The following is a 128266-nucleotide window of genomic DNA, read 5'->3' as shown; positions in this document are numbered from 1 at the left end:
ACATCATGTTTGGTAAAGTACAGGGTCAGCGAGGGAGAGGAAGACCCTCAACGAGATGGATTGACACAGTGGCTCCAACAATGGGCTCAAGCATAACAGCAATTGTGAGTATGGCATAGGACCGGGCAGTGTTTCGTTCTGTGGTGCATAGGGTCACTATGAGTCAGAACCGACTTGACGGCACCTAAAAACAACAACTATCCAACATGATGTTTTACTCCATGGACTGGTCCCTCCTGGTAACATTTCCAAAGCACCTGAAATGAATCTTTGCCATCCTTGCTTCTAAGGAGCATTCTGACTGTACTTCTTCCCAGACAGACTTGTTCTTCTGGCAGTCCAAAGTATATTCAATATTAATTACCAACATCATAACTAAAAGGCATCAATTCTTCTTCGGTCTTCCTCATTCATTGTTCAGCTTCCACATGCATATGAGGCGATTGAAAACATCACGGCTTGGGTCGGGCGCACCTCAGTAACCTCAAAGTAACATCTTTGCTTTTTAACACTTTAAAGAGGTCTCTTGCAGCAGATTTGCCCGATGCAATACATCGTTTGATTTCCTGACTGCTGCTTCCATGGGCATTGATTGTGGATCCAAGTAAAATGAAGTTTGTCATGGATTGAATTGCGTCCCCTAAAAATATGTGTCAACTTGGCTAGGTCATGATTCTCAGTATTGTGTGATTGTCCACCATTTTGTCATTTCCTATGTGTTGTAAATCCTATCACTATGATGTTAATAAAATGGATTAGCAGCAGTTATATTGATGAGATCTACAAGATTAGATAGTGTTTTAAGCCAATCTCTTTTGAGATATAAAAGAAAGAAGCAAGCAGAGAGACATGGGGACCTCCTACCACCAAGAAACCAGTGCCAGGAGCAGAGCATGTCCTTTGGACCTGAGGTTCCTGCGCTGAGATGCTCCCAGACCAAGAGAAGACTGATGAGAAGGACCTCCCCCAGAGCTGACAGAGAGAGAAAGCCTTCCCCTGGAGCCGGCGCCCTGAATTTGGATTCTGGCCTACTGGATTGTGAGAGAATAAACTTCTCGGTGTTAAAGCCATCCATTCATGGTATTTTTGTTATAGCAGCACTATATGACCAAGACAAAGTCCTTGACAACTTCAGTATTTTCTCCATTTATCATGATGTTGCTTATTGTTCCAGTTGTGAGGATTTTTGTTTTATGTTGACGTGTAATCTATACTCAAAGCTGTAGCCTTTGGTCTTCATCAATAAGTGCTTCAAGTCCTCTTCACTTTCAGCAAGCAAGGTTGTGTCATCTGCATATTGCAGGTTGTTAATGAGTCTTCCTCCAATCCTGATGCTGCATTCTCCTTTATACAGCCTGGCTTCTAGGATTATTTGCTCAGCATAAAGATTGACTAAGTACAGTGAAAGGATACAACCTGATGAACACTTTTTCTGATTTTAAACCACTTAGTATCCCCTTGTTCTGTTTGAACAACTGCCTCTTCGTCTATGCACAAGTTCCACATGAGCACAATGAAGTGTTCTGGAATTCCCTCCTTTGCAACGTTATCTATAATTTATTATGATCCACCCAGCCAAATGCTTTTGCATAGTCAATAAAACACAGATAAACATCTCTCTGGTATTCTCTGTTTTCGGCTAAGATCCATGTGACATCAGCAATGATATCCCTTGTTCCACGTCCTGTTCTGAATCTGGCTTGAATTTCTCACAGTTCCCTGTTGATGTACTTCTGCAACCATTTTTGAATTATATTCAGCAAAATTTTACTTGTGTATGATATTCATGATATTGTTTGATAATTTCTGCATATTGTTGCAGCATCTTTCTTTGGAATGGACACAAATACAGATCCCTTCCAGTCACTTGGGCAAGTAGGTATCTTCCAAATTTCTCGGCATAGATGAGTGAGTGCTTCCAGCTTGCATCCATTTGTTGAAACATCTCAATCGGTATTCTGTCAGTTCCTGGGACATTATTTTTTGCCAATGCCTTCAGTGCATCTTGGACTTCTTCAATACCATTAGTTCTTCTTTTTAAATTGTGCTTTAGTTGAAAGTTTACAGCTCAAGTTAATTTCTCATACAAAAATTTATACACATGTTGTTATGTGACACTAGTTGCAATCCCTGTAATGTGACAGCACACTCTCCCCTTTCCACCCCGGGTTTCCCATGTCCATCCAACCAGCTCCTCCCCCTTCCTGCCTTCTCATCCTGCCTCCAGACAGGAGCCACCATTTTGGTCTCGTGTATCTGCTTGAACTAAGAGGCACACTCTTCATGAGTATTATTTTATGTTTTATAGTCCAGTCTAGTCTTTGCCTGAAGAGAGGGCTTCAGGAATGGTTTTACTTCTGGGTTAACAGAGTGTCCGGGGGCCATGGCTTCGGGGGTTCCTCCGGTCTCAGTCAGACCATTAAGTCTGGTCTTTTTATGTGAATTTGAATTCTGCACCACACTTTTCTCCTGCTCCATCAGGGACTCTCTGCTGTGTTTCCTGTCAGGGCATCATTGTGGTAGCCGTGTACCATCTAGTTCTTCTTGTCTCAGGCTGATGGAGTCTCTGGTTTATGTGGCCCTTTAGTCTCTTGGACTAATATTTTCCTTGTGTCTTTGGTGTTCTTCATTCTCCTTTGCTCCAGGTGGGTTGGGAACAATTGATGCATCTCAAGTGGCTGCTCGCAAGTCTTTAAGACCCCAGACGCCACTCACCAAAGTGAGATGGAGAACATTTTCTTAATAAACTTTGTTATGCCAGTTGACCTAGAAGGCCCCTGAAACCATGGTCCCCATACCCCAGCCCCAGCTACTCTGTCCCTAGAAGTATTTGCTTGTGTTTGGGAAACTTCTTAGCTTTTGGTTTAGTCCAGTTGTGCCGACTTTCCTTGTGTGTTGTCCTTCCCTTCACCTAAGATGATTCTCGTCTACTGTCTATTTAGTGAATTTCCCTCCCCACCCTCGTAACCATCAAAGAATGTTTTCTTCTGTGTTTAAACCTTTTCTTGAATACCTTCGGTTCTTGATCATATGCTACCTTCTCATATGGTTGAACATAGACTAATTCTTTTCGGTACAATGACTCTTTGTATTCCTTCCTTCTTCTTTACATGCTTCTTGCACCACTGAATATTTTGCTCATAGAATCCTTCAATATTGCAACTCGAGGCTTGAATTTTTTCTTGAGAAATACCAAGCTTGTTCATCTCTTTTGGTTTTCTAACTCCAGGTCTTTGCGCATTTCATTATAATACTTTACTTTGTCTTCTCAAGCTGTCCTTGGCAATCTTCCATCCAGCTCTTTTATGTTATCATTTCCGCCTTTTGCTTTAGCTACTCTGTGTTCAAGAGCAAGTTTCGGAGTCTCCTGTGACATTCATTTTGGTCTTTTCTTTCTTTTGTTTTTATTGACCTTTTGCTTTCTTCATATGATGTCCTTGATGTTATCCCACAATTCCTCTGGTCTTCAGTCATTAGTGTTCAGTGTGCCAAATCTATTCTTGAGATGGTCTCTAATTCATGTGCAATATACTCATGATAAACGGAGAAAAGATTGAAGTTGCTAAGGATTTCATTTTACTTGAATCCACAATCAACACCCATGGAAGCAGCAGTCAAGAAATCAAACGACACATTACATGGAGCAAATCTACTGCAAAAGACCTTTTTAAAGTGTTAAAAAGCAAAGATGTCACCTTGAAGACTAAGGTGCGCCTGACCCAAGCTGTGGTGTTTTCAATTGCCTCACATTCATGCAAAAGCTGGACAATGAATAAGAAAGACAGAAAAAGAATTGACACCTTTGAACTATTGTATCTGTGAAGAATATTGAATATACCATGGACTGCCAAAACAATGAACAAATCTGTCTTGGAAGAAGTACCGCCAGAATGCTCCTTCAAAGCAAGTATGGCGAGACTTCATCTTACATACTTTGGACATGTTGTCATAAGGGACCAGTCCCTGGAGAAGGACATCATGTTTGTAAAGTAGAGGGTCAGCAAAAAAGAGGAATACCCTTAACAAGATGGATTGACACATTGGCTGCAACAACGTGCTCGAGCATAACAATGATTGTGAGAATGGCGCAGGACTGGGCAATGTTTTGTTCTGTTGTACACAGGGTCGCTATGAGTAGGAACCTACTCAACGGCACCTGACAACAACAACATACTGAAGTCATACTTTGGCTCTCATGGACGTTCAGCTTCAACTTGAACATAAGAGCAATTGATGGTCTATTCCGCAGTCGGCCTCTGTCTATTTCTTACTGATGATATTGAGCTTTTTCATCATCTATTTCCACAGATGCAGTCGATTGGATTTCTGTATATTCCTCCTAGAGAGGCCCACATGTGTAGTCCCCATTTATGTTTAAAAAAGCTATTTGTAGTAAGTTGTTGGTCTTGCAAAATTCTATCATGTGATTTCTGAGGACATTTCTATTGCCAAGGCCATATTTTCCAAGTACTGATCCTTTTTCTTCGTTTCCAATTTTTGTATTTCAGTTGCCAGAAATTATCAATGCATCTTGATTGCATGTTTAATCAGTTTCAGACTGCAGAACTTGGTAAAAATCTTTAATTTCTTCATCTTTGGCATTAGTGGCTGGTGTGTAAATTTGAATAATAGTATTAAGTGGTCTTCCTTGTAGGCATATGGATATTATCCTAGCACTGACACCATTGTACTTTAGGATAGATCTTGAAATTTTCTTTTTGATGATGAATGCCACAGCATTCCTCTTAAATTTATTATTCCCAGCCTAGTAGACCATGTGATTGTCACATTAAAAATGGCCAATACCAGTCTATTTCAGCTCACTAACGCCTAGGATATTGATCTTTATGCATTCCATTCCATTTTTGACGACTTCCAATTTTCCTAGATTCATACTTCATACATTCCACATTCCGATTATTAATGGATGTTTCCAGCTCTTTTTTCTCATTTTGAGTCATGCCACATCAACAAATGAAGATTCAAAAAGCTTTACTTCATCTACATCAACGTTGACTCTACTTTGAGGAGGCAGTTCTTCCCCAGTTGTATTTTGAGTGCCTTCCAACTTGAGGGGCTCATCTTCCAGTAGTAATAGTAGACAGTGTTCCGCTGCTATTTATAAGGTCTTCACGGTTTTTTTAAGAAGTAGGTTGTCAGTTCCTTCTTCCTAGTCTGTCTTAGTCTGGAACTTCATTAAAACCTGTCCACCATGGGTAACACTGATACTATTTGAAATATGGGGGCATAGCTTCCAGCATTACAGCAACACAGAAGCCACCACAGTACGAAACTGACAGACTAGTGGTGGAGAGATAATGAGGGACACTACATAATGATAAAACAATGATTTCAACTAGAAGACATAATAATCCAAAATATGTATATACCTAACAGCAGAGCTTCAACATATATGAAGAAAAAACTGGTAGAACTTAAAGAAAAAAAAAATCAGAAGGATATAGAAATCGGTAGGCATGTAGAAGACCTGAACAACAGAAGCAACCAACTTGACCTAACTGACATTCATTGAACACTCCACCCAATAACAGCAGAAGACACATTATTGTCAAGGGCCCATTAAAAATTCAGCAGTATATATATTATATCCTAGGTTAGAATACTAACCTTATAAACAGGTAATTAATTTTTAAAATATTGTGGTGTATTCTTATAATGGAATACCACATAGTGACAAGCAACGAACAAATTACTGCTATACGCAACAATATAGGTAAAATATCACGGAATTATGTTGAGTAGATTAAGTCAGACACAACAGAGTTCAAACAATATGATTCCAATCATATGACGACCAAGAACAGGCAAATTATCTCCAGGGATAACAGAACACTTGTTTCTCCAAGGACAATATTAAATGGGGAAAGGGCAATATCTATTGGTGATCTCAGAGGTGGTTTAATGAGTGTATATACACATGTAAATATTCATTGCATTGTACATTTGAAATTAGTTCAAGTTCTGTATTTAATTATATGCGTGATATGCCTGGTAAAAAAGTAAAAGCTGTTTATAATTGTGATTTTTAAAAGTACGTGACTGTTTACCTACTGTTCCTCGCAAGGACTCGAATCTGCCTGACTCTTTCCCCCAAAAACTCTTCTCCTAGGTCCTCAGCGCTTTGAGAGATCAGATTGGGTTTGCATAGTCCTTGCCTTGCTCCTGGGTAAAGGTATGCAAGAGAAGACAAACCATGAAACAGAAGCCAACTCTTCAGACTTCAAGGATTCTAAAGATGGGCAAATATTTACGTGAAGCAAGAAAATTATTTCTCTAAAGAATATGGCCTAATGGCCAAACATGCAAATATCAACTCTCTCTACCCAGGTGTATTACAAATGTTTGACTACTGAAATCTATGTTTAAACTCATGTATGCATTTAAGAAAACCTAGATTTTTTTTTCTCTAAGGATCCCTGGTGGCTAAAAGGTTAAGCGCTTGGCTGCTAAACGGAAAGGTTGGCGGTTCCAACCCACCCAGAGACTCCGTGGGAGAAAGACCTGACGATCTGCTCCTGTAAAGATCACAGCCTAGGAAACCTTATGGGGCAGTTCTACTTTGTCAGAGTCGATATGAGTCGAAAATCTATAGAGGAAAAAAATGACAGCGGTGGTTCGATCCCAAATCACAGGGGAAGCTACAGACACTGCCCCGCCCCCAAGCCCGCCTCCACCCCCCGCCATGGTCACACGCTGGAGCTCTGTGGGTCCACGCACAAACCCCTCCTCTTCCGCACGGAGAGCCCGAGAAACTGGAAGTGGAAGTGCGCGGCCACCGACTGACTGCCATCTTTGGTCGTACTCCTGCACCGGGTGAGGTGCATTTTGTGTCTGTAGGCGTCCTACCTGATCGAGTAGCGGGTGCAGCCCGCGGCACCAGCCGCGGTAGGAGGGCCCAGCTGGGGTCTAAGGGCGCTACTCTCGCTCCCCTGCGCAGTCCTGGCTTCTTCGCCCTCTGGTCTGCCGCGCGACTGCCGGTAGCCGCCCTGTGCCCGTGCCGCCGCTTTCCTACAGCCGCCTCCTCCGAGAGCCCGGCCCACCCCGCCGTCGCCTGTCTGGTCCGCGGCTGGTTTCTGCACCGCCAGGGTCTAGACGGCTCGGTAGATGGGCTGGACCTGTGTCTCTCGGTGCATTAACAGGTAAAATCGTGGGAGTCCTCGCTAAGCAAAAGTATTGTTCCCAGACCAGCAGCATCAGCTTCACCTGGGAGTTTTGTGAGAAATGCAGGGTCACGGGCCTCATGGATGCCCAGGAGAGTTGGCCTGAGACTAAATTCTTTGCTCCCACCCCCTCCAGTCCGCTGCTCACCTTGTTTCCCTTTGTTTTCTGTGCTTCATCAAGGCAGGACTTTTGTTGAGTATTTTGGTTATAGAAAAAGAAAGAGTATGGTGATACATATTCTCGCTCCTTTAATGTTTATAGGTTATGTTTTTAGGTCTTTAAGATATACGGAGAATTAAGAAACATTAGTAGAAGTAGTACGTGCATTTAGTAACGTGTATCTCAATTTCAGGATTATTCGAGGAAATAAATTACTCGAGGAAATATATTCTAGGATGAGGCATGTATTTCCTCGCATAATTTCTTTGGCGATAAGGCAGACATTTTCGGTATGATAGCGTGAGAAACAATATGACCAACCCTAGCTGATCTGATGCAAAATGTGATGTGGCCGAACAAGCTTACCATAGACATTGAGGGATTTATGGAGATTACACACCCAGTTCTTTCTCTAAGATCTTAAAGGCTTGGCTGAGACAGGATCAGTGCCAGATTGGATGCTGGTGATTCAAACGCAATTTCTGCTACAAAGAGCCACACTTCTTAATAGACTGGAGGCTTCTTAGAGCAAAACTCGGGCATAATCCCAATGGCAGCACAGGGAGTATTCAGAATGAGGACAAAATGGGAGGCATATGTATTAAAATTCATCAAAATAGTTGAACATATCCTAGAGGGTCAGCCACAGTAACTGTTGCAAAAAGTACCTCATCCTTTGTAATAATAATTTTACAAAATATTCTTGCTGAAACATGAAATGTGCAACTTTTAGGAAGTCATCATCTATAGTAAATGTTAAACTTGAAGAAGTAAAACTAACATTGATGAGTAAATTGTGTGACATCTGTAATATGAGGAGAAAATATATTTCTTTTTATTCCAAATGTAATATTGTAGAATGAAGGTAGTATGTATATGTATCAAATCTATTGAATGTAAGAACAAGAAGAAGATATCATTTTATAAGAACAAGATAGGAAAGGTGTATAGACACTAAAGAGTCAAGCAGCAGCTGCATATATCATTTCAAAAATTTAAAGTGTCTAAATTTAACTGTCCTATTCAGAAATCATTGCTAACGCCAATGTCATTAGCATAATCTTTTTTTTTTTTTTTTTTTACTATTTAGAAATATAATTTACTGGAAATTTTGCTATAGAAATAGTCCTTTTATCTTTTTTATCCTTCATATTAATAACTAGTGATGTACAGCCATTTACTTTTAAAAATCCAGTGCAAGTGTGTGCTCTGGAAGGCTGGAGCCTGCTCTGCCTTAAATGCAGATATCCTTAGGGTGGAGCACTGCCTTTAGTCTGGGAGGAAGCCCTGCCCAGGGTAAGAGTTGAAGGCCAAGAACTCTCTCATTCCCTCCTTACTCAACACTGTTTCCTCCATCTTCTTCCATTTCAGGTCCCAAGTGTGGCACAGGGAGAACTAGTCCAGTCTAGGCAGCTGGGGACCTAGGGCAACCATCTTGCACATCCGTGCTATCACAAGTAAGGATTTCCGCTGCTCTGATTGGCTGTGTGGGCCAAACATTATTCATCAGCCTCCAGACTGCCCAGTGGCTCTGCTTCCACTCCTATCCCTTTTACTTTAGTGGACATTCACTTAGACTTCCAGAAGCTGGAAGAAGGAAATGGTGAGTACTGCAGAGAACTGGGGTATTCGTATCATAAGGGGATGAGACTAGATATCAATTGTTGGGGGACTAGCTGTGTGTTTTGGGTCCTGTGGCTCCTCAGTGAGGTCAAAAGGTGGCACAGGAGGCTGAGGGACTGAGTCCTAAGAAGCCTCCTAAGTTCCTGCTCCACTGTCGTTGGTTCTTTCTGCTGCACATATGTGGATTCTCAAACCTCTTATGATTAGGGTCACCTTTCATAGGTGACTTTCAGAGCTGGCAACGTGGGGTGTGAACATCCCTACCTTGGGCCTTGCTGCTTTGTGTTGAGTGTCAGAATCTCCTGACCAGAGTCTGAAGATGGAGTAGCTCTTGCTGAGGAGGCTGGGCCCCAGGCCCTCCAGAGCCATCCTTGTCCCATCACTACAGTGTTCTTGGCTTCCCCCAGGCACTGCAGTCTTTTCTGTGTAGTTCTATGAGTACAGTGCCACGTCTCACACTGTGTGATGCAGTAAAGAAGGGGAGAGAGAGTTAGTTGGGGAAGGCTCTGTTTGTCGGGTCCTGGGTGGGGCTTAGTGCTCTCATGCTCTCACCAAAAGCATGAGGCTAGGGCAGTGAGTCTAGCTGGTTTTTGTGGGGTCTCCAGACCAATCCTTTTTCTAGTGGGGAATGCATTTGCCCTGAGCCTCAGATGTGTGAGAAGCATGATTCTTCAGTGTAGGTCCTTGTCCTCCCATCTACCTGTGCTTACAGCTGGTGTTAAATCCCTGTAATTTTTTACTGTTCTCCACAGTCTTGAATTAGAATCTAAAAGTACAATGTTCTCTTGCTAGAGAAGCTCAACCTGTGAAATGGGTGTATTTAAGTTCTTGGGTTTACAGTTTTCACTGGAGGAAATTATCTAGATCAGTTGGATTTCTACTGGTAATTTTTCACTTTAATGGATTTAAAACTTCTCAAACACGTAGGAATGCCTATTATAACCAATGTAAAAGTTACTCTGAACCTTACTTAAACCTTGAGAGGGATCTAAAACGCTCCTGTTACATTTAACAAATCATGCCAGAAGCCTTAGTGTGTTAAATATTTTAGCCATTTTGGAAGCATTCTCATGACTGAGATAAAATGGAAGTATAGACTCTCTGGTCACTGTGTTTAGAAAGATAGCTCTAATTTACATTTTTATGGTGTGTACAGATGTATTAGACCATTTAATAACAGGCCATAAATGACTAAATTTTAAAATTTTTTGTTTTGAAGTTGCAAGTGGGAATTCCTAGTAAAGACATTAAATATCACATTTGATTTATATTGTGATTAAAGGTACAATTTATCTACTTAAAGTAAGTTTTTCCAATAGATAATACCTCCAAAGTTCAAAACTCAATATGAACTTAAAAAGTATACTTTATGAAGACTTGTTCTCACTCTAGTCCTCATCCAGCCCATTCCTCTTCCACTAGCTACCTTTATTTTTTTTTATTTGCATATAGGTGAAAGTTTACAGCTCGAGTTAGTTTCTAATACAAAAATTTAGACACAGGTTGTTACGTGACACTAGTTGCAGTCCCTATAATGTGACAGCACCCTCTCCCTTTCCACCCTGGGTTTCCCTTGTCCGTCCAACCAGCTCTTTTCCTTTCCTGTCTTCTCATCCTGCCTCTGGACAGGAGCCACCATTTTGGTATCGTGTATCTGCTTGAACTAAGAGGCACACTCTTCACGAGTATTATTTTATTTTTTATAGTCCAGTCTCATCTTTGTCTGAAGAATGGGCTTCAGGAATGGTTTTAGTTCTGGGTTAACAGAGCGTCCGGGGGTCATGGCTTCAAGGGATCCTCCAGTCTCAGTTGGACCATTAAGCCTGATCTTTTTACGTGAATTTGAATTCTGCTCCACATTTTTCTCCTGCTCCATCAGGGTCTCTCTGTTGTGTTCCCTGTCAGGGCGGTCATTGGTGGTAGCCAGGCACCATCTAGTTCTTCTGGTCTCAGGCTGATGGAGTCTCTGATTTATGTGGCCCTTTTTTCTCTTGGGCTAATATTTTCGTTGTGTCTTTGGTGTTCTTCATTCTCCTTTGCTCCAGGTGGGTTGGGACCAATTGATGCATCTTAGATGGCTACTTGCAAGCTTCTAAGACCCCAGACAACACTCACCAAAGTGAGATGGAGAACATTTTCTTAATAAACTTTATTATGCCAGTTGACCTAGATGTCCCCTGAAACCATGGCTCCAGACCCCAGCCCCTGCTACTCTGTCCCTCCAAGTGTTTGATTGTTCAGGAAACTTCTTAGCTTTGGTTTAGTCTCATTGTGCTGACTTCCCCTGTAGTATGTGCTGTCCTTCCCTTCACCTAAGATAATTCTTGTCTGCTGTCTAGCTAGTGAATACCCCTTCTCCTCCCTCGCCACTCTTGTAACCATCAAAGAATGTTTTCTTCTGTGTTTAAACGTTTTCTTGAGTTCTTTTAATAGTGGTCTTCTACAATATTTGTCCTTTTGCAACTAAGTTCACTCAGCATAATACCTTCCAGATTCCTCCATGTTATAAGATGTTTCATGGATTCATCGTTGTGTAGTATTTCATTGTGTTAATATACCATAATTTGTTTATCCATTTGTCTGTTGATGGGCACCTAGGTTGTTTCCATCTTTTTGCTGTTGTGAACAGTGCTGCAGTGAACATGGGTGTGCATATATTTATTCGTGTGATGGCTCCTTTTTCTCTAGGATATATTCCTAGGAGTGGGATTGCTGGATCATATGGTACTTCTATTTCTAGCTTTTTAAAGAAGCACCAAATCGATTTCCAAAGTGGTTGTACCATTTCACATTCCCACCAACAGTGTATAAGTGTTCCAGTCTCTCCACAACCTTTCCAACATGTATTATTTTGTGTTTTTTTGGATTAATGCTGGCCTTGTTGAGGGGAGATAGTATCTCATTGTAGTTTTGATTTGCATTTATCTAATGGCTAGTGATCATGAGCATTTCCTCGTGTCTGTTAGCCACCTGAATGTCTTCTTTGGTGAAGTGTCTGTTCATATCCTTTGCTCATTTTTTAACTGGGTTATTTGTCTTTTTGTTGTTGAGGTTTTGCAATATATTGTAGATTTTAGAGCTTAGATGCTTTTCAGATTTGTCGTAGCCAAAAACTTTTTCCCAGTCTGTATGTTGTCTTTTTACTCTTTTGATGAAGTCTTTTGATGAGCATAAGTTTGATTTTTAGGAGCTCCCAGTTATCCAGTTTCTCTTCTAGTGTTTGTGCATTGTTACTAATGGTTCATATTCTTTTTATGCCATGCATTAGGGCTCCCAGCCTTGTCCCTATTTTTTTACCTCCATAATCCTTATCATTTTGGATTTTATATTTAGGTCTTTCATCCATTTTGAGTTCATTTTTGTGCATGGTGTGAGGTATGGGTCTTGTTTCAGTTTTTTGTAGATGGATATCCAGTCATGCCAGCACCATTTGTTAAAGAGACTGTCTTTTTGCCAATTAATGGACTTTGGGCCTTTGTCAAATATCAGCTGCTCATAGGTGGATGAATTTACGTCTGGATTCTCAATTCTGTTCCATTGGTCTATGTATCTATTTTTGTACCAGTACCAGGCTGTTTTGACTACTATGGTAGTATAATAGGTTCTAAAATCGGATAGTGTGATGCCTCCCACTTTTGTTTCTTTAGTAATGCTTTACTTTTCCGGGGCCTCTTCCCTTTCCATATGAAGTTAGTGATTTGCTTCTCCATTTTGTTAAAAAATATCATTGGAATTTGGATCGGGATTGCATAGTATCTGTAGATCATTTTGGGTAAAATTGACACTTTCACAGTGTTGAGTCTTCCTATCCATGAGCAAGGTATGTTTTCCTACTTTTGTAAGTCTCTTGGTTTCTTGACAGTACTGTCTTGTAGTTTTCTTTGTATAGGTCTTTTACGTTTCTGTTTAGATTTATTCATAAGTATTTTATCTTGGGGGCTATTGTAAATGGTATTGATATGGTGATGTCCTCTTTGAAGTTATCTTTGTTGGTGTGGAGGAATTCAACTGATTTTTGTATGTTTATCTTGTATCCTGATATTTTGCTGAAATCTATTAGTTCAAGTAGTTTTCTTGTAGATTCTTTGGGGTTTTCTATGTATAAAATCATATCATCTGCAAATAGGGATACTTTTACTTCTTCCTTATCAATTTGGATGCCCTTTATTTCTTTTTCTTGCCTTATTGCTCTGGCTAGGACTTCCAGCACAGTGTTGAATAACAGTGATGATAAAGGGCATCCTTCTCTGGCTCCCATTCTCAAGAGGAATGCTTTCGGACTCTCTCCATTTAGGATGATGTTGGCTGTTGACGTATAAATGCTCTTTATTCTGTCGAGGAATTTCCCTTCTATTCCTATTTTGCTAAGGATTTTTATCATGAATGGGGTGTTGGACTTTGTCAAATGCCTTTTCTGCATCAATTGATAAGATCATTTGGTTCTTTTGTTTTATTTATATGATGAATTGTATTGATTGTTTTTCTAATGTTGAGCCATCCTTGCATATCTGGTATGAATCCTCCTTGGTCATGGTGAATTATTTTTTGATATGTTGTTGAATTTTATTGGCTAGAATTTTATTGAGGATTTTTGAGTCTGTGATCATGAGGAATATTGGTCTGTAATTTTCTTTTTTTTGTAGTGTCTTTACCTGGTTTTGATATCAAGGCTAACTTGGCTTCATAGATGAGTTCAGTATTGCATCCTTTTCTATGCTCTGAAATACCTTTAGTGTAGTACTGGTGTTAACTCTTCTCTGAAAGTTTGATAGAATTCCCCAGTGAAGCTATCAGGGCCAGGGCTTTTTTTTGTTGGGAGTTTTTTTTTTAAATTATCTCTTCAATCTTTTCTTTTGTTACAGGTGTATTTGGCTTTTCTATCTCAGTTTGTGTTGGTTTAGGTGGTATTGTGTTTTTAGAAATTTGTCGATTTTCTCTAGGTTTTCAAATTTGTTGGAGTACAATTTTTCATAGTATTTTGTTATGATTCTTTTAATTTCAGTTGGATCTGTTGTGATATCGCCCATCTCACTTCTTATTTGGGTTATTTGCTTCCTCCTGTTTTTCTTTTCTCAGTTTGGCCAGTGGTTTATCAATTTTGTTGATCTTTTCAAAGAACCAGCTTTTGGTTTTGTTAACTCTCAACTGTTTTTATATTCTCTATTTTATTTATTTCTGCTCTAATTTTTATTATTTTCTTTCTTCTGGTGCCCGAAGGCTTGTTTTTCTGCTCTCTTTGTATTTGTTCGAGTTGTAGGGTTAATGTTTTGATTTTGGCCCTTCTTTTTGGATGTGTGCGTTTATTGCTGTAAATTGACTTCTGAGCACTGCTTTTGCTGTGTCCCAAAGGTTCTGGTAGGACGTGTTTTCATTCTGATTTGATTCTGTGAATTTCTTTATTCTGTCCTTGATTCCTTCTATAACCCAGCAGTTTTTGAGCAAAGTGTTGTTCAGTTTCCGTGTGTTGGATTTTTTTTTCCTTGTTTATTTTGTTACTGATTTCTGTTTTTATGGCTTTCTGGTCAGAAAAGATGCTTTGCAATATTTTGATGTTTTGGGTTCTGTTAAGGCTTGCTTAGTGGCCTAATATGGGGTCTATACTGGAGAATGTTCCATGTGCATCAAAAAGAAAGTATACTTGTCTGCTGTTGGATGGAGTGTTCTGTATATGTGAGATCAAGTGGTTGATTGTGGCATTTAGATCTTCCATGTCTTTATTGAGCTGCTTTCTGGATGTTCTGTCCTTCACTGAAAGTGTGTGTTGAAGTCTCCTACTACCCTTGTGGAGCTATCTGTTTTTCTTTTCAACGCTGTTTGAGTTTGTTTTATGTATTTTGGAGCCCTGTTGTCGGTGTGTCATTTTCATGTTTTTTTGTGTGTATGTGTTGTTGACAGTTTCTTTGTTCCACTTAATTTTCTGTGCTGAGTCGGTTTTCTTTGTTTTTTTTTTTTTTTTCTTTTTCATTATTGTTGATTTTGTATTTGCTGAATTTTTGTATATTTTTCTTTTTTATTTTGATATGTAGGTTTGTTAGTTGCCTTTTTGGTTATCTTGGAATTTACTTCTGTTTTTCTAAGTTTAAAGGAATCTTTTATTTCTTAATATCACCTTAATTTCATCTTCATATGAAAGTTCTATGACTACATTATCTAATTCATTTTTTTCTTTTAATGTCATCTTTTACATATTGATGTCTTTGTATCCCTATTTTCAGTGTTTTAGCTTAGATTTATTTTTGAGACTTCCTATCGGGGTTGATATCTGGTTGGTCTGTCCTGTGTTCTAGTCTTGGGTTGTTAGCTGATGTTATTGATTTTCTAACCGGAAAACTTTCTTTTTAGTATTTATTGTAATTTTGATTTGGTTTTTACAACTTCCCTAAACTTCTGTTTATCTGGAAATGCCCGAATTCTGCCATCATATTTGAGAGAGTTTTATTGGCTATATAATTCTCGGCTGGCATTTTTTTTTCATGAAAGCTTTATATATGTCATCTCCTTGCCTTATTGCCTGCATGGCTTTTGTTGTGTAGTCGGAGCTTAGTCTTACTCTCCTTTATAGATGATTTCTTGTGTGTTCCTACCTGCTTTTAAAATTCTCTCTATCCTTGATTTTGGCAAGTTTGATGATAATATGTCTTGGTGACTTTATTTTGGGATCTACCCTGTGTGGGGTTCAGTGAACCTGTTGGATAGATATCTTCTCATCTTTCACGATATCAGGGAAGTTTTCTACCAACAAATCTTCAACAATTCTCTCTGAATTTTCTGTTATTCACCAACCCCCCACCCCCTGTTCTGGTACTCCAGTCACTCGTTGGTTATTCCTCTTGATAGAGTCCCACATAATTCTTAGGGTTTCTTCATTTTTTTAAATTTCTGTATGTGATTTTTCATCATGTAAGTTGTTGTCAAGTGATTTATCTTCAATGACACTAAGTCTGACTTCCATTGTCTCAGTTCTGGTGGTATGACTTTCTATTGCATTGTCTAATTCTGAAATTTTCTTGTAAATCTTTTGGATTTCTGTTGGCTGCTTCTCTATGAATTTTGGCAGCCTGTTAAATTTGTCATTATGCTCTTGTGTAACCTTCTTAAGTTCCTCTGTTGCTTTGTGTGTTCCTTGGCTTGTTCTGCATTTTGAATGATCTCCTTCCTGATCACTTGAAGAGCTCAGTATATTAATCTTTTGAATTCTACCTCTGGTAATTCCAAGAACTTCTTTTCTTCCGGGAGGTTTCTTGGTTCTTTGTTTTGGGGGCTTGCTGAAGCCATCATGGTCTGCCTCTTTATGTGATTTGATATTGATTGCTGTCTCTGAGCCATCAATAAATCATATTTATTCAGTTCATTTACTATGTCCTAGCTACTTGTTTTGATACATCTACTATGTCGTAGCTACTTGTTTTGATATGCCCAAATAGGCTGGTCACGTGAGCTCCTTTGATTACTGGCATCTTTGAAGCTCTCACGTCCTGTCACCAGGTGGTTAAAGCTGTTACTAGGTGTGTGAGCCCAGGAGTCCATTTACTTTTCTTGTGTGGATTCAGCTCAGGTGTCCAGGTCATCGGTCGCCAAATGTGTGGTGCAGGCTCTCACCTAGAGTCCTATAGGGCAGGGGTGATTGGAGAAGGCACAGATATCTGGCTGTGGTAGAGCATCATGTGCTGAGCAAGGCAGGGGGCTTATGGCTGCCCCTGAGTGCCTGGGTGGAAGATGTGTCCCTGTTCCTTAGAATGCATAGGTGGGTGGGTTTTGCAGCCGGACTTTGTGCACACAGTGCTGTTGGCTGTAAGGACTGGGAGACACCACTTATTCACTGACCCCTGTCGTGGGTGGCTAGGTGGAGTGGTTGCAGCCACTAGTCCTCAGGCCCCTGATGTGAGTATGTGAGGACCCTGCCTAATGGGTAAAATGGTGTTAAATGTCACAAATCTGCCACTTTTGCTTAGCTGAGGTAGTTGAAAATAGGCTTCAGATGTATACCCTGTTGTACTGTGCTAATGAGGGCTTACACTGTTGAAATGGGCCCACGCAGGCCTAGGTAGGGGTGAAAGGTATCACAAAATCCATGGACTCCTTATACTTGTGCCTAGGCAAAGGGGCTGTGCTTGCCCTGAGTTCCCGGCTTAGGGGAGCTGGCAGATTATTATTCCTGTTTGTTAATTCGGTCCCTCTCCAAAGCTGGGAGAATGGCTTGGGGTGCACAACAGGTCGTACTTCCAGCGCAGGGGGCACAGCAATCGCTGATGCCAGACCAGGACCCAGAGCAGAGCCAGGAGGGGGCAGGTCAATGGGAGATGGGTACTTCCCAGAGGGAGGAAGGGTATCCTTTATTTGCACAGTAGGTTAGACAATTGTACTTAACTTCCATCAATTCAGCGCTGCTTCTACCTGGTTCCGCAGGCTTGAGCAGACTCTCTGCTGCTTGGTTTCTCCCAGCATGAAAAACTTATCCCGAGCACTACTATTTGACTCAGCCCGTGCACACCAGATGTTCCAGCCAGCATGGTGCTGGCCAAGTCAGGTCTGGCAAATCCTAGCTGCTTCTGAACTCTCTCCCTCCCCCTGCTGCTCTGACTCCTCAAATTTTTCTTTGATGTTTAGGGCTCCTAGATGGTCATATTTAATAGATTCATTTGTTTTTTGGGATCTGTGTTGTAAGAGGGACCACAGGAAGTGACTACTCCGCCATGACCCCATCTCTTGTCTATACTTTTGCCACCACTTTTTCTTAATTATTGTAGCTTTAATCTTGAAGTGGTATAGTGTCAGTCCTCCCACTTTGTTCTCCTTCAATATTGTGTTGGCTATTCTGAGGCTTTGCTGTTGTATAAATATTTTAAAAAGTTTGTTGATATCCACAAAACTGACCGGATTAGTCAGTATCTTAACAATATTGAGTTTTCCTATCCGTGAACGTGTAATATCTGTCCATTTATTTAGATGTTTGATTTCACCATGTTTTATATTTTTTTCTTATAGGTGTTTTACTTATTTTGTTAGATTTCTGGCATTTCATTTATTCTTGTTATCGCTGATATAAAATTGTGGTTTTCATTTTAAATTGCGGTTGTTTTTTATTGGTTTATAGGGAAACAATTGACTTTTTATGTATATTAATCTTTTGTCCTGCAGTGTTGATGGATTATTAATTTCAGGAGTTTTTGTTGATTCTTTGAGATTTTTTACATAGACAATCATATCATCTGCAAACAGGTTTATTTCCCCTTATCGATCTATATACCTTTTATTTTTCTTGTTTTAATGTGTTACCTTGTATTTCTAGTACAATGTTAAATGGGGTGATGAGTGGGAACATCTTTGCCTGTTCCTAATATTAGCCAAAAATAATCTGATTTCTCACTTATAATAACGTTAGCTGTAGGTTTTTTGTAGATGCTTCTTATCAAGTTGAGGACATTCCTAATTTGCTGAGAATTTTTATTACAAATGGGTATTGCATTTTGTCGAATGCTTTCTCTGCATCTATTGATAGGTTCGTATGATTTTTTTGTTTAGCCTGTTGATGCAATGGATTACATTAATTGATTTTGTAATGTCGAATCAGACTTAAATCCTTGAATAAATCCCATTTGGTCATGGTGTATAATTCTTGTACGTTGCTGGATTTGATTTTCTGATATCTGTTGAGTTTTGCATGCATGTTCGTGAGAGATATTGGTCTGTAGTTTTTCTTTCTTGTAATATCTTTGGTTTTGGTATTCGAGTAATGCTGGCTTCATAAAAATTGGTTTGGAAGTATTTCCTCTATTTCTATTTTCTGAAAGATAGCAGAGAATTGGCATACTTTTTTCATTAAATGTTTAATGTTTTAGAATTCAACATTGAACCCATCTGAGCAGAGTGCTGTTCTGTGATTTTTTTCTTAATGATTTAACAGATATTGGCCCATTCAGTTTATCTATTTCTGCTTGTGTATGTTTGGTAGATTGTGTTTTCAAAGAAATTAATCCATCTCAGGTAGGTTATTAAGTTTGTGAGCATAGAGTTGTTCATAACAGTCTTTTATTATCTTTTAGTGTCTATGTAATCAGCAGTACAGTGAAACTTGTAAGAGCCGGAACTCGACAGGACTACTTTGTATTTCTGGGTCTCACAAATTTTCTGCCTTTGACAGAGTTCAGCTTTACCATTTTTCTATCACTGTCTATTAATGGAAGATATTTCAGTTTTCCTTCTCTGACAGGTTTCTGTCCTCTGTATGTTCTGGCTTTCACAGGTTGTGCTGTAATGCTTCTCCTTTTTTTTCTGATATTGGTAATTTGTCTTCTCTCTTTTTTAGCATGACTAGAATTGTCAATTTTATTGATGTTTTGAAAGAATCAGTGTTTTGTTGTATTTCTCCGTTGATTTCCTATTTTCATTTTAATTGGTTCGTTCTCTAATTTTGTTATTTTTATCTTCTGCTTACTTTGGATTTAATTTCCCCTTTATTTTTCTAGTTTCCTAAGGTGGAAGCTTAAGTTTTGATATGAGATCTTTTCTAATAGGTGTATTCGGTGCCATGAATTTTCCTCTATGCACTATTTGCTCTGCATCGCACAATTTTTGATAGTTTCATTTTCTTTGAAATATCTTCTAATTTTTTTCTTGATTTTTTCATTGTTCCAAATATTGTTTAGAAATGTGTTGTAATTTTGTAACATTCCAGCTATTTTTTAGTTATTGATTTCTAGTTTAATTTCATTACAATCTGAGTGTATACTTTGTGTGATTTCTAATCTTTAGATTTGTTAAAGTGTTCTTTATGGCCCAGAATGTGGTCTGTCTTGGTGAATGTACCATGTGAACTTCAGAAGGATGTGTATTCTGCTGATTTTGGATTACATACTCTATAAGGGTCAATTAGATCCAGTGGATTGATGTGTTAGGTCAACCATATCCTTAATGATTTTTTTGCCTGCTGGCTCTGTCAATTACTGATAGAGGGATGTTGAAGTCTCCATCTCTAATAGTGGGTTTGTTTATTTTGCCTTGAAATTCTATTAGAGTTTGTCTCGTGTAATTAAAGATTGTTACGACTTTTTGGAGAGTTGACCATTTTATCATGTAATGCGTGCTTTATCGCTGATCATTTTCATTTTTCCGTAATTTGCTTTCTCTGAAATTAATGTAGCCACTCTATTTTTTGAGTTTTTTTTATTTTAATGAAGGGGCTTTCTTATACACCATATCGTTTTTGTCTTTTAATTGGTGTATTTAGACCAAATCCGTTGCCATCAAGTCAATTCTAAATCATAGCGATCCTATAGGACAGAGTAGAACTACCCCATAGGGTTTCCAAGGAGCAGCTGGTGGATTCAAACTACCATCATTTTGTTTTTTCCTTGTATTAACTCACTAAAGGTAAATAAGTCAAGTCACTTGCTGTTTATCATCTTACTGTGGTGTATTTTTCATGGAAATTATGACTTGACTTTATATTTTGTGTATTTAGTGTCCACACCCAAAGAATTTATGATCTGTTTTCATCCAGAGGTTTGTTTCATTCACTGCTTTATCTACTTTGCATACATGAAGAAGGCTGTTTGTCAGTATTTCCTAAGTCAGTTTTAATAAATGAGGGTAGCCACAGTTAAGAGTCTGAAAGGAAGAAGTCTTGTCTGAGACACAGGGCTTTGCCAGGAGAAGTAGCTCCTGGTTATGTAAATTGAATAGGATGTTTCCTTTGTCTCCTCTCCCTAGTATCTAGCAGGGTTTTAGATCATCCATGGTGTTATTGAAGAATAACAGCCAGAATAACAACAAAACTGCATGCACATGAACACAAATGTACTTGTCAGGAATTTAGACTGCAAAGACAAACTGACAGCAAAATAGGTTTCCATTCAACAAATTGTACACAAATAGTTCAGTGACACTGGTTGATTATATTCTTCACAGTGTGTCAACATTTTCATTGTTTTCATTCTGGTTTTTCATTTCCAGTAATCTCGTTTCCCACCCCCCTTACCTTCTCATCTTTGTCTTGAGGTAACTGTTGACCGTTAAGTCTCATATTGATGGTTTTCTAAAGAAGCGCAGTACTTACAGGTGATATTTTTTATTTTACGAGCCACTCTTACTTAGCTAAAAGGTGACCTTAGGGAATAGTTTCAGTTCAAGGCTTAACAAGTACATCAGGGCAGTTGTCTTGGGGAGTCCTCTAGTCTTAACTGGTCCAGAAGTCAGGATTTTGTAAGAATTAGATTTCTGTTCCACATTTTTCTCCCATTCTTTCAGGAGCCATCTCTTGTGACCCCGATCAGAACAATGAACATCTCACTAGACCTAGGAGGCCATGGTTTCTGTGGATAGTTAGTCTTGTAGTTTCTTCTCTGAGTCCTGATTTTCCTTCTTTCTTTTCCGCTCCATATGAGTAGAAACCAATAACTGTATCTTAGATGGCTGCTTATAAGCTTTTAAGACCCCAGACACTACTTAGCAATCTGGGATACAGAACACGTCTTAGTCATTTAGTGCTACTATAACAAATACCACAGGTGGATGGTTTTAACAAAGAGAAGTTTATTTTCTCACAGTCAAAGTAGCATCAAGTCCAAATTCAGGGCATCAGCTCCAGGGGAAGGCTTTTCTGTCTGTTGGCCTTCTTCTCTTCTGTGTTCCCCCAGACTAGGAGCTTCTCTGTGCAGGGACCCCGGTCCAAAGGACGTGCTTTGGTCCCGGCACTGCTTTCTTGATGATATGAGGTCCCTGTCTCACTGCTCACTTTTGTCTTTTATATTTCAAGAGATTGCCTCAGGACACAATCAAGTCTTGTAGATCAGGTCCTGCCTTACTAACACAACTGCCACCTATCCTCTCTCATTAACATCATAGAGGCAGGTTTACAACATACAGGAAAATCACACAGTACCAGGAATCATGGTCTAGACAAATTGATACACACATTTTTGGGGGGACATAATTCAAACCATAAACCATGACAGAACATAAACTTTACAGACTATATTATGCTAGTCAACCGAGTTATCCTACAAGACTATAGTCCTAAGCCTTCAAACCCAGAAAATCAGTCTCATGAAGTATTTGGTTATCACCTGTGCTTTTGCAAATATTGGAGTACATGGTACCTTTCTGAACCAGAGTATATGGGGTGTTTTAGGACTCAGTGGTCATTGAGGATGTGGCTGTGGACTTTACCCTGGAAGAATGGGCTTTGCTGGATCTTGCTCAGAGGAAACTCTACAGAGATGTGATGATGGAAACCTTCAGAAACCTGGCCTCAGTAGGTAAGGATGACATCACGTGTTTTTTATTTGTTTACTCCCTTAGTGAACCAATATATTGTACTCATCAACCTTGCTCCAGTATTTGGGGTGAGGAATAGAAATATATTGTTAAATAAGAGAGACATGGTTCCTTGCTTTGTGGAGTGTACATATCCTGGCTTCCCCATGGACATAAAAGTTCTATGTATTAAATTGAATTTTTATTTTTCTTATGATTAAAATCCTTGAGGCACTTTAAGTGTTGTAAGTGTGAGCAGTGAATTCATCGGACACTTTGGGGCGGAGAGATTTGTGGTTTGCACCTTGTAAAGAGTTTTTTGTGTTTATTACAAATTTAACATGATTATTTTACTGCAGATAAACTCACATCTCATTTCCAGAGCTTCTGAAGACTAAAGTATTGGCTCATTGTCAGGGAGATATTTATTGCTCTTCACTGTTTTCCTTCATGTTATGACTTTCTCCATAAGCACCATTTCACCTACACACATTTGTTCTCCCAGAGATGCAAGAGGAAGATCTGAGTAGAGTGGAGATAGGACTCATCCAGGGCCACTGTGTTTGAGAGCACCAGGAAAGCAAGAATCCTTTGAAGAACCATCCCAGTATGGAGGGAATGAAATTTGAATAAATCAGAAAAAGTATATTTTAGGTTGTGGAGACTCTATATCCCAGATACCTGAGCTTACTTTTCTAACTTCCATCAATCCTTACACACCTATATTCATGGAGAAAGACTTTCCCCATTTTCTCTTACATACACATTGTGCATTTCTATATTGCATGTGCATCGTGTCCAATGTCTTTCTTTGTTTTCTTACTTACACCCTATTTATGTCACTGTCCCTCTCGATCTTCATGGATCTATTTCCTAGTAAATTGCTTTTTGACCATTGCCATGCAGCCAAATGCCTCAAAATCTTTCATTTCTCACAGCTGTCTTTTTTCTCCTAATTTTCTTTCATCTTGTTTCATACTGTGAACCTCAGCTTGTGTCATTGGGTCAGTTTCTTGCAACCTTAATGATGGCAAAATATTATCTAGTGAGCATATAATAGTGCAATTTATGAAGAATGACATTTGGTTCTCCATTTTAGGAGAAATCTGCAAATTGTATGGTGTTGAAGATCACTATAAACACCAAGGGAGAAAAGTAAGGTGAGTGTTATTCGCATGAGCGACAGCAATGCTTCAGGAGAGAGTCTTAAGGTGTCAGGGTGTGTGTCTGTGTATTTATACTTCCACCTTGCTTCTTTTGCCTGCCCCCTCTTTCCAGGCTCCTGTCAGGGCATGAGCCACAGTTTCCAGCCTCCCAGAGGGCATGGGCAGGCAAGCAGGGGGCTAGCGTCTGCCCCCCACCCCGCCCAGGAGAGGGAGCCTGTAGCAGGAATACCCTGAGCCAAGGCTAATCACCCTCCTCCTCCAGCATGTGCCATCTGCTGCCTGCCAGCCTCTCTCCATGGGCCTCAGTCCCAAGCACCAGTGAGGGTTGGGGGGGAATGGCTGATTCAGCCCTTCCTTCCTGGCTTCTTCCCAGGTGCCTGTGCTCTTGCCTTACCCCCTGTCCTCCTAGCCCAGGCCATACCTGAGCTGTGGTGGTGGTGGTGCTCCCAGTCCCTGTGGGAAGGCTGAGATGCTGAACACTCAGACACATGAGCTAGGGAGGACTGTGACCTGGGGTGTGGCAGCCATAACCTGGGAAGAAGGTGGCCCTCAGGACCTGTGTCGGAGTTAAAGGATGTGTCTGTCCTGGCCCAGCTCTTTCCCTGGGAGCTACGCTTAGCGTCTCAGCATCAAGCCATCATAGCTTTAACCTGTGTCTGTGAGCATCCGTGCTTTATCTCAATTTATGTATCATATTATGTCTGCTTTTATTATATGTTAGTGTTATTTTAGATTTTATGTGTTATTTGGTATGGTTTGGTAGGTTATTTTTTGGGTCTAGAAATGCTCAAATTTTTTTCCGATATAAATTAATGGTAATTATTTTTTCACTTTATGTCATTTCGGCTTATGAAAGGTTTCATAGAAATGCTCTCCTCTCCTTTTGGATAGCAAGGAAAACCTGTATATATATAGTTGTTGTGTGTCATCAAGTTGATTCTGACTCATATGACCCTATAGGGCAGAGTAGAACTGCCCCGTAGGGTTTCCAATGCTGTAATTGTTACAGAAGCAGATTGCTACATCTTTCTCCTGCGGAGCAGCTGGTGAGTTTGAACTGCTGACCTTTTGGTTAGCAGCCAAGCACTTAACCACTGTGCCACCAGGGCTCCTTTTGATATATTTATATATAAAATTGTGTGTTCGGAGAGTTTCTACAAAATATTTTTATGAAGGTGAACCAGAATTTGAAATATATTTTACTTGTACACAATTTTCAGAAAGCTCAGTATTTTAGAAATACGGTCACAGTAATGGAAGCATGTTTGCTAGGTGACTTAACGTATGAAATATGAAATACCTCACACCAAAAAATGCGTTCACTGTGTTTAGTAATGGTGAGATGGTAACAAATTTATTTCCAACAGTATGTTGCCTGTTTTTAACAGAAAGCGTGCAGTAGAGAACCTCTGTGAAAGTAATGAAAGTAATCAATGTGGAAAAACCTTCGGCTGGATTTCAATTCTTACTGAACACAAAAGAGTTCCTCCTGAAGTGAATCCTGTATGCCTTGAGTGTGGAAAAGCCTTCATGGATCACTCTTCACTTAAGCATCATTTCAGATTTTACACTGTCCGCGATACTTACCAGTGTAAGGAATGTGGAGGAGCCTGCAGTTGTCTCTCTCACCTAACCACTTCCATGAGAACTCTTACTGGACAGAAACCCTGGAAATATAAGGTACGTAGGAAAGGTTTCGTTTGTATTTCACCTCTAAAGAATCATGCGACAATATTCACCGGCAAAAAACTCTATGAATGTAATGAAGGTGGGAAATGTTTCTGTAGTTTCTCATCCTTTCAGATACGTGAGAGGTCATAAGCATGATTGCAAAGAACTTTGGAAAACTTATACTTGTCACTCATCCCTCATTTCCCATAAAAACTATAGTGGAAATAAGCATATGAATGTACAGAATGTGCGAAGTCGTTTAGTCAGATCTCACACCTCACTTGCCTTGTAAGAGTTTACACTGGAGAGAAGCTTTATAACTGTAAGGAACATGGGAGATCCTCAGTCAATCCTCATCCCTCACTACTCATGTAAGAACTCACAGTGGAGAAGGCCCTTATGAATGTACCAAATTGCTAGTCATCTAGTGCTGCTATAACAGAAATACATAAGTGGATGACTTTAACAAAGATAAATTTATTTCCTCACAGTAAAGTAGGCTAAAAGTCCAAATTTAGGGCGTCAGCCTGGGAGAAGGCTTTCTCTCTCTGTTAACCTTCTCATCAAAAGATGGTGCAGGCCACACCCTAGGGAAACTCCCTTTACATTGGATCTGGGATACGACCTTAGTAAGGATGTTACAATCCCATCTTAATTCTCTTTAATGTAAAATGACAATCACAAAATGTAGGAGAACCACACAATACTAAGATTCATGGCCTAACCAAGTTGACACATTTATATGGGGGGGACATAATTCAATCCATGATAGAAGCTTTATGAATGTAAGGAATGTGGGAGATTCTCAGTCACTTCTCATCCCTTACTACTCATATAAGAACTCACAGTGGAGAAAGGCTTTATGAACGTAAAGAATGTGGGAGAACATATAATTAGTTGTGACACCTCACTGTCCATTTAAGAGTTCACAGTGGAGAGAGGCCTTATGAATGTAAAGTATGTGGGAAAGCCTTTAGTTCCTCACATCTTGCTACACATACAAGAACTCATAGTGGAGAAAAGCCTTGTGAATATAAGGAATGTGAGAAAGCCTTTAGTTTCTCATGTCTCACTAAATGTGTGAAAATTCACACTGGAGAGAAGCCTTATAAAGAATGTGGGTGTCTTAGTCATCTGGTGCTGCTATAACAGAAATACCACAAGTGGATGGTTTTAACAAAGAGAAGTTTATTCTCTCACAGTCTAGTATGCTACAAGTCCAGATTCAGGTCATCAGCTCCAAGGGAACGCTTTCTCTGTTGGCTCTGGAGAAAGGTTCATGTCATCAGTCTTTCCTTGGTCTGGCAGCTTCTCTGTGCAGGAACTTCAGGTCCAAAGGATGCGCTGTGCTGCCGGCACTGCTCTCTTGGTGCTGTGAGGTTCCCATGTGTCTGTGTTCGCTTCTTTTTTATATCTCAAAAGGGATCAGCTTAAGACACTAATCTTGTAGACTTCATGAGTATAACTGCCGCTAATTCATCTTACTACGTCATAGTGATAAGAGTTTACAACACGTAAAGAAATCATATCAGGTTACAAAACGGTATACAGTCATACAATGCTGGGAATCATGACCCAGCCAAGTTGACAGATAATTTTTGGGAGACACAATTCAATCCATGATAGTGGGAAAGTCTTTAGTTATTCCTTCTCACTAACTGTACGTATAAGAATGCACTGTGGAGAGAAGCCTTACAAATTAAGCAACGTGTGGAAACCTTTAGTCAGTCCGCAAACCTCACTAAACGTGTAAGAGCTTAACAGTGGAAAGTGACTTTATGAATGTAAGGAAGTAGGAAAGCATTTAGTCAGTTTTCTAACCTCAATAAATATATAAGAACTCACACAGTAGAGATGCTTTATGAATATAAGGCTTTTGTAAGTCTAGTTCGTCATACCTCACTAATCATACAAGAACTCACAGTGCAGAGAGGACTTATAAATGTAAGAAATGTGGAAAAGCCTGTAGTCAGTCCTCAGTCCATACTGAACATCAGTAATCTCACAGTGGGGAGAGACCTTATGAATGTAACGAACGCAGGAAAGCTTTTACTCATATCTCTTATCTCAGAAAACAGAAAAAGTGAAGAGGAACTTTATGAACGTAAGAAATGTGGAAAAATCTTTAGTTGTCCTCCTCCGTCTGTAAACGTACTAACAGTGCAGAGTACTTATGAATTTAAGGAATGTGGGAAAGTCTTTAGATGTCCCTCATCATTTAGAACACATCTGAGTAGTTATACTGGAGAGAGACAATATACACCTGAGTAATGTTGAATAGCTTTCATCCCTTATTTTTTCTCAAAGCTGAAAGAAAATACATGGCATAGAAATCACGTTAGCTTTAGGAATGTGGGAAAGTTTTTGTTTTTCTCCTCCTACTTTCAAAGATATTTGAATTCATGCATATGAAAAAGCCCTCCTTAATTAACCCAACTGAACATGTGAGAAGTCACTGAGAGACATCATGTAAATGTAAGGTACCTGGGAATATCTGCAAGTCTTTTTCCATTAGACCACATGTGAAATATTACGCTGTGGATTGATCCTATGAATATAAAAGATGAGAGAAGCCTTTAGTGTCCTTCCTCTCTCTGCATGCCTGTGAGACCATATACAATGGAGAGACCCTTTGTATGAATTGTGAGAAGGCCTTCAGTCACATTGTCATCATTTCCCTTTTGGTCCCCTGGAATATTCGTACCAGGGAAGATAAAGTTACAAATGTGGAACTTGCCACTGCCTTATTCCTATGTGCGATAATTTCCATTTCTTATATTCTGATGAAAACAATAAGGTGATATCACTCCAAGTATCCTTTAAATTCTAGGAAATGAACTGATAGATATTGTTTGCATAAGGAGCCCTGGTAGTGCAATGATTAAGCACTCGGGTGCTAACTGAAAGGTTGGCAGTTTGAACCCACCAGCTGCTTCTTGGGAGAAAAGATGTGATCTGCTTCCCTAAAGTGCAGTGTGGGAAACCTTATGGGGCAGTTCTACCCTGTCCTATAGAGTCACTGTGAGTCGGAATCAAAGATGTGGTGAAATCCATGTGAAATTGTCCACTACAGATTAGTAAGTAAATACAATTAAGCTCTTGCTTACCTTACTGTAAGGTCGTGCATACCTTGCTTACTGGTTAATCTGCCCCTGTCCAAGCTGATGGGCCCGGCCTGACCTAGCTGCAGTAGAGCTGTCCCCACAGGCCCAGAGCCTGTGCTCACTGAGTCCTAGTTTTGTAATTCTAAGAGTGTGCCCCAGGCCAGGAGCTGAGGCTGCTGTTACTGCAGTACGGTGGAATGATGACTGCTACTCCACTTGGTGTGCATGTCCACTGCAGGGTCTGGAGAAGATGGGAGTCCAGCTAGGGTTCCTGTATTCAGAAGGGGCTAAGGCAAGGGGCTCTTGGGCCTACAGATTTATCCAGGGCTACTGCCCCTGCTGAGATGGAAGCATACAAACCAGCCTGTAGAGATGTTGCATCCTAGAACATTCACAGGGATTTATTATTGGTTTCACACTTTTCTTCTTCCTAGTTTTCAGTCTTTTGTACATTCATACATTTTTCTTTAATTGTATTTTAGATGAGTGTTTACAGAGCAAATTAGTTTCTCATTAAACAATACATATATTGTTTTTGTGACATTGGTTGCTAACCCCACAATGTGTCAACACTCTTCCTTCTTGACCTTGGGTTTCGTGTTACCAGTTTTCCTGTCCCTTCCTGCCATCTTTTCCTTGTCCTTGGGCGGGTGTGCCCATTTAGTCTCGTTTTGTTTTATAGGCCTGTCTAATCTTTGGCTGAAGGGTGAACCTCAGGAGTGACTTCAGTACTGAGTTAAAAGGGTGTCTGGGGATGTGTTTCATTTCTTATAAGATTTTTTAAACTTTATTTTGAAAACTTAAAAATAGTAATTGACTTTTGGAGTGTATAGTTATAAAAGTTGACAAGTGCATTAAATTTTATAATCAGTCACACAAAGTATAGAGCAGTACTTCTCTTCCTTTCAAAAACCTCCTTTGTGCTGCACTTATTAGTCAGAACTTCCCCTGATCATGAATCCCTGGCAGCTGTGCTTATACATATCATGTACTGTGTAGCTTTTTCATTCTAGCTCCTTTAACATAGCGTAAGGCACTTGAGATCCATCAGAATTGAAGATTCTACCGATAGTTTGTTCCTTTTTATTGTCATGTAGTATTTCATACATAGACATGCCACAGTTTTGTGTTTTCAACATTTGGAGAACATTCGGATTTCTCGTTTTTGTGAATAAATTAGGTATACAGGCATACCCGGTTTTTTATGTGAACACAATTTTTCATTTTTCTTGTATATGTTTCTGGGAATGAGATTGTTGTTGTATGATAGGTTTATGTTTAACTTTATAAGCAACTGCCAATGTATTTTTTAAAGTGCCTGTACCATTTTGTATTTCTACCAGCTATCTATAATTCCAGTTGTTCTGGAATTTGGAGAGGCTAATTTCTGGAGCAATACAACACTTCTGTTTAGTACTGGCATCTCGGGAGGACTTCAGTGGGTGGCTCATTTGATAAAGCAGCCCTGCATTTGAGACAGGGTGGCTCTCAATTAGATCCTTGTGCATGGGACTCTAGGCTATGCTACCACTCTTGCCAGCTTGGTCTGAGTCTGGTGCCCATCCAAGTCGTTTTTGAAAAGAAATAGCGTTTCTCCTCTGCTCATAGCTGTAGGAAGTGGCTGCTGCACCTCATGACCACAATCCCTGGGGCCTTGGCCATTATTAGCAATCTTGATTAGATCATAGACCCACATGTATGGAACTCGAGGCTATGCCACCACTGCCTCTGCCAGCCTTGTCTGAGCCCAGGTCCCAACCCAGTGTTTTTCTGAAGGAAAATAGCATTTCTCCTCAAGTTCCAGCTGCAGGTAATGGCTGCTGCTCTGGCTGCTGCTCCTTGTCACCACAGTCCCTGGGGTTCTGGTCATTACCCTATTCTTGATGTGGAAACCAGAGGTGGGTTTGTGCATCTAAGCTAGCGGGTCAGCCAATAGGTAGCCATCTTACTTCACACTCTTTCCACCTTTACTTCTGAAGTAAATTTTCTTCTCTCAAAGGCAGACTGAGACCAGATGTGACCCTGCAAGAAGTGCAGGGTCCAAAAGTGGTGATAAGGAATCAAAGGTTGCAAGTTCTCGACCAGTTTTTTTTTTTTTTTTTTTTTTTGCTTTAATTGTACTTTAGATGAAGGTTTACAGAACAAACTAGTTTCTCATTGAACAGTACACATATTATGATGTTGGTTAACAACCCGATGACATGTGACATGTCAGCACTCTCCCTTCTTGACCTTCGGTTCCCTATTACCAGCTTTCCTGTCCCCGCCTGCCTTCTAGTCCTTGTCCCTGGACTGTTGTGCCCCATTAGTCTCATTTTGTTTTATGCGGCTAATTTTTGGCTGAATGGTGAACCTCGGGAGTGACTTCATTACTGAGCTAAAGGGTGCCTGGGGGCCATACTCTCGGGGTTTCTCCAGTCTCAGGCCAGTAAGTATGGTCTTTTTTTGTGAGTTAGAATTTTGTTCTACATTTTTCTCCAACTCTGTCAGGGACCCTCTATCGTGCTCCCTGTCAGAGCAGTCAGTGGTGGTAGCTGGGCATCATCTGGTTGTACTGGACTCAGTCTGATGGAGGCCATGGTAGATGTGATCCGTTAGTCCTTTGGACTAATCTTTCCCTTGTATCTTTAGTTTTCTCTAGTCTTCCTTCTCCCAAAGAGGTGAGACCAGTGGAGTATCTTAGGTGACCACTCACGGGCTTTTAAAACCCTAGACGCTGCCCCCCAAAGTGAAATGTAAAACATCTTCTTTATAAACTGTTATGCCAGTTGAGTTAGCTGTTCCCCAAGACCATGGTCGCCACAGTTCTCAGCCCAGCATTTGGGTCCTTCAGGGAGTTTGGATGTGTCTGTGGAGCTTCCATGACCTTAACTTGGACAAGTTGTGCTGGCTTCCCCAGTATCATGAACTGCCTTACGCTTCACCAAAGTTACCACTTATCTATTTAGTGTTTTTCTGTCCCAATCCCTCCTCTCCCTCGTAACCATCAAAGACCGTTTCTTTTTGTGTGTAAACATTTTCATGAGTTTTTACAGTAGTGGTCTCATTCAATATTTTTACTTTTGTGATTGACTTACTTCACTCAGCATAATGTCCTCCAGAGTCATCCATGCTATGAGATGCTTCGCAGATTCATCGTTGAATGTTTATCGTTGTGTAATATCCATTGTGTATATGTACTATAGTTTATCCATACATCTATTGAGGGGCATCTTGTTTCCTTCTTTTTGCTATTGTGAACCATGCTGCAGTCAACATGGGCATATGTCTATTCATACGACGACTCTTATTTCTCTAGGATATATTCCTAAGAGTGGAATTGCTGGATCATACGGTATTTCTATTTGTAGCTTTTTAAGGAAGCATCATATCATTTTCCAAAATGGTTGTATCATTTTATATTTCCACCAGCAGTGCATAAAAGTTCCGATCTCCCCACAGCCTCTCCAACATTTGTTATTTCCTGTTTTTTTGATTTGTGTCAGTAATGCCAGGGTGAGATGGTATCTTATTGTGATTTTGATGTGCATTTCTCTAATGACTAGTGATCACATTTTCTCATGTGTCTGTTGGCCACTTGAGTGCTTCTTTGGCGAAGTGTCTGTTCATTTCTTTTGCCCATTTTTTAATTGGGTTATTTGTCTCTTGTAGAGGTGTTGGATTTTCCTGTAGATTTTAGAGATGAGACCTTTGTCTGATTTGTAATAGCCAAAAATTTTTCCCCAGTTTGTAGGTTCTCTTTTTACTCTTTTGGTAAAGTCTTTTGATGAGCATAAGTGTTTGATTTTTAGAAGATCCCAGTTATTTAGCTTATCTTCTGGAATTTGTGTGTTGTTGGTTATGGTTTCTATCCTGTTAATGCTGTGTATTAGGGCCGCTAGCACTGATCCTATGTTTTTTTCTATGAAGTTTATAGTTTTTGGCTTTATATTTACGGTTTTGACCCATTTTGGATTAGTTTATGTATATGGTGTGAGGTATGTGTCCTGTTTCATTTTTTTGCAGATGGACATCCAGTTTTGCCAGCACCATTTGCTGAAAGACTGTTCCCCATTTGATGGACTTTGGGCCCTTGTCGAAGATCAGGTGACCATAGGTGGATGGATTTACATCTGAGTTCTCAATTCTGTTCCACTGGTCAAAATATCTATCATTTGTACCAATACCAGGCTGTTTTGACCACCGTGGCCGTATAGTAGGTTCTGAGGTCAGGTAGTGTGAGTCCCTTTACTATTCTTTTTCACTAGTGCTGTACTTATCTGGGGCTTCTTCCCTTTCCATATAAAGTTAATGATTAGTTTTTCTATCTTTTTTAAAAAATGTTGTTGGTATTTGGATTGGGATTGGATCATATTTGTAAATTGCTTTGGTGGAATTGTCATTTTCACAATGTTGATTCTACCTATCAGTGAGCATGGTATGTTTTTCCATTTATGTAGATCCCTTTGAGTTTCTTGCCGTAGTGTTTTGTAGTTTTCTATGTATAGGTCTTTTACATCCCTGGTTAGATTTATTCCTAAGTCTATTTTTTTAGGGGCTATTATAAATAGTATTGTTTTCCTGATTTCCTTTTCATCATTGTCTTTGTTAGCATATAGGAATCCAACTGATTTTTGTATGTTTATCTTGTATCCTGCTACTCTGCTGAATCCATTAATTTTCTCGTGGAGTCTTTAGAGTTTTCTGTGTATAGTATCATATCATCTGCAAACAGGGACAGTTTAACTTCTTCATTACCAATTTGGATACTCTTTATTTTTCTTGCCTTATTGCTCTAGCTAGGACTTCCAGCACAATGTTAAATAGGAGTGGTGATAAAGGGCATCCTTGTATTTTTCCTGTTTTCAAGGGGAATGTTTTTAGCCTTTCTCCATTAAGAATGATGTGGGCTGTTAGGTTTGCATAGATGCCTTGTATTATGTTGAGAAATTTCTCTTGTATACCTATTTTATTGAGAGTTTTTATCAGGAATGGGTGTTAGACTGTCGAATGCCTTTTCTGTGTTGCTTGAGATGATCGTGTGATTCTTTTTTTCCTTTTATTTATGTGGTGGATTACATTGATTTTCTAATGTTGAACCATCCTTGCATACCTGTTACGAATTCTGCTTGGGTCGTGGTGTATTATTTATATGGAATAATGCTGAATTCTGTTGGCTAGAATTTTGAGAATTTTTGCATCTATATTCATGAGAGAGATTGGTCTGTAATTTTCTTTTTTTGTGATGTCTTTCCCTGGTTTTAATATTAGGGTTATACTGCATTCATAGAATGCATTTGGAAGCATCACTTCCTTTTCTATGATCTGAAATAGTTTGAGTAGTACTGGTATAAGCTCTCTGAATGCTTGCTAGAATGCTCCAGTGAAGGCATCTTGGCCAGGGCTTTTTTTTGTTGGAAGTTTTTTCTATTACCTTTTCAGTCTCTTCTGTTGTTATGGGTCTGTTCAGATTTTCAACATCATTTTGTGTTAGTTTGGGTAGGTAGTGTGCTTCTAGAAATTTGTCCATTTCTTCTAGGTTTTCAGATTTTTTGGAGCATAGTTTTTTATAATACCCTCTTATGATCCTTTTTATTTCAGTTGAGTCTGTTTTAATATCTCCCATTTCATTTCTTATTTGACTTATTTGCATCCTCTCCTGGTTTTCTTTCGTCAGTTTGGCTAGTGGTTTGTTGATTCAAAGAACCAACTTTTGGTTTTGTTGATTCTATTTTGTGTTCTCTATTTCATTTGTTTCTGCTCTGATCTTTATTCCTTTCTTCTGGTGGCTGTGAGCTTTTTTTTTGCTGTTCTCCATTTGTTCAAGTGGTGTAGCTAATGTTTTGATTTTATCCCTTCTTTTTCGATGTGCGTGTCTATTGTTATAAATTGATCTCTCAGGACTGCCTTTGCTATGTTCCAAAGGTTTTGATATGATGTGTTTTCATTCTCGTTTGATTCTAGGAATTTTTTATTCATCTCTGATTTCTTCTATTACCCAGTGATTTTTAAGCAGGATATTATTTAGTTTTCATCCAGTTGCTTTTTTTTTTTTTTTTTGCTCTTCTTTTTGTTAGCTTCTACCTTGATGGCATTGTGGTCAGAGAATATACTTTGTATTATCTCAGTGTTTTGGAATTTGTTGAGGGTTGCCCTGTGGCCTAAGATGTGGTCTATTCTGGAGAACGTTCTGTGTGCATTGGAAAAGAATGTGTACATTGAAGCTGTTGGGTGTAGTGTTCTGTATATGTCTGTGAGGTCAAGTTGGCTAATAGTGCCTGTTAGGTCTTCTCTATCTTTTTTGAGTTTCTTTCTAGATGTTCTGTGCTTTACCAAGAGTGATGTGTTGAACTCTTCTAGTATTTTGGAACTGTCAATTTCTCTTCAGTGCTGTTTGATTTTGTTTTATGTATTTTGGAGCCTGTTATTGGGTGCATAGATGTTTATTTTGTTTATGTCTCCGTGATGGATTGTCCCTTGAATCATTACATAGTGTCTTTTTCTTTTATGGTAGATTTTGTTTTAAAGTCTGTTTTTTCTGAGATTAGTATTGCCACTCCTGTTCTTTTTTGGTAGTTCTTCGCTTGATATATTTTTTTCAGTCCTTTGATTTTCAATAAATTTACATCTTTGTTTCTAACGTGTGCCTTGTAGTCAGCATATTGATGGATCCTATTATTTTATCCATTCTGTCACTCTCTGTCTTTATGGGTGCATTGAAGCCTTTTACATTCAGTGTAATTATAGATACACGTGATTTTATTGCTGTCATTTTTAGTTTTTTTTTGTGGTGCTGATGTTTGCTTTGTTCCTCTTACTCTCCTGTGCCGAATTCGTTTTGTTTGTGGATTTTTTTTCATGTGTTTTGTTTTTGTAGATATTTGTTTTTACTGAGACTATGTTTTTTATTTTGATGAGTAGGTTTGTTAACTTTCGTTGGGATTACCTTGAAATTTATCCTTATCTTCCTAGGTTTGAACCAGTCTATTATTACTTGTGTCGCCTTGCCTTCTTCTTTGTTAAGAGAGTTCTATACCTACACCATTTATTCTCTGTTATTGTTCTGATGTTCTTGTCATTTATAGATTAACCTCTCTGGTTACCTGTTGTAATTCTTTTGGTTTTGGATAGTCCTTGGGAGTTCATTTCCTGGGTTGGTATATGGCTGGTATGATCTTGCATCCTAGATTCAGTCTGTGGTCTGATGTTGTTTGTTCCCAGACTGAAGGACTCCTTTTAATAATTGATGTAAGTTTGATTTGGTTTTTAGATGGTCCTTTAGTTTCTATTTATCTGAAAATGTCCTAATTTCACCATCACATATGAATGATTGTGTTGCCGAATATATTATTCTTGATTGGCAGTTTTTTCTTTTCAAGGTTTTATATATGTCGTACGATTGCCTCCTTGCCTGAGTGGTTTCTGCCAGATAATCCAAGTTAAGTCTTATTGTTTCTCCTTTGTATGTGACTTTTTGTTTTTCTCGAGCTGCTCTCAGATTTCCTTCTGTCTTTGGTTTTAACGAGCCTGATTATGCTATGCTTTGGTGATTTTCTTTTGAGGTCTATCCTGTATGGTGTTCATTGAGCTTCTTGGATGGCCAGCCTTTCGTCTTTCATGATATTAGGAAAGTTTTCTGTCAGCAGTTCTCCAGTGGTCATCTCTGTTTTCTGTTTTCTCCCCCTGTTCTGGAACTCTGATCATTTGCAGATTTTTGCTTTGGATTGTATCCCACATAACTCTCAGGGTTTCTTCATTTTTCTTTGTTCTTTTTTCTGATTTATCCTCAGTTGTATCCAAGTGTTTGTCTTCAGTTTCACTGAGCCTGTCTTCCATCATTTCAAACCTGCTCCTCAGCCCTTCTGTGACATTGTCCATTTCTGAAAACTTGTTTATCTTTTGGATTTCTAATTGTTTTTGTAGGATTTCTAGCTGTGAATTTATTTTGGCATTTTGTTACTTTATTATTTTCCTGAATTCTTCCATTTTTTGGTAATTTCCATGAATTTGCCTTTTCCGTGAACTTGTCTGTTTTTTCCTCATTTTTGTCTGCTTTTTATTTCAACTCTTGGATAGCTCTGGATATTAGAGATTTGAATTCACTATCAGGTAGTTATAGTGCCTTTTTTTTCCTACTAGAAAGTCATCTGGTATGTTATTTTGCATGCCTGCTGGAGCCATCCTGTCCTGTTTATGTTTTGATATTGTCTGCTGTCTTTGTTGGGACATCAAGTAGTTATTTTCCTCATTTATTGTAGATTTGTTTGCTTCACACTGTTTTTGTTTTATTTGATTATGTCTGAGCAGAAGGGCTGTGCGTTCTTTGTTGTTTACTTGTCTGTAGGCATGATACTTATCATCTCCTTGTCCAGTGGGCAGGTTCAGTTGCTCAGCTATGCTGCAGCAGATCAGGTGCAGCTGAAGAGGAGGGGCTGGTTTGAGTTGTTTGTGGAATGTACTGGGGCCGACAGGGTGGGCGGGGAGTCAGTACAGGGCAGGTTCCGGTAGGCTGTGCATATGCTGCTTGGGGGTATGATGTTCAGTGCATGGTGCATGTAGACAGGAAGGAAGGCAGAGGTTGTGATGTGTGGAGCTAAGATGGGTATGGGAAGGAAGAGAGAGAAACAGGAGGAAAAAAACAAAGTGCTAAGGGAGCTTGCTGTTGAAGTGGAAAGATGAGAGACCAAGAAATGGAAAAAACCAAAAAGAAAAAAGAAAAAAAATTTAAAAGAAAAAGCACCCAGGGATCCCACCAGTACAGCTGCGCAGACCAAGTGGCTCCCAGGCCGCGCAGTACAGCTTGTCTAGAAGGGGCAGAGATGTTACACAGCGCCAGGTATTCAGGAGACAGGGAAAGAAGGTAAGTGTAGAGGAGATGAGAAACTGATAAATGAAGACAAAAACGAAAAAGGAGAAAAAAAGGAAAAAGAAATGGCCCCCCAGGGATCCCACCAGCACAGCTGCACAGTCTGGGGAAGTGACTCCTAAGCCACGCAATACAGCCTGGCTAGAAGGGGCTCTCAAACCACTAAAAGAAAAAGAAAACAGAACAAAGCAAAAATAAAAATAAAAAATAAAAATCCCTGGGGATCCCACCATCATGGTGTCTCAGGCTAGGGAAGCAGTTTCTCAGCTGAGTGGCTCTTCACAGCCTTTCAAGAAGAAGATGGCACTCGGAGCCAGGTGTTCAAGAGAAAGAAACGGGAGATGGTTGGGGCACGGAAGAAAACAAAAGAAATGGGAAAAAGCAACACCATCAACAAGCATATGGCACTCAAGGAGCCGGCCATTGTGGGTGGGGCAAATCCACGTGTCACGGGGTCAAAGCTTGTGCCTCCTAGCCAAGAGACTGCGGCCGCTGGGAAGCAGCGGAAGCCAAGCAGGGGTCAAGAAGAGTGGCAGGTGGGAAGGCGTATATTGCTAGTTACCAGGTGATTTACCTTCTGGGAGCTCCGTGAAGCTGCTTTCCCATACTCCTCCGCTGAACTCCAGTGTGAAGGAGGTGGATCCAAGTGGCACGGACCCTGCACTTCCCGCTGGCCAAGCCACCACAGCCAGCCAAGGAGCAGCAGAAGTAGAGCAGGGAGAAGCATGAAGGGTGGGAAAGTGTATATTGCTGGTTACCAGGTGCTCTATCTCCTGGGAGCTCTGTGAAGTTGCTTTCCCGTACTCCTTGTCCATCAGTCTCCATTAGGAGTCCAAGGTGATGAATGTGTGCTGTGTTAGCTGATGGGGGACCTGCACATATATCTCTCCTTGCTCTCTGTTCTCTGTTTTTTATTCCATTTGGTGCTTGGCTGAGTTCTTTATCTCTTCATTTGACACTTCGGGTTCCAGAATTGACATTTGTTGCTGTTTTACTTAGTTTTTTGGGTCTTTGCTGTGGAGGGACAGTGTGGTGCTTCTGTCTATAGTGCCACGTTGGCTTCCTCATTTTTGTTTTTTGTCATCATTGCTCGCTCAGAAGCCATGGCCCTCCATGAGCCCCATTCTTTTTGTTCACACTCACTTAGCTTGAGGGTCATCCCTAATTGCTGGGATCAGGGCAGCTACCTGGGTCTTGGGTCTCTGAGAGGAGGCAGATCTGGAAATGTGTGCAGGGCCTTTTCACCTGCCATGTTCTATCCTCTCAAACCTTTCAACATTTGTGTTTTGTCTCCAGAAGGAAAAGGCATTTCTGCCTTTCCTGCCAAGGAGACTGCAGTCTGGCCCTGTCCTCTTCGACCTGGTTTTCTCATGTATCCCGGTGAACACTAGGTGTAATTTCTCTGGTTTTTGGTGTCAGTTATTGAAGTTTGATAAATGATATTCCAGTTAGAAGAAACTTTTCACGTTACTAAAGAGCCTGTGTTTCTATTATAAATAAATCTATGAGTGAGTGAATGAATATAAATACAAATTTACCAAGAAGAGAAGGTCTACTCACCTTTTATCTCAAGTCATCTCCACCTTACTTCACTTCTAGAGCTCTCAAAATCTTCCAGAGCTTTAAAATACAGGAGACTGTAAGAAGAACAAGGAGCTCTGGTGGTGCAATGGTTAAGCACTTAGCTGCTAACCAAAAGGTTAGCAGTTGAAACCCACCCAGCAGCTTTGAAAGAGAAAGATGTGGTGATCCGCTTCTGTAAAGATTATAGCCAAGAAAACCCTTCATGGCAGGTCTACTCTGTCACATGGGGTCACTCTGAGTCAGTATTGACTCAACAGCACCCAACAGCAGCAAGATGAAGAAAGGCAATACAGTTTTATTTATAATAGTAGCAGAATTTGGAATTGCTTTGACCATAAACAAGATAAGTTTTGACAGGTGGAGTTTCTTTCAGATTTTTTTTGAAATTTTTTTTGCAGAAAATCTAATTCCAGTGAAAGAAGCACCCATAACTCTTGACTTCGATTTACCAGTTGTTAAATGTTTGGCTCATTTTTCCAAATATATAAATACATTATTATGAGGAAACACTCATTGGTTAATTGCAGACATTCACTTCACGCTTTAATATTTAGCATACACTTGCTAAGAATAAGAACAATCTCTTACAAAAGAATATTGTGTCATACTAGAAACTAAAATTTCTTCAGTTGCCCAAAATTATCTGTTATAGTTGTTGGGTGATTTGAAGGTAGGATCCAAACAAGATTTGCACATTGCCTTTTTATTTTTAGATCTCTTTAATCTGTTTTACATAGAGCATTCACCTGCAATTTTTAAAATACATTTTACTGACTCAAAGATTTCAGGTGAGTTTGACTTGTAAAACGTTCAGCATTCTGATAGTTGTTTTCCCATGATTTTGTTCCAGAGAATAGAAAAGGAAAACTTCTTAATTCCTTTTATGAGAATAGTTTAACTTCGGTACTGACATCTGACAGGATCATTGGAAGAAAGGAAGTTACAGGTCATTGTTTTTCTTGGGTATAAATTCACATATCAACATTCCCAATCCAGTTGTGTTTTATAAAAAGGTTATATCATGACCGAGTTTGGTTCATGCAATATGATTCAGTACATTAGACATCCCCCCCCCCATGAGAAATACTAATATAATGGCAGAAAAAATAAAATTCTATACCATTCATGACTTAAAAAAAGAAACAGCAACCAAAATAGCTCTTACCACATTATGAGTAGAAGGGAAATGTCTTATTGCCATAAAGGATATTTACAGAAAACTAGAGCAAGCATCCAACTTTATGATGCAGTGTTAAAAGCAAGAATGAGACAACAATGCTGAATATTACCACTTCTACTAGACTACACGGAGGTCAAGCCCACTGTAATATTGGCAGGCAGAGAAAATAATGATTGCAAAGGAAGCAATAAAACTGACATTATCTGCAGATAATGTTATTGAATAAATATAAAATTGAGAAAATTACAGATAAATTAATGAATTAATGACTAAGTAAAATAACAGTTTTTCATAAGCAATGTTGGTTAAATTGACTATCTACATGGATAAAACAGTGGTTCTCTAATCCTGGCTCACATCATTCACAAAAATCAGGGAGATTGTAGTTCTTCTAAATGTGAAAAGCAAGAAATTTTTAAGGAAAAATAGAAAATATTTTCAATTTTGGAAGGCAAAATTTCTTAAATAGGAGAGACTTTAAAAGAAAATTTGAACAGATGTAACTACATTAAAATTACTTTTCCTGATCATCAAATAGCATGATTAGGACAGTTGAAAGATCACATTTCACGCTGGAAGAACATATTTAAAATAGATGTAACCGATAAGGAATCATATAGTTCTACAAAACAATAGAACATGCATAAAAAACTCATTTAAAAAAGGATATGTGAACAAGCACTTCACATAAGGTCTTTAAATGGGCAATACAAATATGAGATAGTGCTCTGATTCATTTGTCACAAAGAAAATACAAATACAAATCACAGTGAAATAGCTTGAAATATCTACCAAAATAGTTAAAATTAACCAGACTCACTATATCAAGTGTTGGTGAAAATATGGAGCAACTAAAACTCTTCAGTGTTGCTGGTGGAGTGTAAATTGGTATAACCACTTTGGAAAACTACATGGTATTGTCTAGTAAGGTGGACATTTGTTTACTGTGTAACTCAGCAATCTAACTTATCTTCACCAGACATACAGAGATGGAGATGCTCGTAGCAGCATTATTTGTAATAGCCAAAACCCATATACAAGCTAAACATCAATCACCAGTAAAATGGGTAAAATATGGTGTATTAATATAATTGAATTTGATCCAGCAAACAAAAGTAAATGAATTGTAACTACCTGCAGTGACATGAATGAATCTCATAAACACAATATTGGGTAAAAGGAGTCAGGCAGATCTAACCAATGGGGTTAGAAATCATGACTGTGATTTCTTTGGAGATGTGGGAGGGAGTAATGACTGGAAAGGGTCAACTGAGAGCCTGGCCGTGTCCTGTTTCTTGGCCTGTGTAGTATTACACAAGTGTTCACTTTTTAATAATTCATCGGTCTGTACATGTATGATTGGTGCCTTTTTCAGATAATTATAGTTCAATAAGTATGTTTGAAAGTACATGAAAGCAAAACAGTGGATGAAAAACACAACTGCTATCCAATCAAAAAGTGCCCAGAGGTTTAACCAGAAAGTTTGAAGGAAAAAGAAATAAAAAGAGTCAGTGCCAACTAGAAATTTGCCTTATTGAAGGTGAAATTGTAAGATATACACGTATGTGTGCTTATATACGTAAATACATGTATATAGGTATAATGTGCATACATGCAGACGTGTGTGAAGTTGTCAAGGATTTCATTTTACTTGGATCCATAATGCCTCTGGAAGCAGCAGTCAAGAAATCAAACGATGTATTGCATTGAACAAATCTGCAAAAGACCTCTTTAAAGTGTGAAAAAGCAAAGGTGTCACTTTGAGGACTAAGGTGCACCTGACGCAAGCCATGGTATTTTCTTTCACTTCATATGCGTGTGAATGCTGGATAATAAATAAGGAAAACCGAACACTGATGCCTTTGAATCATAGTGTTGGTAAAGAATATTGAATATACTATGGACTGCCAGAAGAATGAACGAATCTGTCTTGGAAGAAGTATAGTCAGAATGCTCTTTAGAAGCAAGGATCGTGAGACTTCATCTCACGTACTTTGGACATGCTATCAGGAGGTACCAGTCCTTGGAGAAGGACATCATGCTTGGTAGAGGATCAATGAAAAAGAGGAAAACCCTCAACAAGATCAGTTGACACTGTGGCTGCCACAGTAGGCTCAAACATAGCAATGTTTGTGAGGATGGCGCAGGACTAGGGAATGTTTCGTTCTGTTGTACGTAGGGTCCCTATAAGTCGGAACCAATTCAGTGGCACCTAACAACAACATACGTGTGTGTCTGTGTAGACTAAAGCAGTTGCTGTCTAGTTGGTTCCGAAACATGGTGATCCTAAGTGTGCACGGTAGAACTGCTTCATAGGGTTTTCAAGGCTATGACCTTTTGAAAACAGATCACCAAGCTTCCCAGGTCAACTCTGGGTGGTTTCAAATCACCAAACTTTCGGTTAGTACTCCAGTGCTTAACCATTTGTGCCACCCAGGGACTCCCCAATAAAGGATAACCAGTTTAATTATAGAGGAATGTACAGGATGTTGAGAAAGCCGGTAGGCAGTGACTTCAACAGAGTGGTTCTCGGGTGAGATGACTCAGGCTATTGACACGTATTCCCCTTATGGACAGGTGAGTGTTACCTGGAGGAAGGCAGAAAAAAAAATGCATTAATGCATACTGCAGTGAACGGGAATGAGTAGTGTGATAGCTGCATATAGATTTGGCAGTGTTAAACATTAGTGCAGAGATAGAGATAAGCAAGACAAAGGCATTTTGATCTTTATAATTTTTTGTTGATACTGTGTGTTTTCATTAATGGAAGCATGCTGAGTCATTGAGTGTTTAAATTTTTGGTTGGTAATGTAGATTTTGAGAAATATGTGTGAGTACCCACGAAAATCAGGGTACTCTCATGCCGTGATTGGTGGGATGCCCATCTGGTTTACTGGTCATAGTTGGCAGGATTTATTGTGGGCCCCTTCCATGTGGTTACATTGTGGGCCCCTTCCATGTGGTTACATTGGGCATCTCTGGTTTTCCAAATATGACACAAAAAACAAAACAACCACCAGGGCTCCCTATCACACAGGAAGCCATAAATATGCTTACAAGGCTTACCTAGCATACAAAAACCAAAAAAGACAAAAGTTATACCAAATCACACTTCCTGGATGCCCTGTCTCACATTTAAGCCTGATACCCTAGCTGTTTTGTGCCAACAAACATTTGTTTTTCACTGTTACACAAGACCCCACTGGTAGGCAGCAAATACTTCAGTGGGAAAAGTAGTGTCCCAGAAAATGTGGATGGGCAATCATATATCACAATGGTGGTGAAAGGGATAAGCAACTTTTAGTCATGACTGGTGAGGTTAGACATGACCAGAAAGTGATTGATGTCCAAGAAGTACAATACAAATGTATGGCTTTATTTACTTTGAAATGTATTCATACTCTGTTTCTCCAAAAGACTTTGAAGCTGTTTACAAAAACAAAGCATTTGGTTGTTTCCGTTTTCTATGTCTTACATCAGTCATGGGGCAGCAGGGCCCACATTTTGAGATGTTTTTCCTTTGTGTAACTGTGAGAACAAGCTACAGCCAATTAAAAGTTTTTCTGTTTCAGGTGATATGACGCTCTTAATATAAATCTGACACATATAGTCATGACTGTGTATGTACCGAAAAGCAATAAAGCATTCTATGGTAGACAAATCATAATGTTATTTTTATGACAAACGTTTGGTGTACGCTTAATCATGAGCCAAGTGTCAATACTTCCTTGCCAAAGGCCACCATACATTGGCATTGAACAAGTTCGGTTTATTATTCATTGAAGTGAGGGAAAACACACTGTCTTAGTTTCTTAGTGCTGGTGTAAGAGAAATACTGTAAGTGGATGTTTTTAACAAACAAAATTTTATTTTCTCAGCTTAAGAGGCTAGAAATTAGAATTCAAAGCAATGGCTCATGGGGAATGCTCTGGAGGAAGGCTCTTCTTTTCAGCTTCTGTTCCTCGATTCCTTGGCGATCTTGATGTGATGCTGCATCTATCATCCCCCGTATGTGCTTGCTTGCTTCTGTGCCTGATTTGCTGCTTTTGTATCTCAAAAGTGATTGGCTTAAAGATAACCCTTCACTGAGAATGGCCTCGTTAACATAACAAAGGAAAACTATTTCCAAATAGGATTACATCTGAAAGTATAGGGGTTAGGATTTACAACACATATTTTGGAGGGGACACAATTCAATTCATAACTCATATCAAGAAGGAGAGATTTCTCAATACAAAGGTGTTAGGAAAAAGCCTGTTATAGGATTTGGGCTTGTTGATTTTCTGCAGGATTTAAGGAAGCAGGGTATCTTCGTCATCTAGTGCTGCCATGACAGAAATACCACAAGTGGATGGTTTTAACTAAGAAAAATTTATTTTCTAACAGTTCAGTAGGCTAGAAGTCCAAATTCAGGGCATCAGCTCCAGGGGAAGGCTTTCTGTCTCTGATGGCTCTAGAGGAAGGTCCTTGTCATCAATCCTCCCCTGGACTAGGAGCTTCTCTATGCGGGAACCCCGAGTCCAAAAGACATGCTCTGCTCCCGGTGCTGGTTTCTTGGTGGTATGAGGTCCCCGTCTCTCTGCCCACTTCTCTTTTATATCTCAAAAGAGATTGGCTTAAGACAGTATTTAATCTTGTAGATCTGATCAATATAACTGCCACTAATCATCTCATTACATCATAGTGATAGGATTTACAACATAGGGAAATCACAGCAGATGACAAAATGGTAGACAATCATACAATACTGGGAATCATGACCTAGCCAACTTGACAGATTATTTGTGGGGGACAAAATTCAATCCATGACACAGAGTTTGCTTTTATTGGATGTTGTCAGGAAGTGGAGATAGTTCTGTGATTATCTCAATAAAACCCTTTTTATTTATGAGAGACCAGACTAGACTGAAGGCTAAACGTGTAATTGATAAAGCAGCAGCCACTTAAACAAGAGAAAGGGTGTTAGTATTGTCTGGCTTGGATGATTTTCATATTTTGTGTTCAGACATGATTACAAGTTACCTCGTTTTTATCTTGATCCATCAGGGTCACAGAGTAGCCTTATCTGATGTTGATGTTCTGTGAAATTATGTATGTTCAACAGGTGAATGTTACTGGGAGAAACTGGTTGCTAGGCCTGTTTATAGCTACACCAAGACCAAACTGAAAGTCCCAGGTCAATTCCTTCTCACAGGGCTGGAGGAAGTGTCTGAGGAGGTAGTGTAATTCCCTTAGAGAACTTCCAGCCTGGTTGAGGAGGAAGAGATACACATGAAACAGTACATTGCAGGATCAGTGTTGGTGTGGGTTAGGAAAGGGAGTATTAGGGGACTTGGCAGAATGAGGACACACACTGGGCTGGGCTCGTTGGATCAGCCTGCTGAGGATGGTGTTACTTAGAATCATTGACTTATATACTGTGTGAGAGCTGAGTGGGTTTCTTAGTGAACTTTTCAACCGGTCCCCTCTTTATGTCAACAAAGATCTGATGGTCAGACGGGAAGTGACTTGTCTAAGGTCACACAAACAGAAATCGGGTTTTAAATAATTTTGCGAAAGCAGAGAGGAAGAAGGCCAACCAGTGTTTGGGGGTAATGAGGTGACTGAGAGAGAAGGTGAACAAAATTTATGAAGCAAAGAGTACGTTTTGTACATTCAGGGGGTGGGATGGGCTAGGAGCAGACCATTTGTCTGGGTGTATGGTTTGTGCAATGGAGTTATAAAAGAAAGGCGTAAGCAATATGTTGAGGCCAGGTCATGAAAGGCCTTAAATGTCAGGCTAAGGAGATTGAACTTATTCCTGTAGGAAGTAACAGGCTGTTGAAAGTTATTGAAAATAGGGCCAGGAAATCAAGAAATAGCAAGAGAGAATCACATATAATTTTGATGATCCTAACGGCATGAGGTGCAAAAAGCTATGCATTAGGACAGTGACTTTCATGCTATTTTGATCAGAACACACAGTAAGTATATTTTATGGTAAAATTCTACAAATGCACAACTGAAACTTAAGATAAACAAAACAAGACTTAGCCTTACTGTGTGTGCAGCACTCTATTTTCCATTATACCTCCCTTTACTCCACTTGATTCTACTTCATGATGATTTGTACTTACTAAATTACTATTTTTTGTCTTCATGGGAATGGCCAGAAGTTTGAAAAATGTTGTTTGAAGGAGATGAATCAGTGTGGAGGATGAAAATAGGGGGACATAGAGGAATAGAATGGCAGGTAATAGGTGATAACAATAGTTTATTTACAAAGAAATTCATTCATTCCTTTTTTCAACTAACTTTTATTAAGTACTATGTGTCAGGCGTGGAGATACAAAGATACCCAAGACTCATTCAAGCCCTTGAAGAGATCAGTGTCAGTGGTGGAGACAGGGAGACAATTCAGTGTGGCAAGTGCATTTGTAGAGATTTGAGAAAAGTAACGCAGGATGGTCTAACTGCCTGAGGAAAATAGGAGACAGTTTACAGAGAAAATAGCATCTAAGTTGGTTCTTGAAGGTTGAATTTTCCAAGGGGAGGGGACTGCTGGAGGACATCCTGAGTGACGGAAGAGTGTGAAAAGCTCAAGGAGTGTGAAAGCACAGTGTGATCTGGGTAGGGTTGGAGATGTAGTAAATAAAAATATGGAGCTCCCAGTTAAATTTCTGATTAACAACAAGTACTTTTTTAGTCTAAGCCTGTCCCATACATCTGGAAAGAGAAAGGCGTTGTATGTGACTGGACATAGATGAACATGGGGAAGTGGCAGAGATGATCCTTGGTGTGTATATCAGGTTGTGAGATATTAAGACTTGTGCTCACAGAGAAGGCAGATTTAAGAGTAATTATAGAATGCTTGGTAAGTAAAAAAATTCACTCTGAAAAAACAATGTAACCCTTGAATCCTTAGCTTATTGACAATAAATGTAGAATCTTAGCGTGTGTGCGAGTAATTATTGTTAATGCTTGTTCTATTTGAATAATTTTTTTCTCGCCTGTCCTGCTGATGTCAGTTGTTTCTCAGATGCCTTTCTCAGGGTGTTTTGTTGAAGAAGGGATGAATACATGTTCGTATTCCAGCCGGAAGCTACAAGTTTTATAGCTAGAAAATGTTCATGAACTTTGGATAGGCAAAATTTTTCCAGATAAGTGACAAATCAAATTCCATATAAGAAAAAATGATAAATTGAAAAATTTTTTTTCATCGGAAGTCATCATTAAGGATATGAGTAGACATGTCATAGATGAGGAAGGAAATATTGGCAAAACTCATATCTGACAAAAGATTTCTATAACGAATATACAAGGAACTCCTACTAAATAAAAAAAAAAACTGGACAAAAATCTTGAACAGAAATCTCACAATAAAAAATATTCAGATGGCCAATGATGTGATCAACAGGGAAATAAAAACCCTAATGGGATAATACTGCATAGCTATTAGAATGGCATAAACAAAAAGACTGACAACACCAATTTTGATGAAGATTTTGATAAGAAACCGTTATATATTGCTGGTAGGATTGTAAAATAGTACAAGCTCTTTGGAAAAGTTGTGAAAGTTTCCCATATAGTCAAACATACATTTACCCTTCAACTCAACTATTCTTCTACAAAGTATTTACCAAAATAAATATGAGCATAAGTTAATGAAGTAAACAAGGGAAATGAGAAGAAACACAGGCTGCTTACAAAAAATTTCTTCAGCCATGGAGTCATTCACCATCACTTGCATTTGGAAATGACTGACTCCATGGCAGGCAAGGGGGTGGGGAAGCTTTATAGTGGAAAGAAAGGAAGACTTCAGGTATACTCTGATGGGAAGTTGTTTTCCAGTGGCCACCTTTCTTCCCTGCTCCACTGGGACAGTGGAGACTGGATCTATGAGGTTTCCTGGGAGGGTGGCTCAGGAATCGATCTCTCCCAGGCCAGTGATGGAGGTCTCTCTTGGCCCGCCCCAGGCGCACTTCAGCTTCTCCCTTTTCTCACCTTTCCCTCCAAGCCAACCACCACAGGTGACCCACTCTGACCTTAGGTTCCTGAATCAGACCTGGGCAGCTCTGGGCTGGGCAAGGGGCAGCCCTGGGTAGATGGGGCTGATGGCTGCTCTGGGGGTTTAGAGGTAAAGGTGGGACCCTGAATTCCCTTCACACACAACCCTCTTCTCTCCCTCTTCCCCAGAACTGGGCACTTCCTTCCACAAGCTGCTGTCCAAGAGGAATTTGTCCCCTTCTCAAGGGGACACATTTTTGTTTTGTTTTGCAGTGGGTTTTATTGTTTTACAATTTCATTTTAATTTTGATGACTGTCACTATCTATAACCCACCTTTCCTTTCTTTTCCTTTTTAGCCCAGGTTCAAGGACAGGTTGAACGCTTGTGTCCTAAAAGGAGGCCTCACCAACACCAGCCCTTCTACTCCATGCCCTGATCTTGGACTCTAGGGAAGACTAAGGATTCCCTCCTTTTCCCCCTTTCCTCTTGCTTTGGGGAACAGCCTCCTACGGGTCCAGGACAGCAGGAATTAGTTGCCAAAAGGGACAGAGGTCAGGGCACCCCAACCTGGTAGACCCTCCCTCCCTGCCCAACATCCCCTTACACTAAGTTTCTCCTAGGATCAAGCACATGAATGTGTACGTGTGTGTGTGTGTGTGCGTGTGTGTGTACCATGTAGGGACTTTAGACTTCTGTGAAGTTTTCTCGTCTTAAAAAATACGGTGTCATTTCACAGAGAATTGTTGTGACCTGTGGTTTAATAGAATCACTGTGTTTTGAGAACGTGTCTAGGGGAACAAGGGCAGAGATAGGTAGACACTAGGAAATACTGCCATAATCCAGGTGAGTGGTGATAGTAGTTTGGATCAGAGTCGTGGGAAAAAAGGAAGAGGAGAGTGAACTGGCTGGTAGCTTGGAACTGCAGAATTAATAGTTGCCCTGATTAGTGATGGGTCTTCAGCAGGCCTCACTGCCTCCCAGGCTCAGTGTGGCCTTACATCCTCTCCCAGGTCCTCTCCTGCAGCTAATACCAGAAGATTGAAGGAGCAGAAGTAAAGGGGAGTGATACAAGATTTAAATTAATAGATATGTAACTAAAGGAGAGAGAGCACAGATTAGGAGAAGGCCATCAGTTCATGGGTCTTAATTACAAGGAACAGAAACTAATTGCAAGGAACAGAAACCAATTCAGATTGACAGAAAAAGGATTTATGATGATAATATTGAGTAGATCACAGAATTGCCAGCATGGATGGAGAACCAAATTTTATGAAACACTGCTAGGATCGGTGCCCAAAACCACGTCACACAACTCGTATAGTGAAGACATGGTTACCACCACCACCAAGCAAAAGACTGTACTGTTTGCATCACCAACACAACTAGCATTGAACCCTGGACATTGCCCCTATCCCCTAACTCAGTCTGGATGCAGGTTGCCAGTTTCTACCTCTTTGAGGCACTGGTTCCTGCTCCCGAGTCTGAATCTGATTCATGAAATGTAAATCCCTTGACCATGCCATAGCTGCAAGGAAGTCTAGGAAAGCAAGTGTTTGGCATTTTCATCTCCAGTTGAGTGACACGTTCTCTGCATCCCACTGTTGCTAAATAAGGTTGGGGAAGTCTCATTCAGTAGATTTCAGATGCTAAGCAGACCAGAAAACATCACAAGTCTCCATATGAGCCTTTCCAGAGTCAGGCTCATTTCTTCCCCTCATCTTCTGGAACTCCAGCAGCAGCCACAGACTCACGTGCAATATTTTGCTTTTACAAAACTTACTCTAGTGAATGTAAATGTAAATTTCTAAATAGTACATGAGTCAAAGAGGAAATCTCAAGAGAAATTAGAAGATATTTTTAAATAAGTGAGAATGAAAATACAACTTATTAAAATTTGCGGGATACGGTGAAAGCAGTATTTACAAGGATTTTATAGCATTGAATGCCCAAATTAGAAAAGAAGAAATATATTAATAACCATCTTAGAAAACTATAAAAAGAGAGCAAGTTAAATCCTAAGTAAGCAGAAGAAAAGAAAAATACTAGAAAACAAATCAACAGATGAAAACAGGAAACAAAAGCGGGTCCTTTGAAAAGATAGGTAAAATTGATAACCTCTAGCCAGGGTAACTAAGAAAAAAAGAAGACACAAATATTATTTAGAAGTGTGTTTTTATTTTGGGATTTTCCAACTTTTTCTGTTGTTGATTTCTAGTTTAATTCCATTGTGGTTTGAGAGTACATAAATTGTTTTAAATTTGTTAGGGTGTGTTTTGTGGCCCAGAATGTGGTTTAATTTGATGAATGTCCCCCTTATCTTAGAATGTCCCCTGTTGTTTTTGGATGGTGTATTCTGTGATATCAACTAGATCCAGTCATTTGATGGTGTTACTAGCTCAAATATGTCCTTCCTGATTTTCTACCCCCTAGATCTGTCAACCTTATGGCATCAGTATGAGTCAGAATTGACACAATTATGGTGGGTTTGGTTTAGATCTGTCAATTACTGATACAGAATGCTGAAATCTCCACATATAGTAGTTAATTCATTTATTTTTCCTTGAAGTTCTATTAGATTTTTCTCAGGTATTTTGGTGCTCTGTTAAGCACATACACATTTAAGGATTGTTATGTCTCCTTGTATAATTGACCATCTTATATAATGCCCCTCTTTATCTGTGGTCATTTTCCTTGCTCTGAAATCTGCATTGTCTGAAATTAATGTAGTTACTCAATCTTTCTTTTGAGTTTCTTTTACTTTTAATTTATCTTTATGTTTAAAATGTAGAGCATATAGTTTCTGCTTTTTGATTGATGTATTTAGACCATTGACATTTAAAATGATTATTGATATAGTTGGATTGATTTCTACCATGTGTTAGTGTTTTCTGTTCATTGCCCTTGTGTTTGTTTTCTTTTGTCTTTCACTCTTTTTCTGCCTCCTTTGGTTTTAATTGGGCTTGAAATAAGATTCCGTATTCTCACATCTTAGTCTATCAATTATACTTCCTTGTTTTACTTTTTTAATAGTTGTTTTAGAGTTCTCAAGATATATCTACCAGTAATTCCGGTTGACATTCAAGTAACATTTTACCACTTTCCGAGTAGTTGTTGCTGTTGAATTGATTCCAGTTCATAGCGACCCCATGTGTGCAAAGTAGAACTGCTCCATAGGATTTTCAGGGCTGCAGCCTTACAGAAGGGATTGCCAAACCTGTCTTCTGAGATACCTCTGGGCTAATACTTGTACATTTAACTGTTTGTAGCACCCAGTTAACTCACTCCTGGGAAGTGCAAGTACATTATAATAGTAATCTCAATTCCTCCTGATAACGTTGTTTATTTAAACTATAATCACAGAATATGTTGTGTTTGTTATTTTGGAAACAAGCTGTTAACTGTTAGCTCAATTAAGAATAAGAAAAATAAAAGATTTTATTTTACCTTCATTTATTTATTCTCTAATGTTCTTTATGTAGATCGGAGTTTCTGGTCTATATCATTTTCCTTCTCTCTGAAGAACTTTTAAAATTTCTTGTATGGGAGGTCTACTGGAGACAAATTCCCTCAATTTTTGTTCAAAAATATCTATTTCTATTTCACTTTTTGAAGGATAATTGGCTGGAAGCAGAATTCTAGGTTGGTGGGTTTTTTTTCTAACACTAAATATTTCACTCTATCCTCTTCTTAAGTCCTATGTAATTCTTAACCTTGCTCCTCTATAGGAACGTTTTCCCCTCCTGGCTTATTTCAGTATTTTATACGTTTTGTTGTTTGAATATGATATGACTAGGTATAGATTTTTTGGTATTTATCTTGCTTGGTGTCCTCTGAATGTCCTGGATCTGTAGTTTTGTGTCTGTCATTAATTTTGTAAAATTTTCAGCCGTTATTACCTCAAATATTTCTTCTCTTTGCTTCTACTTTCTTTCTTTTCTAATATTCCCAATGTGTGAATGGTCCACCTTTTCTATCTGTCCCACAGTTCTTGGATATTCTGTTCTATTTTTTTCATACATTTTTCTCTTTGCATTTCAGTTTTAGAAGTTTTTATTGACATATCTTGAAGCTCACTGATCCTTTCCTGTTATAATATTTTTGATTTCTATTATTTCTTTTGGATTATTCCAGTTTCCATCTCTCTGCTTGAGGGCAGGACTGGTTAAAGAGAACAGAATGCTTTGGAAAGTTTCAAAATACTTACTTTTCTTTTTCCCTTTTCTGTAAGCACAAGAGAATTTTTCTCTGATCTTCGTTCTTAAGACCTACTAGGATTCCTGGAGGTAAAACTCACAAAACTGTGGGTCCCCCTATGATTGGGCGCTCTTGGCGTTTTTAACCATCAAGCTTGTCCACACTGACTCAGCAATTCATCAGTTACAGTTTAAGTTTTCCTGCTCCAGTACTGATCCTAGTGGTGGTTTCTGTTTCTGGACTTCTGCTCTGGAATGATTCTCTGTATCTGCCTATGTGTCCCTCTAGTTTTGGGGCAGTAGTTTGCCCTGTGTTCTCAATTCTTTGAGTTCAGTATGTTCAGCTTTTATGCTTGTTGTGAGGATGGGAGTCATGACTTCCAAACTCCTTATATATAGGACCAGAAACTGGAAGTCTTTGTTTGTGTTTTATATCATTACTATTTTATTTCCATATTACTTTTTTTATACTATTATGCTGTTTTTATTTTTCGAGTTTCCCAAATGTATATGTTTAGAGTATTACTAATGATCTTTTCTTTTTTGGGTATAAACAGTGTATCTTCCCTTTCATGGGCATGAAGGTCATTGGAGCCCTTTGACTCTTGGGTGCCTCTACGTTGGGACTTGAAGTCAATGAGTATCTGAAATCTTTACAATTGCAAAGTCATCACAATCTGCTTCAAAGTTTTTAGAATTGAAAGTGCAATTTTTTCTTACTAAGCTAGGATTCACTCGCTAGTGTTTTCTAAAATGATTTTGCTTCTCCCTACACTAACTCAATAAAGATAAAAATGTTTGTCGTACTGCTTGTCCCCTTACTGTGATAATTTCCATAGAACATCACCACTTAACATTTTGTGTGTACCCAAAGAACTTATGATCCACGTGCATCTAGATATTTCTGTTTTTTTCATTTTTTAATCTGATTTGCCCACATGAACTAAGCTCTGTGTCAGTATTATCGAAATCGATTTTATTAAATGAAGGAGCCAGAGGTAAGGGCTTGAAGGAAAACAGTCTTGCCTGAGACACGGGGTTTTGCCAAGACAAGGAGCCCCAGGTTTTCTTAATAGGGTGTTTCCTTTGTCTTCTCTCCCTCATACCCAGCAGGGCTCTAGATCATCCATGATGTTATTGGAGAATAACAGAGTGAATAACAACAAAACTATATGCATATGAACAAAATACAGTTGTTAGGAATTTAGGCTTTAAAAACAAATAGATCTGCATTCTGACTCAGCAACATTCCAATTGGGCAACATTGAGCAAGTGGTTAATTTATTGAAAAATAGGTGACGTGTAAAAATTCGTAATACCCAAAAATAATATTCTCTTTTCAGCAGGTGGTCCTATTACCTCTTGATTACTTGGGTACTACATATACTTATTGCCGTCGAGTTGATTCCTACTCATAGTGCTCTATAGGACAGGGTAGAACTGCCCCATAGGGTTTATGAGGAGCGGCTGCTGGATTCAAACTGCTGACCTTTTTGGTTAGCAGCTGAACTCTTAACTGCTGGGCCACCAGGGCTCCAGTTACCTGGGTACTTAAAATAAGACCAGCTAAGAGCAATGGTTCTGAGTTCGTGTAGTCCCCTGGGCCTCTCATGGCTGGTGCTGTGGATTGAATTGTGTCCCCCCAAAATATGTGTCAACTTGCTTAGGCCATGATTTCCGGTATTGTGGTTGTCTTCCATTTCATGGTTGACGTAATTTCCCTATATGTTGTAAACCATAATCCCTGTGGTTAATGAGGCAAGTTTGGGCTGTGTTAAAGAGGATTAGGGTAGGATGTAACACCCTTACTCAGGTGACATCCCTGATCCAATGTGAAGAAAATTTCCCTGGGTTGTGGTCTGCATCACCTTTTATCTTACAAGAGATGAAAGAGAAGTGAGCAGAGAGTTGGGGAATCTCATACCACCAAGAAAGCAGCACTGGGAGCAGAGCATGTCCTTTGGACCCAAGGTTCCTGCACAGAGAAGCTCCTAGACCATAGGAAGATTGATGACAAGGGCCTTCCTCCAGAGGCAACAGAGAGAAAACCTTCCCCTGGAGCTGGTGCCCTGAATTCAGACTTCTAGCCTACTAGACTGTGAGAGAATAAATGTTAAAACCATCCACTTGTGGTATTTCTGTTATAGCAGCACTAGATAACCAAGACAGCTGGTGAGGGGCAAAAGGAAAAACTGCCAGTCCTATGGTGTTTCCCAGTTGTTCATATCTCAGCCTCTTTTCACCCTGTCCTTCATACTTTGTGTTTTGGTGGGTCTTATGAAATGAGATAAAATTGATTTTTTCAGAAGGAAATGATCTCAGTATGGAAATAAGACTAATTAGTAGAACATTTATGTAGTTTCTCCCATGTGCTCTGATTATACTAGACCATAAAGATAGAGAAGACTAAGACTGGAATTGGTCACAGTAAAACTGTGGAGAGATAAGTTCATATGCTGAAAGATTGTAGAATCTATGAGACAGGATGCAGTCAGTGAGGGAATTTAGACAGTGAAGGGAAGAGGCTAATGGCTAAACCCCAAAGTAGACCTTGGTACAACACAGAACCTTGTTTCAAATCCCTATAAATTCTCAGTTCCCCAGGACTTTAGGTCTCACCCATCCTTTTACACTCATTGGAGTACATATGTGGGATGTTTTAGGACTCCATGGTCATTGAGGATGTGGCTGTGGATTTTACCCCAGAAGAGTGGGCTTTGCTGGATGTTGCTCAGAGGAAACTCTATAGAGATGTGATGATGGAAACTTTCAAAAACCTGGCCTCAGTAGGTAAGGATGACATCATTTTTGTTATTTACTTCTTGAGTGAAAAAATATACTCATCAACCTTGCTCCAGTATTTGGGCTGAGGAATGGGAATACATTGTTAATGAAGACAGCATGTTAATTTGTTCTGTGGAGCTTACATAGCCTTGCTCCCATATGAATAGAAATCTATGTATTAAAGTGAGTATCTGGTTTAAAAAGGCTTGAGGCTCTTTAAGTGTTGTAAGTGTGAGCATTGGCTCTAGGGGTGACTTTAGGGCACAGAGAGATTTGTGGTTTGGGACCTTGTAAATTGTTTTATTGTGTTTATTACAAGTTTAACATGATTATTTTGCTACAAAGAAACACAGCTTTCATCTCTGCACGCTCTGAAGACTAAAGTGTCAGGAAAATGTTTATTGCTCTTCACTGTCTTCCCACATGATATGCCTTTCTCCAAAAGCACCGTGTCAGCTAAATGCATTTGTTTTCCAGAGAAGCGAAAGATCTGAGTAGTGTGACATCTTCCAGAGCCACCATGTGGGGGAGCACCAGGAAGGGAATAATCTTTTGAAGGACCAGTCCTGCATGGAGGGAATTAGATTAGAATAAATAAGTTAGAGAAAATCTCTTTTGGGTTGAGGAGACTGAACTTCCTTGATGCTTGAGCTTCATGTGTTTATGGAGAAAGACCTCTTTTCCTGTTATTTGTACATTGTGCATTTCCATGTTGTAAGTGCATTGTGCCCAACATCTTTCTACTTTACTCTCCTAATTACACCTCATTTATTTCACTGTCACTGTCAGTCTTCAAATGGCAAATTGCTTTTTGACCATCAAACACCCGAATTCCTCAAAGTCTTTCTTGGTTCACAGTTGTTTTCCTTCTAATAATTCCTTTGTTTTATATTGTAACTCTCATCTTAAATCATAGGTTCAGGTTCTCGAAACCTTAATGATAGAGAAAAATTATCAAGTGAACATCTAATACTACGATTCAAGAGGAATGACTCCTGGTCCTCCGTGTTGGGAGAAATCTGCAAATTGCATGGCTTTGAAGATCAACATAAAATCCCAGACAGACATGTGAGGTGAGTTTCATTCATATGATAGAAAACATTGCTTCAGGAGAAAGCTTTTTTTTTTAACTTTAGATGAAGGTTTACAGAACAAATAGTTTCTTATTAAACAGTATGCACATTGTTTTATGACATTGGTTAACAACCCCACATGTCAACAATCTCCCTTCTCGACCTTGGGTTCCTTATTACCAGCTTTCCTGTCCCCTCCTGCCCTCTAGTCCTTGTCCTTGGGCTGTTCCCCATTAGTCTCATTTTGTTTTATGGGCCTGTCTAATCTTTGGAGGGTGAATCTCGGGAGTGACTTCATTATTGAGCTAAGGGTGTCGGGGGGCCATCCTCTCAGGGTTTCTCCAGTCTCAGGCCAGTAAGTCTGATCTTTTTTGTGAGTTAGAATTTTGTTCTACGTTTTTCTCCAGCTCTGTCCAGGATCCTGTGTTGTGATCCCTGTCAGAGCAGTCGTTGGTAGCCTGGCACCATCTAGCTGTACTGGACTCAGTCCGGTGGAAGCCATGGTAGTTGTGGTCCATTAGTCCTTTGGACTAATCTTGTATCTTTTTTTCTTCATTCTCTCTTGCTTCTGAAGGGGTGAGACCAGTGGAGTATCTTAGATGGCTGCTCACAGGCTTTTAAGACCCCAGATGCTACTCACCACGGTAGAATCTAGAACATTTTCTTTATAAACTATGTTATGCCAATTGAGCTAGATGTTCCCCGAGACAATGGTCCCCACAGCTCAGGAGAAAGTCTTAAGGCATCGTAGTATTAAAAAAAATACACAAGTTCTAAAATTGTGTGTTTACATAATTTTCACAATACAATATTTCCATTAGCATGAGTCACATATTGAATATTTCAAGTATATTTTACTAGTATACAATTATCAGAAACCACGTATTTTTTTAAAATGGTGACAATAATGGTAGTGTCTCTGCCAGATGATTTAACCTATGAAACATGAGACAGCCCAGGGAAAAAAACATACATATTCACTGTGTTTGGTAATGGTGAAATTAGAACAAGTTTAATCCTAACAGCATCCTGCCTATTTTTTAACAGAAGGCATATGATAGAGAACCTTTGTGAAAATAATGAAGATAATAAAGGTGGAAAAACCTTCAGCTGGATTCCAAATCTTACTGTGTTCAAAAGAATTACTGAGGTAAAACCTTCTGAATACCATGAATGTGGAAAATTCTTCATAGATCACTTATCACTTAAGCATCATATCATATCTCACACTGGATACAACACCTATCAGTATAATGAACATGAAAAAGTCTGTAATTGTTTTTCTTACCTAAGTACTCCTATGAGAATGCTTACTGAAGAGAAACCCTGTGAATGTAAGGTATGTGGGAAAGGCTGCTTTTGTATCTCAACTGTTAAGAATGATGTGACAACACTCACTGGAGAGAAACCCTATGAATGTAATGGATGTGGAGATTTCTGTAGTTTCTCATCCTTTTGGACACTTGTGAGAGGTCACAAGCATGAATATAAAGGATACTGGAAAACCTATTCCTCATCACTCACTTTACATAGAAAATTTTATAGTGGAGATAAGCTTTATGAATGTAAAGAATGTGGGAAAGCCTTTAGTCATTCCTCATCCCTCATTATACATATAAGAACTCACAGTGGAGAGAGGTCTTATGAATGTAAGGAATGTGGGAAAGCCTTTCATCGTTCCACACACCTCACTACACTTACAACAACTCACAGTGGAGAAAGGCCTTATGAATGTAAGGGATCTGGGAAAACCTTTAGTGACGCCTCCTCTCTCACTAAACGTAAAAGAATTCACAGTGGAGAGAGGCCTTATGAATGTAAGGAATGTGGGAAAGCCTTTAGTTGTTCCTCAAATCTCACTACACATGCAAGAATTCACCGTGGAGAGAGGCCTTATGAATGTAAAGAATGTGGGAAAGCCTTTAGTTGTTCCTCAGCACTCACTACACACATAAGAACTCATAGTGGAGAGAAGCCTTACGTATGTAAGGAATGTGGGAAAGCTTTTAGTCAGGCCTCACACCTCACTTCACATATAAGAACTCACAGTGGAGAGAGGCCTTATGAATGTAAGGAATGTAGGAAAGCCTTTAGAGACGCCTCCTCTCTCACTAAACATATAAGAGTTCACAGTGGAGAGAAGCCTTACGAATGTAAGGAATGTGGAAAAGCCTTTAGTGTCTCCTCCTCTCTCAGTAAACATACAAGAATTCACCGTGGAGAGAGGCCTTATGAATGTAAGGAATGTGGGAAAGCCTTTAGAGACTCCTCCTCTCTCATTAAACACATAGGAATTCACAATGAAGAGAGGCCTTATGAATGTACGGAATGTGGGAAAGCCTTTAGTGATTCTTCATCTCTCAGTAAACACATAGGAATTCACAGTGAAGAGAGGCCTTACGAATGTAAGGAATGTGGGAAAGCCTTTAGAGACTCCTCCTCTCTCATTAAACATTTAAGAATTCACAGTGGAGAGAGGCCTTATGAATGTAAGGAATGTAGGAAAGCCTTTAGAGACTCCTCCTCTCTAATTAAACATATAAGAATTCATAGTGGAGAGAAGCCTTATGAATGTAAGAAATGTGGGAAAGCCTTTAGAGACTCCTCTTCTCTCACTAAACATATAAGAATTCACAGTGGAGAGAGGCCTTATGAATGTAAAGAATGTGGGAAAGCTTTTATCTGTTCTTCAGCCCTCACTACACATAGAAGAACTCATAGAGGAGAGAGGCCTTATGAAGATAAGGAATTTGGGAAAGCCTTTAATTGTTCCTCTCACCTCGCTACACATGTAACTCACAGTGCAGAGAGGACTTATGAATATAGTTAATGTGGGAAAGCCTTTATTCCTCCATCCTTATTGAACATCAGTAACCTCACAGTGCAGAGAGACCTTATAAATATAATAAGGGAAAGCTATTACTGATAACGCTTATTTCACAGAACACAAAAGTATAGTGAAGAGAAACCTTATGAATGTAAGGAATGTGGAAGTCTTTAGTTATTTTTTTCTCCTCTGTAGACACACTCACTGTGGAGAGAATCCTTAATATAAAGAATATACAGAGTCTTCACATGTCGCTCATTCTTTGGAATACATCTTAGTAGATATACTAGAGAAAAGCAATGTATGTCTAATGTTGGATAGTTTTTATCTGTTATCTTTTCACAAACCTGAAAGAGAGGATACAAGGCAGAGAAAGCATGTGTGAGAAACGTGAGATATTTTTTCTCTCCATGCTTTCAAAGACATTGTAATTCACGTATATGGAAAAGTCTTTCCTAGGTAACCCACCTGAACATGTGAAAAGTTGCACTAGAGAGACAACATGTAAATGTAAGGTAACTGGGAACATCTACACATCTTTTTCATTCTTGGACAACATGTGAGATATACTGTGGATTGATGCTTTGAAGGTAAAAATGGAAGCCTTCAGTGTTCCTTTTCACAGAGGACACCCATGAGACCACACACGCTGGAGAGACCCCGTGACTGTAAACTTCGTAAGAAAGCCTTCAGTCACACTATTTTCTTTATAGTGCACAAGGGAATTTATACCAGGGAAGGAATCTTATCACAGTTACGAAAGTTACAAATTATGAAATTTCATATTTTCATTTTTTGATGTAAACATTAAGGTGATAAATGTCACTATAAGTACACTCAGCTGCTGAAAGGTTGGAATTTTAAACCTCCCTAGTGGCTCCACAGGAGAAAGACCTGGCCATCTGCTTCCATAAACATTACAGCCTGAGAAACTCTTGGGACAATTGTGTCACATAGGGTGGTTATGAGTCAGAAATGGACTGGATGGTGCCTAATAACAATAACAGTGGTTTCAATTCTAGGACATGAATTTTGATCAGTAGTGTTTGCATTTTTATTCCTTTATATACAAATTCTTAAGGCTATGTTGTGCCCACACAGAGCCCCAACATGACCTGGCTGTACTGGAGCTTTTGTCCTGCACAGATCCAGAGCCTGTGCTCAGGGATAGAGTTCTGGTTTTGGTATTTCTGACAGTCCAAGAGTTTGTGCTGGGCCAGGAGCTGAGGCTGCATTTGCTGGGATGGGCTGGAATAGTGGTTACGGCTCTACCTGGTGTGCACAGCCACTGCAGGGCCTGGAGAAGATGGGAGGCTAGCTAGGGTTCCTGTATTAGGACACAGTGAGGATTGTTGGGCCTGGAAGTTTATCCAGTGCCATTCTACCAATGCTGAAGTGGAATCTGACTCACTGACTCAGGAGCTTAGAAATCATGGCCATAGGTAGGAGAAGCCTTCAAATTAGACCTTTACTTGACCCAACACTTCCCCTTGTAGACTCATCATATGAATATCCCTGGCTGCCATGATGGTGCCTTTTGATAGTTATGATGATAGTGAAAACCATGAAAGTGTCCACTAGAAAGGGAGTTAAGTTCATGCCTGGCCATACATCAGAATATTCTGTAGTCACTAAAAGGGTCACTATAGGGTCACTGTGAATTGAAATCTCAACAGCAGTGGGTTTTTTGTTTAAATGAGTTTTCAGTATTTAACAATGAGACAATTTTGGAATATGAGTTGATAAATGCATTAAGCATTATAATCATTCACACAATGAAAGTACAGAATAGTACCTTTCTTCCCGCCAGAAACGTCCCTCGTGCACTGTGTAGCTTTCTGATTCTGGCTTTCACTTAGCATAACGCATTTGAGAGGAATCCACACTGATGCACATAGTTTGTTTCTCTGTATTGCTGTACAGTATTACATTGTGTAGTTATACTACAGTTTGTGTATTCACCATTTGGAGGACAGGTGTATTTCCAGTTGTTATGAATAAAGATGATATAAACATTCTTTTGCAGGTTTTATGTGAACATAAAGTTTCTATTTTTCTCATATATGTATTAATTTTATCTTGCGGAATGTATGTAGTAGTTTTAAAATCATAATACTAATAGTAAAGTCGTGTCATTTAATGTCCATGATACATTCTGTGAAATAGGACGTTATGTGATTTGGATGTGCGGACATGTCTAAATGACTAGCAATGGCATTCACTGATTTTCCACTTTCATGTTTAATAACCTTTTGTTTCACCTCATATCGATTCTTCTCCTTTGCCTCTTGCTGCTGCTATCACTAGCACTGATTTTGCTGCATTTGGGAGCCATGATGCACTTCATGGTAATTTTGAAAGAAAATTAGATAATGCTACAACACTCAAGATGCGCAATCCACGAGATTGGATACTGCTGCCTACAAGTCAAAGCATACACCGTTTTACGGTAAACTTTATTTGTAAGTAGGGAAATTTCACATTAAAATAATGATACAAAGTACGGTCCATATATAAGCTAGTAACGCGTTTATTATGATTATCGAGACACATAGATTACGTATGTAGTGTACCATTAATACACCTGTCAGTGCAATCACTTTGTACACAAGAGACGGGAGATACACGTGTTGTGTGTGGGAAGCTGTTGAATTTGCTATGTCCAGTTACATCTGCTACATCCAGTCCTCTGATCAGGATTTCTGAACCGTTATAACCTATGGGACCATGGACGTATATGTGGTTGGACATTGCTTGAATGGACATTATGTAGCACATGACTGTACTACCAACTAAAAACTTACTAAGTACTGAGGGGTTTGGGTTTTTTTTTTTTACCTTTTCATATTTATCATTGTGTATCTTAAGGATATAAACTTAAGAGTACTGTGCTCAAACATTTAAACTATGCATGGTTACATGATCAGTTTGATATTGTTGCTGTCAAGTCAGCTCCAGTTTATGGCGACTTATGTATAACAGTATGAAACATTGCTTGGTCCTGCTCCATCTTCATGATTATTGATATATTTGAGTATTGCTTTCCAGCCTATGGGGCACATCTTCCAGTACTATAGCAGAGAATATTCTATTGTGATCCAGCAAGTTTTCATTGGCTGATTTTCATAAGTAGATCACCTGGCCTTCCTAATCTGTCTTAATCTGGATGCTCTATTGAAACCTGTCTACCATTGGTGACCTGCTGGTATTTGAAATACCACCAGTGGCATAGCTTCCAGCCTCATGGTAACACAAAAGTCACCACAGTACAACAAAGTTAACAGGTAGTGGTAGGATATATATTATTAGGTTTGTTTCTGTTCATATTTAAAGGTTTGCTTTCATTTTTAACATTTTTTAACATACAGTCTCCATGTTACATACGAGATCTGTTCCTAGGTCTGTCTTCAAGTCAAATTTGTAGATAAGTCAGAACAAACAGTTCTTATTTAGCGTCAATGTTCTTCTTAGTATATGTATTTTACTTTTCTATGCATACTTTTCTAAGCACTTAAGAAACTTCTAAATACACTAAAATATCTTAAACATAATGTAGTAATAATAAAAGTAATTACATATGGTACTGTACTGAAGAGAGTGTGTGTGTAGGTATACAGTACTTGTAAAAAATAAAGTTCTTAAAACACTTTGGATAGAGAAAGAAAAAGTAATGATTAAAGGTTAACACTCATTCCGTTGATGTCTTGCATACCGGAAGTGACATTCATGAGGTAAATTGTGATAGCATTAATAATTGGGTGATGCAGGAGAAGATGGAGAGATGGCTCCTGTTGAAGATGATGGGCCTGGTGTTGGAAAGGATGGACCTGGTGCTGGCGAGTCAGGGTTTGATTCTGCTGCTAGGGGTGGGGTTTACTGCCAGAGTAAATTCCTTGAAGTAGGTATCAAGGGAGGTTTCTGCAGAGCTTGTTTCTCATCATAAATGGACTTGTAGCAGCTGAGGCCCTCAATAACTTGATAGTAAGCTTTGGTGAACCTCTCCGTATTAGGATCTCTAACTTTGCCATCCCTGCTTCAATGAGAAAAAAGCCTTCAGCTAACTCATCAAAAACGTTTTTGCTTTTGGAGTTTTTAGGTCCCATCTTCCTCCTCAAATACTATCACGTGCTGCTCTAGTTCCTTAAGGTCTTCATTGGTTCTTTGTCATGGATGTCCAGTAGTTATCATTTTCACTGATATCTAACTGCAGTTCATTACCAATGTCAACTACAGCTTGCCTGGCTTCAGCAATGTCAGCTGTAAACTCCTGAAAAGCCAATGTGAATTAGGGTCACAGTTTGTTCCACACTCCGTATTTGACTGTTTCTCTTCATCCCAAGAATCAGCCATATTTTTGATGACATCATAGATGTTGTAATTCATCGAGACCTCCCTTAAGCTCACTGCATCATCTTGGGTAGCCCTGATTGCTTGTGAGAAGGTACTGTAAATAATAGGCCTTACAGGAGGCTATGACTCCTTAATCCATTGGCTGAAGTAGCGATGTGGTGTTAGGGGGTTAAATATGACCTTTACATCAGAGCAAAGGTCATCTAAAGTGGTTGAATGTTCAGGTGCATTGTCAAGCAGAAGGAGAATCTTGAAGGGAATTTTCTTGGCCAAGCAATAATGTTCAATGGCAGGGACAAAATGGTTCAAGAACCAATCTTCAAAGACGGCAGTTGTAACCCAAGCCTTTTCATTTGCCTTCCACGTAACAGGAAGACATGCCTTAATGATACAGTGAAGTGTCCTCGGATTTAGGGAGCGATGCACAAGCAAAGCCTTGAGCTTGAAATCCCCAGATGTGTTACCTACCCCCAAGCAATAACATTAGCCTACACTTCGATGACTTATGCCTTGGTGCACTTTTTTCCCTCTTTCATACTGTAGGTCCTTATAGGCATTTTTCCCCAAAATAAGCCAGTCTCATCGACATTAAATATTTGATGTCGCAAATAACCTGCCTCAATAATTTTTTCAACATTATGGAAAACCACTCAGCACTTATATCAGCACTCACTGCTTCACCTTGCACTTTAATATGTAAATTTGCCCTCACTTTGGGAAACAACCAGCCCCTGTTCACAACAAATTCTTCATCACCATCATTTTCACTTGCTGTATATGTTATTACGTGCCGTTGAGTTGGTTCTGACTCAGCGACCGTATGTACAACAGAACGAAACACAGCCTGGTCCTGTGCCATTCTCGTTGTTATGCTTGAGCCCATTGCAGCCACTGTGTCAATCCATCTTGTTGAGGGTCTTCCTTTTTTTCTCTGAGCCTCCACTTTAAAAAGTATGCTGTCCTCCAGGGACCAGTCTCTCCTGATGATATGCCCCAAAGTACGTGAGATGAAGTCGCCATTCTAACTTCTAAGGAGCATTCTACCTGTACTTCTTCCAAGACATTTGTTCTTTTGGAAGTCCATGGCATATTCAGTATTCTTCATCATGCAGCTTTTAAACCACTGAGAAAAGGCTTTGAGCCTTTTCTTGTACTAAAGGAAGGCTAATAAGCATATTACACTGATTTTGATCGTCTAACCAAATTATCAGCCTTCTCATTTCAATAATTAAACCACTGTACTGCTCAGTAATAATTGTAGCTTTCATTGGGGCAGAGCCTTTCACATGCTTCATTTGTCTCACTTTATCCTTTAAAATTATTCCAATCATTGACTGTAGCCTTACGTTTTTCCAGTGACCGATGGCATTTAACCTCTTTCCGAACACTTTATTATTTCCATTTTATTTTCAGTCGTGATTGTGTTCCTTTTCTTTGATGCATCATCAGCACTTGCGTTGGATTTACACTTTAGAGGCATGGTTGCAAGGGTAAACGAGGAAAATTGAAACCAAATACAAAGTTACGAACAACACAGTATTAACGGCAACATAATCCAGCTTAAAAAGGTGGACTACATTCTTAAGTCAGTGAACTACTGAAGCTTCGCAATGTTTTTGTGAGCGTCACAAAATAGTGCGTGCATATTTAACTCAAAATTTTAATACAGTAGGCTTTATGGTAGTTCTTAAGTATGAATTGTCCAAAAGTTGGACATTCTTAAACTGGGGCCATTGTGTATAAAACTTTTACATGGTTCAAAAGTAAAAATTGTATAAAAATATACACTTTCTCCTCACCAAGATTCAAAAGACTAGGTTATGTGAAATCATTATGTGAAAATGGAGGATGACCATATCAGATCACAAAATGGATGACATCATTACATGCCTGACAAACCACTGAGAATCATGGCCCAGCCAAGTTGACACATAACCATCAAAGCAAGCGCTGCGCTTGCCTCACACCTCAGCATTCGTTACTGGCAGACGTAAGTTATTCTCAAAATAATTGAATAGATTTTTTGCTATTGTAATAAATGCAAATGTCAGATAATGAGATAGTCAATAAGTAAGGAAAAGGTGTATTCAGAATTCTGACTTTCTCCTATATCAGCTTTGTTAATATCACCCCCAGTTACTCATTCCCATCTTAACAGGGTCTGGTGTAAACTTCTAGTGTTTCTCAGAAATACTCCTCCCTAAATAAGTAAATAAATACATAAATAAGTTTATTTATCAAGTTATCTGTACATAAATGTACCCCCCTCTTTATGTCCTGAAAGTCAAACTATGTCAGTTCATAGTGTTCCTCTTCATCCTTTGTTCTGGCTGCAAAGCCTGTCTTTAGTGGATGTATGATAGTGTATTCAACCATTCTATGGCTAGTGTTTTATTAGTCTCAAAGTCAAGCAGGACTGTATAAGGGTGGACATCTGGACTAGAAGGAGCTCTGGTGGCGCAGTGGTTAAAGTGATCAACTGCCAACTGAAAGGTCAGTGGTTTGAAACCACCAATAGCTCTGCAGGAGAAAGATGTGGCAGTCTGTGTAGAGATTTAGAGCCTTGGAAACCCTTTGGGGTTGCTATGCGTCAGAATCAACTCGATAGCAGTGGGTTTGGTTTGGTTTGGTATCAGGTCTGGACTGCAAATGGCCCAGCGTCCTGTTTCCTTGGAAACAAAATTTAGATGTGGATTGTTGTGTTCAGAAACTCTTTATCTGAAGCTCAGCACCAGGGTTGTAAATTCAGACTAGGTCAACAGTGGGATGTTTCTTTTTTCCCTTTAATTTCAAACAGCAAATTTCTGAAAGTCTGTGATTAGAGAACAAAGTTTCTCAGCAAGTAAGAAAGCAACTACTTTCACGACTTCTATTCACTATTTTCCAGGAAGTTTTTGCGAGAGCGATTTGTCAAGAAAACTAATAATTCAAAACAGTCATTAGAGCTACTTTGTGCCTTGGGAGGAAAGGACAGTTTCATTGTAACTATTCAGCTGTCCTTATTAGTGTTCATTTCTTACTTTCTCAGTGGAAGCTAAATTTTACTTGAATCTTCAAGTTTTGGGCTATTATAAATAAAGCTGCAGCGATAGTCTTAGAGCATACGTGGTTTTTTTTTAAATGTTTTTATTAATTTGCGTGTAGTAAAATTCACTGAATTTGTATTTGTTTAGAGGGTTTTTGTTTTGTTTTCATATTTAACGTGTTTTCTTCCAGTCTTTTCTGCTGCAAAGTTTACTATTTTATTCTTTATAATTAATGCTTTTCTTATGGGGAGAGATTTAGAGACTATACAAATATTCTGTTTTTCATCATACTTCGGTCAATTAATTTTATTAATAGTTATTGATAATTATTACCTGCAGTTATTACTGTGGTGTTTACCAAATGGTGATTTTCTGATCCAGTCATTTCTACTGTATTTATTGATTTGGATTCTACTGCATGGAAGTTTTCCCTTCTTCCTCCTGTGTTTATTAAATTGTTTATATCAGTATAGACTAATTGATAATACTATTTTTTGATCTAATTGTTACAAATTTGATTATTAGGAGCTCCCTTACGTAGGTTCCTGTATTTTTTTGACATGTCCCTATCATACTTGGAACATTTACTTTCTGTCAGTGCTCCAGTCCGCTTTTGTCCTTTCTTTGCTCCAGTTCTGGAATCAGCCTTTTCTCCAAGGAACCTTGGTTCCTTTTATTGGAGAATGATATTTAGAAACAAAAGATCTGGGCATTGGTGTGCTTATTGCTACTGGACCCTCAAAGTGGACAGAGCTAGGAAATATTTGTGTGAGTATATACACAGATAAAGCCACATATTTGTACCTAGTTCTATATGTATGTGTATGTATTTTTAAAAATCACAAGATTATACCCATATCACTGATTCCAGTCCAATGCCTCAGGTTTTTTTTTTTTTTTAAGCCTTCCCCCTTTCCTTGTTATTCCTTTCTCTGATAGTGAGATTCCTCTCATTATCCAGAATGCATTATTTTCTGAATCTTATAGTTTCAGAATTGCTGTGAGATGATGAACCACCTTGCATAAAGCAATATGGCCTTTGCTCATGGTTCCTGAGAGCCAGACCAAATCTGAGGCTAATGAGTGGTGGTGGGCTAGACCAGAGGGACCACCTGGTGGCTCAGTACTAACCTCTGGAGACATAATTTAGCTTATCATGTAGGACTACTATTTAAAGTCCAGAAGATGGAGAGTCAAGGGAGCTTCTTGTTTGGTAAGAACCATCCACGTGGGAGGACAGCATGTCTGTGGGACATGGAAGCTCTGCTTTTGGAACCCTCCCAGACCTCACCCCACTTCCCTCTTCATATCCTTGTTAAATTAAAGCTTTTATCATAAGGATGGCATTTTCTGAGTTCTGTGAGTTATTCCAGTGAATTTTCAAACCCAAAGGAAGAGTGGGGACCAGCATGTCAGAAGTAAGGGGACTGGGGACCCCTGATTTTGTGGTTGATATTCTAAGGGGGTTAGAGGGAATGCCTAGACTTGCATCTAGCAGGTCAGAAGTTGAGAGTTCAGACTTCTATACTTGTAGCAGAGGTCTTGCCTATTTGAGTGTGAAGGATGGTGTTGTGAGGTCTGGTGTAGCCCCAGGTGTCTACAGTCGGAGAGTGGTGTGTGGGTGACTAGTGTCAAAACTGAGCATGGAAGGGAAATTGAGGCTTCCAAATGACACACTTGGTGTGTAAAGTTGGATTTCTTAGTCTCCTTGGCACAGATAATAGTTGAAGTCATTAAGCTCCATCTAATCCTAAAACCTATGTCTCCACCACTGTAGAGGTAGTCTCTGACTTACGATGGGGTTCCTTTCCGATTATTCTGTTGTATGTCAGTTCTGACGTAAGTCGAATACCTTTTTTTTTTTTTTAGTTTTTGACATTGCCTATTCATAAGGTTTTCATTAGGCAATTTTTTTAGAAGTAGACTGCCAGGTCCTTCTTTCTAGTCTGTCTTAGTCTGGAAGTTCAGCTGAAACCTGTCCACCACGGGTGACCCTGCTGCTACTTGAAATACCAATGGCAAAGCTTCTAGTAATGCAGCAATATGCAAGCCACCACACTATGACAAATTATCAGACACGTGGTGTGAGCGAAAAAGAGGAAGATCCTCAACGAGATGGAATGACACAGTGGCTTCAACAATGGGCTCAAATATAGCAATGATTGTAAGGATGTGCAGGAACAGGACAGTGTTTCATTCTATTGTACATAGGGTTGCTGTGAGGTCGGAATCAACTCTGACATCTAACAACAAAATTATTGCTTATTGTCAGTATCTTTATAAATCTTGTCTTTGTCTTAGAAGGTTGGAAGCATTGTATATATACTTAACAGATATATTTTAATGCATACATACACACATAAAAATACACAAATCATAAAAATTTACTCCAACAATTGCATCAGCCTGAGACCAGAAGAGCTAGATGGTGCCAGGCTACCACCAGTGACCACCCTGACAGGGAACACAAGAAAGAGTCCCTGATGGAGCAGGTGAAAAGTGGGGTGCAGAAGTCAAATTCTAGTAAAAAGACCAGACTTAATGGTCTGAGATTGGAGGAACCCCAGAAAGCATGACCCCCGGGCTCTGTCAACCCAGCACTAAAAACCATTCCTGAGGCCAACTCTTCAAAGATTAGACTGGACTGTGGGACATAAAGTGATACTCGTGAGGAGTGTGCCTCTTAGCTCAAGTAGATACAAGAGACTAAATGGGCAGCTTCTGTCCGGAGATGAGATAGGAAGGCAGAGAGGGTCAGGAGCTGGTTGAATGGACACAGGAAATCGGGTGGAAAGGAGGACTGTGCTGTCACAGTATAGAGAGTGCAATTAGGGTCACATAACAACGTATAAATTTTTGTATGAGAGACTAACTTGAATTGTAAACTTGCACTTAAAGTGCAGCAATAAAATAAAAAATTTACTCCAACAATGAAGCAGAATTCGACGACTTTGGCATTTTGTCCGTTTGAATAATAACTCCCCTTGTGGAAGGTTCTGGATTATTCCTGGCAATGAGGATACCATTTCTAGTCAGAAAATTAGTAAGGGTTGTATGTATGGTCCTCTTTTTTTTTTTTTCTTCCTATATTTCACTGTAACTTCTCACTGCTTCCTGAATCATGCTGTTGACTTTAGCAAAGTGATCAGCGTTTAAGTCCATGTTTTCAAGCAGCTGATTTAGTTTTTAAAAAATTTCAGCTAATCCTTTCACTATAAAATTTTTTGACAACTTCTCTCCTTCTTCCTCATTATTTCTTTTTTCTTCAGCATTTCTTCCCCTTCAAAGGCCATCAAGCCCTGATCTGTCAATTCCCCTTCTTCATGATCTACAAGCTGTTTCACATTGGTGACATCAAGTTCTAAATTGAACGTTCTTCCCATATGGATGATTTTTCCACTGATCTCTTCCATCATATCCTGATACTTCTTATGGTGTGAAACACTGAATAAGATCACACTGTAGGCCTGATCTACAATGAAGTTTGTGTCAGTGTGGTAACAACGAAGTCGGAGTCAGAATGGCTGTCGGGCGTGTGCACAGTTCAATTGTTATATGTCAGGAGTTGAATATTGCCCAACTCTCTATCCATTACAACTCCTGACACCAACTTCTTTGTAGACCAGGCCACAGCCTGCTATATGGCAGTGCTTTGAAGAGTAAATCATACAATCAAACATCTGCACGTGAACATCTAAGAATGACAATGTCAGCAAATTATGCACTGCAACATTGTGTATAGTACATATTACTTAAGATAAAATACGAACAAAAATGGATGGTTGTAAATGTGGCTTGTAACTCAAATACGTTGTAAGTCAGGAACTACTTGTATTACATTATTGGTGAAATTTTAATGAGGGTTGGAAGATGGATTGAACCAGACTGATGTCTGTGCACCTGATGTCAGTACATAGTTAATACTACATCATTTTTAATGAATGAGCTCATGAAGTAAATGAATAAATTTAGGGGCAATCTGGCAGGGACTTTCACAATTTCCTGCCTCTCTCCCTTAAAAGTTTCTGCTCCCACCCCTCCATACTCTGCATCTCAGTGAAAAATGTGGCCCTCTACATCAGCTCTGGATCTGCTCCACTAAAGAGGAGAATACACATTCTTCTCAAGTGTACATGGAGCATTCCTAAGGATAGACCATATGGTAGTCCATAAAACTCATGTCAATTAATTTAGAAAATGAAATCCTTTAAGTAGCTTCTCTTACCACAGTGGAGTAAAGCTAGAAATCAACAACAGAAAGAAACTAGAAGTTCATAAAAATGTAGAAAGTAAACTACATACTGAAACTAACAAATCACAAGGGAAGTTTGACAATATTTAGAGACAAAGGAAAACATCAAAACTTATGGGATGCAGTGAAAGCAGTGTTCAAAGGAAAATTTATATTTAAATGTATATATTAAAAAGGGAAGAAAGATCTGAAATCAATAACCCAATTTTACAACTCAAGGAAATAAAAAAGAGCAAACTTAAGTGCAAAGCTAATGGAAGAAGGAAATAGTAAAGAACAGAGAGAACATAAATGAAATTGGGGCTAGAAAACAATAGAGGAAATTAGTGAGACCAAAAGTTGGTTTTTTGAAAAGATCAAGAAAATTGAAATACCTATAGCTACACTGGCAACAAAAAATGATAGGAGACTGAAACTATTAAAATCTGAAATGAAAATGGGAACATGACTATAGACTTTACAGTACAAAAAAAAGATTACAAGAAAATTCTATGCACAATTGTACACTAACAAATTATATAACTTAGATAAAAATGAACAAATTCCTAAAAAATATTTTACCAAAACTAATAGAAGAAAAATAGTAAATCTGATTAGACCTATAGTAACAAAAGAGTTTAAGTCAGTAATAAAATACGTTCCTACCAAGGAAAATTTAGGATCAGATGGCTTCATTGGTGACCACTACCAAACATTTAAAAAATCAACACAAATCATCTGAAAATATTCCTGAAATGTATAAGAGGAAGAAACACTTCCTAACTCATTAACATATTAACTGGATTATACACCTAGTTAAGTAGGATTTATCCTAGGAATACAAAGGTGGTTCAAAACTGAGTCCCCAATATGGCAGCATCACTCGAGGTGGTCAGCCAGCAACCTGGTGGCAAGTTAATTACATTAGACCACTTCCATCATGGGAAGGGCAGCGTTCTTAATTGGAATAGACACTTACTCTGGATATGGATCTGCCTTTCACAGAATGCTTCTGCCCAGACTACCATCTGTGGACTTACAGAATGCCTTATCCACTGTCATGGTATCCCACACAGCATCACCTCAGATCCCATAGAACTCACTTCACAGCAAATGAAGTGTGGCAATGGACCCATTCTCTTGGAATTCACTGGTCTTACCATGTTCCCCCATCATCCTGAAGCAGCTTGTTTGATAGAACAATTGAATGGCCTTCTAAAGACACAATTATGGTGCCAGCTAGGTGGCAACCTTGCAGGGTTGGGGCAGTGTTCTCCAGGAGTCAGTATATGCTCTAAATTAGTGTCCAGTATATGGTGCTGTTTATCCCATAGCTAGGATTCATGGGTCCAGGAATCAAGGGGTGGAAATGGGAGTGGCACCACTCACTATTACTCCTAGTGACCCACTCACAAGATTTTTGCTTCCTGTCCCTATGACCTTGTGCTCTGTGGGTTTAGAGGTGTTCCAAAGGGAGCAATGCTCCCACCTGGAGATACATCACTGATTCCATTGAACTGGAAGCTAAGAACGCCAACTGGCGACTTCAGGCTCCTTATGCCTCTGGATCAAGAGGCAAAGAAGTTACCATACTGGATGTTGTGATCCTGATTATCAAGAGGAAATTAGATTGATATTGCATAATAGAGGTAAATAAGAGTATGTCTGGAATGCAGGAGATCCCTTAGGGTATCTCAAGTACTACTATGCCCTGTTATTAAAGTCAGTCGAAAACTACAGCAGCCCAATTCCGACATGACTACTAATGACCCAGACCCTTCAGGAATAAAGGTTTGGTTCACCCCACCAGGCAAAGAACGACAACCAGCTGAGGAGCTTGCTGAGGGCAAAGGGAATACAGAATGAGTGGTGGAAGAAAGTAGTTCTAAATACCAGTTTTGACCACGTGACGAGTTGCAGAAATGAGGACTGTAATTGTTATATTTCTCCTTTGCATCAAATATCTTTCTTCACTTTAAAATGTATGATGTAAACAGGGCTAATGCATTTTGGTTGTGTGTTGTATCATGTTAGGCACAAGTATGGCTTTGTACTTGTCTTTATTCAGAAATTATGTATGGTTTAAGGAGATGTGTAGGTTTTGTGTCAACTTGGCTGACCCATCATTCTCAGTGGTTTGGCAGGTGTATTATGTTGTGATTACCTCCATGATTGGATCTGCTGTGAGGAGCAAGTTGAAAGACGTTTCCTTGGGCATTTGGCCTGCATCAAATGTAAGTGGGCATTATGTTAAGGCTCATGGACTTTTGCTTGCTCTGGATCCTGCAGCTGGCTCCTGTTCGTCTGACCTCCAGTTCTTGGGACTTGAGATAGCAGCTTATCTGCTGTCTTGCTTGCCAGTCTTGGGTTTCATCGATCTTTGCAGCCTGTGAGCAACAGCCCTGCTCTCTGACTTGCCGATCTTGAGTTCACCAGCCCATGTGGCTATGTGAAACAGGAGAAGCCTCTAGCCTCACCCACAGACTTGAGACTTTCCAGTCTCTACAACCTAATGAGCCATTTCCTTGATATAAATCTCTCTTTCTCTCTATGTATTTATACATTTTACTGGTTTTGCTTTTCTAGAGAACCCAGCCTAAGACAATAGGTGATGGTTTTGTTATGAGTGTGAATGTTCAGCAGCATCTTCGGGATGGTGGTGGAGATGAAACAAATATCAGCAAAGGATAGGTTGAAGATGAGAAAGTACATAGCCATGTGGAGGTGGAAGTCTGAGCTGATGGCCACAGGATGAACAGGTTCCCAGTGACAGTGACCACATACGTGGACAGGACCAGCCCAGAGAGAATCAACTAAATCTCCAATTTCACTGAAAATCCTAAAAGAAGAAATTCTGAAAAATGTGTTTGATTTCTTGATTCCATGTGAATGAGACATCTGCCAGGGAAAACCAAAAAGAAAATTAAATTATCAACTGACAACACAGAAATGTGGTTGCCTTTAACTGGAAGTAGAGGCATTAATAAAGTATCACCTTTGTAAAATTATCGTCATTTGAGGAATTTTAAAGGCTTACATCCCTTTTTTTTGTAGTTGAATACGGTTTTATTGAGGTATAATTTACGTAAAATAAATTGCACAAATTTAAAATATGCACTTTTGATGAGTTTTGACACACACATACTTGTAAAACTCACAAAAATAAGACAATGATTTGTATTTTAGGTAGTTTCATCTAGCAGCTATATGGAAAATCAACTGGAGAAATGCAGCCCTGAAGGCACAGATAGGAATTGTGAGGGTGTTGTGAGATAAGGGATGCTTCAGTAATGTAGTGGCACTGAGGTTGGAGAGAAGATGTTGGGCTGGAAGATATTAAAGCAGAATCAACTTGACTAGGTAATTTCATTGGCCTTGGGGATAAGAAAGAGAAAGAATTAAGGTTGAACTCCTAAGTTTATGTCTTCATCAACTGCGCAAATTGTATCATTCATCTCGGATGGGGAATGCGGAAAGAAGAGCAGATGACGATGCTTTTTTTTGCTGCTACTACTAACTGGAGACCTGAACACAGACCTAAAGTTGTATGCTTTATAGCTTGGCTGCTCAAAGTGTGGCCCATGGACCAGCAGGCTCAGCATCATCCAAGAGCCTCTTAAGAATTCAGAATCCCGGGCTCCTCCAGACTTCCTGAATCAAAACTCACATTGTAGCAAGTTTCCTGGGAGTTTCACATGCACATGTTGGAGGAGTGCTGCCTCTGGTCCTTCCACTTCCGTGGGTGTTTGTTAGTGAGAACGGAAGCTCTGCCTTCAGGAAGGGAAGGTGGTGGTGCCAGGCTTGGATTACCTGGACCAGAGTGATGTCTCTGGGAGGCACAGGTGAGTTTCTTTCCAGTCTGGGAGTGGTGAGCTGCAGGTGAGGGACACGGAGTTGTATCTGCAGTTTCTGCAGCTTCAGCAGTTGAATTCACATTGTTGCTCATGAAATACTTTGTTCTAATGTTATTATAGTCTTTAAACAATTTAGCTTATGAGGATCAGGTGGACCAAAACAGATATGAATTTTGTTGCTCATTAAGTTTCCATGATGTGAATTTGGGCCCAACATTTGAATCCATAGGAAGTCCTTAGAAGGAGTATGTCTTTCTTAATTTTGATCTCCACTCTACAGAAAGCCCGAAGATCATTACAGGCCCCTGAGCTGAAGTTTTTCCTCCTTCATAGGGAGTGAGACACACTTTGGTTCATTGAGACTCTGTTGCCTTCACTCAGAGATGTATAGATTCCACCTGAACACACCCAGCCTCACATCTTCATGGCTCCCATTTTATCCCCTGAGGGTGGACCCAAGAAACAGGAAAATCGCTGCAGGTGGGAGAGACAAAGAGAAAAGTCCACTGGTTGTGTTTCACTTCAGATCTCTTGGGGCATCTCCCACTTCTACATCCCTTCCACCACCACCACTACCCCCAGTTGCCGCTGATTTAACCCCAACTCATGAGCCCTGTGTGTCAGAGAACTCTGCTCCATAGGGTCTTTAATGGCTAATATTTCCGAAATGGATCACCAGGCCTTTCTTCCAAGTTGCCTCTGGGTGGACTCAAAACAACCTTTCCATTAGCAGTCAAGCACATTAACCGTTTGCACCACCCAGCGACTGTGGGTGCCACTCCAGAATCTGTCATTCACGTGTTCAGGTTACAAACTTTGTGGGGTAGATTTTTTCTTATCCAATCCTTATCAAATAGATAATATTAAAACCTCCCCAGGAATTTTACAGCAGCAGGCCATTCCTAAAAATTTGGAAATCAAAGTAGGATCAGATGGTGACTTAATTGGCACCACCAAGAACGTTAATAGTAGAAGAAACCATCCTCAAATATGGCCGTGCAATTCTCAGTCTCTACATCTGAGAAGTCAGAATGCTCCTTTTACTCAGTGGGGTATTACAGTTTTATCCCTGGTCAAGGTTTACTGCTGATTTATTCAAAACACCTGACTACCTGGGCCATGATATAGTATCCCTACCTCCCCCCTCCTCGATAGTGTGGCTGTTACTGTGTGTTGTGCCTTTAGCTAATACTAAGAAATATTTTAAGAACTTTGAAATTCATTATTGGTTCCTTGAAGGGAATTGGCTGAAGCATTGCTCATTGTATCACACAGTGTGACCTTTTCATGAGAATCAGGGACATCAGTGTCTTTTTTCCCTTGGTATCAGGAAGGGTCATGCTTCTTTTATGTAACTGTTTTAATGTTATGGATATTGTGCCTCTTGAACTCAACCATTGTATCAGAGATTGCTTACTCAAAATATATATTCTCTTATTAATCAAACCCCAATTTTATTTGCTTATATGCCCAGCTAAAATGCCAATTTTTCCAACTTCTCTTGTAATTATGGATGATCAGTGAGATATAAGGGAAGTTACTGGATGGGAATACTGGAATGCTCTTGAGAAACCATTGCCATCTTCTTCTTGCCTATAGTTTGCACGTTGGAATCTAGAAGGTGTCATGTCTTGGAAAACCAACATAGTGAACAGAGAACTGGAATAACCTTTGTCCCTAATGTTATCATGGGACCCTTTCTTTTATGGCAGAGAAAAAGCCTTAAATGTTTAGAGGAGCCCTGGTGGTGCAGTAGTTAAAAGCTCTGCTGCTAACCAAGAGGTTGGCAGCTCTAATCCACCAGCTGCTCCTTGGAAACCGTATAGGGCAGTTCTTCTCTGTCCTATAGGGTTCCTATGGGTTGGAATCAACGGCAACGGGTTTGGTTGTTTTTTTCTTTTGGTATCTTGTTTACTTACGCCATTCCTCACTGCCTTTTGTATCTACTTAAAATTTTTGCCACAATAATTACCTTCTCATATGCATGTATTTTGCTTTATTTATGCATTGTATCACATTGGGTCACTATGAGTCAGAATCGACTCGAAAGCACCTAACAACAACATGGACTGTGTAGGTTCCTTGAAATTCTTTTTGGAATATGTCATGTGAAAGAATTAATAAATAATTAAATGATGTTTCTCAAATGACACTAGGCACTAGGTCCTGGACCTATGATATCTGACATCCCACGAGCATTCTCTGAGGTCTTGTACTCTTGTGCTGACAAGAGGCAGATCCATAGTATGTAAGGAACATTTCCAGGACTCATCAGCTACTAGGTGGAGAACTCACACCTGCCTGACTCCAAGTCAGGGCCTTTCAGCAGCGCTGCCTCCCACAGTCAATACTTCACAAATAACAGGTGATGCTGAAGCTGGACTATAGCAGAATCCTGAGAGATGAGGAGACTTAGGGTCAATTCCTGTTACGGAGGTAGAGAGGCCCTGGAATTGTGGTCTAAGGTGGAAGCGAGAAGGAGAAGGGCCAAGAGGGAATGGGCTGTGAGAAGCCTCTTCAGACCAGGGACCTGAACGGTGTAGGATTTGAATCAATCCCCTTTCACTATTCCATCACCTCTGACTGTTCCCCAGAAGACACAGTCATAAAAGCTTTTCTTCCTGCACACCCTGTTCTCATAGAACTCACTGTAATTCTCCGGCTTCACCCAATGACATTACACAGTGCATAAGCCTCCACTGGCCCCTTCTCCCTTGGATAATGGAAGCAGGCAGGGTGGGGAGGTGGTGTCTGGCACTAGTTCTTGGTAGTGAATTGACATTTTGGGGGACACAGTGAGGAGGATCTTAGCCTGGGGATAGTATGCTGAAGGTGAGCAGCAGAGGGACATTTACAGTTTCTGCGGATCCAGAGGCTGAGGTCTCAGAGCTCCTCATTAAATACATTGTTTTATTGTTACTCTATAAGCAACTCACTTCCTTGGAGGCCAAGGGGCCATAAATAAAAGGAAACTTTTTTGCCAGTTCAGTCCCCGTGGGTTAAGCTTTGGGGCCAGATGCATATTCCCTCCCTTCCAACGGGCTCATTTCCTTTGGAAAGTGCCCCCAACCCTATGGATATGAGCCCCTAAGCTGCTGTGAGCCACACTGAGTCCCCACTGCCTCACAGATGTGTCAGCTTCCACCTTGTCACACCCAACCCAAATAGGATTCTCCATGAACCTTCATCCTGACTTCTGTTTGGAACACTGGGGACAGATTCTAGATAAAATGATTTGTTGGGTCATTGCAGTTGGTGGAGGAAGAAGGCTCAGTTTTGGCTGTGTAGAAAGCATTTTCCTTGTTCAGGTTCCCCAAATGCAGTTATTCAGTTTTGACATCTGGGGTAAACACATTCACATCTTCATATGATATACTCTGTTTTTCTGACTACACACCCACGTAGGCCATTCAGAGCATTCCTTCCCATGGGAAAGTCTACTTTGGAAATAAAATCAGTACCTGACAGTGACTCAGAGCAGGAAACTGCAAACTTTTTGGAAAAGGCTAGATAATAAATACCTTAGGCTTTGCAGGTCATATGCTCTCTGTTGCAACTACTCAACTCTACCCTGTATAGAATGGTACCCTGTACACAATGGTACACAAAGAAGCGTTGCTGTGTGGCTTAGTTTCCTGTGGCTGCTGTAACAAATGACCACTACCTGGGTGGCTTAAGGAGCCCTGGTGGTGCAGTGGTTAAGTGATATGGCTGCTAACCAAAAGGTCATCAGTTTGAATCCACCAGCCATTCCTTGGAAACCCTATGGGGAAGTTCTACTCTGTCCTATAGGGTCACTACGGGTCGGGATCGACTTTATGGCAATGGGTTTTGTTTTGTTTTGGGGGGTGTCTTAAAACAACAGGAATTCATTCGCTTACATGTCTGGAGGCCAAAAGTCCAATATCAAGGAGTCAGAAGGACCAAGCTCCCTCCAAATGCTGTAGGAGAAGGTCGTCCCTTGTCTCTTCCAGCTTCTGATGGCTGTCAGTATTCCTGGGCTTGTGGCTGCATCACTCCAATCTCTGCCTCTGTGGTCACATGGCCTCCTCTTCTTCCTCAGAATTCCCTCTGCCTTGATTTTATAAGGATACATGTGAATGCATTTAGGGTCCTCTTAGATTATCTCAATCCCGTCCTCTTAAGACCCTTTTCCCAAATATGGTCACATTCAGATTTTCTAGGGATTAGGACATGAACATATCTTTTTGGGGGTCATCCAGCTCTCTATATTGTGTTCCAATAAAACTTTATAAAAACAGGCAGTGGCCAGGATTTGTCCTGCAGACACTGACCCCTGACTTAGTAGGTTCAGACATGGGGAGCAGGAAATCACAGAGGACACGGTAAAATTAAAAGCAAAAAAATTCACACCTGGCGTGTTTTCTCTAGTGGGATTCACCTCCTAGAAAGTTAAGGATGATTACGTCACTCAGGTTCTGCCCTGTCTTCTCAGCGACGGATGATGTAACTGTCAGACCCTCCACCATCCTGACCTTTCCTGAACACAGCTGTTGCTTATGCCAATCTACCCCGTTAAAGTACCCGAAATCTTTGCTCAAGGAGAGGGCAGAGTGGAGGCCCAATCAAAAACTATCCTTTTTTAAGTTTTAATAGTGACCCAGAATGGCAGCCCAGTGGGGAGGAGGCACTGTTCTGGGGGCTGAGGTACACACCTGAGAAGGCTCCAAACTACAGAACTTCCATGTGCGTCCTGCTGACTCCGTCCCCTCCTCTCTAACCCATCTCGGCTTTTTCCTGCAGGCCTCTGCCCCGCGCGCCAGGGTCACTGCAGCCTCTAGGGTCCCCCTGTTCTGGGCTGGCCTCTGCCCACCCACGTCCCAGGCCCGGGAGCTTTAGACCTGGCGACTCGGTTTCGTTACGTCTTCAGAGACAACCTTCCGGGGCCCTTGGACTCAGGCCTGTCTCCTCCGCCCCCATGAAGGAAGCCCCTCCCCCAGCGCCGGACACCTGCAGCAGCTCTGCCAGGTCAGCTCTGGCTCCGCCCCCTCCCCACCCACTCAGCCCTGGCTCACTTGGCCACACTTCTCAATGATTTGTGACAGGCGGGCTGGGAGACCATGGGACAGTAGGGACATAGTGGGCTGCTCCACCCTTGGACGTTCACCGTCCAACAATGAACAGGGAAAGGAAGCCTAGGGCATGACAGGGAGACAGAGAAGAAGTGCAGTCCCTGTCCCGGAAGCCTCTGTCCCCCAGGCTCTTCCAGGACAGGGTCAAAAATTAAGCCCCCATCCTGATCCCAGGAGTCATTGCTGGGCTAGGGCCACACTCTACCCTCCCTGTTGACACTCTGCCAGGCTCTGTGCCTTCCCCGATGGTGCTGCACCCCTCAGACACAGAACTCCAGGCCTCCCAAGCCTCCACCATAGCCCCCTGAATGTTTCATCCGGGAGTCCTGGGGGCTCTTTGGGACTCGGGCCCACTGCAGATGCCCAGCCTGGCCTAGAGAACACCCAGACCCGTGAGCAGGGACACCCAAGGCTCTGCCCCACCTAGGCCCAAACCCCCCTTCAGACTCACCTACCAGAAACAGAGCCTCTTTCCTCCACCTCCTCCCCAAACTGCCCTTGACTCTGGCCTCTGCCAGCCCCACCTGGGTGTTCAGGCTGCCCCACACCAGGATGCTCTGAAGATACATCACTCCTGCGTTTAAATGGGCCCTCTAGACAGTGTTGGGGTGAGGCTGGAAGGCTCCAAGTTGACGGGATTTCTGCTCAAAACTCTAGGATGCTCTGCGCTGTAGGTGAAAAAGATGATGCTATGACTCCATGCATCCCGGACTCACAATACCCTGGACAAGGACAAACTGAAATGGGCCTTTACACTGTGATGAAAAGACTTTCTGAGCAAATTAACTACGTGAGCACAGTTTATTTACACAAATAGCGTTGGAGCCTTTAACAGCCCCCAGTAGGCACACTGATGGGTAATGAGGCGCCCTGGTCTCTTTATTCAAGCAGATCGCACATTCACTGCTTATCAACACGTTTTCAGCTGGTCTGAGTGATTTCCTGGTGAAAAATAAGGCGACACAGGGTTACAAGACCAAGGTGGCCTTTCTGAGCCTCCAGGTCCTCCCCTCCAGCTTGGAGGTGGCAGCACCCTCCCTGCACACTAGAGTCTCCTCAGGTCCTCCTACCCAAGCATGGATAAAAGTGAAGCATGTGGTCCACATCTGATACCTGAGAGACACCGAAAAAATGGTAAGAGCACAGGCTTTGGCCTTAGTCTGTAACTTTGATTAGGCTACTTCACTTTCTTCATCTATAAATGGGGGTGAAGATCACGAGATTCCCAACGTAAAGTGTTTACCACCAGACGAGAGGCCCTGTCCTTTCTCTGCCCTGTTCCAGGAAGCCCAGGCCTCACGCTCACTCTGAGGTGGAACCTGGAGCTGAGACCAGAGCCACACTGTGTCATGTGCGTAAGTGTGCCCACTGCCGGCGCCGCTGCCCTCGGGACACACTCAACATTCTGTTCTCTGCTGGGGGTGGTGGGGGGGGGTTAGAAGGAACAGCACTTCTTATAGGAAATGAATGTTGAAAATGAGCTTTAGGTTTTGAGTCAAATGTTTTAGGAGAGAGAAAAGCCCTTTAGGCTAAATATTATGCAAACTACTATGGCTGCTAACAAAAAGATCAGCAGTTCGAATCCATCAGCGACTCCTTGGAAATCTTATGGGGCAGTTCTACTCTGTCCTATAGGGTCGCTATGAGTTAGAATCGACTTGATGGCAATGGGTTTTTTTTTCCTGGTTTTCTCAGAGGAGTGTCCGGAAGCATCATGTTGGCCTCATTCCTGCGGTGAATGGGCAACACTCACTCCTGGGAGAGCTCTGGTAACTGGCAGTGGGTCAGCTCTGTCACTCCTGTCTTCAGGGCCTTGAGGGCTCTTCCCAACAGTCTGGTGAGTGCAGGGGCCTTGCTGGGCTCCAGGGACCGAGAAAGCTGTCAGCAGCCTGGTGGGTCATCTGATGGCACAGATCCAAGGCCACCTTCCTCCTCCTGGGCCTGCAAGGCATCAGAGGGAAGAGGTCTGGAAGAAATGCTGCTCCTGGCCTATGACCTTCTTCTCACTGTGCCCTGGTGGCTTCCCATCTCTCACCCGCCCTGTCTCCTCTGAACCAGATGTATGTGTCTGACTTTTCAGGGCGGGCACAGACTCTCCTGCACACTGAGCCTACTCTGCCGTGTCTGTGCTGACATGTACTGTCCTTTCTGGAGCTTGAAAAGCCTAGGTTTCCAATCAGTTCTCACCTCCCTATCCACTCCATCCTGTCTCTCGAGCCCAGATCCCTGAGATGTCTTGCAAAGAAAGAAGACCCAAGAGAAGAGTAGCAACAAAGAGAATCAGCAACTTTTATTCAGGCCCAGAGACTCACTGGTGATTCTTGACCACCATCAACACTATGACAGCAGTTCTGTGATGAAGCCCATTTTACAGATAAGGCTTAGAGAGGGTAAGGGCTTGTCCAAGTCACGCTACTTGCCTGAGGCAGAGTCGGAATTTGAGCTCACATCTTCACGGCCCCAAAGTCACCTCCAAGTTCTAGGCAAATTCATTGGCAGTCGGGACACACACGAGAGGGACCTGTGGCTGGTGAGCACTTGAAATGTTGTTGATCCCAACGGACATGTGTTGTGAGTGTGAGATGCACGCTGGATTTCAGACAGTATAATCAAATTTTTAAATTAATTACATGTTGAAATGATAATACTTTAGGCATCAAACAACCACTGCTGTCAATTCCAACTCATAGTGACCCTATAGGACAGAGTAGAACTGCCCCATAGGGTTTTCAAGGAGTGGCTGGTGGATTTGAGTTGCCAGCCTTTTAGTTAGCAGCTGAGCTCTTAACCACGGCACCACCAGGGCTCCATTTTAGACATAGTGGGTTACATACATATTAAAATTGATTTCACCTGTTTCACTTCTTTTATTGTGGCTTCTCAAATGTTAAAGTTATGCATGTGGCTTGCATTACACTTCTACTGGACGACGCTGTTCCATAGGAATGTTTCACACGAAGAAAATGGCCCTGGACTCCCACTTCTGGTAAGGAAGTAGTAGGATGAAAACACTTTGGCTCCGTGGTAACAAAAGTAAACACCCAGACAAAATAGAAGTAATTCTTTTCTATGGGACAAGAGAAGAGCTGCAGATGCGAGAAAACCTTGGAGACCCAATTTCCAGAGAGAAAGGAGCCTTCATGAGGGGCAGAGAGCACGGAGGTCCAGGCTCAGGTACACAGAGGATGGAGCCGTAACTAAGAACATAGGTGTTCACACGTTGCTGGGGGTTAGGGGGATACGGTGCAACCACTTTGGAAAGTAGTATGGCAGTTTCTTAGAAAGTTAAACATGCACCTGCCCTATGACCTAGCATTTCCACTCCTAGGTATTTACACAAGAGAAATGAAAATATATATTCTCAAAACTTGTGCACAGATGTTCAGAACACCTTCATTCATGATCGCCAAAAACAGTAAACAACCGAGATGTCAATCGACCTGAATGGGTGACCATAGTGTGGTGCTTCCAAACCATGGACTGTTACTCAGCAATACACAGGAACAAATGACTAATACTACCACGTGGACGAACCTCACATGCATTATGTGGAATCACGGAGCTGGACAAAAAGGCTACACTCTGTGTGATTCCATTTATCTGAAGCTCAAGAACCGGGAAAACCACTCTAAGGGAACGGAAATTGGAAGAATGGTTGCTCTGGGGAAGGATTGATTTGGCAGGCGCACTAGAGAATTGTCTAAGGTGATGGAAACGTTCTGTATCTTGATTAGGGTGTAAATTGCCTGGGTGTATACAATTGCCAAAACTCATCAAACAGTACCATCTGTTTTAGATCTGTGAATTTCAATGAATGTAAATTATATCTCAAGGAAGAAAATTTTTTTAAGGCAAAAGCTGCAGCTCCAATTCTCATGGGAAGAAGGAAAGGGGGCAGTTGGAGAGAGGCTTGCTGGGGAGCAGACCCCATGCCCACTTGGGGAGGCAACAGCAATGTCCACCAACCTTTTGCCAGCCTCATAGTTAACTTCCCTTTTTGGGGATGGAATTGACATTGCCAACGATGTCAATGAAGACCTAAGAAGGTGCTCCCTCCAGTGAGGGGAGCTGGGAACCTGGACCGCGATCAAGGGCGGGTGAGGATTTCTGTAGCACTGAGTAGAGCAGTGAAATCAATAGGTGCTGTTTATGTAAATAAAATGCACACCAGCCTCATTGATTACCAACAGGGCTTTAAAGATTCCTGTTCTCCATTCTCTGCTAAGCACCAAAGCATGTTTCTCCCTCTGCACCTGAAGCTGGAGAGAAGGGGAAGCTAGTTGATATAAAGAAACACCAAGGACTTAAAAAACCCTCATTCCCAGTCCTGGGCTGGGTACACTCACCAAATCGGGTATCATCAACGTCAAGTTCCTATGATACAAACCCATACAGATTCCTATGAGACCTCTTAGGGTCTCCCAGTAGAAAAACTCAGCAGGGCTCAGACAGGACTCTCGCTGTGCCAAACATGGGGGCAGAGATGGAGGGTGTCTGGGAGAAGCTGCGCGTTTATGGAATCAGCTGACATTCCTTCTCCCCACTCTGGGGTAGATGTGATGACTCCAGGGTGCACTGGGATAAAAAGATAAGCAGCAAGGAATTTCGGGCCAGACACACCCAGGACCAGATGCGTAGGGGGTGAGGGGATAGAGTAGGGCAATTTCTCCCTGGGCGCAAGACCGAGGGAGCGCCAGACAAGGTGTGGAATGACATTCCAAGGCACCACAAATATGAAAGTCGCCTGAGAAAGCCGGACAAGAGGGGGGAAGGCGTTTCCGCTGTCGTGTCTCTCCATAAACGTCTGTTCATCTTGAAATTAGGAGGGGTGCAATTTAGAGATTGCCCCAAGCACTCGAATGGGGGGGGGCAATTTAGAGATTGCCCCTGGGCGCTCGTTACTCTCCCTATGCCCCTGCCCAGGCCCACTATGTAGGGGCTGAGTGACCTCAGTGAACCCCAGTGTCCTCATCTGACACATGGGACTCACAGGAAGAACCACCCTGCAAGATTGTTGGGGAGATTAAGACAAACCGAGCATTTTGCACCCAGCAAAGGCCACATCTCCCTTCCCTCCCCCTCACAGAAGCTTCCCATGGGAGGGCAGCGGGGTCTTCACACATTTGTGACTCGTGATGATACCAGGAAGGGGGACAAGCAGAGGCTGTGGGCACCCTGAAAAGGAGGTGATGACGGAGACGCTGGAGCTGAGTCTGGAAGGATGAGTAGGGTTTCCATAGATGTGGGGAAGATGAGGTCCTGGGGTCGACAAGGAGACCAGTTAAAGACATGGCCACAGGGGATAGGCTGAGAAGGGCAGGATCCTAGGCCGTGGAGGGCTGCGGGGAGTGCGTCACAGAGGCCACAAAGGCCCCCAGGGAAAGTGGACCTGAGGCCAAGGAAGAGACTGAGCAGGGAGGGAAAGAAGAGCTCGGTGGTGAGCATGGACCAGAGGCTGCACATCTGGAGGGCGGAGGAGGCTGCAGGCGTGTCCAGGGAGACCGAGCCCAGAAGAAGTGTACACTGTGTAGGCATGGAGAGGGGAACAGACAGGCCTGGTGGGCTCTGTGGGCAGAAAAGTAACATGATTCAGGGAAAAAAATAATCAGCGAGTGTCAGCGATAGATAGGCACCTAGAGAGGAAAAAGATAAAATCCTTGTCCTCAAAGTGCTCACGGTGTGCGTATCTTGGACAAGCCCCTGACAGTTCGTCTGAACCTCAATTTCTCCATCTCCTAAAGGCCGTAACCTATGTGCAGAAGTCTCGCTGAGAACACCTGCAGCGGAAGTGCGCAAACAGCCACGAACTACACAGCCGCGTTCCCATGGTTCCTGAGGACGTTCTTCCCACTCCTCTAGGCCAGAGACCTGATCCTGCAGCCGCCTCGGGCAGGCCATGCTGGAACCCTCTGGTCACCTTCATCATCCCACCCTCTAAACACGGATCCCACTCTGTCATTGCGGGAGGCCCGCTCCGGTGTCACCCCCATTTCTAACCACTGCGTTAGCGTTTCTGATCCTGAGCCGCCGCCTCCGCGCAGCCACAGCGCAGGCTCTGACTCAGCTTCCTCCGCAGATCAAGTCGGAACGAGGCCGCGCTGAGCATCAGCCCCCGAAAGACGGAGGGACATTTCAGTTTCCTCTTTGGATCTCAAGTCGGGAGGGACAACAGGAAGGGGAGGCAGGCGCGACGCTGGGGCCCCAAAGGGAGGAAGGAAGATGGTCGGGATGGGGGGAGAGATGGAGAAAAGCTGCCACTAGAGTTTGGGGAGAGTCAAACGTCGCTGGGGAGGGGCCTCTATGGAGGGCCTCAGTTTGCCCATCTAGAGGTGAAGGGGTGAATGCACAGCTATCCGGTCGAGCTCTGTCTGGAGTCCCAAGTCCTGATCCGGAGCCAGAGCATATGGCGACAGTGTGGATGAGATGCGGGGCCGCGGCTCAGGCTTGGGGTAGAGAGGGCATGAAAGGCCTTCCGTTCCAGCTGCACAGACTCTGGGACCTCCTCATGGCATCCCCGCGAGGGTCCTCCCACCGCTGCCTGCGTACACCCTGGGCGGGGACAGAGCGCGGACAAAGTGTACAACAGGCACAAAGGGCACAATCTCATCTCCCGCACTGCACCCCCGGGGACAGAGGGTCTCCCTCAGCCATGACCCCAGCCCTTGGTGAAGAACCTTTCCAATTGCACTCAATCCGTCCCTGATCACAGAAGTCCCAAAGTGCTGGGAGGTGAGCCCGTGAAGAGGAATAGCTACTGCAGGTACTCCGGGGAAGAAAGGGGTCCTCAACATGAGGCTGGGACAGAACCTAGACTCACTCCCTGTCACGGTTTGACTTGTATCCCCCCAAAAAATGTGTGTATCCATTTGGCTAGGCCATGATTCCTGGTACTGTGTGATTTTCCTGTATGTTGTAAACCTGCCTCTATGATGTTAATGAGGGAGGATGGATGGCAGTTGTGTAAGGCAGGACCTGATCTACAAGACTGGATTGTGTCCTGAGGCAATCTCTTGAGATATAAAAGAAGTGAACAGTCAGACGGGGACCTCATACCATCAAGAAAGCAGTGCCAGGAGCAGAGTGCGTGTCCTTTGGACTGGGGTCCCTGCGCCGAGAAGCTCCTAGTCCGGGGGAACGATGAGAAGGCTGACAGAGAGAAAAAGCCTTCCCCTGGAGCTGACATCCTGAATTTGGACTTTCAGCCTACTTTGTGAGCAAATAAACTTCTTTTCGTTAAAACCATCCACTTGTGGTTATTTCTGTTATGGCAGCACTAGATGACTAAGACACAATTTGGTACCAGGAGTGGGATGCCTCCGGGCACTTACCGGTGGAGCTACAGAGCTGTGGAACACTTGCCCCAGCAGGGCAGACGCGGGCATGAGGCCCGAGAGCCAAGAAGCCATAGGAAACAGAAGCTGAAGAGACAAGGGACGCAAAAAGCCGAGCTGCCTCAGTCTCAAAAGGTATGGCCATGACCTCAGGGGTTTCAAAGGGTGGAGCCATAGCCTCTGGTGTTTCTAAGGGTGGAGTTGTCACTCCAATGGACTGGGAGAATGGTGCGCCTAAAGCCAAGGGAGCAGAGTTGCTGTCCCAGTGGGCCTGGAAGGCGAAGCTGACGCCCAGGGCCGAGGGTCCTCCACTTAAAATCCAGAAGACTGTGGCCAATACCTAGAGTATGGAGGGCAGGGCTATTGCGTAAATTGTCTCAGAGAACAGAAGATTATTTTCAAAGCCTTGAGGGCTAATGTAATGTGTTCTGCTGACTTGCTCGCTGCCTGTCATCCCTTCTTTCCCTCCAGTTCCTCCCATTTGTAATGGAAATGTCTAGCTTGTGCCTGTTCTGCCACTGTACCTTTGGAAGCAGATAATTTGTATTCTAGATTTCAGATGAAGAGGAATTTTTGGATTTTGGACTTGGAGTTAAGACTTTTGCTATGATATGATGGGATGAGTATGTTTTCCATGTTGCAAGGATGTGATTTTGGGGGGGCCAAAGGGTGGAATGTCATGGTTTGACTTGTGTCCCCCCAAAAAATGTGTGTATCAATTTGGCTAGGCCATGATTACTGGTACTGTGTGATTTTCCTGTATGTTGTAAACCTGCCTTTATGATGTTAATGAGAGAGAATGGGTGGCAGTTGTGTTAGGAAGGCAGGACCTGATCTACAAGACTGGATTGTGTCCTGAGGCAATCTCTTGAGATACAAAAGACAAGTGAGCAGTGAGACGGGGACCTCATACCATCAAGAAAGCAGTGCCAGGAGCAGAGTGCGTGTCCTTTGGACTGGGGTCCCTGCGCCGAGAAGCTCCTCGTCCAGGGGAACACTGATGAGAAGGCCAACAGAAAGAAAAAGCCTTCCCCTGGAGCTGACACCGTGAATTTGGACTTTGAGCCTACTTTGTGAGGAAATAAACTTCGCTTCGTTAAAACCATCTACTTGTGGTATGTCTGTTATGGTAGCACTAGATGACTAAGACACTCCCCTTCTGGGACCTCTGGGCTAAGGGGCCCAGTGTGGTCAGGGGTGGCCCAGAGCTCAGGGGAGCCCCCCTCTGGGCCAAAAGCACAGTAGCAGCAGCAGCCACACACCTGGGCTCTTGGCCTCAGGGGTACTATCACCGCTAACACCCCCATTGCGATGGCCCCGCCTCCAGCCCCCTCACTCCAGACCTGCTGCCTCCTGCTTCATTCCTTCTCTAAGCAAAAAAGCTAAGAGCTCGCTCCAGCCAGTCCTGGGGATGGGGAAGTAAAAACCAGGCCCTAATACTCCCAGGCTCAGGGCCTGCAAAGAGTCAACTGCAGGTGATGGACCCAGCCTGGCCTGCTAAGCCCTGGCAGGCTTTCTGGTGGTGACGATAATGAGCAGGAAATTGTCACTTCAGGGAATTCAATTTTAATTTATATTAAATACATCGATTTCTAAACATTCTAATTTGTTCCAGTGTTTTAAAGGGTGTTAACAGGCTCAACAAACATCTGTTGAATGAGTAAACGGATTAGTGAGCAATGACAATGAATCCAGGATTGAGTGCTTCCCTGCAGTAACCCATTCAGTTGTGACTTTACTGAAATCCTTCCAGGAGCCCTGGGAGGATGGGGGTGTTTCACAATTACTGTTTTTTTTACAGACGAGAAAACAGAGGGTCAGAGCCTGTTCAGTGACTTGCCCAAAGCCACGCAGCTACAGACCTGTGCAAAGCACATGAGGGAAATTCAAGAAACCCCCAACTGAGCACTTGGACTTACTATAGATACAGCCAGGTCCCAGGAAACATGAAGGTTCCAGAAGGGAATGGTGGAGGGATGCCTCCTGGGACCCCCTCCCCATGCCCCTGAGGACCCCTCCCTATACCACTGGGTCCCTTCCCTGTGTCCTTGAGGCCCATCTCTATGTCCCTGATTTGCTAAGCCCAGGGGCACAGGGCAGGCTGGGCTCTCTGAAGTCACTCTGACCAGCTGTGGAGCTGCCTTTCAGGGACATCAGTGTTTGCCTTGAAGACCTTGGTCAGCCCAGCCTATCCTTTGTGACTCAGTGTCTTCACTCCTACAACACGTTTGGAAGAAAGCCTCATTCTCTCCTACCACCTCTCCTGCCCTGGTTTTTATCTGTGAACTGCTAATAACAGCAGGTGGAGGAGGTGGCGCAGAAAGGTCAGAACATCACAGATCCCCCAACCAAGGCTGAAAATGTTGACCTTGGTGGTGGACACGGAATGCAAAACTGTGAAACGTGGCCAACTCAACTATCCATCCACATTCACAGGGGCAGGGGAGGACGACGGAAGCCACGGCCTCCTCAGCCTCACTGGGGCTCTTCTGTCAGAGCCATCAACCTCACCCAGCTGTACTGTGCCCTGACGGTGTGCCAGGAGCTGGGCTCCATGGGAGCCTTTGGGGAGGATCACAGACCGATATGGAGACACTGATCATGACAGACCCAGCAGAGGGCGGTGACAGCAATGTCAGAGCAGCACAGAGGGCTCACACCCTGCTTGGGGAGCTGTATTCATTCCTTCAACAAACAATTCACTCATTCATTTAGCATGTTGTTCCAGGCACAGGGATGCAGGAATCAATCAGGAACAGCCCGAACTCCAGGAGTTCAGAGTTCCGTGGAGTAGAGACACATCCACCCTTCTGTGGGAAGGTACAGGGAATATGCCCCCTGCCTGTTTCCCATCTGTACAGTGGGGTCTAGAGTGGCTGATCTCTGATGCTATGATGGAGGGGGAATGAGAGCCCTGGGCAGAGGGGATTGACTCCCGGGCTCAGGTGGGTCCAACAGGCCCCAGGCAAGAGCACACCCAAGACAGACACAAGACCTGAAGCAACTTCCCGTGGAGAGGCCACAGCCCAACTGGCCACCTCTCACCCACTGCACCTCTACTTCTTCCCCAGACACGTTTTACCTTCAGGCGTTTATGCCAACAGTCCTGCCAGCCCTGGAGATGCAGAACCATAAGTGTCCCTGTCTCTGTACACATAAAGCCTATGCCCCGACAAGCCACAAGAGCACTGCCATTGAGTCAATTCTGAATCATAGAGACCCTACAGGACAGGACAGAACTGCCCCGTAGGATTTCCAGGGAGCGGCTGGTGGACTCAAACTGCTGACCTTTTGGTTAGCAGCCCAGCTCTTAACCACTATGCCACCAGGGCTACAAAACCTGTGCAGGAGGGTTTATATCAGCTTTATTCATAACAACCAGAAATCCAAATGTCCTCCAAATGGTGACTACACCAACTGTGGTATGTCTATATCACAAAATACTACCCAGAAAAAAGAGCAACAGTTGACACATTCATCAACATGGATGACTCTCAAATGAATTATGCTAAGTGAAAGCAGCCAGAATCAAAAACCTACACAGTGCAAGAATGTATAGACAGTTGCCAGGGATTCAGTCAGGAGATGGTTTGACTAAAAAGGGCAGCATGAGGGAGGGTTTTGGAGGGAAGGGCAGCGCTGTTCTGTACTTCCACTGTGCTACTGATTATAACACTTACTGCGTTTGTCAAGTCATGTAATTGTACATTCCAAAAGAAAATTAATATTTTTAAGTATTAAAAATAAATTTAGAAAATTTTACAAGCAATGAACAATGACTGTAAGAAAACTGGAAACTACAGAGAAGCGAAATGAGAAAAGAAATCACTTATAATCTCACCTTTAGTGGAGAACCCCTGTTAATGTTCTAGGATGGAGCATCTCCACAGGCTGGTTTGTCTGCCTTTATAAAATGTACATCTACATGTAAATGTTTTACAAACTGCTATCACCACGTACACAGTTTTACATCCTGCCTTTCACATATTATGCTACGACTGCCTCTTGTGATCGAAACTTTTCTGAAAAAAGTCACTTAGTGGCAGCCCAACATTCTGATGTGTGGCCAGGCATTTAACAACTCCCTTCCTGGTAGATGCTGACTCTCAGGGTTTCCACTATCACTACTATCAACAGATACCATCTTGCCCAGGGGTTTCCATAGGATGATTCTACAATGTGAACTGCCAAGTCAAGGTAAGATCTAATGTGAAGGCATCTACTAACTGCGGCCATTTCCCAGGCCTCTTACATGAAGAGTCAGTGAGGCAGCTCCCAGTGCAGCATGGGACAGAGTGATGCTGAATAAACCTGCAGGCCCCAAAGTCCCTTGCCTTGACCCCACTAATACAGGAACCCTAGCTGGGCTCTCATCTTCTCTAGGCCCTGCAGTGGGTGTGCACACCAAGTGGAGCCCAGAAACTATTTCAGCTCAGAAACCACAGCCTTAGCTCCTCACCTGGGGCACACTATTGGACAATTCGAATTACAAAGCCAGGACTCAATGAGCACAGGCTCTGGGCCTGTGAGGACAGCTCCACTGAAGCTAGGTCAGGTTGTGGCTGAACGTGGGCCCACCATCACCTTGGGCCCGAGAATAAGCTGTCCTTCCACGCAAACTCTGCTTCTCACAACCCCATTTGAGAGAGGGGCACTTCTGTGGAATGACTGTGGCTTAAAACTTTCTTTGCAGTTTCCTCATCAGTAAACCAGGGAAGATGATAGTAGTTGTGAATAAATGAGATGCAACATAAAACATATCCACTACAATGCTGAACACAGACTACAATCCTGATTCTGTTACAAACACTGCTTTGCATACAAAGGCTAAAACGAAATTCTAAAATACCAAGAGTGGGGAAATTTAAGTAATATCTGCTTTCCCACATACTTTTTAGTTAAAATAAATTTTTCTACAATGAAAACTTAGTGGTGTATAATATGCAAAAAAAAAACTCTAAAGCTTGACAGTTGATATAAAGAAAACGTACTCTGAAACACGAAACACCCATATGTTGATGAGAAAGTCTAATTAAGATAACTTTTATATAAATGAATCAACGTGCAAACAGTACTTATCAAAATTTATGCCCTAGAATCAACAATACTTAGAATGATATTTATCATCTTAATGTTCACATCAGAAAATACGAAGTGGAAATGAATGCACATGGGCGTAAGGCACTATATACTCTTGTGACTTTGATAAGATTCTTCCTCTTGTATAAATTTCCTGATGCACGAAAAGGAAAATGATGTGATTGAAGGCATTCTCACAATGCTTACAGTCACAGCATCTCTCTAGTGTGTGAGCGCTTATATGTATCTGTGTTCTAGGGAGAATGACATATCTCACCTCTGATGTCAACTTGTGTGGTGGACTACAAATTCTCTACATGCCAACTGCATTCTGGGGAAATCTCAGACTTCCTTTTCCTGTTCAGTTCTGAATCCAGCTGCCCCTGCGGCGCACAATTTCTCACTAACCCTAGTAATGGGGGTAGGTCGGCATTCAGACTGCCAAAAAGGCCGATGCCAGTCTCTAGCTTGGGATTCCAACTGACTCCTTCCACTTCCGACGGGTTGGCTCCCACTAATTCCTCTGGGTTTCATTATATGCTAGAACAACTCACAGACCTCACAGAGATTACCACACCTGCAATAACAGCTTTAATACAGCACAAAAGACACAAATGAAGAGATGCCTAGGGCAAAGTCTGGGAAAGTCCCCAGAGATGCACAACCTTCCCACATGCATGGATGTCTTGCACCAACCAGGAAGCTCAATGAATCTGTGTTCCAAATCCTTTATTGGCCTCACCCTGTGGAGGTCTCATTGCCCTCTGGTCTATCCCACACCTATTAGCCTCAGGAACTCAGAAAAAGGCCAAAGTGTTTACTGCAAGGAGATTTATCACCTCACAGCATCCTGAGAAAGCTTTCATTATCTTTTACATTCATAGGCTGAATCCACATGGAAAAGTTCAACATAGAAAAAGACATGTAAATATTCCTAGGTCTCTCTAGTGTGACTTCTCACATGGTCAGTAAAGTTAATTAGTGAAAGCTTTTCCATATGCATGAACTCAAATATTTTTCAAAGAGTGAGGAGACAATTCCACATTCCTTACACTGACAGTTTCTCTGCCATGTATCTTCTTTCAAGTTTGTGAGAAGATAAGGAATGAAAGCTTTCCAAAACTACTTACACATACAGTCAACCCTCCACATCTGAGGGTTCTGACCTGTAGGTTCAACAAACTGTGGATCAAAAATAGTTAGAAAAAAAGAAGTTCCAAAAAGTGGAACTTGAATTTGCTGCATGCCAAGCACTACACTGACGCCACACGAAATGATGTGTAGGCATACCCTGCTGTAAATAAACCAAAACCAAACCCATTGCCACTGGGTCAATTCCAACTCATAGCAACTCTATAGGACAGAATGGAACTGCCCTATAGAGTTTCCAAGGAGCTCCTGGTGGATTCAAACTGCTGCTCTTACCACTATGCCACCAGTTTCCAGCCTCTCGTCATTTAACAGATCCTCAGTCTCTCTCCAGCACTTGTCGTTTGAGCATAGTTCGCCTCGTGTCTCATTCGTTTGCTAGTTCTATTTTGTGCACGCTTCGTTTCTGTGAAAAATGGCTCCTAAAAGTGGGCACAGCAATCCCTCAAAGGCTAAGACATGGCATAAAGTGCTATCTCCCGACAACACAGTATAACAACAATGTACATAACATTTACATATTCAAAAAAAAACCCCAAACCCATTGTCATCAAGTCAATTCTGACTCATAGCAACCCTACAGGACAGAGTAACACTGCCCTGTAGGGTTTCCAATGAGTGGCTGGTAGATTCCAACTGCCAACCTTTTGGTTAACAGCCGAGCTCTTCTTAACCACTGTGCCACGATGGCTCCACATTATATTAGGTATTATAAGTAATTTAGAAATGATTTAAAGTATATGGGAGTATATGCCTAGATAATGTGCAAATACTACATCACCTCATATAAGGGACTTGAGCATCTGTGGAATTTGGTATCCACAGGGGGTTCTGGAACGACTGTATATTGATTCTCTCTGGTATGCCTACTCAGATGTGTTCCAAAGGATGAGACATCAGAAGACCTTCCCACATTCCTCACATTTCTAACAACCCTCTCCACTTTGAGTTACTATATTTAGAGAGGAAGGAGGAATAGAGACTTTTCCACATTCCCTCCATTCATAAGCCTTCTGTCCGCTGTGAGCTTTCCTATGTTCACTGAAGGATGAGGAAAAAATGGCTTCCTCATATTGCTCACATTCATAAGGTCACTCTCCATTATGAGTTCTATGTGTAGTGAAGGATGAGAACTAGGCTTTCCCGTTCCTATTACAAAGGCTTTTGTCTTGTGTGACTTCTTATGTGAAAAGTGAGATATGAGGAATTACTAAAGACTTTCCCACATTCCTTACAATCATAGGTCCTCTCTCCACTGTGCGTTCTTGTATGTTTAGTGAGGGATGAGGACTGACTAAAGGCTTTCCCACATTCTTTACATTTATAAGGCCTCTCTCCACTGTGAGTTCTTATGTGTTCAGTGAGGGATGAGGAACGACTAAAGAATTTCCTACATTCCTTACATTCATAAGGCCTTTCTCCACTGTGAGTTCTTGTATGTATAGTTAGGGATGAGGCACAACTAAAGGCTTTTCCACATTCCTTACATATATAAGGCTTCTCTCCACTGTGAATTCTTGTATGTTTAGTGAGGGTTGAGGAATGACTAAAGGCTTTCCCACATTCCTTACATTCATAAGGCCTCTCTCCACTGTGAATTCTTATATGTCTAGAGAGGATTGAGAACTGACTAAAGGCTTTCCCACATTCCTTGCATTTATAAGGCCGCTCCCCATTGTGAGTTCTTATATGGTTAATGAGATATGAGGACCGACTAAAAGCTTTTCCACATTCCTTACATTCATAAGGCCTCTCTCCACTGTGACTTCTTATATGTTCAGTGAGGAACGAAGAACGACTAAAGGCCTTCCCACATTCCTTACATTCATAAGGCCTCTCTCCACTGTGAATTCTTACATGTGTAATGAGCTGTGAAGACTGACTAAAGGCTTTCCCACGTTTCTTACATTCATGAGGCCCTTCATCACGTTTTCTTACGTGTTCAATGATGGATGAGGCTTTCTCACAGTCCATACACTCATCAGGCTCATCTCTACGAATCTTTTTATGTAAAATGAGGGATGAGGGATGAGTATAGACTTTCCAACATTCTTTACATTTACACTTATGACCTCTCACAGTTGTGCCAAAGGATAAAGAGCTACCAGATTCATCACATTCATAGGGTTTCTTTCCAGTAAGTGTTGTCCCATGATTCTTCAAAGCTGAGATACCAATGAAGCCTTTGCCATATAACTTACACTTATAGGGTTTCTCTACAATAAGAGTTCTCACAGGAATGTTGGGTTGAGAGGGGCAATTGCAGCATTCTCCACATTGCTTACACTGATACATATTGCATCCAGTGTAAGATCTGATATGATGTTTAAGTGACAAATGATCCATGAATTTTCCACACTCACAGCATTCAGCAAGATTTACTTGAGGAGTTTTCTTAAGCACAGTCATATCTGGAATCCAGCTGAAGGTTTTTCCATACTGAATGCCTTCATTACTTTCATGGAGCTTCTCTAAAACATATCTCCTGTTAAAAACAGACAGCATGCTGTTGGAAATAAATCTGTAATATTTCGCCATTACTAAATAGTGAATATGTTTTTTTCTGGGTTGGCTCATGTTTCATAGTTTAAATCATCTGGCAGAGATGCTGCCATTACTCTGTTTCAAAAATATGGAGCTTTCTGATAACTGTGCACAAAGGAAATGCATTTCAAATACTCAATAATCAGATTCAATGTTATGAAAATAGTTTCAAAATTCTGTGAACACACAATTTCAGAGGTACTTATTTATATATTTTAATGTCTTGACAACTTAAAAGTCTCTCTCCTGAGGCACTATTCTCTATCGCTTGATTGACACTCACCTTGTATGTCTCTCCTGGTTGTTATGCTTGTTTTCAATGCCATGGAATTCACAGATCTCTTTTAACATGGAGGACCAGGTTCCATTCTTCAGTAATCGTACCATTATCTGTTCACTGGATAACTTTTCTCCATCATTAAGGTTTTGAGAAACTGACCAAATTTTTTTAGTTGAGATTCACAAAATGAAACAAAGAAGAAAGGAATTATCAGGAGGAAAAAGGCAGCTGTGAAAAAAGAAAAACTTTGGGGCATTTGGCTGTTTCAGGAGTTGAGAAATGGTCTAAAAGAAATTTATTACGAAATACTTCCATGAAGATTAAGAGTGAGGATGACATGAGTAGGGTGTAATTACGAGAGCAAAGTAGAAAGATATTGGACACAATGCGCATGCACATGTAATGTTATAAAAGGAAAGGGGGAAGGTTCTCCAGGAAAACAAGTGTGAGAGAACTGATGAAAGTCATAAAAGGAAGATCAGGTATCTGAGCAGTTCAGTCTCCTCAACGCCAAAGACACTTTTTTCATTTATTTATTCAAATCCAATTCCCTCTATGCGGGGCTTCGAAGAATCCTTCTAAGGATTCTTCCCTTCCTGGTGCTCTGACACAAGGGTCCTGGATGAGTCCTACCTTCACTGTCTTCAGATCTTTCTCTTTTATCTCTGGGAGAACAAATGCATGTAGCTGACATGGGGCTCATGGAGAAAGGCAAACATGTGTGTCTTAGTTTCTTATTGGTGCTGTAACAGAAATACCACAGGTGGGTGGCTTCAACAGAAATTTATTTTCTCACAGTTTAGAAGGGTAGGAGTCCAAATTCAGGGCACCATATCTAGGGGATTCTCTCTCTGTCCACTCTGGGAGAAAATCCGTCTTTTTCAGCTTCTCTTCCTCTGTTCCTTGGTGATCTCCATTTGGCATCAATCTTTCTCCGTTTGTGCTTGCTTGCTTCTGTGCCTACCTAATCTGCTCATTTTATATATCAAAATTGATTGGCCTAAGACACACCCTACCCTTATGTTTTCATTCACATAACACAGAAAACCCTATTCTCAAATGGGATTACCTCCAAAGTATCCCATTGCCATCCAGTAGATTCCAATTCATAGTGATCATGTAGGACACAGTTGAACTGCCACATAGGATCTCCAAGGCTATCTTTACAGAAGCAGACTGCCACATCTTTCTCCCGTCGAGTGCCTGATGCATTCGAACCATCAAGCTTTCACTTAGCAGCCGAGCACTCTAACCACTGCACCACTACAGCTAGTTCCTTCAAAGTGTAAGGGTTAGAATTTACAAAACATATTTTGGGGGGACACAATTCAAACAAAAACGAGGGAAGAAAGTAAAGAGCAATGATCATTTCCCTGTTACTGAGCCAATACTTCCATCTTCAGAGTCTTGGGAAGGGAGTAGGTCTGAGTTAATATGCAGCAAACTAAGCCTGTCAAACTTGAAATAAACACAGTAAGACTTTCTACAAGGTGTTACTTGTTAGGTGCTGTCCAGTCAGTTCTGACTCATAGTGACCTTATATACAATAGAACAAAACACTGCCTGGTCCTGCACCAGCCTCAGTAACCATTGCTATGTTTAAGCCCATTGTTGCAGTCACTGTGTGAATTTATCTCGACGCTCTTTCTCTTTTTTGCTGACACTCTACCAAGCATAATGTTCTTCTCCGGGGACTGGTCCCTCCTGATAACATGTCCAAAGTACGTGAGATAAAGTCTTGCCATCTTCTCTTCCAATGAGCACTCTGACTATATTTCTTCCAAGACAGACCTGTTTGTTCTTCTGGTAGTCCAAGGTATATTCAATATTCTTTGCCATCACCATAATTCAAAGGCTTCAATTCTTCTTCAGTCTTCCTTATTCATTGTCCAGCTTTCGCATGCATATTAGGCAATTGAAAATACCATGGCTTGGATCAGACATGCCTTAGTCCTCAAAGTGACATCTTCATTTTTTAACACTTTAAAGAGGTCTTTTGCAGCAGATTTGCCCAATGCAATACGTCATTTGATTTCTTGACTGCTGCTTCCATGTGCATTGACTATGGATCCAAGTAATATGAAATCCTTGACAACTTCAATATTTTTTCATTTACCATTATGTCACTATGTTTGCTTATGTCCAGTTGTGAGGAATTTTCTTTTATGTTGAGGTGTAATCCATACAGCAGGCTATAGTCTCTGATCTTAAACAGTAAGTGCTTCAAGTCCTCTTCTCTTTCAGCAAGTAAGGTTGTGTCAACTGCCCTTCTTTTTTCACCAATGCCTTCAGTGCAACTTGGAATTCTTCCTTCAATACCATTAGTTCTTGATCATACGCTACCTCCTGAAATGACTGAACATCAACCTCTTTTTGGTACTGTAACTCTGTGTATTCCCTCCACCGTCTTTTGATGCTTCCTGTGTCGATCAATATTTTGCCCATATAATCCTTCAAAACGGCAGCTCAAGGCTTGATTTTTTTTTTTTTCTTCAGTTCTTTCAGCTTGAGAAATTCCAAGTGTGTTCTTCCCTGTTGGTTTTCTAACTCCAGGTCTGTGCACGTTTCATTATAATACTTCACTTTGTCTTCCTGAGTCATCCTTTGAAATCTGTTCAGTTCTTTTTACTTCATCATTTCTTCCATTCGCCTTAGCTGTTCTACACTCAAGAGCAAATTTCAGAGTCTCTTCTGACATCCATTTTGGTCTTTTATATCTTTCCCGTCTTAATCTTTTTTTCTCTTCATGTATGATGCCCTTGATGTTATCCCACAGCTCGTCTGGTTTTTGGTCATTAGTGTTCAGTGTGTCAAACCGATTTTTCAGATGGTCTCTAAATTCAGGTGGGATGTACTCAAGATCGTATTTGGCTCTCGCGGAATTAATTTTCTTAAGCTTCAACTTGAACTTGCATTTGAGCAATTGATGGTCTATTCCGCAGTCAGCCCCTGGCCTTGTTCTGACTGATCATATTGAGCTTTTCCATTGTCTCTTTCCACAGATGTAGTTGATTTGATTCCTGTGTTTTCCATCTGGTAGGGCCCCGTGTATAGTCACCTTTCATGTTGTTGAAAAAATGTATTTGCAATGAACAGGTCTTTGGTTTTGCAAAATTCTATCATGCGGTCTCCAGCATTATTTCTATCACCAAGGTCACATTTTCCAACTGCTGATCTTTCACATTCCAATCACCAGTAATTAATGCATTTTGACTACGTTTGATCAATTTCACGCTGCAGAAGTTGGTAAAAATCTTCAATTTCTTTATCTTTGGCATTAGTAGTTGGTGCGTAAAGTTGAATAATAGTCATATTAACTGGTCTTCCTTACAGACGTATGGATAGTATCCTACCACAGTGTTGTACTGCAGGACATATCTTGAAATGCTCTTTACAAGGTACCTAAACATAAGTCTTCTCTCTGTGCCCAAAAGTGACCCCTAAAGTCCATGCTCACACTTACAACACTTAAAGAGCCTCAAGCCTTTCAAACACAAGATAAATAAGAAATCAGTTTAATACACAGGGCTTTATGTTCTTGGGAGAGCCAGAATATGAAAGCATAGAACAAGTGAATAAGCCTATCTTACTTAACAATGTATATCTATTCTTCAACTCAAATACTGGAGCAAGGTCGATGAGTACAATATATTTTTCAGTAAAAGAGTAAATAAAAAAATTGTACCATCCTTACCTACAGAGGCTAGGTTTCTGAAGGTTTCCATCATCACATCTCTGTAGAGTTTCCTCTGAGCATGATCCAGCAAAGCCCACTCTTCCTGGGTAAAGTCCACAGCCACATCCTCAACAACCACTGAGTCCTAAAACATTCCACATATTCTGGATCAGCAAGGTACCACGTAATCTAACATACGCAAAAGGAAGGGTGAGGCTGACAGTTCTGGAAAACTGAGAATTCCCAGGGACTGAGCACAAAGTTCTATGTTCTCAAAAGGTCTACTCTGGGGTTTAGCTATCAGCATCTTCCCTTTGCTGTCTACATTCACTTTCTGACTGACTGCATCCTATCTCCTAGACTTAATACTTCTCAACACTTGAACTGATCTCTCCATACTTTGACTAGTCAGTTTTATTCTTCTCTATCTTTGTAGACTAGAGTGGTCAGAGCACAAAACAGAAATTAGAGAAGTGCTCTACAAATGAAAGTCTTATGCCCACATTCATATCACATCCCTGTGAAAAAAAAATTTCACCTCCTTCAATAAAACCAAACTTAACACTCAACACAACATGAAGAACAGAGTGAAAGCAGGATGAGATATTAACTGAGAAACACTGCAGGACTGACAATTTTTCCATTTGCGCCTTAGTAGCCATGTGACCACCTCAAGTCTGTCAGTTTGTCACACTGTGGTGGCTGGTGTGTTGCGGTGTTGCTGGAAGCTATGCCACCAGTATTTCAAATACCAGCAGGGTCATCCATGAACAGGTTGCAGCGGATCTGCCAGACTAAGACAGCCTAGGAAGAAGGAACTGATGGTCTACTTCTGAAAAAACTGGCCGGTGAAAACCTTACGAATAACAGCAGAACACTGATATAATGTCAGAAGATGAGTCCCTCAGGTTGAAAGGCACTAAAACTACGACTGGGAAGAGCTGCCTCTTCAAAGTAGAGTCGCCCTTGATGTGGACGTAATCAAGCTTTTGAGACCTTTATTTGCTGGTGTGGCACAACTCAAAATGAGAAGAAACAGCTGCAAACACCCATTAATAATTGGAACCTGGAATGTATCCAGTATGAATCTAGGAAAGTTGGAAATCATCAAAAATGAAACGGAAAGTATAAACACTGATATCCTAAGCATTAGTGAGCTGAAATGGACTGGTATCGGCCATTATGAATGAGACAATCATATGGTCTGCTATGCTGGGAATGACAAATTCAAGAGGAATGGTGTCACCATCAAAAAGAACACTTCAAGATCTATCCTGAATTACAACATGGTCAGTGATAGGATAATATCCACATGCTTACAAGGAAGACCAGTTAATATGATTATTCAAATTTATGCACCAACCAATAATGCTAAAGAAAAACATACTAAAGATTTTTAATGAATTCTGCAGTCTGAAATTATCAAACATGCAATCAAGATGCATTGATAATGGCTGGTGATTGGACTGCAAAAGTTTGAAATGAAGAAGGGTTGGTAGCTGGAAAATATAGCCTTGGTGATAGAAACGATGTTGGCGATCGCATGATAGAATTTTGCAAGACCAACGAATTATTCATTGCACATACCTTTTTTCAACAACATAAAAGGTACTATACACATGGACTTCACCAAATGGAATACACAGAAATTAAATCAACTACATCTGTGGAAAAGGTGATAGAAAAGCTCAGTATCATCAGTAAGAACAAGGCCAGGGGGCGACTATGAAACAGACCATCAACTGCTCATATGCAAGTTCAAGTTGAAGCTGAAGAAAATTAAAACAAGCCCACAAGAGTCAAAATACGACCTTGAGTATATCCCACCTGAATTTGGGGGCCATCTCAAGAACACATTTGATGCACTGAACACTAATAACAGAGGAAGACCAGCTGAGTTGTAGGATACTATCAAGAACATCTACATGAAAAAAGCAAATGTCATTAAAAAGACAAGAAACACCAAAATGGGAGTCAAAAAAGACTCTGAAACTTGCTCTTGTACGAAGAGTAGCTAAAAAGAATGAGAGAAATGATGACGTAAAAGACCTCAATAGAAAATTTCAAAGGATGGCTCCAGAAGACAAAGTAAAGTTATAATGAAATGTATAAAGACCTGGAGTTAGAAATCCAAAAGGGAAGAACACATTCAGTATTTCTCAAGTTGAAAGAACTGAAGAAAAAATTCAAGCCTCGAGTTGTAACTGTGAAGGATTCTACTGGTAAAATACTGAATGACACAGAAGGCATCAAAAGATGGAAGGAATACACAGTCATTGTACCAAAAAGAACTGATCGGTGTTTCATCACTTCAGGAGGTAACATATGATCAAGAACCTACAGTACTGATGAGGAAGTCCAAGCAGCACTGAAGGCATTGGCAAAAAAACAAGGCTCCAGGAATTGATGGAATACCTATCGAAATGAAACAAACGGATGCAGTGCTGGAGATGCTCACATGTCTATGCCAAGAAATTTGGAAGACAGCTACCTGGCCAACTGACTAGGAGCATCTCAGGCTGGGTTCTCTACAGATGCAAAACCAGTAAGTGTACATATATATAGATTTATATCAAAGAATCAGCTCACACAAGTGTAGAGGCTGGAACGTCCCAAGTCTGTGGATTAGGATAGAGGCTTCTCCCGATTCATGTAGCTGCAGGAGCTGGAGAACCCAAGATCGGCAGGTCGGAGAGCAGGGCTCCATTCACAGGCTGTGAATGTCGACGAATCCCAAGGTCGGCAGATAGGCTGATGGCTCAAGTCCCAAGAACCAGAGGTCAGATGAACAGGAGGCAGCCACAGGATCCAGAGTAAAAAGCCAGAACGTCTGCTTATATTTGGCTGCACGCCACACCCCCAAGGAAACTCCCTTTCAACTGACTGGCTACTCACAGCATATTCAATCATGGGAATGATCACACATGAACACTGAATCATGGCCCAGCCAAGGTGACACACAATCTCAACCATCACAGGGAGAGAATCCATATTTGTGCCCATTCCAAAGAAACGTAATCCAACAGAATGGGGAAATTACTGAACAATATCATTAATATCACATGGAAGTAAAATTTTGCTGAGTATAATTAAAAAATGGTTGTAGTGGTACATCAATATGGAACTGCCAGAAATTCAAGCTGGATTCAGAAGAGAATGTGGAACAAGGGATATCACTGCTGATGTCAGATGGATCTTGGCTGAACAAGCAGAAAACACCAGAAAGATGTTTAAAAAAAAAAAGATGTTTATATGTGTTTGACTATGCAAAGACACTTGACTGTGTGGATCATAACAAATTATGGACAAAACTGCAAAGAATGGGAATTCCAGATCACTTAACTGTGCTCATGAAAAACCTGTACATTGACAAAGAGATAGTTATTTGAAAAGAATAACTGTATACTCCATGGTTTGGATTCAGGGAAGGTGTGTGTCAGGGTTATATCCTTGCAGCATACTTATCCAATCTGTATGCTTAGCAAATAATCCAAGAAGCTAGACTATATGAAGAAGGCAGTGGCATCAGGACTGCAGAAAGACTCATTAACAATCCCCAATATGCAGATAACACAACCTTGCTTGCTGAAGACTTGCAGCATTTGCTGATGAAGAGCAAAGACTTCAATCTTCAGTATGGATTACACCTCAACACAAAGAAAACAAAAATCCTCACTACTTGTGATTGTTGAAGATGTGCGTCAACTTGGCTGGTCCATGGTTCTCAGTGGTTGCACAGTTATGTTGCAGTTTGGTAGTCCTATAATGACACAATCACCTCCATGATGAGATTTGCTATCAGTAGCCAATCAGTTGAAAGGAAGTTTCACTGGGGGTGTGGACTGCATCTAACATATATGGACTTTCTGGCAAAGCTCGCTGGCTTGTGCTCTACTCTGGATCCTGTATTCAGCTTGTCAGCATCTGACCTCGAGTTCTTGGGACTTGGACCAGTAGCCTGTTGTCTTACCTGTGGACCTTGGGTTTGTCAGCCCCTGTAGGTACGTGAGTCAGGAGAGGCCTCCAGCCTGATGCCTGATGCCTGATGCCTGACCCACGGACTTGGGACTTACCAGCCTCAGCCTCTACAACTGCATGAGCCATTTCCTTGAGATAAATCTCTCTCCCTCCCTCTCTCGCTTGTTCTCTGTATATACATGTTATATGCTTCACTGGTTTTCCTTCTCTAGAGAACCCAGCTTAAGACACTATTGGACCAATAACCAACATCATGATAAACAGAGAAAATATTGAAGTGGTCAAGGATTTCATTTTACTTGGATCCACAATCAACACCCATAGAAGCAGCAGTCAAGAAATCAAACGACATATTGCATTGGGCAAAGCTGCTTCAAAAGACCTCTTTAAAGTGTTAAAAAGCAAAGATGTCACTTTGAGGACTAAGGTGCACCTGACCCAAGCCATGGTACTGTCAGTCGCTTCATATGCACGTGAAAGCTGTACAATGAAGAAGGAAGATGGAAGAAGAACTGATGCCTTCGACATATGGTGTTGGCGAAAAATACTGACTATACCATAGACGGCCAGAAAAACGAACCAGTCTGTCTTGGAAGAAGTACAGCCAGAATGCTCCATGAAAGTGAGGATGGAGAGACTTCATCTCACATACTCTGGACATGTTGTCAAGAGGGACCAGTTTCTGGAGAAGAACATCATGCTTGGTAAAGGGAGAGGGTCAGTGAAAAAGAAGACCCTCGATGAGATGGATTGACACAGTGACTGCAACAATGGGCTCAAACATAGCAACAATTGTGAGCATGGCGCAGGACCAGGCAGTGTTTTGTTCGGCCGTACATAGGGTCGCCATGAGTCGGAAATGACTTGACAGCACCACAACAGCCACAGGAAGCCCAGGGTCCACACAAACTGGCATCCCAAGAGTCTGAGCTGGTCATATTTTCTGGAAGAACTCCAGGTTATCAGGAGATGACAGGACTACCTGCCAAAAAGAGAGTATTCTTTTTGACAATTATAAATTTTTACATGTCTGTCATGTACTGCATCAATTCAGCAGTGACACTCTCATTGTCTCTGTTCCTTTTTTGGAGTCATGGAAAAGTACTGAAAAGTTCAACAGATCTGAGGTGAGATACAGTAAACATAAGAATCCAGAGAGCCCCAAAATTCACAAATTTTGTGACCCAACAGTACTGTACGCCAATTACTAGTGACTGTTCCCCCTCAGCAAACAGAAAACCAGACACCCACCCAAACACATTCTAATGTTATAAGATGACAAAGAACCCTATCTCTGCAAGAACCGGAATAGCATGCCATTGCATTTATTGACTGTGAGGAAACATTAAGATTCCCATTTTTAATGGATGCAAAACTTGATGAATGTATCAATGTCACTAAGCTATGTATGTATTTTTACCACACACACAAAAAATTCAAATTGTAAGTTAACTGAAGTACACAGGGTTAAGCTGTTAAACTGCCCATGAATTCTAGGAAACAAAGACTTAGCCACCATTCCTTTAGAAGCTCCACTCCAAAATTTTCTCACATTTGCAGCCCCTGGAAGACACACAAGAAGCACTTCCTTAGTCTCATCATTGGTCTCCCCTGGGCTTCAGACTGGCCTCTACAAAACAGCTTCAACCCACTGGCTTCCACAGGTAATGATGAGAGAAAAGCATGCCACACTGCACTTCTGATGCTAAAATTAGACTGAGCAGCAGACCAGGTGTAAAACAAGAAAACTCGTCAGAGCAGGGAGTGAAGCGAGCTGTCTAGGTCATCTCTAATCAATCCTGGTATGATGATGACACAACAAACTTTGATCCAGAGCCAAAATTCAAAAGTCTTTACCATTGCAGTGGGCCAAGTTACACACTTTTAAGCTGTCAAACATCCTAGCGTTAATTACTACAATATATTAGTGATAAAATGTTCCATTTCTTGAGCATCTACAAAATATGAAAAGTTTTGTAAAAAGCTCTCAACACAATAGCTCATGACTCTCATGACTTTTCTAAACAGATATTTCAAACAGCTTACAGCTGAAAAAAGTTATCATAAATGAATCATATGTTCAATGTTGCCCAAATGGAGTACCACTGAGCCAGGGTCAGAATGCAGGTCAATTTGTCTTTGAAGCCTAAATTCCTCAAACTACATTTCTGCTCATATGCATAGTTTTGTTGTTATTCTCCAACAACACCATGGATGATCTAAAGCCCTGCTAGGTACTAGAGAGAAGAGACAAAGGAAATATCCTACTCAATTCAAACAACCTGGAATTCCTTCTCCTGGTAAATCCGTGTCTCAGATAAGGGTACTTCCATTCAGACTCTTACCTCTAGCTCCTTCATTTATTAAAATTGACTTAGGTAATATTGACACAGAGCCTACTTCATATGGGCAAAGCAGATACAGCAGTGAACAAAACAAATATCCAGATGCACATGGATCATAAATTCTTTGGATCTGGACCGCAAATAAACAAATAAAATGGAATATCAAGTGGTGATAAGTTATATGTAAAACGCAACACAGTAATGGGATAAGCAGCAAGTAACACAAGTATATTTCTACTTAGTGAACTAGTGCAAGGAAATGAAAAATAATCATTTTAGAAAACAGTAGTTGTTTCTAAGGAACTGTGAACAATTATGAAAGGTGGAACATATGCATGCTGGCGATAACAGAAAGGAAAGAAAGTGAAAACAAAGAGAATATTTGAGGTAATAATGGCTGAGAATTTTACAAAACTAATGCAAAGAATGGGAATCCTGGAAGACTTGTACTCATGAGGAACCTGTACATAAATCAAGAGGTAGCTGTTCAAACAAGGGGATACTACATGGTTTAAAGTCAGGAAAGGTGTGTGTTACATCAGGGTTGTATCTTTTCACCATACTCACTCAATCTGTATGCTGAGCAAGTAACCTGAGAAGCTGGACCATATGAGGAACGGGCATCAGGAATGGAGACTCATTAACAACCTGCATTATGCGTATGATACAACCCTGCTTGCTGAGAGTGAAGAGGATTTGAAGCACTTACTGATGAAGATCCAAGAACACAGCCTTCAGTATGGATTACACCTCAACATAAAGAAAACAAAAATCCTCACAACTGGACCAATAAGCAACATCATGACACACGGAGAAAAGATTGAAGTTGTCAAGGATTTCATTTTACTTGGATCCACAATCAACACTCATGGAAGTAGCAGTCAAGAAATCAAATGACGCAATGCATTGAGCAAATATGCTGTAAAAGACCTCTTTAAAGTGTTAAAAAGCAAAGATGTCACCTAGAAGACTAAGGTGCGCCTGACTCAAGCCTTGCTGTTTTCAGTTGCCTCATATGCATGTGAAAGCTGGACGATGAATAAGGAAGACCGAAGAAGAATTGGCGCCTTTGAATTATGGTGCTGGCGAAGAATACTGAATATACCACGGACTGCCAAAAGAACGAACAAATCTGTTTTAGAAGAAGTACAGCCAGAATGCTCCTTACAAGCAAGGATGCCAAAACTACATCTCACATACTTTGGACATGTTACCAGCAGGGATCAGTCCCTGGAGAAGGACATCATGCTTGGTAGAGGGTCAGCGAAAAAAGGAAGACCCTCAACGAGATCGACTGACACAGTGGCTGCAACAATGGGTTCAAGCATAACAAGGATTGTGAGGATGGAACAGGACTGGGCAGTATTTTGTTCTGTTGTACACAGGGTCACTATGAGTTGGAACCAACTCAACAGCACCTAACAACAACCTAACAATGAGACACCAAACCACAGATTCAGAAACCTGGCTTGATAAGGAAAAAAGACTCACATTTTCAATTCTAAAAACTTGGAAGCAGACTGTGATGATTTTGCAACCCCTGACATAGATTTCACATGCCCGTCGACTTCACAAGTCCCAACGAAGAGGCACAAGAGTCAGAGGACTCCACTGACTTTCATACCCAGGAAAAGGAAGATACGTTCCTTATTCCCTTTATATGTTCAGCAATAGACTAAACATATAAATTTGGGACACTGGAAAAATAAAGCACCATAAATTAATAGTATAAAGTAATATGAAAATACAATAGTAATGATAAAAAACACAAATGAAAACTTTCAGTTTCCGATTCGGTTATGTAAAAAGCTTGGAAGTCATCACTCTTGTCCTCAAAATAAGAAAAAGATAAATATAGAGAACTCAGAGAATTAAGGGAAAACTGCTGGCCCCAAAACTGAAGGGACACATAGGCAGATACACAGACTCATACCAGAGTAAAAGTCCAGGAGCAGAAACCACAGCTAGAATCAATACCAGAGTAGAAAAATTTAGACTGTAATTGGCAAATTGCTGGACGTTCAGTGTAGACAAAATCGAGGGTTGAAAATGGCAAGGGGGTCCAATCTTAGGGAGACCCACACAGTTTTGTGAGTTTTGTCTCCAGGAACTCTACCAGGTCCTCAGGGTGAAGATCAGAGAAAACTCCGCTGTGCTTCCAGTAGGGAGAAGAGGAAATGTAATCATTTTGAAACTCACCCAAAGCATTCTGTTCTCCTTAACAATGCCAGGCCTCAAGGGAAACAATTTCACCAGTCTAACTTACAGGGAGTAGTGTAACACCCAACAGCAGCCTCATCTAGCCTTCCTGGCTCACCCAAGTGGGGTAGAGGAGAAGCAGAGAACCACTTGTGAGGGCACTGCCCAGGGGCACAGGCTCACTAAAAGACTGAGACCCAATAACTGGACTATAGAATGCTTCCCCGCCCCCACATCTCAACATTATCAGTAGAGATTCTATAGAACAACAGGGTACTACAACTGAAAGAATCCAAGTCTCAGACTTTAAGAAGTTTCAAGAAACTCAAACACAACAGGAAAGACAAAAACAAGAAAATCAGAGAACATTTTGGCTTCTGACACCTACAGCAAATAGTAAACACAGCCTAATTTCTAACCAGATAAATACAAAACCTCACATTAAACACCTACTGACCCCAATTCCTTTTACTTAGGACATCATCTCTGGCTTTCAAAAGAAACTACAAGGCACACTAAAAACAAAAAACACGGTTTGAAGAGACAAAGAAAGCATAAGAATCAGTCTAAGATATGACAGTGATTTTGGAGTTATCAGACCGTAAATTCAATACAACTATGATTAATATGGGAGGGATTATAATTAAAGTTTTGTAAGTAAAGTATACAACAAGTAGTAACAGATAGGTAATGTAAGCAAAGAAATGGAAAGTGGACGAAAGAATCCAAAGGAAATGCTAGAAATTAAAAACTCTAACAGAAATGCAGAATGCTTCTAACAAGTTCATCAAATGACTGGACAAAGCCAAGGACAGAACTAGTGAGCTTCAAAATATGTCAGCAGAAATTTCCAAAACTGAAATGAAAAGAGAAAAAGAATGAAAAAGATGGAACAGAATATTCAAGAACTGTGGGACAATTACAAAAGGTAGACCATACGTGTATCGGGAATACCAGAAACGAAAGAAAGTAGATACAAAGAGATGAAATATCTCAGGTAATAAAGGCTGAAAATTTTACAAAATTAATGACAGACACCAAACCACAGATTTGGGAAGTTCAGAGAACACCAAGCAGGATAAATACCAAAAAAATCTACACCTAAGTATATCACATTCAAACTACAGGAAATCAAAGAGGAAATACTGAAAGAAGCCAAAGGGGAAGAAAACACCTTCTTAAAGAGGAGCTATAACGGTTACTCTGAATATAAGAATCAGCATAAAGCTAGTTCCTATGAGGTGGAGTTCAAGTACAACTCCATGCCACACACATACATTTTCCAACTTCTCTATCATTTCTGACATCAGCCACTCCCCCCACGGCATTCTCTTTCTCTGCTGGGTTCGATAATTTGCTGCAACATCTCACAGAGCTCACAGACTATATTTATGGTTATATAGTATATTAGGGTAAACTGCTACAACTCAAGAATAACAGGAAACAAGTCAGAAATAACAGGATATGGGCAGTTCTACTCTGTCCTATAGGGTCACTATAAGTCAGATCGACTCAATGGCAGCAGGTTTTTAAACGTTACTGAATTCAACCACTTTAAAATGGTCAATTTTGTTCTGTGAATTTTACCTCAATTAAAAAAAGGAAAGCACAGTCTACAGGGAATAACACTGGAACAGTGACATGCAGTGTCAAGGCGAGGGAGCTGAGACAGGGTAAAGGGAAAGTGAAGCTGGACACAATCTCAGGAATAGAAATGGATATCCCCAGGGACTTCCTTGACCTCTCTACTCATCTAGACCTGAGTCTAGTGCAACATCCTTACAGAACCATTTCTAATCTACTCCAGCCATCCAAGGTTGAACACTCTCACAGAAGAAATAGCAGAAACCTTCACTTAGGCCCTATTTTGGGAAAGCTTTTTCCATACACTTTCTCTACCCCTTGCAAGAGCTACCCAAATGAAATGTGATTATGTTCATCTTACTGACAAGAAACCTCAAGCTTAGACACTGTAAGTCACTCAGTCAAGAAGTGACAGAACCAAGTTTGAAACTCTACCCTGGCTGACCCTAACTCCAGCCTTTCTATGGTCTCTTATTTCTTCCTCTCGGCACACTGTTCACTTGCACCTTCTCAGCCAACACTCACTTTCAGGTGTGTGGAAGGGAAGGCCTTCTGCAAGTGACGAAGGAGTGTTAAGAGGTGAAGAATTCAGGGAAAGTTGGTACAAGACCACACCAACCACATAAAAGGAACTGGACCATCAGCCTAGGGTCCACAATACATCCCTGTGGGTGATCCTGAGGGCCTAGTTACTTGTTATCACCGTGACCCAAAATGGAATCAAGTCCCATTGACTCCCACCCTAAATTCTATCTTGGGACCAGGAAAGTGACCTCTTCTCCCTTCCCAGTGCAAAACAGCACGGCTTCTACATAAATTGTGGGCAAGAGACAGCAGAGTCTACTGACGGCCAGGGGCGGGACCCTCAGAGCAGCCCCCAAGCCTGGCATACATCTCAAACCATCATTGCTCCTTTTGAGCTTTGTTACTGTGTAGTCGTATTATCTTTGTGAGAAACTATTTTCCATGTAAATATAAACCTAAATCTACACACAAAAAAAACAGAAAAAGAAATAACAGGATACAACTCAGGATCAGCATCAGGAAGTGGTACATGGAGAAAGTCTAGGTGGGTCCCAAAAGTGCAGAGTACATCCGTTTCTTCCTCAACCAGGGCAGCTCTTGAAGTAAAAACCTCTCAGAGCAGACAAGCTCCCCAGTGGAAGAGCTCCAGACAGATCTTGTAGCAGTTAAGGTCCCCACTGGAGCAGCTCATAAAGCAGACACACTCCCTACTGGAACAGCTCCAGACAGCTCTTGGAGCAGATAACCTGGTTGAAACAGGTTTTGAATCATTCTTGTCTTGCACCACTGCTTTCGGCTGGTGATTGGCTGGTGCTGTGTCTCTTGGCTGGTGATCAACCAGCACTGTTTCAGTCAGCGCCACTTATCTCAGTGTGCATCCCTTCTCTCAGCAGGTGCTGTTTCACAGCCTGTGACACTGTCACCTAGGCATAGTTCTCAAATGAATTTTTGGGAGGGTTTTCAGCATAAGGCTTCTGTGTCCTAAAGGATGCGTAATCCCTCCCAGCTCGCATCAACCATGAAGCCGCCAAACCTTTGTGTTCCAGGGTTTTTATAAGCCAGTCCATGTACTCCTTGTCAGTTACAAGGTAGGGCACTCTAGCCAGACCAGTGCCCCAGGGGTAGTCAATTACACAGAAAATCTCCCAAGTGCAAAGGTAGCAACTCCTCAGGCATAGTCAATTACTTGGAAAATACCCTAAGGTTGAGTTTCTAAAACCCAAAAGCAAAAGACCACATAAAGGAAAGAACCGGACTCAGGTGAGTTCACTAATGAATTTGACGAATCATTTCAAGAAAAAAGTGTACCAATTCTCTGCTATCTCTTCTAGAAAACACAAAAAGAGGAAATTCTTCCAAACTAATTTTAGGACCAAAACCAAAGACATTAAAAGGAAAAAATACAGACCAACATCTCTCATTAACATGGATTCATAACTCTTCAACAAAATAGTAGGAAATTGAATCTACCAATATACAACGATTATATGAATCCACCAATATACAACAATTATACACCATGACCAAGTGGGATTTATTTCAGATATGCAAGGCTGGTTCAACATTAAAAAATCAATTAGTCATTTACATCAACAGGTACAGAAGAAAACCCATATGAAAAAATCAACAGATGCACCAAAAGCATTTGACAAGATTCAATACCCACTGACAATAAAAATTCTCAGTAAACTAGGAAAAGAAATGTCGTCAGCTGTTAAAAAAAAAACCTACTAAAAACCTACAGCTAACATCATAATTATTGGCAAGATACTAGATGCTTTCCTGCTAAGATTGGGAACAAGGCAAAGATGTCTCTGCTCACCATTCCTACTTACTAGAAATCCTAGGAAATTCAATAAGACAAAAAAGAGAAAAAAAAATATAGACTGATAAAAATATAAAACTGTCTTTGCTTGCAGATGAAATGAACATGTAGAAAACCCTACAGAATCGACAAAAATCTGAAACCAATAATCCATCATACCAAAGTTGCAGGATAAAAGGTCAATATACAAATGTCAACTGCTTTTCTATAAATCAGTAAAAAAAAACAATTGCACTTTGAAATTAGAAACACAATGGCATTTACATCAGCAACAACAAAAATATGAAATAGGATAAAGCTAACAAACTATGTAAAAGACCTACGATGAGGAAAACTACAAAATGCTGATGAAAGAAATCAAAGAAGACCTAAATGAATGGAGAGATACTCCACGTTCATTAACAGGAAAAAACATTAAGAAGATAGCTCTTTCCACCTTGACCTACTAATTCAATGCAGTTATCAATCAAAATCCCAAAAAGTTATTTATTCTAACTTATTCTAGCACTTATGTGAAGACAGGAAAGGCTCAGAAGAACAAACATATTGAAAGAGAAGAACAAAGTTGGAAGACTGACACTACACCACTTCAAGACTTATTCCAAAGCTACACTAATCAAGACAGTGTGGTACTGGCAAAAGAACAAATAGATCAACAGCATAGAGAGTTTAGAAATAGACACACACAATCATAGTTATCTGATCTTTGAGAAAGGACCCAAAGCAATCAATGGAGAAAGGACAGCCTTTCAATAAATGGTGCCAGATCAATTACTCTGCAAAAAAAGAAAAATAAAGGAATCCAGATACAGACCTTACACACCTTTCATGAACACTAACTCAAAATGGCTCAAAAACCTAAATGTCAATGCAAAACCATAAAACTCCGAGAAGACAATGTAGGAGAAAACCTAGGTGACCCTCATTTTGACGACGAGTTTTTAGATACAACAATAAAAGCATAATCACCAAAAATTTTTTTTTAATTGGAGTTCATTAAAATAAAAATTCTACTCTCTCCAAAGACTTTAAACCACAAAGTATCCCCTTGTCCTGTTCACACGACTGCTTCTTGGTCTGTCCCTCATGAGCACAATTAAGTAGTGTTCTGGAATTCCATTCTTTGAAATGTTATCTATAATTTGTTATGACCCACACTGTCCAATGCCTTTGCCTAGTCAATAAAACGAAGGTAAACATCTTTCTGGTATTCTCTGCTTTCAGCCATGATCCATCTGACATCAGCAATGATATCCCTTGTTCCACATCATTAAGAAATGAAAGACAATGCATGTATAAATTTTTGTATGGGAAAAAATAAAAAAAAATGAAAAGACAGGCCACAAACTGGGGAAAAAATCTTTGCAAAACATATGTGATAAAGGACTGATATTCAAAATATACAAAGAACTCTTTCTTAAAACTAAAAAATACGAAAATGAAAAACACAATTATAAAATGGGCAAAGCAGATATATCACCAAAGACATGCAGATGAAAAATAAGAATATGAAAAGATGCTCAACATCATATGTCATTATTGTTGCTGTTGTTAGGTGCCTTCCAGTCACTTCCAACTCATAGCTACACTATGTACAACAACAAAATCAAACAATGCCCGGTCCTGCTCCATCCTCACAATTACTGTTATGTTTGAGCCCATTGTTGCAGCCACTGTGTCAATCTATCTCGTTGAGGGCCTTCCCCCTTTTCGCTGACCTTCTACTTTACCAAGCATGATGTACTTCTTCAGGGACTGGTCCCTCTTGATAACAAGCCCAAAGTATGTGAGACGTAGTCTCATCATCCTTGCTTCCAATGAGCATTCTGGCTGTACTTCTTCCAGCACAGATCTATTCATTCTTCTGGCACTCCATTGTATGTTCAACATTCTCTGCCAACACCAGAATTCAAATGCACCAATTCTTCTCTGGTCTTTCTTATTCATCGTCCAGCTTTCCCATGCATATGAGGCAAATGAAAATATCATGGCTTGGCTCAGGAGCACCTTAGTCCTTAAAGTGACATCTTTGCTTTTTTAACACCTCAAAGTGGTCTTTTGCAGCAGATTTGCCCAGTGCAATGCATTGTTGGATTACTTCACTGCTGCTTCTATGGACGCTGCTGTGGATCCAAGTAAAATGAAATCCCTGACAACTTCAATTTTTTCTCCGTTTATCATGATCTTGCTTACTGGTCCAGTTGCAAGATTTTTGTTTTATTTATGTTGATGTGTAATCCATACTGAAGGCTGTGGTCTTTGATCTTCATCAGCGCTTCAAATTCTCTTTACTTTCAGCAAGCAAGGTTGTGTCATATGCATATCACAGGTTGTTAATGAATCTTTCTCCAATCCTGATGCCCTGTTCTTTTTCATATAGTTTATCTTCTTGGATTATCTGCTCAGCATACAGACTAAGTACGGTAAAAGGATACAACCCTGACACACACCTTTCTTCACTTTAAACCACGAAGTATCCCCTTGTCCTGTTCGCACGACTGCCTCTTGTTCTATGTACAGGTTCCGCATAAGCACAATTAAGTGTTCTAGAATTCCATCCTTTGAAATGTTATCTATAATTTGTTATAACCGACACTGTCCAATGCCTTTGCATAGTCAATAAAACACAGATAAACATCTTTCTGATATCCTCTGCTTTCAGCCATGATCCATCTACCTCAGCAGTGATATCCCTTGTTCCACATCCTCTTCTAAATCTGGCTTGAAATTCTGGCAGTTCCCTGTCCACGTACTGCTGCAAACGCTTTTGAATGAATTTCAGCAAAATTCATGGCAACACCATTGAAAAGGACATCGGACTGTTGTGAACCATAGGGATGTCACTGTCTTATTTTTCGTAAGTACATGACAGAGCCTTTCTTTCTATTGTCTTAGTACGGACGTTCTACTGAAATCTGTTCAGCATCACAGCAACAAGCAAGCCTCCACTGACAAGAGTGGTGGCTGCACTTGAGGTGCACTGGCCAGGAATCAAACCTGGGTCTCTGACATGGAAGGATGGAAGGCAAGAATTCTACCACTGCATGGCCCCCGGACATCCTCTTAGCTCAGTAATGAAGTCACTCCTGATGTTCACCCTTCAGCCAAAGATTACACAGGCCCATAAAAAATGAGACTAAAGGGACACACCAGCCACCAGCCCAGCGGCAAAGATTAGAAGGCAGGAGGAGGACAGGAAAGCTGGTAATAAGTAACACAAGGTCAAGAAGGGAGAGTGTCAACATGTCATAGGGTTGGTAACCAATGTCACAAAACAATGTGTACTCACTGTTCAATGAGAAGCTAGTTTGTCCTGTAAACCTCCATCTAAAGTACAATAAATTTAAAAAAAAAAAGAAAAAATCTATATGAGACTAAAAGGTAAACAATTACTCTAAAGTAAAGATGAGAAGACAAGAGGGTGGGGGAAATAGAATAACCAGAATGCAATTAAAGAGAATGCTGACACACTGTGAAAAATGTAACTAACATCACTGAACAATCTGTGTAGAAATTGCCCAATGGGAACCTAATTTGCTGTGTAAACTTTCACCAAAAACAATAAAATATTATTTAAAAAGAAAATTGAATTAAAAAAAAAAAAAGAATTCTACCACTGAATGACAGTGAATCCATACACTGGAGTATTATTCACCAATAAAAAGAAATGAGCTATCTAGTTACAAAAAGACATGGCAGAACCTTAAATGAATATTGCTAAAAGACGCCAATTTGAAAAGGCTACATACTATATGACTCCAACTCTGTAACATTCTGGAAAAGGCTAAACTATAGAGATAGTTAAAATATATTAGTGCTTGCAGGGTTTCAGAGGAGGGGGAGGGTATAAATAGGTGGCATATAAAAAAATTTTAGGGCATTAAAATTATTCTGTATGATACTACAACGGTGGATACATACTGTGCCGTTTGTCAAAACCCATGAAGTGTACAACGTAGTGTACCCTAATGTAAACTATGGCCTTCAGTTGTTGATAATGTATTAATATTGGATGATCAATTGTAACAAATGTAGCATACAAATGTAGCAAAATACTACAATAGAGAATACTGAAAGTGGGGAGTGGGGGGAAGGGCATATGGAAACTCTGTTCCACTCCATTCTTCCGTAAACATGAAACTGCTTTAAAAAATAAACTTTATAGCATCTGAGGTCTCAAAAGCTTGTGAGTGGCCATCTAAGATACTCCACTGGACTCACCTTGTCTGGAGCAAAGGAGAATGAAGAAAACCAAATACACAAGGGAAAGATTAGTCCAAAGGACTAATGGACCACAAGTACCACAGCCTCCACCAGAGTGAGTCCAGCACAACTAGATGGTGCCCGGCTACCACCGACTGCTCTGACAGGGATCACAATAGAGGGCCCCGGACAGAGCTGGAGAAAAATGTGGAACAAAATTCTAACTCACAAAAAAAAAAGACCAGACTTACTGGCCTGAGACTGGAGAAACTCCGAGAGTATGGACCACAGACACCTTTTTAGCTCAGTAATGAAGCCACTTCTGAGGTTCAACCTTCAGCCAAAGATTAGACAGGTCCATAAAACAAAACGAGATTAAAGGGGCACACCAGCCCAGGGGCAAGGACTAGAAGGAGGAAATACGAAAGCTGTTAATAGGGAACCCAAGGTAGAGAAGAGGAAAGTGTTGACATGTCATGGGGCTAGTAACCAATGTCACAAAACAATATATGTACTAATTGTTTAATGAGAAGCTAGTTTGTTCTGTAAACATTCATCTAAAGTACAATAAACAAAAAAGTATCTCTAAATAAACTCTTATTAAAAAAAAGTAGAATGAACAGAAAATCAGATAAGCTAAACTATGTAAGACACTCTTCTATGTAATGGGGATAGTGGGTATCAATGAAAAACAAAGATCTCTGTTCTAAGAGTTAATGAGTCTGCAATCAACAACCTAAAATTAAATTATATATCTTATGTAAATGTGATGAGAACGATTGAGAAAATAAACACTAGAGCAGGATCCAGATTATGGACAGTGCTGACAATGCAAGCAGCAGTATTAATTAGGCTATTCACAGTAGAATTCATTAAAAAGAAAGATCAAAGACTGAGGGATGCAAACGAATTACTAAAGGAGTATCTGAGAAGAGATTGTTCAGGATTGTTCACAGGCCAGAAGGTAGGAAGGTATCCTGCATGTTTCAGGAAGAGCCAAAGGCCAGCGTGATGGGAGCATAGTGAGATGTGGGCAAGTATTTGTAGAGGAATGTCAAGAGGTGACTAGGGTCAGTGGGCATATCATAGTCTGGAGAATTTGTTGGCCACTGAAAAGACTCTGGCTTTTAATCTGAGTGAAATGCTTTCGAGCAGAGGAGGAAACTGATAGCACAACTGTTAAAGAACAAGTCTGTAAGGGGCAATTGTAAAAGCTGGGAGATACGTTATGGCCATAGTCAGATAAGAAGTGATGATGATTGAGACTGGAGTGGTGGCAGGAAAAGTGGTGTGTACAAGGGATGCTCCTAGACTTCAAGGTAGAGGTAACAGAATTTCCTGATGGCCTGAGGGCTGGGACGTGAGAAACAGAGGTGGCAAGGATGAGTGCAAGATTTTTGCCCATGAAAACTGGAAAGGATGGTGTGTCATTAACTTAGATGGGGAAGCTTACTCAAGGAGCACATTTTATGGAGAGGATGCGGAGGTTACTTGGAGCATGTTGAGACCAAAATCAGGACAAGACATCTGTCTTAGGCTGGGTTCTCTAGAGAAACAAAACCAGTAGAGTGTACAAACATATACAGACAGAGATTTATATCAAAGAACCAGCTCACAAAATTGTAGAGGCTGGAACGTCCCAAGTCCATGGATTAAGATAGAGGCTTCTCCCGATTCATGCAGCCACAGGGGCTGGCAAACCCAAAATCAGCAGGTTGGAAAGCAGGACTCGGCTCACAGGCTATGAAGATCGATGAATCCCAGGTTGGGCAGATAAGCTGATAGCTCAAGTCCCAAGAACCAGATGTCAGATGAACAGGAGGCAGCCACAGAATCCAGAGCGAGCAAAAACCCAGAATGTCTGCTTATATTTGGATGCAGGCCACACCCCCAAGGAAACGCCCTTTCAACTGGCTACTCATAGCATACTCAATCATGGGAGTGATCACATATAAACACTGAGAATCATGGCCCAGCCAAGTAGACACAGAATCAACCATCACAACATCCACAAAGTGGAAGACATATATAAAAAAAGTCTTTAAAAGAATTGGTTATAATGGGGAAAGAAGAGTCTCTTTAACAGATGGTTCCATGGCAACTGGATTTCCACATACAAAAGAAGGAAGTGGGACGCCTTCTTCACACCATATAAAAAAATGAATCAACAATCTAAATATAAGGGGTAAAACCATAAAAGTATTGTTTATAATGACCCCAAGATTACAGCTTCCCAAATATCTTCAAGAAATAGGCTTGTTAAATTATGACAGAACTCTAGTGAACAAATAAAGTGAATGAATGACCCATGCAAGGGTCTTCCTGATGTAAATTTAAAATAACAGAATTGACATAGAAAGTACATACACTATTATTCTATGTTTACAACATAAAAAGAACATCAAATACATTTACTGATTTAGGGATGCATACATAGGTGACAAAAATATTTAAAAAGCAAAGAAATAATCATCTTAAATGTCAAGATACTGGTTACATCTAGAGTGCAAAGTGGTGATTATGACTGAAAATCAACACTGGGGGCATCATGGATTGAATTGTGTCCCCCAAAAATATGTGTTTCAATTTGGCTAGGCCATGATTCCCAGTATTGTGTGACTGTCTACCATTTTGTCATCTAATGTGATTTTCCTATGTGTTGTGAATCCTACCTCTATGATGTTAATGAGACAGGACTCTACCTACAACATTAGTGTCTTGAGCCAATCTCTTTTGAGATATAAAAGAGAGAAGCCAACAAAGAGACATAGGGCCCTCATACTGCCAAGAAAACAGCACTGGGAGCAGAGCGTGTCCTCTGGAGCCGAGGTTTCTGTGCTGAAAAGCTCCGCAACCAGGGAAAGATTGATGACAAGGACCTTCCTCCAAGGCCAACAGAGACAGAAAGCCTTTCCCTGGAACTAGCACCCTGAATTCGGACTTGTAGCCTACTAGTCTGGGAGCGAATAAATTTCTCTTTGTTAAAGCCACCCATTTGTGGTATTTCTGTTACAGCAGCACTAGATGACTAAGACAGGGTGAGTCAGGAGGGAGGGTATCTCCATTACATGGATATCCATTTATATTTCACGCAACTGTACATCTATTATAAATTTTCCTGCATGTATATCAAAAACACCAAATTTAGAAATGAAATGAACTATCTGAAAATGGGCATACAAAAAAAATGTACATGAAAGAACACACATACCGAAAAGTTCAACACCTTCCCTGTAAAAGCAGGTAAAAAACAAGAATACCCATTATTCCGTTCCTATTCAATGTTATCCTAGAAGTTTAACACATACATACCAAAAAACAAAAGGAAAGGAAAAAGGTAAAAATATGTAAGAATGTAAAACAGGGAAAAAAAGAAAAAAAAAGCCACCTCATTCCATTTTATTGGTAAAATAACTGTATATACAGAACCCCACAAGATGTTACTAAGAGATTTTAACAAGTATTCAGATAAAAAAAAAATATCAAAGTAAGGTTTATTTTAAATACCTCACTTATTTACACTAGCACCAAGTAGTTGAGAAATTTATTTTAAATAACATGTATTTTAGTAAAAATAAAACCTACTAAAAAGAAATGTAATTAAAGACCCTAACTAAAAAATTGACACATTATTTAGTGACATCCAAATAGACTGAAATAAATGAAAACAGCATGCTCTTAGAAAACTGTTCTACACAAATAGATTACTGACAATGCACTTCCATAAAATTCCAACTAGTTTTATCTTTTTCAGAACTTCATAAAAAAAACTTCAAAAACTTATAAGGAAGTACAAATGTCCACAAAGAGCCAAGATAATCAAAGGAATAAGGCATGGGGTGGGGGGCTTGTTCAAAAACATCATATATAACATTTATATTCTTCTATATTTATTTTGTAAATACAGCTGTATGGGCTTGGGTGCTAACTGAAAGATCAGTAGTTCAAACCTACCAGCCACTCCATGGGAGAAAGATGTGGCAGTCTGCTTTCGTAAAGATCACAGCCTTGAAAACCCTATGGGGCAGTTCTCTGTCCTATAGGGTCGCTATGAGTAAGAATCAACTTGAACGCAACTGGTTTAATTTTTTTGGTGTTATGATAAGACAATGTAGTAGCAGCACAGGAATATACAAAGAGACCAATGGAAAAAAATAAACATTCCTAGAAAAGGACACAGCAAGCACTGTAGGACAGAGATAGAAAGCAGACACTTTAATATGTAGGTAAACCACCGCCGTCAAGTCAATTCTGACTCATAGTGACCCTACAGGACGGAGTGGAACTGCCCTGTAGAGTTTCCAAGGAGGGCCTGGTGGATTCAAACTGCCGACCTTTTGGTCAGCAGCTGTAGCTCTTAACCACTAGGCCATGAGGGTTTCCAATATGTAGGTAGTATCAACTAATTACCTGATTGGAATAATAAATCTATTCGGATGTGCTCCATAGGTCCCTGGATGGCAAAAACAGTTTATATTCAACTAGCAACCTAACAGAAGTTCGAACCCACCACCGGCACCATGAAAGGCCTGGTGATCCACTTCCATAAAGATTACAGGCAAGAAAACATTACAGAGTTTTTCTCTGTAACACACGGGGTCGCCATGAGTTGGAATCATCATAATGGCAATGGGTTTGGTTTCTTTTATGTACTCCATATGCAAAAATCAATTCCAGGTAGATTAGTTTTAAATATGAACATACAAAACTATACTTTCAAAAGTTACAAGCAAATGAACTAGTAACACTAGAATAGAGGAAAAAACTTCTGATATAAGAAGAGTAAGACATAAAGGAAAAGTTTGGCAAATTCAACTATATTAAAATTCACAACTGTTCATCAAAGGGCAGGAAAAATGAGTGAAAAGGAAAGTTCCACACTAGGAGAAAAATTTCCAAAGTTTATAAAGAAGATCTAAAAAGTCACAGAAATATCAATTAACAGTGGGAAAATACGCACAGCCTTGTCAGTAGTGGAGCAGTGTAAGGTAACTGCAGAATAAAACCAAAGTAAGATACCATCCCATACTCTTTACAAGAGCAAAAATTAATTGATTAGAAAACTCTTATGGTTTGCAAACAGATGGAACAAATAAACTACATATGTATACTTTGTGAGAAGGAAAATTTGTAAAATGCACCAGCATTTCTTATAAATTTGAACTTGGCTATGATCTGCAACTCAGCAATTTCCCCTCACTGGAGAGTTATTGTGCAAGAGCATGTGGAACCTGGAAAGAGAATGAACAGAAGAAGAGCAGCAATATTCATGAGAGCAAAACTTACACTCAGTCATCTAAATCCTGTAAGCTGTACAACAGATAGGTAAGACTGTGGCCCATTTATACAATGGGACCACGCATACACAGGCACATGCGTAGACTAGAGCTACAGACAGCAACATGTATAAGGCTAAAAGCATCCTGAGGAAAACAAGTCACTGAAGAACTCAGAGACAGTAATGACTGAATTTACAGAAAGCTCAAAAGAGGCAAAAGTAAACAATATAGAGTTTACAGGGTTAAGACTTGGGTGGTAAACATAATAATAACGATAATAACGGTAATAGAATAAACTTCTACAATACAGATATTAATAATCTCCAGGCAGGAGGAGATGAGGGCAGGACACACTGGGAGGCCATAAAAAGTGACCTAGGTCTATTTATTATCAAGAATTTAGATTAGTGTTATTTAAACCACATAGAAAAGTTTATGCACTCCTTGTTTATGACATAGTTGACAATAAAAAGTTTAAAACATTATTTAAAACTTGAAATAAACATAAGTTGCATATATTAATTTTACAAAGTTAGGTGAAAACTGCTTCATTTTGACTTGTCTTAGTTCAGAAGGGCTTTTATACCTAAACTTTTATTGCCTGGATATTAAAAATTTACATTTACATTCACAAGAGCAAGCACCATAAAAACAAAACACTGGCGATAATACAAGCGTCCATCCATGGCAATATGGTTACAAACAACAACAAAACTAAGATCAACCTTATATGGTTTATGGAGTTTTATAAGAATTTAGATTTAAGTTCTCTATGTATGGTTATAAGGAGCCTGAGTGGCACAGTGGTTAAACCACTCTGCTGCTAACCGAAAGGTCAGCGGTTCATACCCACCAGCCGCTCCGCAGGAGAAAGATGTGGCAGTCTACTTCCGTAAAGATTACAGACTTGGAAACCCTATGTGGCAGTTCTACTCTGTCCTACAGGGTCGTTATGAGTCAGAATTGACTCGAAGGCAACAAGTTTATGTGTAGTTATGAAAGCATTTCCAGGATAATTTGTTAATTAAAAAGCAAGTGTAAATTCCATGTTACCTTAACAAAGTTGCTGTTGTTATTGCTGTTAGGTGATGTTGAGGGAAATAAAATAAAAATTTCTATTCATATTTGTTTGCTTTTACATAAAGAAACACTGCAAGATGCTTAAGTGATTTCCCTCTATGGCCTTCAAGTCAATTCAACTCATAGCGACCCTACAGGACAGAGCAGAACTGCCCCATAGCGTTTCCTGGGCTGAAATCTTTACAGCAGACCGCCGCATCTTTCTTCAAGGTGGGTTCGAACTGCTTACCTTGCAGTTATCAGCCAAACATGTAACCACTGCGCCACCAGCGGTCCTCAGAAAGTGATACCACTGGTTATCTAAAGGAAGCTGGTGAAAGAGGAATGGGCTAGATGATGGATGAAGACAAGAATAAGAATAAGTCTTCATATACCTTCTAAGTTCATATTGAGTTTTGAACTTTGAAGGTATTGTCTATTGAAGAAATGTAAGTACACTAAATTCTACTTTTAAACATGATATAAATCACACGAGATATTTAATGTTTTTACCAGGAATTCCTGTTTGAAATTACAAAACAATTAAAATTTAACTAGGGCCTAGTGGTTATTACATGGTCTAATAGACGTGTGCAAATCGTAAGAATGTAAATTAGAGCTGTCTTTCTAAACACAGTGACCAGGGATATCAGAGTCTGTACTTCCATTTTGAGGAGCCCTGGCCATGCAACGTTAAGCGTTCTTAAGCTCTCAGCTGCTAACCGAAAGACTGGCAGTTCAACCCCACCCAGCAGCTCCGCAGGAGGAAGACCTGATGATCTGCTTCCATAAAGATTATAGCCTAGGAAACCCTATGGGGGCAGTTCTACTCGGTCACATGGGGTCACCATGAGTCAAAAACTGACTCAATGGCACCTAACAATAACAACATCAACTAATGCCATTTTATCTCAGCCAAGAGAACGTTTTTTTTAAAACGGCTGAAGTATTTAACACATTAGTGGTTTTGGCATGTGTTAAATGTAACGGGAGTTTTTAAGATCCTTTTCAAGATTTAAATAACGTTTAGGGTAACTTTTACATCAGTTAAAATAGGCATTTCTGTTTTTCACAAGTTTTATATCCATTAAATTAAAAAATTCTCAGCAGAGACATACAAGTTCATGTAAAATTTGCTTGCTTTGGAAACTGTAAATCCAAGAACTTAAATACACTCATCTCATATAATGAGCTTCTCTAGCAAAAACGTACAATTTGATTTTAGATTCTAATTCAAGACTGAGTAGTCCAAAATTGTAGGGATTTAATACCAGGATGTGAAGCTAGGCAATGAATAAGGAAGACTGAAGAAGAATTAATCCTTTGAATTATGGTGATGGTGGAGAATACTGAATATACCATGGACTGCCAGAAGAATAAACAAACTCTCTAGGAAGAAGTACAGCCAGAATTCTCCCTAGAAGCGAGGATGGTGAGACTATGTCTCACATACTTTGGGTATGTTATCAGGAGGGAAAAATCCCTAGAAAAGGGCATCATGCTTGGTAAAGTAGAGGGTCAGTGAAAAAGAGGAAGATCATCAATGAGATGGACTGACACAGTGGCTGCAACAACGAGCTCAAACATAGCAATGACTGTGACGATGGCACAAGATCGGGCAGTGTCTCATTCTGTTGTATACAGGGAACCAATTCGACGGCACCTAACAACACAGACAGCTGGGAGGACAAGGACTGGACTGGGGAATGTTTCTAACACACCTGAAAGCCTCAAGGAAAAAACATTCCCCACTGGAAAAAAGGATGGGTCTGGAGATCCCACACAGGATCCAGCTGGACTCACTCTCCCCAGTCTCATTCCTCTGGTGAGATCAGGACAGCACTAACACCACCTCAGATCCCACAGAGTCAGGGCCTTCACCTACTCTCTCCCCTCTTCTTTATCCCATCACACAGTGTGAGAGGTGAAGCTGTAGTTTCAGAACTACACAGAAATGGCTGCAGTGCCTGGGAGATGCCAAGAAAATTGTTTGCGGTGATAGGACAAGGATGGCCCTGGAGGGCCTCGGGCTCAGCCTCCGCAGCCAGAGCTGCTCTGCCTTCAGACTCTGCTCAGATGACTGTCATTCAACACAAAGCACCAAGACCCAGAGTGGGGATGTTAATGCCCCATGATGCCAGCTCTGGGTGACATACGGCAGGTGACTCCAGTCATCTGAGGCTTGAAAATCCACATATGCATAAAGGAAGGGCTTAGTGACAGTGGAGCACGGCAGTGGAATGCCTCTCTGCACCCAGCCCCTTGGCCTCCTCTGCGACCTTTTTATCTCACTAAACAACCACAGGGCCGGGGGTACACACACCTGGTCCACAAACAGTTCATATCTAGCTTTAACCCCTTATGATAAGAATAACCCAGTTCTTTGTGGTACTCACCATTTCCTTGCTCCACCTTCTGAAGTCTAGGTAAATGTCCTCTCTAAGCCCAAGAAGCCACTTAAAGGGATTCTAAATAAGAAGGATGGAACTGGAAGCAGGGTCACTAGGCAGACTGGAGGCAGATGAATAATGTTTGGTCCACACAGCAGCCAGAGCAGTTGAAATCCTTGTGATTGCATGGATGTGCAAGATGGTCACCCAAGGACTCCAACTGCTTAGACTGGACTAGTTCTCACCGCGCCACACCTGGGATCTGAAACAGAAGAAGGATGGGGAGGAAACAGTGTTAAGTAATCAGCAAGTGACAGGTTCTTGACCTTTCAGCTCTTTCCCTGGGCAGAGATTCCTCCCAGCTACCCAGAAGGCATTTGCATTTAAGGCAGAACAGTCTTCAGCCTTCCAGAGCACATACTAGATTCTTCATGCAACTCCACAGATTTCTTCCTTCTGGCAACAAGATAACAGAGGAATTTACTCACACCAGAACATCAGAGGCACCAAAGTCTCGCCAGGCTACAAAATTTGAACCTGATTTCCTCCAGGGATTCAGAGGTCCAAGGTTGAGGTTGTGAGTTCACCTATATAACTTTGTCCCTTACAGGTCGACGTGCACACTTCGATATCAACACGGGTGCTTTTAAGGGAGAATATATTTTTCAAGTTTGGTGAAGGACCTCATTATGCATCACTGATTTCTTAATACATATACTTAAAACACTTCTATTGTTCTTTGCAATTTCTTTTTAATTTTCATTTCATTTCTAGCATTGTAATATGTGATCAGTATTTTTCCTGTTGACTTTGCAATTAACATCTCTCCTCCCCACACACTTTTTTTCCCCCTTGGCTCACTGTTCAGGACTCCACAAGTCCCCAAGCTTTCCAGAAATCTGGGATGATTCCTGACACTTTCTCTTTCAATGTTATAAAAAATCGATCAACCAATAAATCAGAAAATGATTAAGTATTCTTTCCTGTCTGTTTTCGTTACTTTTCATCCTCCTTCTCCAGCCAGCTGACTTCTACTCTTTCATTTCTTGGTCTCAACATATTAATGTTCTCTCTCACACATAATCTTTGTACCAGTGTCTCCTCTTTGGGCATCATTCTTGCTTTTTATTATTTTCTGTAATTGTGTTGTTAGGTGCCGTGGAGTTGGTTCTGACTCTTAGCAACCCTATGTACAACAGAACAAAAACACTGCCCGGTCCTGTGCCATCATCACAATTTTTGCTATGTTTGAGCTCACAGTTGCAGCCACGGTGTCAATCCATCTCATTGAGGGTCTTCCTTTTTCGATGAACCTCTGCCTTACCAAGCAAGAAGACCTTCTCCAGGGACTAGTCCCTCCTGATGACATGTCCAAACTACATGAGACAAAATCTCACCATCCTTGCTTCCAAACAGTGCTCTGGCTGCACTTTTTCCAAGAAAGACTTGTTCATTGTTCTGGCAGCCCATGGTATATTCAATATTCTTCACCAACACCATAATTCAAAGGTGTCAATTCTTTTCAATCTTCCATATTCATTGTCCAGTTTCCCATGCATATGAGGTGACTGAAAATACCATGGCTTGGGTCAGGCGCACCTTAGTCCTCAAAGGGACATCTTTGCTTTTTAACACTTTAAAGAAATCTTTTGTAGCAGATTTGCCCAGTGCAATATATCCTTTGATTTCCTGACTGCTGCTTCCATGGGCATTGATTGTGGTTCCAAGTAAAATGAAATTGTTGACAATTCCCAGATCTCTCCCTTTATCCTGATGTAGCTTATTGGTCTAGTTGCAAGGATTTTGGTTTTCTTTATGTTGAGGTGTAATCCATACTGAAGGTTATGGTCTTTGACCTTCATCAGTAAGTGCATAAAGTCCTCTTCACTTAAAGTTGTCATCTGCATATCACAAGTTTTTAATGAGTCTTCCTCCAATCCTGAGCTGAGTTTTTCTTCATATAGTCCAGCTTCTTGGATTTGTTCAGCATACAAACTAAGTATGGTGAAAGGATACAACCCTGACACACACCTTTCCAGATTTTAAAACACGCAGCATCCCCCTGATTTGTTCAAAGGACTGTCTCTTGGTCTATGTACAGGTTCTGCATGAGCACAATTAAGTGTTCAGGAATTCCCATTCTTCGCAATCTTATCCATAATTTCTTTTGATCCACACAGTTGAATGCTTTGCATAGTCAATAGAACACAGGTAAACATCTTTCTAGTATTCTCTGCTTTCAGCCAAGATCTATCTGACATCAGCAATGATATCCCTCGTTCCACGTCTTCTTCTGAATCCGGCTTGAATTTCTGGCAGTTGCTAGTATTATCGAGTCAGTTTCAACTCATAGAGACACTATGCATAACAGAACAAAAACAATGCCCAGTCCTGTGCCATCCTCACAATTGTCACTATGCTTGAGCCCATTATTGCAGCCACTGTGTCAATCCATCTTGTAGTGAGTCTTCCTCTTTATTGTTGATCCTCTACTTTTCAAAGTTATGATGTCCTTCTCCAGGGACGATCCCTCCTGATAATATGTACAAGGTATGTGAGACCAAGTCCCACCATCCTTGCTTCCAATGAGCATGCTGGCTGTACTTCTTCCAAGACAGATTTGTTCGTTCTTACAGCGGTCCATGGTATATTCAATAGTCTTGGCCAACACCATAATTCAAAGGGATCAATTCTTCTTCAGTCTTCCTTATTCACTGTCCAGCTTTCATATGCATATGAGTTCATTGAAAACACCATGGCTTGGGTCAGGCTCACTTTAGTCCTTAAAGTGGTATCTTTGATATTTTACACTTTAAAGAGGTCTTTTGTAGCAGACCAGCTCAATGCAATGTGTCTTTTGATTTCTTGACTGCTGCTTCCATGGTGTTGATTGTGGATCCAAGCAAAATGAAATCCCTGAGAATTTCAATGTTTTCTCCATTTATTGTGATGTTCCTTATTGGTCCAACTGTGAGGATTTTTGTTTTATGTTGACGTGTAAACCATATTCAAGGCTGTGTTCTTTAATCTTCATCAGTAAGTGCTTCAAGTCCTCTTCACTCTCAGCAAAGCTGTGTCATCTGCACATTGCAGGTTGTTAATGAGTCTTCCTCCAATCTGGATACCGAGTTCACCCTGGCTGCTGTGTGGAGAATGGGTGGTAGAGATGGAGAATGGTTGCCATCAGAGGGATTGGTGGAACCAAACACCTTTCATATGGTGCCCCTGGTGACCATCTTCTCAATCCTGATGTTCAGCTTCTCACATTACTTGCTCAGTATACAGACTGAATAACTATGGTGAAAGGATACAACCCTGACGCACACCTTTCCTGACTTTAAACCACGCAGTATCCCCTTGTTCTGTCGAAACGACTCCCTGTTGGTCTATGTACAGGTTCCTCATGAGCACAATTAAGTGTTCTGGAATTCTCATTCTTCACAATGTTACCTATAATTTGTTATGATTCACACAGTCCAATGCCTTTGCATAGTCAATAAAACACAGGTAAATATCTTTCTAGCATTCTCTGCTTTTAGCCATGACCCATCTGACATCAGCAATGATATCCCTTGTTACACACCCTCTTCTGAATCCAGCTTGAATTTCTGGTAGTTCCCTGTGGATGTACTGC

At 40.8% G+C, this 128266-nt stretch overlaps 2 protein-coding genes across 2 annotated transcripts in view; one reads left to right on the top strand and one right to left on the bottom strand.

Annotated features, from left to right (window-relative positions):
- Window positions 1-6815: 6815 nt before the first annotated feature.
- LOC101344926 (zinc finger protein 709-like) lies at window positions 6816-61269 on the top strand. The gene is made up of 8 exons (XM_023724725.1): window positions 6816-7160; window positions 8713-8944; window positions 22094-22220; window positions 23318-23378; window positions 24773-25064; window positions 54612-54738; window positions 55649-55805; window positions 56853-61269. The coding sequence occupies exons 2-8, from the start codon at window positions 8942-8944 to the stop codon at window positions 58633-58635; spliced, it is 2550 nt and encodes an 849-aa protein (XP_023580493.1). The 5' UTR covers window positions 6816-7160; window positions 8713-8941; the 3' UTR covers window positions 58636-61269.
- Window positions 61270-93443: 32174 nt separating this feature from the next.
- The window catches only part of LOC101344442 (zinc finger protein 791-like), a 98477-nt gene continuing 63654 nt past the window's right edge, over window positions 93444-128266 (bottom strand). The window contains 1 exon segment of the mRNA XM_023724726.1: window positions 93444-94664. Coding sequence (XP_023580494.1) covers window positions 93898-94664 — 767 coding nt within the window. The 3' untranslated portion in view covers window positions 93444-93897.

The sequence above is a fragment of the Trichechus manatus genome, unplaced genomic scaffold (genome assembly GCF_000243295.1).
Source record: "Trichechus manatus latirostris isolate Lorelei unplaced genomic scaffold, TriManLat1.0 scaffold00258, whole genome shotgun sequence".
In the NCBI taxonomy this organism is placed as follows: domain Eukaryota; kingdom Metazoa; phylum Chordata; class Mammalia; order Sirenia; family Trichechidae; genus Trichechus; species Trichechus manatus.
Note: the sequence above shows the minus strand (reverse complement) of the source record. Positions and strands in the feature narration are given on the sequence as shown.

Excerpts from the sequence above, each read along its gene's own strand:
- LOC101344926 (XM_023724725.1), top strand. Across the intron at positions 25,065-54,611 it reads AGAAACCCTGGAAATATAAG|GACTCCATGGTCATTGAGGA; the intron begins GTACGTAGGAAA and ends GGGATGTTTTAG. Across the intron at positions 55,806-56,852 it reads ATCCCAGACAGACATGTGAG|AAGGCATATGATAGAGAACC; the intron begins GTGAGTTTCATT and ends ATTTTTTAACAG.